The sequence below is a fragment of the Amphiprion ocellaris genome, chromosome 2 (genome assembly GCF_022539595.1).
Source record: "Amphiprion ocellaris isolate individual 3 ecotype Okinawa chromosome 2, ASM2253959v1, whole genome shotgun sequence".
NCBI lineage: Eukaryota > Metazoa > Chordata > Actinopteri > Pomacentridae > Amphiprion > Amphiprion ocellaris.
In genome coordinates, this window is record NC_072767.1 from 23,218,438 (window position 1) to 23,334,355 (window position 115,918).

General features: G+C 38.9%; 6 protein-coding genes, 1 long non-coding RNA gene and 1 pseudogene across 11 annotated transcripts; 2 read left to right on the forward strand and 6 right to left on the reverse strand.

Moving 5' to 3' along the window:
* Positions 1 to 1,706: 1,706 nt before the first annotated feature.
* On the reverse strand, positions 1,707 to 3,311 carry LOC111573213 (putative nuclease HARBI1; annotated as a pseudogene).
* Positions 3,312 to 12,176: 8,865 nt separating this feature from the next.
* Positions 12,177 to 19,287, reverse strand: LOC118469379 (uncharacterized). The gene is made up of 3 exons (XR_008603253.1): positions 19,166 to 19,287; positions 15,396 to 17,411; positions 12,177 to 15,294 (listed from the first exon to the last, which is right to left on the reverse strand). It is a non-coding gene; the product is annotated as an uncharacterized LOC118469379 (long non-coding RNA).
* Positions 19,288 to 33,005: 13,718 nt separating this feature from the next.
* On the forward strand, positions 33,006 to 36,292 carry LOC111582782 (angiopoietin-related protein 4-like). Its single transcript, XM_023291640.3, has 7 exons — positions 33,006 to 33,537; positions 33,789 to 33,899; positions 34,001 to 34,088; positions 34,863 to 34,976; positions 35,159 to 35,254; positions 35,364 to 35,645; positions 35,754 to 36,292. Exons 1-7 carry the CDS (start codon positions 33,073 to 33,075, stop codon positions 35,933 to 35,935), a joined length of 1,338 nt encoding a protein of 445 aa, XP_023147408.1. The 5' UTR covers positions 33,006 to 33,072; the 3' UTR covers positions 35,936 to 36,292.
* Positions 36,293 to 37,157: 865 nt separating this feature from the next.
* Positions 37,158 to 52,373, reverse strand: LOC111582776 (dipeptidyl peptidase 9-like). 3 transcript variants are annotated; one of them, XM_023291630.3, is made up of 21 exons: positions 52,214 to 52,373; positions 50,549 to 50,639; positions 49,568 to 49,812; positions 47,703 to 47,815; positions 46,568 to 46,741; positions 44,930 to 45,098; positions 44,723 to 44,833; positions 44,397 to 44,525; positions 44,135 to 44,196; positions 43,919 to 44,019; positions 43,660 to 43,837; positions 43,232 to 43,391; positions 42,851 to 42,930; positions 42,399 to 42,569; positions 41,567 to 41,702; positions 41,224 to 41,369; positions 39,932 to 40,078; positions 39,604 to 39,756; positions 39,275 to 39,417; positions 38,906 to 39,017; positions 37,158 to 38,458 (listed from the first exon to the last, which is right to left on the reverse strand). In XM_023291630.3, exons 2-21 carry the CDS (start codon positions 50,602 to 50,604, stop codon positions 38,366 to 38,368), a joined length of 2,679 nt encoding a protein of 892 aa, XP_023147398.2. In that variant the 5' UTR covers positions 50,605 to 50,639; positions 52,214 to 52,373; the 3' UTR covers positions 37,158 to 38,365. The 3 variants fall into 3 exon arrangements, with proteins under 3 accessions (XP_023147398.2, XP_054871393.1, XP_035813742.2); XM_055015418.1 differs by having other exon boundaries at positions 52,231 to 52,356; XM_035957849.2 differs by lacking the exon at positions 52,214 to 52,373 and adding an exon at positions 50,831 to 51,154.
* Positions 52,374 to 53,079: 706 nt separating this feature from the next.
* Positions 53,080 to 73,573, reverse strand: dazap1 (DAZ associated protein 1). 3 transcript variants are annotated; one of them, XM_035957847.2, is made up of 13 exons: positions 73,439 to 73,573; positions 72,212 to 72,252; positions 70,178 to 70,344; positions 69,629 to 69,694; positions 68,342 to 68,446; positions 68,068 to 68,116; positions 63,640 to 63,722; positions 60,223 to 60,370; positions 59,945 to 59,977; positions 59,174 to 59,323; positions 58,353 to 58,517; positions 55,712 to 55,804; positions 53,080 to 54,016 (listed from the first exon to the last, which is right to left on the reverse strand). In XM_035957847.2, exons 1-13 carry the CDS (start codon positions 73,468 to 73,470, stop codon positions 53,844 to 53,846), a joined length of 1,305 nt encoding a protein of 434 aa, XP_035813740.1. In that variant the 5' UTR covers positions 73,471 to 73,573; the 3' UTR covers positions 53,080 to 53,843. The 3 variants fall into 3 exon arrangements, with proteins under 3 accessions (XP_035813740.1, XP_023147400.1, XP_023147402.1); XM_023291632.3 differs by having other exon boundaries at positions 68,342 to 68,449; XM_023291634.3 differs by lacking the exon at positions 55,712 to 55,804 and having other exon boundaries at positions 68,342 to 68,449.
* Positions 73,574 to 86,598: 13,025 nt separating this feature from the next.
* Positions 86,599 to 90,248, forward strand: gamt (guanidinoacetate N-methyltransferase). Its single transcript, XM_023291641.3, has 6 exons — positions 86,599 to 86,858; positions 88,310 to 88,455; positions 88,570 to 88,633; positions 88,992 to 89,059; positions 89,313 to 89,423; positions 89,999 to 90,248. The coding sequence occupies exons 1-6, from the start codon at positions 86,681 to 86,683 to the stop codon at positions 90,137 to 90,139; spliced, it is 708 nt and encodes a 235-aa protein (XP_023147409.1). The 5' UTR covers positions 86,599 to 86,680; the 3' UTR covers positions 90,140 to 90,248.
* Positions 90,249 to 92,917: 2,669 nt separating this feature from the next.
* Positions 92,918 to 98,948, reverse strand: ndufs7 (NADH:ubiquinone oxidoreductase core subunit S7). Its single transcript, XM_023291639.3, has 8 exons — positions 98,898 to 98,948; positions 97,936 to 97,972; positions 97,234 to 97,305; positions 97,031 to 97,151; positions 96,181 to 96,360; positions 95,720 to 95,766; positions 94,644 to 94,732; positions 92,918 to 93,423 (listed from the first exon to the last, which is right to left on the reverse strand). The coding sequence occupies exons 1-8, from the start codon at positions 98,911 to 98,913 to the stop codon at positions 93,326 to 93,328; spliced, it is 660 nt and encodes a 219-aa protein (XP_023147407.1). The 5' UTR covers positions 98,914 to 98,948; the 3' UTR covers positions 92,918 to 93,325.
* Positions 98,949 to 105,177: 6,229 nt separating this feature from the next.
* LOC111582785 (transmembrane protein 79-like) lies at positions 105,178 to 114,255 on the reverse strand. The gene is made up of 5 exons (XM_023291644.3): positions 114,103 to 114,255; positions 109,908 to 110,192; positions 107,811 to 108,377; positions 107,015 to 107,228; positions 105,178 to 105,761 (listed from the first exon to the last, which is right to left on the reverse strand). Exons 2-5 carry the CDS (start codon positions 110,179 to 110,181, stop codon positions 105,506 to 105,508), a joined length of 1,311 nt encoding a protein of 436 aa, XP_023147412.2. The 5' UTR covers positions 110,182 to 110,192; positions 114,103 to 114,255; the 3' UTR covers positions 105,178 to 105,505.
* Positions 114,256 to 115,918: the final 1,663 nt, after the last annotated feature.

A 115,918-nucleotide genomic window follows, 5' to 3' on the forward strand; every position in this document is an offset into this window, starting at 1 on the left:
TAACCCTGAACTCTGAGTTGATCTACTCTGAGATAGAAAACTCTGAGTTTTCGGTTTCACAACGGCTGATTCGAGTTGGTTAAATCAACTCGGAGTAGTTTCACCCAGAGTTAAGTGCGTGCACCACAACTATAAAAAGACAGCATCAATGGAACCCCGATTCGACGAGTCACCATGGCAACAGGGAAGCAGAGAGCTACGTTTTTTACACCACTTGAACTGGACATCTTAATTCGTTCATATGGCGACTACGAACACGTTTTTAGAAAGAAGTGCAACACTGCTGCGGCTGCAAAAGAGAGGGAGACGGCGTGGGAGAACATTGCTGCCCGAGTCAATGCGTAAGTTTAAATCACAATAATATTACAGGGGGAAACTGTTTGAATAGTAGACTATTAAGTTATTTCATTTAGGTGCAATCCTGCGGGGGAGAAGCGCATGTGGCAGCAGCTGAAGATGAAATATAAGAACATTGTTCAAACAGGTAAGAAGTCGGCATAATCTCATGGAGCTACCTCATTTTGATCATGTTTTACATTGTAAAGTAGCTTAATTATTAAGTGGCTGTTTGACTGTGCAGTGGTTCTATCCCACACATAGCCTAAATGTCTGCATCCATATCATGTTCTGTTAAATAATTAAGAGTATTTAAACTAACACAGACTTCTACTCAGCCAACAGAAAGAAAGCAGATGCCTGTAAAAAGGGAGGTGGCCCAGCACCACCACCTGTAACGGAGGCAGAGGAGCTGGTCCTAAGCCAGAATTTGGGAAGGCCAGTGGCTGAGGGAATCCCTGGAGGGAACTCATCCTCTGAGACCAACCCCCAAGACACAAGTGCTTTTATAAAATGTAATGTGTGTGTGTGTGTGTGTGTGTGTGTGTGTGTGTGTGTGTGTGTGTGTGTGTGTGTGTGTGTGTGTGTGTGTGTGTGTGTGTGTGTAGCCCATGTATATGTATATATGGAATGTTTTCAAGCATATTCATACAAATATTTATTTCTCTTTTGGGCCTTTTTTTCTTTTGGCCCAACAGATTCTGATGGTACTATCTGCCTGGTGGAGCCCCTTCACACCACAACAGACCTTGTAACTGTAAGTAGGCAATACTCCAAAGATTTAGCCAAATGGTAGTTTAAGTCCACTGAAACATATCACTCATCTATGAAGAGGATGAAACTGTGTCTGCTGCCTTTACAGAGTGGGATCCAGAAAGGCATACAGAGGTATGTTAGTGATAGTTCTCTTCCCATTCACATTTCTGAACATTCTGGTGGAATATAGAGTGTGACATTTAGCCTACACTGAAGTATTGCACATTCTCATCCTTTTTAACAGAGCATGGCTGGACAGCAGCAGGATGGTCCCTCAACTTCCACTGCACAGATTGACACAGTGAGATGGATGTTCAGTAAACACCAGAGGTTCAGTCCATGGAATTCATGTGCAACTGTATAATTTAATGTCCTTTATGTATTCCCAGTTACCAGTAAAACAAATATACAAAATCCACTTGCTGAGAAAAATACAAAAAACAGATAAAGAAATGCAGTACTTGGACCGCCAGATTAAGAAGGCAGATCTGGAAATTGAAATACTGGAGCACAAGTTAGAGGTGGGTGCAGGCCACAGGTGAATTATGTTAACTACTGGAACATGAACTAAACTAGCTCTTTTATTTGTAGGAAATAAAGAAGACCAAATGAAATGTATGTCATGTGTTTATTTCACTGCTGTGGTGGTGATGATGGTGACTTAAACTCTAAAGTGATTATGGCATATGGTGTCTCTGACTGCTCTGCCATCCTTGATAGCTGGCAGGTGGATGAGGTCATCATCTGGGTCTTCAGTTTGTAGGGCAGAGTGTTGCTCTCCTCTAATAGTGGTAATATTATGAAGAACAACACATGCCACAATAATATCACAGGCCTCTCAGGAGTCACCCTGAGGTGACGTAGACACTGGAAACGGGCTTTCAGCAGGTCTATGGTCATCTCCACCCAGGCTCTCGTCTTGCAGTGAGCCCGGTTGAAGTTCTGTTGGGGGTCTGGTTCAGGGTCAGGGTATGAGGTCATCAGCCTGGGTTGGCATGGTAACCCCTGTCACCCAGCAGAAGGCCATCAAACTCTCCTGTAATGTATAGTGGATACATTAGAGTATATTAAAGGAGGGAGACAAGTGAAATATATTGTGAAATCTTTAGGCTGTTTACCACGCTGCAGTCTGTTGCTCAGGTTAGACTCTCGAAAAATCCTCGAGTCATGAACAGACCCAGGCCACTTGGCCTCCACATTGGAAATGATGTGTGCAGCATCACATATGATCTTGACAGTGCAGAGAATGACTGATGTTGAACTATGATGCAGTCTTTAACATTTTGAAACCGTAGTCAATCTACCTCTAACCTACCTGCACATTTATACTGTGAATGGACTTCCTATTCACATAATCAGCTTCATTATATTTGGGAGCTGTGATGGGGATGTGTGTGCCATCAATGCAGCCAATCACACTGGGAAATCCTAAAAGAAATTAAATTTACTAATCACAGTCTGAGGTTGCAGCACAATGTCATTAACTGGATATGATTTAAAATTAATTTAACAGATCTCTACATCATTCACCTGCAATCCTGTGGAACTCCTCCTTGATGGCTCTGACAGGTTTATGTCCAGGGAAAACGACAAAGATCGTAAAAGTCGTTTCAGGGCCAGACACATTTCTGACCATCCTGCATACAGTTGCCTGAAGTGCTCTGCATCTCCTACATTATATAAAAAACTTCCATTTGCAAAGAACCGCAGCACAACACACAATATCTGCTGGGACATTAGAGCATGACTGCGGTTGGTAAAGTTGTAAATGTAAGGACGGAGTAGGTTGTGGATGTAGGTTATGGATTGTGAGGTGAAACGGTACCGTTCAAAAAGATAACTGTCCGGAAATGCCAAAACATCTATGCGCGGTCTGAAAACAATCTCCCGACGAATATTTAATTCTCTGTGCAGTAATGCTGCTCCTTCATCCACTGGATTGTTCATAAAAGGACGTCATTTTGACACACGGCAGAACTAGACTTCGCCAAAACTCGCCAGCTGACTGAATGAATGAGGAAATGAAATGGCGTGTGTGGCTGAAAGAGGGCGGAGACAGAGAGAAACTCGAGGTTTACTGAGAAAAACCTGGTCCCGACCAGGTTAGAGTCATAGAGTCTGTTACTACGGTAACTGACCGAGAGTTTAAGTTACCCCTCTTTGTGAAACAGGGTAGAGTTACCCCTCTGTCTCGGGTTTGAGTTACCTCCCTTTGTGAAACGGAAAACTCAGAGTTTCCCTCATTTCAGGGTTAACAAACTCAGAGTTTTCACTAAACCTGCTTCGTGAAACGGACCCCAGATCTCTCATTTTGACCATGAAAACTAACGAAAAAAAAATGTATATACAGTCTATGCACACTGCTCTGTTTGGCTCCACACTTGCTGATGACCACTTCCGGTCTCAGAAAATGAAAAAAATGACCTTTTTCGTTTCTGTCTCTTACTGATTTTACTTTCTTGTTATTCTAAATATAAAACGAAAATCAAAGCATTGGAAAAAAATTGTATATCCCTTTTTGATCACGAAAAGGAAAAACGCCTTGTATTTCAATTTAGATTTTTGTATTTTAAAGCGGAAGTCAAATAGCCACTCCTGTTTTGTTTTTCCAATACCCCTTTCAGAACGGAAAATCCAATTACAAGATCCGTACACGGACCTCAGTGCTTCAACAGCTAAAAAAGTCTGCAATCCACACCAACAAATTATTTAACGATGATGAATTAACTCTGTGCACAATGTTTAGGGTCCGTGTATATTTTGGCAATTGGATTTTCCGGTTTCAAACGGGTATTGAAAAACAACAAACCAGTGGTTATTTGATTTTCGTTTTAAAATACAAAAATTAAAATTGAAATACAAGGCGTTTTCCCTTTTCATGATCAAAAAGGGTTATACGAACTTTTAAAAATGCTTTGATTTTCATTTTATATTTAGAATAACAAAAAAGTAAAATCTGTAAGAGACAGAAACGAAAAAGGTCCGTTTTGTCATTTTCTGAGACCGGAAGCTGTCATCAGCAAGTGTAGCGCCAAACAGAGTACATTGCATAGACTGTATAGATTTTTTTTCGTTAGTTTTCATGGTCAAAATGAGAGATCAGGTGGCCGATCTTAAAATAAATCAATATTTTTTTTTTTATAGAGCCTTAAAGTTTTGCAAAGCCAGGGGACGGGACTACTTGATTGACAGTCCGGTCTGGAATGATTGACAGGTCCTATGGAGGAGGCTGCAGAGACTCTGCTCTCCTCGTTTGGATTAATTCTGAGATAATAACTGTTGGTTTATTTATCGGTGAAGCAGCAGAACATTTTCCACAGACAGTTTTTCTGCCATTGGCTTGTTTTAACCAGTTTTCTGCCTTCGACTGATTCTACCAGCAGACACTGAAAGGACTCTGATAGTTTGGTAAGTGTTTATTTTCGTATCAGTGTCGCTTTTAATGCACTTTATATGCAGCTTTAGTGTCAGATCTAATGTGTGCCATGCAATGCAGATGTTGGTGAAGTTTATTTCTGTGTGTGTTGACCAAAGAAGAGAGTTAGCATTCGGTAAATATTAGTTTTAATGTTAGCGATGCTAACCGAGCTAACTGCTCAGTCATAAAGCTAATATACCATTAAGCTAGCAATGTTTGTGATGAGTTTCATGTAAACAGCTAAAGTGAGTTGTGTTACTGTAATGTGGTACATTTAGTTCATAAAACTGTCAGTGGAGACGCTGGTTCACATTAATGTAACGTTTACAAAACCTAAATGTGATTAAAACAGTAACGTTAAGGTTCTCTATTGTCAGTACTCCTGATATTTGCTGAGTCTCTGAAGTTAAACTGGAGAAAACAGTAAATTTACTCTATAACGGTTAACATTGTTTAATGACTAATTCCCATGTTGTAGTACTTATTCCTGCAGTGTAGATTGGAAAAATAACCTTCCAGAATATGTCCAAAGTAATGATGAGCACTACAGTTATTACATTTAAATTACAGCACAGATAAGCTGGATAGTAAAATCCTCTCCCCTATAAAGCTAAAGTGACTACAGGCCTTTCTGTCTTTCAGTGCTTGGAAAACTATATATGACAGAGTAAATCTTTCCAGGGTCACTTTAAAATGAACCTCTGCTGTTGATGCTGACACTGTGACATCTGTCTTCATGTCAGGTGTTTCATGTTCACTGTGGTCTTTTGTCCAAAAAATTTCATAGTATAGCATATCGCTCTAAAAACGTCCTAGTATAGCATATCGCTCAAAAAACATCATAGTATAGCCTTTGGTCCAAAAAACGTCATAGTATAGCATGTTGCTCTAAAAACGTCATAGTACAGCATGTCACTCTAAAAACGTCATAGTATAGCATGTCACCCAAAAAACGTCATAGTATAGCATGTCGCTCTAAAAACGTCATTGTATGGCATGTTGCTCTAAAAACGTCATAGTATAGCGTGTCGTCTAAAAACGTCATAGTATGGCATGTTGCTCTAAAAACATCATAGTATAGCCTTTGGTCCAAAAAACGTCATGGTATAGCATGTCGCTCTAAAAAGGTCATAGTATAGCATGTCACTCAAAAAACGTCATAGTATAGCATGTCGCTCTAAAAAGGTCATAGTATAGCATGTCACTCGAAAAATGTCATAGTATAGCATGTCACTCAAAAAATGTCATAGTATAGCATGTCGCTCTAAAAACATCATAGTATGGCATGTCGCTCTAAAAACATCATAGTATAGCATGGTGCTCTAAAAACATCATAGTATAGCATGTCACTCTAAAAACATCATAGTATAGCATGGTGCTCTAAAAACATCATAGTATAGCATGTCATTCGACAAAATGTCATATTATGGCATGTCGCTCTAAAAACATAGTATAGCATGTCACTCAAAAAATGTCATAGTATAGCATGTCATCCAAAAAACGTCATAGCACAGCCTTTGGTCCAAAAAACGTCATAGTATAGCATGTTGCTCTAAAAATGTCATAGTATAGCATGTCGCTCTTAAAATGTCATAGTATAGCATGTCGCTCTGAAAACGTCACAGTATAGCATGTCACCCAAAAAACGTCATAGTATAGCATGTCGCTCTAAAAACGTCATAGTATAGCATGTCGCTCTAAAAACATCATAGTATGGAATGTCACTCTAAAAACATCATAGTATAGCCTTTGGTCCAAAAAACATCATAGTATAGTATGTCGCTCTAAAAACGTCATAGTATAGCATGTTGCTCTAAAAATGTCACAGTATAGCCTGTGGTCCAAAAAATGTCATAGTATAGCATGTCGCTCTAAAAACGTCATAGTATAGCATGTCATCCAAGAAATGCCATAATATCGCATGTCGCTCTAAAACCGTCATAGTATAGCATGTCACCCAAAAAACGTCATAGTATAGCATGTCACTCTAAGAACGTCATAGTATAGCACGTCGCTCTAAAATCGTCATAGTATAGCATGTCGCTCTAAAAACATCATAGTATAGCATGGTGCTCTAAAAACATCATAGTATAGCATGTCGTCCAAAAAACATCATAGTATAGCATGTCATTCGACAAAATGTCATATTATGGCATGTCGCTCTAAAAACATAGTATAGCATGTCACTCAAAAAATGTCATAGTATAGCATGTCATCCAAAAAACGTCATAGTATAGCACGTCGCTCTTAAAATGTCATAGTATAGCATGTCACCCAAAAAACGCCATAGTATAGCATGTCACTCTAAAAATGTCATAGTATAGCATGTCGCTCTAAAAATGTCATAGTATAGCATGTCACTCTAAAAACGTTATAGTATAGCATGTCGCTCTGAAAACGTCACAGTATAGCATGTCACCCAAAAAACGTCATAGTATAGCATGTCGCTCTAAAAACATAATAGTATGGAATGTCGCTCTAAAAACATCATAGTATGGCATGTCGCTCTAAAAACGTCATAGTATAGCATGTCGCTCTAAAAACGTCATAGTAAAGTATGTCGCTATAAAAACGTCATAGTATAGCATGTCACCCAAAAATCATCATAGTATAGCATGTCGCTCTAAAAACGTCATAGTATAGTATGTCGCTCTAAAAACGTCATAGTATAGCATGTCACCCAAAAAACGTCATAGTATAGCATGTCGCTCTAAAAACGTCATAGTATAGCATGTCACTCTAAAAACATAATAGTATAGCCTTTGGTCCAAAAAACGTCATAGTATAGCATGTCACCCAAAAAACGTCATAGCATAGCATGTTGCTGTAAAAAGGTCATAGTATAGCATGTCGCTCTAAAAACGTCATAGTGTAGCATGTCACCTAAAAAATGTCATAGTATAGCATGTCGCTCTAAAAACGTCATAGTATAGCATGTTACTCTAAAAACATCATAGTATAGCATGTCGCTCTAAAAACGTCATAGAAAAGCATGTCACCCAAAAAACGTCATAGTATAGCATGTCACTCTAAAAATGTCATAGTATAGCCTTTGGTCCAAAAAACGTCATAGTATAGCATATCCCCCAAAAAATATCATAGTATAGCATGTCGCTCAAAAAATGTCAGAGTATAGTCTTTGGTCCTCAAAACGTTATGTCCCGGCTGTCTGAAGTAGGTGAGGAGCAACACAAAAACAGTCCAAACGCTGGTTTCCAGAGGGTTAGACGACTATTTATTTGAAAGAGGAAGTTTACAACAACACAACATGTGAGGGGGTTAAAAGCAAATGGGTGTTAGTAAAATAAAAATAAATAAACAGAACTAAAAGTGAACTTCATGTTGACATTGATGGGCATTCCAACCAGGAACAAAGTAAAAGATAATCAATACGAAAAAAAACTCTTCCTGTTCACCTCTTAAAACCCCAAAACACACCGCAGTAGCACCCTAAACTAAAACTACCAATGGGTTTCCTGTTTTCCTTTCTGAACAATTCAAAGGTCCATCTCTATCTCCCCACACATCCACCAACCACTGGAACACATCTCCAAAGTTCTGCCAGACCAGCTCAGCTTCCCCTCAGAAGAAGTGCTGCCACCTGCCAGATGAAGGAGCCTTTTGAGAGGCAGCTGGAATCGTGATTGGACTGTACTTTGGTCTGTTCCAATCCAGCTTCAGCTCCAGAGACGGCAGGCGGGACGAGTCAACGGAGGCCGGGTGGACGAAGGCATGCAGCTGAGTACAATCCAGAAAACAACAAATAACAAGTCAAAGGAAAGAGACATACATTGTAGAATTGTAGTAATTGTGGGCTGACTAAATAATCAGTATTTTACTTTTTACTGATTTACGGTAATAAATACATTTAAAAATGGCCCTACTTTGGCTCTGAACCTTAATCTACCTGTGGTCACTCTGTCTTCTGGAGTGATTTGATTGGTTATACGTCACAAATAAAACTCCTTTAACTTAACATCTGTAAACAAAACAAAAACGTGTCAAGAAACTTTTCTGTTAGAGTTTGTGTTCTTCAAAGTTTAACTCCAAGATTTTAAATACTTTCATTTACTGCAAATGAATATCTACTCCAAATGTCTCACTAATAATCATTATCAGCCTTAAAAACCCATAAAACACCCCTTTGTACTCCACCACACTTAGTACAGTCCAGTTCCCCCTTCTATAAATCTGCTTGGAATCTTCCACTTCCTGTTTGTCAAAGTGGCCTTCTACCTGGACAGGTTTTGTTGGAGCTCATGCAACAAACATTTTGGGTAACTGCACTTTAATATGGATGGATGACACTGAATTACAGTCTGTTTTAATGAGACTGAGTTAAGATGTGTAGCTCTGTCATTAAATAGTAAATTATTTCTCAGAATTCACAGAGAAAAGTCTGAAATTTTTGCTAGGTTAGCGTCTCACATGTTCTTTGGCTCAGCTAAAGCTAACTCTCTCCAACTTCTGGATCTCTTGAGTTGCTTGTTGTTAAAATATCTTGCTAGAGGTGCTGAAGCTCAGAAAGTCTGAGATGTCTGTTCAAAATAAGCTCATTCTCAAGTCTTATCTGAACTGTCCTCTTTTGTTTGAACTTTCCCTAAACTTAGGAGTTAATGACAGAGCAGCACATCCAGACTCAGTCTCATTTATGTAGAGATTAAACTTCAGTGTCATTCATTGATGTTAAAGTGCAGTTTTTCAAATGTTTGTTGCACATGCTCCCGACCAAACCAGTCCAGGTGGAAGACGATGTGAAGAGAAAGCTTCAGAAGATGAATATCACACATTTACATTGGAAATATATGTCCTTTAATTTGACACTGTCATGCAAATGATGTTCAAATCTTTGAGTGTTTTGTTGATGTTGGTTTCTAAATGTTTTTTGACACTCGGCCCCAAAGATTAAAACCTTTCATGGCTCACAAGCTGCAACAATTCACACATTATCAACTATCTTTCTGACTAAACTAAGATAAAAAGTGAAAAACTGTCTGATTCCTGCATCATGAATGTAAATCTTATTGTTTTTTATGACAGTCAACTGAGTATATTTGTTTATATATATTTATTTTTATGGCTGAATTAGTCCAACATTACAAGATACATACAATTTAAATTCAATTTTATTTATATAACGCCAATTACAGGTCAAATTGTCTCAAGACGCTTTATTTTTATATTTTTTTGTCATTTAAAATATGACAAAGTAAGAAATTTTAACCTCTTGACTAATCCAATTTATTATTTGTTTTTTAAGAGACTAATCGACAATTAAAATAACGTTCTCCACTAAAACTAATAAACGAGGTAAAATAGAAGGAACAGTTTTAAATACTGCAGTCCCATGACAGCAAGAATAAAGTTTGTCAACAAAAACTAAATCTGTTGGTGGATTCCATTAAAGTCCTAATGAATGATAATAAAGTGTGATACTAAAGGTTTGTGGTGCTAAAAATCTCAAAGATATGAAGTTGAACATCTGGATGGAGGTTGATAAAAGTTGACAAACTCCATGGATTTTCTGGATGGTGGTTAAAGACCTGCTCTTCTAGTGGTCTTCCTTCCAGTGGCTGTAAAAAGTCAGTCCATCCTGGCTGACTTCAACACCTCTTCATGTCAAGTTGTTGTGCCTCGGACCTGTTGGAAACTCCAGAAACTGGGGAAAACCCGTGGAGACTCGAAGAACTCGTGGCGACTCGAAGAACTCGTGGGGCGGGGGAAGGTGTGGTGGGTGGTCAGGGGAGGCGGAGAAGTAGAGGGGGGAGGCCACCACCCACCTCCCCGCCCACTCTCCGCCCTGACTCCACCCAGACTCCACCTCAGCTCCGCCCACGTGGTCACTTGAGGAACTACGATGCCAAAGGGACGACGAAATTATTTCTTTGTATCTGATCTGTAGCTCAGTGAGTTAAGGATTTGCCTGTGGAGCTGCAGGTCGCTGGTTCAAGACCAGACACTTCTTAAATTTTCTCAAAATCCTGACAAAGACAAACAAAGAAAAATGCCGGTGGTGGGTCTTGAACCTGCGACCTTCCAGTTGGTAGTCTGTCTCTTTATCCCCTGAGCTACTCGCTCAGATACTAATTCTTCTTTTTTTTGCGCATTTATCATCTATTTTTTGTCGTTTTCGAGTTTTTTTTTAACTTGAGTCTCGGCTTGACCGTTTTTCTCAGGAGGTTGGACTTCAGCCTTTGTGCTGGAGGGTTGAACCTTCAGTTCCAAGACTTTCCAAGCCTCCACACCTCCCGAGTCCTCAGGACCTGAGCTTTCACACAGTCTGAGGGCTGAAATTTTCTAAGTCCCACAGTAGTTCTCTGTTAGATTGAACTTCCAGACAGTCCAAGGACTGATATCTTCTCAGTTCCTGAGTAGTTCTCTGTTAGTTTGAACCTTCAGACAGTCTGAGGGCTGAAGTTTTAAAAGATTCTCAGTACTTCTCTATTAGTTTGAACTTTATGGTTAACAGAAGCCTTAAAACTTGTGACCATGAGTCTTGATTTCACATTTAGACCATCCATCTGAGTTCTTCTCAGACCTTCACCTGTGGGTTTTTAGAAATCCTGAACAAACTTTGATTCTCTTCACTGAACAGTAAAGTTTGTGGAGATCAGAAGGTAGCATTAGTTTGATCAATGCCTTCAACAACTAGTAGACTTTATCCAGAAAGCAGTTTTCTTAAATGAGTTCTTGGTAAATCTGTCCACAATCAAACCAAGAACATAGAAAGAGGAAATGTTTGAAGAAACAACTTGATGTTTTCATTTCAGACTAGAAAACTCTTTAAGACCTTTATCTGTTTTTGCTCTTTTTGATTGTTTTATTGTCTATGTTTAATTTGATCTCCTAAAGTTTAACTAGTGTCCTTTCAAATGTTTTGTCTTTAGTTTGATTCGTCTTAAATGTTTAGTTTTGTTCTTTTCTCACCTTTTATTCTTTTCTAATGTCTGATTTGAATTCCAAATGTTTTGTCTTTTTAATGTTTAATTGTTTTTTCAAATGTCTTATCGGCTTATTTGAAAAATTTCCTTTTCTTTCCCAATGTTTAATTTTTCGATTAAATATTTAAGGTTTTTCTTTTTAAATGTTTTACCACCTTTTAATGCTTAATTTTCTTTTTAAATGCTTCATTGTATTTTCTGTTTTATTCCAATTGAAATTTTGTGTTTAAGATTTAATTTTCTAATTAAACATTTAATTTTTTAATTAAATGTTTTGTCTTTTTAAAGGTTTAATAATGTAAATGTTTTGAATTTTTAAAAATGTTTAGTATTCTTCTTGTTTAATTGTATTTTGAAATGTTTAATTATCTAAAATATTTCATCTTTAATGTTTCATATTTTTGTTTAAAGAAATTTTCTTAATTTCATAATTATATGTTTTGTATCTTCTGTTTAATTGTTTAATTAAATATTTTGTCTGTTTAATATAATTTAATTGTATTTATTGTTTAATTTTCTTTTTAAAAGTTTTGTTGTATTAAATGTTTTTTTCCTTTGATTTAATTGCTTTTTTAAAATGTAGTTTATTTCTTTAATCTTTTTTTCTGTCAAGATTTTAACCCCAACCTTAGAAATGAAACAAACCCTTAAATCACAATGAAAATACTTCTGTTGTCACAATCATGAGTTCGTCAATTATTCAGTTTATCAATTCAACTTTATTTGTTTAGCACCTTTCACACAGATGACAAAACTAAACAAGCAAAGAGAAAAAAAACTATGGTAAAACTATGATTAAAACTCAAAAATATATTTAAAAAAAAAAAAAAGATTTAACATCGTAATAAAATCTGTTGTGTCCAGGGGATGGAGGGAGTTTATTGAAGTCTTCTTGGGCTCACATGGCAAATCATTTAAAATATAAACTTGATATTCAGTCTAAGGAAACTGCAGAGCGACAGAAGAATCAACAATATCTCCTGTTTTCTCCTTTAATGAGTCGACTCTTCTTGTGCTTTCAGACCAAAGAACTACAGACTCTTCACAACCTGCTCAAACTCTTGGTACAGGACCTCACCACACGTGTCAAGAAGGTTTCCATCTCATTTCTACTCTGAAGCTGACATTCTCCTGCTCAAACTACTGACAAATGTTTCTGCTACTCTAAAGTCTGGTCTCCAGAACTTCCTAAAAACTCTCAAAGTCTCTTCTGCTGCAGGTTGCTTTGTAGAACTGTTGCAGAAAACCTCACTAAACCACATGGATGGGCCTCAAGATAGTCGTCCAAATGAAACTGTACAAAAACCCAACTAGCACAACCCAAACGCTAAAGTCTCCTGCAGCCTAACAGAGAACCTCTGAGAACAGAGAATCGGGACAGGAACTCCTACCTTCTGGACAACCAACGTTGGTTCACAAGAATACAGAATGTGTCTGACCAAAAACTTCTAAAGACTCACTACAGCCAAGATAAAAACACAACTCAGCTGTACCAAATCCACTAATCACTGCACACATTAGCACCATGTGCTAACTGTGGCTAAAGAACCTCATTTACCAAGACAACTATCCAGTACAAAGCCCTAAAACACACCAAGAAACACATTAAAGACGATTTTACTGCTGGAAGCTGCAAGCCAACGTCTAAAGAACAAACTAAAGCAACAGAGGCAAACCCGGTTCGGTGGTGAAGAGAAGCAGAGGAAATGTTTGGCTGCAGAAAAACAAAGCAGGAAGACACTGAGCTGCTCAGGTGTTCCTGATAACACCAAGCAGCCACCTGGACAGCCAATAGGAACACAGCTTACTGGGAGTCCAGAGGGCTGGGTTAGTCAAGTAAATTTAGTTTAAAATTGAAGCAGAAAGTTGAAAACCACCTTCTGATACCTGAAATCTCTGAGTTTTCACACAAAGAACGCCTGAACATGTCAAACTGGTTCCATAGTAGAACCATCATTGTAAAAACGTCATAGTATGGTGTGTTGCTCAAACAACATTACGACCCGGCTGTCTAGGGTCGCAGAGGAGCAACACAAAAACAGGACAAATGCTGGTTTCCAGGGGGTTAGGCGGCTATTTATTTGAAAGAGTAAGTTTACAACAACACAATATGTGAGCAGAAAAATCACAACGTCTGTCTTTAGTTCAGCTGAAAATATTAGTTTTTGTCTTTTTTATTGACCAAACTTTTCAGAAAGTAGATGAAGAATAATTAAAGCTCTCATGTAGAAGTCCAACTTATTTTGGATCCTTGTGGAGAGTTTAATCTCAGAGTTTGTAAAGCCGTTGAGTTTTTAGAGTCACATGGATTGTTTTGACATTTAATAACCGAGTCCTGAAATAAAATTACAGTTGTGGATTTCTGTCATTTAGTCTGGACTAAACAAATAACAGCAGCATAAATCTCAAACATCATTATGAGGAGTCTGGATTGAGGTTTCTCTCTTGATAATGATCAAAACATGAAATTTACGTTGGTTTAAAGGAATATTCCACCTTAAATCTTTGAATGTTGACCTAAAAGGTAGGTTTCAGGAAGTATTCCACCTACAAGGTCCTCAAACATCCACCTTAAAGGAACATTCCACCAAAAATCCTTGGACATGCACCTAAAATGTTGGTTTAACCGAGTATTCCATCCAAAATCCTCAAAGAGACCTGAGGGGCTGGTTAAAAGGAATATTCCACCTAAAACCTCAACTATAGACCTGAAAGGGTGGTTTAGAAAAATCCTTCAGTGTAGACCAAAAAAGTTAGTATGGAGGAATATTCCACCTGAAATGTAGACCTGAGAAGTTTGTTCAGAAGAATATACCATCCTCAACATCCTTAAATGTAGACTAAAAGATGGTTTGGAAGAACATTCCACCTAAAATCCTCCAATGTACACCTAAAAGGTGAGCTTAATGGTATATTCCACCTAAAATTCACTACTGTAGACCTTGGAGGTTGGTCTGATGGTATATTCCACCCAACATCCTTGAACATAAACTTGAAAAGTTCGCTCAAAGGAATATTCCACCTAAAATCCTTAAATGTAGACCAAAAAAATCTTGGTGTAAAGGAGTATTCCACCTTAAATGTAGACCTAAAGGATGGTTTGGAGTAATATTCTACTCTAAAATCTTCCAATGTAGACCTAAAAGGTTGATCTGATGGTATATTCTACCCAACATCCTGGAACATTTACCTACAAGGTTGGTTTAATGGTATATTCCCAGAAGAACCCTTGAACATTAGGCTTAATGGTATATTCCACCCAAAATACTTGTACATATACCAAGAAGTCAGTGTAAAGGAAATGTAGACCTAAAAGGATTGTTTAAAGGAATATTTAAACTATTATTTTCATTATTTAATAATCTGCTATCAGTCAGAACCCTGGCAAACTTATTTTCATCAGTTTTTTAGTGGAATTCACAAATAAAGGAGCTCTTGGTTTTTACCAGCGTTACTGAGTCCAAAGCTGCTGTTTCAACACAGACACGTTCACATGCATCCACAAACCTCTCAGCACTCAAACATCCACAGACAGGAGGCCGGCTGGGACCGAGGCTCGGTGACGTCCTCAGACCCACGAGTCGGGGAGTCGCTGAACTTGTTGGTCCGGTTTGAAGGCCTCCGTGTGGTCCAGTAGAAGTCCACGTAGTCGGTGTTGGCTTTGAACCGCAGCGACTGGCCGCCATCAGGTGGACCGGCTCGTCCTCATAGGGCTCCTCCTGTAGCCTTGAGGGGACCACAGGACCATTCAGTAGCTGTTGGAGTTCTTCCTGTCAGGCTCGTGGTAGAACGGCTCTGAAGAATCTTGTACTTGTCTTATCTGGAACAATCTAACAGCCTAAACTGTTAACAGCGGTGTAAAAAAGCAAACACACAGGCAGTGATTAGGGCTCAAACTAGATTTATTTTAGAAAACAAATCAGCTTAGAGGCATTTGTCCATACATGTAGCTGAATAGGAGGCCATCCAATCAGGTTAGAGGTCTTCACTCTGTAGGTTGTTTGTTCGGTGAGACTCTTGGACCTCCATCAGCTGACGTGGATGTTTGATGGTCTTCCTCTCTAGTGCCAGATGATTCATCCATGAATTCAGCAGCTACAGACTGAAATGAAGCTCATGCTGCCGTTATTGAATTCCTGTTCCAGATCAAATGCTCAGAGCTCAGCTTGAATGCATGCCATCTGCTGTCTGATAGTTTTTCTCATTGTAGTCTTCAATAAAGTCTTTTTCCTCATGTCAGGATGTGGTGAGACTCTTTCTCAGTCTCTGCAGACGTCCCTCATTGTGCATCTCCAGAGAAGAAACAGAAAAACTGATCACTGCTTCAGCATCACAAACGCTCTGCAGCAGAGAGTGTTTTAGGAATTCATTCATTGTGTTGTGAACTTTGAAGGAGCAGAAACTTTACAGCTGCCAAAGATATGAGCTCCAATTCTGGATGTTTTAGGAAATGAAGTTCATCAAATGAACACTTGATATTTGCTGATAACTCATTAAATTACTTAAGAAATCTAACATAAAAACTAATATTTAAATCAGTCCAGTAAATGTTGGGAGTAAAAATGATTAAAATTTTGATTTAGATAGATTTGTGTCAAATAATATTGTAGAGTCTCACTTAAATATATCCAAATGGGTTCAGTGTATTTACATTTTATAGAATATTTGATTTCTTACTCTCAATACTGTGGGGTCTGACCCAAAATAATATAATAATGATGTCAATTTAAATAATAATATTATAGTGCAGAGTCATAACCTTTAATTAGCTAAACTTACATAATAAATATCACTGCACAATCTTAACCTGAACATTCATATTATTGAGGTAAATTTATATAAATCCTGATATTCTAGAGTCTTAACTGGAATATTTCTAACATTAATCTTTTTGTATTGTGCTGATAAACAACAATAACCCGACATTCAGATAATATTTATTGTCCGTGATTATGAGACTAAATTCCTCCACAGTGTGGAACTTTTCTTGCAGCAGCTGTAGGAATAAATAAAAATAAAATCTGTTCATTTCCACATTATGCACATTTATTTATTCTTAATATCTCTGACTGAATGGTAGCTGGCAGTAAAAACAAACTCATCTGCTGGACTGAATTTCCCAAAATGGAAACATGGACAGAATTTAACACTCGTGTATCCATGGCAACGCTAACGTTTCTGCTTCTTACCAAAGTTCACAACACAAGTAAAGATTTTAATGTAAAACTTCAGGGATGACTGCTGACCATAAGTATTCTGATCAATACTTCATGATCAATATCAGGACAGATGTTACAACTCCAGCTGTTGCATTAGACTGCAGTTATTCACAGAGAAATTAAAACATCACATTCCTCATAAAAACTAGATGGGACTTTTATTAAATAAAGTGTTGGTGAATAAACTGTAAAAAGTGCAAAGTAGCTCCATTAAATCAGGAGATGTGAGACTTCCACAGCATGGATCACCATCTGCTGTGTTGATTCATAGCTAAATGTCAGAATGAACTGAGATAGAAAAGCTGCTTTGAGCTGCAACATTACGGTCTGACAATCCAACACCATCACAGTTTTCATCTGGTTGTTTTGCTCCAACATGCTGTGAAGTTCAGTTTTTACCTGAATCAATACAGAGATTCTATTTCCAACCAAGACTGGAATAAAAATTAGAATGTGTTGAGGTTATTAATGCAACTAGATCCTTTCAGATGGAAGGATTTACTTCCAAGTTCTAATTCAAGTTTCAGTTGGAACACATTGCATTCACAAAGAAAAACAGCGATACCTTCATAGCAACATTTAATAAACCTAAAGCTTCCCTGTTGGCTCATTGGTGGAGTTTGTTACTGAGCATCTGAACCTTAAATCCAGTGAGACGACCATCTTCAGTCGAGGTCAGTCAGTGAACTTCAAGACCTTCCATCAGCTGGACCAGATGTGGCATCATCTCCCTCTGAACATCTGGATGACAGGAGAAAAGACAGAAATCAAACACAGATCACAGAAATACAATTTATTCACTTTGATCATTTTATAAAAGTAGCATGAACTTTATTAAAACTTGACAACAGTAATGAAAGTAAATGTTTTTATTTTGTGTTGAAGCTAAATTTAAAGTCAATTTTAATGACAGTTTATCCTGAGGAGTGAGGATGGAGCTTTTCCTTCCTTTTTAGAATATTCCCTCAAAATATTCTGTTTATTATTGGCTTTAGAAGCATTTTTCTTTACTTATTTATTTTTAGATACGTCAGACTGATGCACTTTGCTGGTTTGCAGATAATTTCATGTACAATGACAACAAAGATCTTCTATTATAACATATTTTGCTAAAACAAGAACTGCAAACCTTCTCAACAATCTCTCAGGCTGCAAAATTCCAACTGAAACCAAGAATTATCTGATGTACTTATTATTATAATCTTTACTGAACCAGCCCTGGAATTAATAAAAATCTGTATATGGATATGATTTTCTCTGGTGGGAAGCTGTTATAATTATTAACTATCCTTTGAATGCCTAAGTTGTTTATTATTTTTTAATGCTTTTATAGTTTTTAATAAACATTTATTAAATAGCCTATATGTAATCAATAAATGGCCTTTGACTATGTAAAGAAAAACTCATTCAGCACTCTGATATGCTAACAGTACTAAATAAAACAATAAATACATGCATACACACAAATATGTCAATACATTAATTGTATTAAGATAAGATTTAGATGAAAAACAACTGTCTGCAGAGAATTTCTTTGTACAGTATTTTGCATTCAGTTTTTTATGTTTTTGTAGAATACAGTATTGCTCACTGGTTGCTCATTACATTTCATTAGTTTGGTTTCACAGTTTAAAATGATGCCACTTATTTTCAGACAGAACCTGTGATCATAAAACAATACAAAATTCTTAGTATTGTGTTAATAAAGCACTTAAAGCATTACGTATGGCAAAATGCTTTTTTCAACATTAAACATACTACTCCTTGGGTAGTAGTGACCCCGAGTATGGTAAAGTTGGAAAGATATCCACAGATTCAGACATCTGGCATCAATAACTCATTAGATATACTTTGTCAAAACATAAACAATGCCTCTTTCCCATCGTTGTAAGGTAGACAATGTGCTACATGTGAAGTTTAATCAAAAGTAGCTGTCTTTCAAGCTGCGCAAATAACATTGGTGTCTATGGAGTGAACAGGAACCATTTGCAAATTGCAAAACCGCTGCAACAGTGAAGAGAGACACAGATATTCAGTAACTTCACTCTGATACACTGTAGTGTCACCAAAATCACTGCAGCCTTCAACTGGCTCCTGTTGACACCAACGTTATTCCTGAACTTGAAAGACAGCTACTTTTGATAAAACTGGGCTTGTAGCACATTGTCTACCTTACAATGATGGGAAAGAGGCATCGTTTAGGTTTTGGCAACATTTATCTGAGTTATTGATGCTGGAAGTCTGAATCTGTGAATATCTTTACAACTTTATTGAACTGTGGCCCCGGCAGCCGTGGTGGGCGTCCTTTATTTTCATTTCTGAAAGGTAGCAACCCTAGCCACCTGTGTTAATTAGCCCGTTAGCTAACTTAGCCGCTTAGCTAGTTAACGCGTCCGGACCAACTGCTCAAACACGACAAAACACAACTCTTCACAAGTCGCTGACTTAACGTACAACAAAACAACGCCACAGGTTAGAAGTATTTATCTTCTTACCGTGTTTTACTCCGAAAACAAGATCAACAGCAGCCAGAGATGCTACCAGACACGCCGACCATAGATACATAGAATACTCGATACGCTAGCGCGCTGTCTTCTATATTATCTATGGTCTGACCAATCACTGCTCTCTGGCTCCGCCCTCTGAGAATCTTGTTGTCGTTTGGCTCCACACTTGCTGATGACCACTTCCGGTCTCAGAAAATAACAAAGCTGACCTTTTTTCGTTTCTGTCTCTTACTGATTTAATTTTTTGTTATTATAAATGTAAAATGAAAATCAAAGCATTTTTAAAATTTCGTGTATCTCTTTTTGATCATGAAAAGGAAAAACGCCTTGTATTTGAATTTTTGTATTTTAAAACGAAAATCAAATAACCACTCGTTTTTTGTTCTTCAATACCCGTTTCAGAACGGAAAATCCAATTGCCAGATAAATACACGGACCCACTGACTATATCAAATCTGAAATTTCAACAGAAGGGTAAAAATACAGATTGAAAGAAAGAGACACTGGACTGCATATTGTCATATTTTTATGGTCAATTTATGTTTTGAGACAGTAAAATTTCTACTTATCGCCCTTTAAGTGAAGTGCCGTCACTGTCAAGGTCATTTTGACAAGAAGCTCTTTACATATGTTGAGATCATAAAGTTATTGTTCTTTAACATCGTCACAAATCAGACAAAAATATTGATGAGGAATAAACTGTAGGAGTTACAGGACACTCTGTACTCACAGTATAAACCCTGTTGGCAATAAATTTCTCCCCAAAGGGAACTGAACACCCAGTTCATTGGCCTGCTGCCATGATTTTGATTTGGCAAAGTTTCTCTCAGTGAGTCATTACTTCCACCAGTGAGATGGTTTGCATTCAGGAAGGAAAGTCAGCCGTGCTTATAACTAGACAAGTCAGGAAATTAAATTACAGGCAGCATTCTCCTTCTGCTCCACATGCACCTAGCATGACACCAGGAACAAATTTTACCTGGTTTGAGTTCATGAAACCTGGGTGTGATTTGGATGCAGAAGAGGACGGTTAAAGTCACGTTAATTGATGCTTTCGGCCACTTGGGGGCAGAGAAACAGCCTGTAAAGAGAGAATAGAGTTGATACAGCAGAAGGGGTTAAAAAAACATACCAAATTATGCTTTTAAAAGACACAGAGAAACATCAGTGTGAGTTTAGAGTCGTGTTTCTGGCACATTTGTTTTGGTCTCCATTAATGAATGATCTGCTTCAGCAGCTAAACTCTGACATATTCATCAATAGTCAGTAATTCTGATACTGAAAACAACCAATGAAAGCAATGAGAGTGAAGGAAAACAGATAATAAAACCAAAAACAATGACTTAATGATGCCCAGAGAGCTGAAGGTAACTGATCAGTTAAGTGATAATAACTGTGATCAATCACTTCCATATTAAATATACTGTGTCACACAAAATGTGAGCAGCGTATTTAAAATGTTTCAGTATAAATCAAAAATAAAGTACATTTAATCACAAATAATGGCAAGATAAATCGTTCTTTTCACCAAGTTAATATATTTTAGGAGCAAGTTGTGTTCTGAATTTCAGATGCAGTTTTTTATTTACCTTTGCAGTCAAAACATAAAGTCATAAATCCATGTCACCACTGCCTGAGGATTTATCAATGTGTATTACTCTGTTATTTGCACTATCTGCTCACGGGTGACATTTTATACACATTCTCTGCTTGTTTTTGGACCTGTCACTGCCCCTACTTGACGTGATGTTTCAGGATTTAAAGTCATTTCTACAGCTTCTCTGGCTGCGACCCCTCACAGTAACTTTGGACAGACCTTTGTACACAGTGACCGACCGGGGAGGAAAAACAAAGCTGGAGGCCAAAGACAAGCAGCTCTTTATCAGAACAATAACCAGTAAAGCCATTTCCCCACGGAGCAGCGAGTGGTACTGGCAGGATGGAGATAGGTGGATACCTGTCCATCAGCTCCGAGTACGCATCAAAGTCCAACGACGCTGGCAGCAAAACATGTTTTCTTCACTGTGGGCCTCAAGGAGAGTTCACGTGAGGCCACGCTGGAGGAAGCCATAAACACATTTGCATTGGTCTCAAGGCCTCAGAGGACAGAAACAACGATCAGGATTAGAGATAGAAAAAGAAAGAAGAAGTTGTGCTTTGTATAGTTCAGTTTAACTGCTCACAGAATAAAGGTTGCATTTAATGATTATTTTCATTGTAAATTAATGTTTTCTCTGATAATTTTAATCTCACAAAAGAACCAAGAGTCCAACATGAAGTCATGAAACTGCTGTTCTTTTCAGCTTCAAATCAAATAAAACAACAAAATATGCAAATCCTCACACTTGTATGTAGAACTCGTTGGTCAGTATTTTTTGTCCCCACAGGCATTCGTGGTCACCAGAAGATGAACAACAAAAACTTCTGGAGATCCCATGACTTATACTCCAGTGCCATCCGGTTCAGGCTTGTAATTGTGAATGAAATATCTGAAAACTATTGCACAGAAATCCACGTTCCCTTCTGGAGAAATCCTAATAAATTTGGTGATCCCTCAACTTTTGCTGTAGGACCATCATCAGCTCATATACAAGGGAATTTCAGAAAAAAATCTCAGCTTCATTCAGAAACAAGATGCATAACTGCACACTATAAAGCCTTACATTACTGTCCACAAAGACTCAAATGTTTGTTGTCATTTCTTTGAAGATGATAAATCAGTAGGTAAGAGGGGAACCAAAATAGCAATATGGGTGGCAGAAGCAGCCAGATGTAGCTCCATGAAAATTACTCACCCGTTCTGCATCATCTGTCTTCTATCTGCTTCCCAGACTGAAATCTCACTTCAGTAGTCATCATTTTCAGAGTGATGATAATGTCATTCATGCTGTTGAGAAATCTGTAGGCTCAAGATGTGATGTTCCACAAAGGGATGGGGAAGCTTGAACATCTGTGGACCAAGTGTCTTGAAGTTACAGGAGACTAAAAATTGAGCAAGAAAAAATGTTCTCCTGTGATGTTTTCTGGTGAATCCAAGACTCTTTTAAAGTAGCCTCAAGCATGCCAAACTTATACCTCTCCCATTGACCACAGCAGTACTTTGTGTTTGATACTAACGAGCAAATGCTAGCTTGCTGACATAACGGCACCCAGTGATGAATACTGCGTTTGAAGCCGTGCCTCATCCTGGATATATGTCTACTAGGACATGAGGCCTATACGTAATGAAAGACCTATGCAGAGAAACCCAACAAAACCAGTTTTTGTTTAGTTTGTTACAAATATCAGCTCAGCTCAGCTCAGCTCATAGCAGCCTGCCATGGCGACAAGGACTGTTTCATTTAGGTCTGATCAGATTCCACCACACAGCCCTGTCCTTAACCTTCCGCTGCCAGGAACTCCTTTCTATACCCAGCTTCTTCCAGTTACTTTTTACAGTGTCTTTAAATCTGAGCCTTGGTCCACCCTGATTTCGTTTGCCCTCACATAACTGTGAGTACAGTTTCAACTGTCCGAGCCATCTCAGGTTCATCTGTGTTAGCACGTCCTCCACTGATGGTAGACCAGCTCGTTTCAACACTTCTATGTTAGTTATCTTGTCTTTCCATGAGATGTTCATTATGGCTCCAAGGTGTCTCATCATGTATGCGTGGGGTTTCTTTATCTGCACTCTGTAGACAGTCCAAGTTTCAGCACCGTACAATAGAGTAGCCAGTACTGTCGCTCTGTACACTTTGCTTTTCACATGGATAGTCACATGTCGATTGTTCCACAGTCTCTCCTTCAAGTTTCCAATCACAGCACTTGCTCTTCCCATTCTGAGAGATATTTTGTCCTCCAGCTGACCATTTCATGAAACAGCTTGCAAAGTATTTGAGTACCGCTAGTTTTTGCTGAACTAGCAGCACTTTCTTGGCAGATAAAGGTATCAGTGACAAGGACAAGCAAAGACAAACTGACTCCGGTATTTGTTGCAGTGACAGACCAGATGCCAGGTTTGTTTATCTCTGTTCTTTGTGTAGTGCATGTCACGATGCACCAACTGGCACAGTCCACCATAGATCTTGTGACAGATGTGTTTATCTGCCAGGATGTCCAGTCTCACCCCGTGTACCTGGGAGTGGTCCACCCCAGACCTGCGGCAGATATTGTTTTTAGTTCTGCCAGGATGCCCACTTTCCACTTCCACGCCCTCGGAAAGGCGGGGATGCCGGTTGAGTCGCCGACGGCCCGACCCATGGGACAGGTAGTACCGGTTTTCATGGTTATCCGGTAACAAGCAAGCCAATGCCTGACCTCACTAGTATGTATCACAATACTTGATGAAATAAAATTACATTTTGCAGGCGGCAACAGTAATGTTTCTATAGTCTAATATTAAAATGTTCTACCTCTGTAATAAATTTCAGTCTATTCTTTGAGAATTAAATTCTCTATTCTCCATAATGTCTCTGCTATTATCAACATCATGCTATTTTTAGCTTAAGACAGTAATTACTGACTGTGATTTCCAATTTATTGATGTGTTGTAAGATAGCTTTTCATCTTACACGTTAGCATTTTGTTTGTTTTAACATCCAAAAGAACTACAAAGTATGATATTAAACAGCAGAGAACTATCTCACAAGTCGGTGAGAAGTATCTACACGTATACACTACCCAGCCACAACATTAAAACCATCTGCGTCAGTTCTCTTTGAGCCATTAAAACAGCTCTGACCCACCAAAGCATGAACTCCACAGACCTCTGAAGGTGTGCTGTGGTATCAGGCACCAAGACATCGGCAGCAGATCCTTTAAATCATGGAAGTTGTGAGCCTCCATGAATTGGACTTGTCAAATCCATGACACAGATGCTTGATCAAATTGAGATGTAGTTAATTTAGATGCCAAGTCAACACTTTGTCATGTTCCTCAACTGATTCCTGAACAATGTTGGCCATGTGTGAGGGAGTATTATCCTGCTGAAAGAGATCCCTGCTGTCACAGATTATTGCTGTCATGAAGTGTGCATGTGGTCAGCAATAATGTTTAGATGGTACAACAAGTACTGGTGTTCATTAGACTTGCTAACCACTGTATGCTGGAAACAAACCACAAGATCTGCTGTTTTAAAGATGCTCTGACCTACACGTCTAACCATCATGACTTGGCTCTTGTCAAACTCAGCGGGATCATGACACTCGCCAATTTTTCTACACTGAAGAACACTATAAATGTAGTTACTGTCATCAGTGATGAACATGTGAACATTTTCCCTTCAGTTTCCCACTCCTCAGGTTTTCCTCCTGGTTTCTGTGTAAAAGGTGAGCTGAGAAAAAGAGCAGTGTGACCTGCTCGCTGCAGAGGTCACGGACAAGCAGAGCGTTAAGTAATGGGATGGAGGGTGCAATGAACCAGTGAAGCCCCATGTGAGCAAATACAGGTCTGGACTGAAACAGAGGTTAATACCTTCCTAATGCCACGATAAAAAAGGGTCAGTCTGGTTTTATTTTCAGAAACAAAGCAGAGGTTAGAGAGTTATGTATATTTCACGTATTAAGATTCTGAGAACTGGTGAGTTTAAGGTGAGCTTACAGCTGCCCCATTCCATATATTCTTCTGTTATGCTAAAACTGGACACCAATATCAGACTTTGAAATGACAAAAATGTCATTTCAGCAACGTGGAGAACAAAGATCAGAGTTGAAAGTCCCAGCGTGTTCAGGTTGAATCTAAATTTCTTCACATCATCATGGACTCAGAGTCTAGATAAGATTGACAGACAGGACATGATCCAAACCCACGAACTCGTTCACACTGAAGACAAATAGAAGCAGACAGATTCTAAATATGGACTCTGCTGTTGATGTGGTGAAACAGCGTTTGGAATGAAAGGTCAATACAACCCCGGCAGCAAAAAAATAAATAAATCATTAACTGAATAAGCATTTAAAAAAAAAAAATCTGCAGTAGTTACGGTTTGTGGAAAAGCTTTTCCTTGTTAAATACTTTATTAACTTCATTGGGCCTTGACTCATTCAGTCCTGCAGGGCGAGTCATGAACCACCGTGATCACTGTCAGTTGACAACATTTCCAGAGCTGATGGATTCAACAGTCATGGGCTCCTCTAAGCAGCTGACTGTGGAGATGGATCTCAGTGAAGTTAAAGGGGAAAATTCAGTAAAGAAGAGTTGTTCTCCCACATTCTGTCTGTGTTCCTCTATTAATGAACATGTGCTATTCCTGCTTCCCACATTGTCCCTGGCAAAATCCTATTATTCACAGTTTTGACATCACAAAGTTATGCAATGACTTTTCTGCCCGTGTTCTTTGAAAAATATCATTCCAGTTCTGGCATTTCAGATATTTCTGAGTTTCAAAATACCTCTCCTTATTGAACGCATGTTTTGAAAGAAGGTGTGGAAAAGAGAACAACTTTCATTTTGTAATTTCAATTATCTAAAATGTCCCTAAGTATCGGTAGTTACTAAAGTCAAGACAAAATCTGAAAGAGAAAGCGCAATGTCAGATAAACGCAAAACCAAACCCCCAAAATGAGTGCAGAGGAGCAGCAAGAAGGTTTAGTTGATGCTAAACTGTTCCTGCAGTGTTAATGCACAAACAGGATTGAATGACCAAAAGGAAACCTCAATTCACCTGTGGCCTCATCGCAAATGTCACCTTATGAATTATGTTAAGTGACATCTGGATAAGGCAAAGTCATTTTGAAAATAAGCTCTCTGGCAGATGAAGTCAAAGTTGAGCCAAGTTGTTGACAGAATGATTATTCAAAGCAAACCTTAAAATCACCTATTTTAACATTTTACCCAAACTCCAATAGAGTTTAAACAAATCTGCTTCCAACAAGTTCATTTTGAGCAAATCCTCTCTTTTAAGGTAAACTGTCCCTCCAGCAGCTCTGTGATGCTGCAATATTCACTACGAAAACTCTTTAGCAGTTGAGTAAAAACGAGCGCGAGGATCACCAAAGTCATGACAAGCCATCTTAAAAGGAACATGGAAATCTATTTGAAATTTCACAGCAATCCTTCCACTTTTGGATCAAATGTCCAAAAGATTCTTAAAGTAGAAAGCAAAAATTTTCATCAGAAAAAAGGAAATTTCTGTAGCAAAATTTGGGATCAGTAAAGTCAATAGGATACATCTTCTGGGGAACATGAACATGGATGATTTATTAGAAATTCTTCCAGTAATTGTTGAGAATATTTCACTCTGGAGCAACATAACAGAAAGACATGTAGCACTTTGTAAAACAACAACAATAAAACAATAAAACCGCTTTACTTCTTACTTTTTTTCAGTGTAGTCCAGTAGTTTTTTTCTGTATAGCAGATATTTTAGATATTTGTGAACAAAGTGACAAATTAGCACGCTGGCACTTTGCTGTAAAACACTGAGAGCATAAATCAGCACCTAAGCCTGACTAATTAATCATCAAGGTTCATCATTCTAAATCTATAGAAATCAGGAAACTGGTTTAATACACACAAGAAAACAAAGAAAAGTCTGTAATTTAGTGTCAACTCAGCTGACCTTTGACTTACATGTCTCAGCCTCTGTTTCTCTCTTTGAGCAGAGTGGGGACGCCCTGAAGAAAAGATGCTTCTTACTGGGTTAAAGTTCGAGCAAGACATTGTTAAAAAAAAAAAAAAAAAAAAAAAAGGGAAAGGAAAAGCAGCAGGTCCCACAGCGAGTCAGAGCACAAGGATACAGATGCTGTGTGGGAGTGGAAACTGGGTAAAAGGTCGATGTGATGGAAGTGAGTGAATGGAGAATCAGTGTGTGAATTGTAAATAACAGCTGCTTTCAATGACTCCCCCATGACATCAACATACGAAGCTGCACACGAGCTCGATACCTTTCACCCACTTCTCTGCTCTGCCAACAGTAGTGAAGTAAAAAAAAAACGTGCGAAACAGGAGTCAGGCAAGAAGCGACGACCGTTTATGCTGGGTTTGAAACAAGTTAATGATTAAATAAACAAAAGTACAACACATGAGACTGAAATAGCTGCTGCTTTGTTTTCTTTGGTTAGAGATAAATTAGTAAAAACACTTACTGAAGCTCCTACTGACTGGGACTGGATACAACTGGATAAATTAGACAGATGAGATGAAAATCAGCCAAACAAAGTGTAAAACATTCTAAAATGAGTGACTGATTTATGGGAATAGGTGTAAAATAAGGGGAAACATACTTAAACAGTTTCTCTGCAAGACCTGGACAAGATGACCACCGTCATATCTGTATGAAAGGAAGCTGATTAGCTTAGCTTAGCATAAAGACTGGAAACAGGTGGAACAGTTAGCCTGGCTCTAGAAACAACAACATTATTTATCATGCTAATGTTAAAGAAAAAGATAGCAACACATATATGTAGCCCTGTTGTAACTGCAGCAGACTAGCGCTTTCCTTTTATTTATGCTAGGCTAAGCTAACTGGTCGTAGCTTCATATTTACAACACAGATGTGACAGCGATATTGACGTCACCATTTCTCAAAATTTCAAACTATTTCTTCCTCGTACATTAATTTTGCATGACAGCATCAAGGTAAATTGTTTTTATACAGAAAAATAAAATCTGCCAAGTATATTAATCTGTCTGCATGTCTTCAGTCTACACATGGAAGCAAAGTACAGCTTCATATCAGACTGTATTTTAGTTTTGGGAAATGAAACAAGTAAAACTGGTGGAATAAGTGTAATGAGTAAGAATAAAACAGAAGAATAAAAATACATGAGCAACAAATACACCTTCATATAAACATAAAATGCTTTTAGCCGCATTACAAAACTAATCCAACACAGTTTTTGTCAAATTCAGTGAATATCTGCTTATAGTCTGCTAGTCAACAATATGCAAACTGGTTAAATATTGAGGAACAGGCAGGATAGTTTCACTAAGTTTCATTTGGTGTGACAACTCTTCAAATATGATAAATTAGAGCCTCTGCTGTCGTCTCTAATAATCAAAATCAAATTAAATTGTTTGTTTAAAACAACCTGAGTTGACCCAAGTGTTGTCCGTGTTATCAAATGGGACAGCAACTTGTAAGATCAGTTTCTAAAAAAAATAATTTAAAAAAATGAAATTTTAAGACCATTAAGAGCAGCTGAAAGCCACTGAAAACGTGCAAGTGTTCCTTAAACCAAACCAATCCCAACTTTAGGTTTTCTGTCTTCTGATTGTTTTATTTCCCTCATCTTTTGACTCTGTGAAGTTTTTGTGTTATTTGAGGGTAAAGATAAAATGGTGGTTAAAAATAAATTGCGATCCAGCTCCTCTGGATGTTTTTCCTCTCCAGCAGTGTGTGTCTGATTCCAAACAGACTTGGGGGATATTTTCTGCCCCTGAGAGGCTGATGCAACATACCAGACACGTGAGAGCGCTTCACCTTTCACACACTAACCTAGTGGTGCCGAAAAAGCGCTGTCTCCTCACGAACACCTGCCTCTCTGTGGAACTCTCATGTTCTGTACATGTGCATGTCTGATGGTACATGTTTTGTTGTTGTAATCTGCACAATTACAGTGTCATCGCAGATCATAAACACTCCAGGAATGCTTTACAAGATGGAAACTGTCTTGACTTGCTACGAGTGTCATGTGTTGAGATTTGGAATCCACAGATAATAATTCTGTTTTTGAAAATATATATTATTTTCATCAAGCAGTGAGTTTAATGATGTTCCATGAGGTTCTTTCCAAGACACACAGTGAAAAAAACCCTGAAAAATACACACATAATACTTATTTATGGACACATTTCTGATGCAGTTGCTAAACTTTTTACACTATTATCATCATTATCATTTAAAAACCCAAAAAAAAGTAAAAATAAACAAGATCAACATCTTCAGCATCTACATTTGAACTTGAAGTGAAATAGATTTAATCTAAATTGCAGCATGTAAATGAAAGTTTTAAGTGACTCACCTTAACAGCTTTAAAATCCCTTTTAAATTATTCTGTCTCAAAAAATTTTGTTAATTTTATTGTTGGAGCAAACACAGCTGTAAGCTTTTCATAGTCACCTAAGTCTACAGAAGGTCAGTATATTAAATATATATTAATATGAAATTCAGAAAGGGATCATTTGGTGGAGCAGTGGTAGAAGCTGCAGTTCCTCAGATGGCCACTTGAGGCTGCTCCAAAAGTGAGTCAGTCATAGACCTCCATGTTAAAATGTTCAACTTTACAGCAGAAATAAACATGTTTACAGCCTGGTACAAAATATTGTTTTGGTCTCTATGACTAATTCCTTTGTCCGGGAAACTGCAGGGAGAGTAAATTTTTATATGAGTCACCTGTTTAAATTGTATTAAGTCTTGAAGTCATGCACAATGAAAGGTGTGATTAGTTTGTGTGACAGGTGGGTGATGTCATAGTACAGTAAATGGGCCGCCTCAGCTCCACTCATGCTCCACCGCTTTGCTTGTTTTTGTGTGAGTCAGGCTCTGTTGAGACGGTGATGCTCACAAGCCTCCACACTGAACTTCAAAACTGTTCTTTAGGAAACCTGTTAGTGACATCATGAAGGCTTAGTCCATCTTTATAGACAGTTGATGCTTTAAACCTGATATTTCTGGCCACTTGTGGCAGCACAACAAGCTGTAAACACAACAGTGACATAATAACACCTTGTAAAGTTGTCACAGTGAAAATATTAGTAAGCATTTCCTTATCTACATATCACAGTCATGTTTCTGTCCAGCTGTTAAAAATGTCATATAGTCATTCTTCTTTTAGCTTTATATTTAAAATTCTAAAATATTTGGATCTTTAACTGCAGAAACTGTAGTATGAAAGCAGAAAATAAACCAAAATGACCATATTTGTGTCCAAAACCCAAGACGATGTGCTGAAAGATGCTATAAACAAAGTGACAACGCACGTTTTCACATATTCATTTGGTCCTTTGTTTGTATTAAAGTAATGACTGGTGCAGCTTTTTTAAAAAAATGAATTATGGACAATAGGCCACTAATCCATTCTGTTGTAGCTGAAATAAAAACAAGATCATCAGTCACAGTATCACTGAGAGCAAATATCACTTTCAATCACTGACAGGAAAGTAAATATTTCAGTAGACATGCAAAGTACAACAACATCAGAACATCACATGAAGAGCAACACAAAATGTCTGTCATGTTTTAGCTGCAGTTTACTGTAAAATACTAATGACAATGACTGCTTATTGCACATATAAAGGAAATAAAATACGTCGCAGCTCACTTTGAATTCTAAAGATAAGCTGCTGAGAGAGTCAATAAAAACATTGTGATAACCAGACTCACTGTAAAAACGTCATCAGTTTCATTGCTGGTTTTATATTCATAACATCCTGTACGAAGGTTTGGTTTCAAGATTTTCTGATGACCACAACCACAAATTTAAATCCTGCTGATTTTTAAACAAACACTCTGATCCTCCAGTGTTTAAACCTGCTGCTTGTGCCAACTGCTCTGCATCACTATCACACCTTTATTCCAACTTACAGGAAACGGTTATTATTGTAACTCAGCCTGTGCATAGACACGCCGCCTGTCACGTCCAAACACAACCTCATCTACAAGTCGAACTCTTTGTCCTCTCTCTGGACGAAGCTGCACACACAAAGCTCTGCCTTACGTCAGCTGAGTGCAGCACGCTGGATACGTGCAGACCAGCAGCAGAACAGAGTACATGCAGAGGATCAGCAGCCACCAGGAACAACTGTGTTTCCAGCACAGTAGAAACTCAAATCCTCCTGGTATCTGCTCTGCTCAACAAACCTCCACAATTATCATAGAAAACCATTTCACGTGTGTATAAGCAGGTAAAGGTCTTGAAGCTATATCAGGAGCACAAATAAAATGAGGTATTATGGTTCACATTTCCAAGAACAGTCAATGTTTGTCTGACATATCTTACTGTACTTTGTAACTGTGCAAATATGACTCCTCTTTGGTACTCATTATGTTATTATTTGTACAGCTAAAGCAAATTCTCAGCTAATTTTAAATCCCTGCCAGCTCATGATTTTCTATTTTTGGTTTCTGTGCCAAGCCACAGATTAAAAAAAAAAAAAAAAAAAAAAAAGCAGAGAAAAAAAATCAGTTTCTTCCACTTTTAGTTTCTTAACAGTGGAGCCATCATTCTCATTTTAATTATTTCTGTTATGCATCATACTAGTAGTGTTACTGAGGGTCTACAGTCAAACATTAAACATCCCCTCTAATGAAAATTAAGTTAAAGTATCTCAACAACTTTGGTATGAATTGTTGCTGGTAAATGTGGCAACATTCAGGCTCCCCTGAGGATGAAATCCTACTGTCATCAACTCTAGCGCCACCAGCTGGTAAAAGTTTACACTCATCCAGTGATACATCTTAAAATACACTGGATGGACTGGATCAAAATAGTGCAGATATTCATGTTCCCCAGATGGTGAACCTTAGTGATCATGACTTTTTATCCAGCATCATCCACTGCAGTCGCTCATTAGGGGATGAAGTTAAATAACTTTTGTGATCTGTCACTATATACCTGGTCTAAACTTCAATCATTCGTTACTTTTTACTAATATTATAAATGAACAACAGCTTTTATAATCAGTTATTCTTCCAAACATTTTCTTACTTAATTTATTGTTTGGTCTATAAACTGACAACTACTGTAAATTTCCTAAAGCCCAAGTTGACATCTTCAAATATCTTCCCTGGACTTCAAGATAGTGTTGGAAATAAATGGCATTTTTGCTTGAAAGATAACCAACAGTGAAGTGAAAATCCAAAATAGCTTTAAGATTTTCTTTTTTGTTGATTGGACTTATTGATATGTTATTTCAACAGAAAAGAGAAATGTACCCAAGGAGTGGCCGACCAGCACATCCACTCTGTGTGTTTTTCAGTGTTTGGCAATCAGGACATCACGTGCGCTGCGTCTGGGAGCGTGCATGCATGTGTGATTGTAGGAATGAGTGTGTAAAACGGCCTGAGGGGTGAACTTTCCCCTACTTCTCACAGTGACTCCTCGTCTCTGAATGCTCTGCAGCATTCCTGATTCAGCAACTGGCTCACTCTATCAGATGTATACTTCAATATTCAGTTTTTAGGGTAAAAAATCTCACAGCTGGGAGCAGTTATTATTAATTTCAATCATCTGTCAACCCCATATATCTGCACTGTGTTGAGGGTGTTAAATTGGGATTTTAAAGGGTTAAGAAATGCAGACTTAAGTTGGATGTGTGTTTCATTAGAGGCTAAAACAGAATTAAATGAGGCCAGTGAGATGTGTCACAAAGGAGAGTTGAATTCAATGATTACTGGATCAAAAAATGACTATAAGGTAATTTTCAGGCAATGACATCACACATTTGATGGTTTCAGCTTTATACATGTCAGAGTTCACTGCTTTTCTTGGTCTTACACTGTCTAAACTTTAATATTTGTGGGGTTTTGAACTGACAAAAACAGGACATTTAATGACATGTGCGCTGTAGGACATTATGATAAGCTTTGTTCACGGTATTCAAATATTACAAAGTAAGCAAAAGTCTATAGACTAGTAACCATATCTGAGTAGCAACTATATGGAACTTAAATTACAAAGTGTGAAAATAAATCTGAATCAATGTCACATTCCTGAATCAGGAGTGTTTAACCAGTAATTCAATGCTTTCATTGCATCATGGTACCAGTCCTCACTAGGAAGGTCTTTCCCCGCCCCGTCCTTCCTCCTCCTCCCTCGTCCTCCTCCTCCTCCTCCACCTTCAGGCAGCCAATCTGCTGAGTCCTCCTCTGCAGCAGTGAGCTATAAAAACCTCACAATGCCATACAGCAAAACAGAGAGAGAGAGAGACCAGAACCAGCACTGACAACTGACTACAGAACCTCAGCAGACACCAAGATGAAGATGCCTCAGCTGATCATCCTCCTCCTGACCATTTTGCTGCATGCGGCGGCCGGTTTCCCCACCGACAGGAGAGGACGGGACAAACATGCCTCTTGGGACGACGTGAACGTTGTGGCCCACGGCCTCCTGCAGCTCGGCCAGGGTCTGAAGGAGCACGTGGACAAGACAAAAGCCCAGATGAGAGATGTCAGCGCCACACTGAAAGCCCTCAACGGCACTGTGGTTGAACTGGAGAGGAGGCAGCAGGAGCAAGATGAAGCTCTGAGGGCCAAAGCCAAGGAAGTGGAGGAGAGGGAGAGGCTGGCAGCAGGGCTGGCCGAGGAGGTGAAGGGGAAGGTGGAGGAGGTGAAGAAGGAGACTCGGGACATCCACTCCAGGATGGACAGACTGGAAGAAGTGCTCACAGAGTCGACACTGGACAGCAACAACAGCGATCACGCAGGAGTCCCATTTATCCAGGTGAGGGGAAGAAAAGCTTTCATGTTATTTTTCTGGAAACAAGCAATTCTCTCACTACATAGAAACATCTGCACTGATAAGAATAACAAGTGCAAACACACAGACTAGTAATAGGGTCCTTCACAGACTACTTCTATGGTAATTGCAACTCTTTGCCATCTAAAAACCTGCATCCTAGCCAGATTGATGCTACATGTGAACTAAAACTGTGGCTGTGGATCTAATGCCCTTATTTTCCCCTTTGTTTCCAGCGACTGGTGGCAGCTCAGAACAGACGCATCGACCAGCTGGTGGAGAAAATCCAGCAGCAACAAGACAAGCTTGAGAAGCAGAGTCTGCACCTACAAGCGCTGCAGAGCAAGGTGAGCTGGAGGCACAAGACCGCCTTAAAATGAACAAAAATATGCAGTTTATTTGACCGGACAGATTTTAAACTTTTGTTTCTATTTTGTGTTCCCTGCAGGTTGCACTTAAGAGAGTAAAATCTCACAGACGGAGAGATGAGGAGACGGCACTGAGGGGCGAGGCCGAGCATATCCCCAATCAAACAGGTAACTTTCTTACTGTTTGAAGGGAATCTTACTTAAAGTGATGTGTGCGAGTGCAGGGAAAACTTTAAATGACTGACAGTATTGAAAAGCCAAAAGATTTTAAACCTTTGGAGCGCTGAAAACTTAAGCTGCTCCTGAAAATGAACTGCTGAGTTAAAGCTCAACTCCCACTTAATAGCAGGTAACACTTACTCCCTCTTTTCCTGGGCTTTAGCCATTAAGTACTGAAAGACAGAATTTCTCATCTTGTAATCTAGACGTCTTGTGAACATCAGTAATTTTGAGGTGAAACACCCACAGATTCCTGAAACAAAAACAAGTTGGTTTGAAATCTTAAGGGAATCAAACAGCAAGAAAAGGCCTTTTTCTAACTGCCAGCTGTGTGCACACTTGCAGGAGCCGTTGACTTATCACAGGTGACATAAGAGCACAGAAGTTCACCTTTGCACCTGAATTTATATTGTTTGACTTGCTGGCAGAGCCGTTCAAATAAAGTCCAAAGATCAGAGAAAATGAGGACAACAGCTTAACAAACCCACCTACTGTACAGTGTGTTTGTTGGACACAGAAAAACACACAGAAAGATTTGCTCACCTAAGCAAAGTATAAAAATGATTCCAGAGATAAAACTAAAGACAATAACTTCTGATTAAATTTCCAAAAGCATCATTTGGCAATTTAAAGTTTAATATGCAGCTGGTTGCACAGACTTATCCTGAATTATTAGATTTATGGAAACATCTAATCAGAGTTTTCTGTGTTGTGTTTTTTCAGATTTGGCCACAGATTGTCATGATCTGTTTGTACGAGGGCAGCGAGCCAGTGGAGTCTACACGATCCAACCTGAGAACTCTAAGCCCTTCAACGTCCTCTGTGAAATGACTTCAGGTGAGTCAAACACTCGCAATTTTCAACATTTTACAGAATGATTTAGAATTTTGGCCACTAAAAAGTAAAGTATTCCTGTACAGTTTCAGTACGACAAAGTCTGAAGTAATATCTGAGAAACATGCTTAATACAAGGCATTAAAAACCTTTTTAACTCAACTTTTCCTCTGGTCCCTCTGCAGATGGTGGATGGACCATCATCCAGAAACGTCACGATGGATCCCTAAACTTCAATCAGCTTTGGGAGAGCTACAAGAAAGGCTTCGGCAACCTGAACGGTGAGAACAAACTTCCCTTAAAATGTGACCGTTAATGTTGCCAAAGGTATGGATATGACCTACTAAACCTTAGTTAGAGAAAATAATCGTGGCATTTCTCCTCTCTCAGATGAGTTCTGGTTGGGCTTAGAAAACATCCACTCGGTCTCCAGACAAGGACAGTACATCCTGCAGGTGGAGCTTTCTGATGAGTCGGGGCAGCAGCAGGAGGCTCGTTTTCAGTTTCACCTGGATGGAGAAGAGATGAAGTTCGCCCTCCACCTTGAGCAGGACTCTTCATCTGGGGTTCAGGAGAAAGCGATGACCACCGGAGCTTCTGGTCTTCCCTTCTCCACAGCCGACAGAGACAACGACCTCGCTGCAGACGTCAACTGTGCTGAGCTGCTCTCAGGTACAACCCCTTCCCTGAAACCCTTAAGAGTCACAAATCACACACACATAAAAAAATATTTAAAACTTAAAGGGACAGTTATTTACAAAAAATGCTCCGTTGTTGCAGGTGGTTGGTGGTTCAGCAGCTGCGGTGAGTCAAACCTCAACGGCAAATATCCCAGAAGGCCGAGTGAGCTCAGGAGCCAGAAGTCCAGGAGACAAGCCATGTTTTGGACGACCACAGAGGGACAGAGAAACTCTCTGAAGACCACACTTCTGAAGATAGCACCGGCATCCATAAAACAATAATCCTGTCTCAAAAAGACTGAGCAGCAAAGTTACTCAAAACCAGAGACTGTTTTTAACTTAAATGCTGAACTACTAAAGCACTGGAAGCTGGACAAGTTTCATATTATTGATCCTAATGCACTGGATGATCAGATGATTCTATGCTATGCTATATGATAACACAACGTGTCAGTGTTCAGTCATATTGACAGGTGTAACTCTATTCCCTTTATAAGGGCTTTACTTATTTTCTAATATATTGTAATTGTTTTAATTACTTTGTACTTAAAGAATGTACAGTTTCTTACTTCAAACATTTATTCATGTTTTATATTTCATTTATATGAAGTGAATGAAAATAAACTTTTTCAACATTGACTAATCGCTGGCTCTTTATTTGTGGTTGAATATGCATCACTAATTAGATTAACCCATGAAAAGAGATGACAGATTATACATTTTCACACATTTAACTGATTATTTTACGAGCTTTCAGTTAGACAGTTATAGAATGACTGACTTAAAGGAGGTTTGTTAATTGTATACATTGATGTGGGTCTGTATTGTTGCTGCATACAGTTGAAAATTTTATGTTAATTAGAATTTATTACTTCACTGCAAACCTCCAGTCATTTTTCTTACTGGTGCAAACAGTTTTTACTCAAAGTAAGATCTCTGTCGCAACATGCTGCACTCAGATTTACCTCCAGAAATAATTAGCCACTACACTTAAATGTACAGATGAGGTATCATCAAAGCCAGAGGGAATCAAGTTACTGACTGAAAATACAGCTGTGTGTCAGAAAAATTAGACATTTTGTTAATTACTGAAGTGAAAAGTAGTAAATACAACTTCTAAAAAAGACCTCAACAACAACAAAAATGCGTGCAGTGTTGATGTAATTCACACATTTGTTGAGAGCTGAGCTGAACTGGAGGTCTGAAGATGCAGAGAGTCTTATGTGATAATTATTTTAAAGCTCTTCGAGGTAAATTGAGAACTAAGTTTATATAAATAAAACTGATTTCACTTGTATTTGTCTCTGTTTAGAAGGGACAACCTCATTAAATCACTAATTCTGCTTCATCTCTGTGCTAATAAACTCAAATTCATGTCAAAAAGATTAACTCTTAATACACCATTACCTGTACTCAGATGAACATTAGTTTCAACTCTTTTTTTCCCAGAACGTCATCACTGAAAGGGTTTTCAAAAATAATAAATTCGACCTCATGACAAGGCTTTGAAAAAGATTGTTCACTTCTGTTTATTTCTTTAATATCTGAGAGTACATTTAACCATGTACAGATCATCACAGCTCATCTTATAGATGTTCAGACACTTCAGTAATGAGGCATTTTATTGTCGTAGGTCCTCCGACAGATTCCCTGATATATATATACATATATATATATATATATATATATATACTATGTGAGCAGGCGCTTTTAAACTCTTGCAAGGCACCTCAGATTGCCAACAGTTTTGTCAAACATCTAATAGGTCAGTTTGTTGGCACCAAGGCAAACATGTACTGTGCAAAAGTCCTCAGCAGCAGAAGAAAAAGAAGTTTACCACAAAGTTAAAGCAAGCGACTGAGTGAAACAGCGACGGGTCGCTACATATTTCCATCATTTATGAATGCATAAGAATCTATAAAAGTCATTTTTTTTAATGATACGCAATAAAAACTCAGCATGTAATTTTCTTCTTGAATGTCTGCCAGTTTGGCAAAGCACATAAAAAGTCATCTATGACAGCACATAAGAGACAAATCTCAATGCAAAGACCACAAAGCACATGACAAAGGGAGAGAAGCGTTGTTTGCTCTTACAAAACTTTCCATTGACTAGTTTCACATCAGTGTTTACTCACAGAGAGAAAGAAAAATGGCACCATAAAGAAAAAAAGAGAGAAACTGCTTTCAAAAACCGGGCGCAGCAGGCCCATGTCTGTACTTTTTGCATTGTTGATGTTCAGGTCTGTTAATGGCGCAACAAGCAGCATTTTAAACTTTAATAATCATTTATGCCTTCAGACATTTATTTACTTCTTCCACTTTCTACCATGACAACAAACTCTGAAAGCTCCAGACCTGTATGTTCTGGGTGAACGGCGCCCTCTTCTGGTTTTGGGGCTTAAAGCAGTTCATCAATTTTCCCTTAACTGTCAAACGCAGCTTAAAATGCTACAATAGGTGTGCACAGTGATGGTGTTATTCACGCTAGCTATGCTGACATTTGAGTCTTGTAATGATCTATTAACGCTTAAATGCTGCAGCACCATTAAGACTGACGAACAGCTCTTGAGGTGTGACGCGGTTTGGCATCATTTGCATTTAACAGATTTTAAAGTGGAATGAAGCAAGATGTGATACAGCTTTGGATGAATGTAGGAATGTAAAACAGGAGATGAGGAGAAAAGGAAAGGTCATTGTGTAAAAAGGCTTATCAGAGGTTCTGCTGGAGGAAGTGCAGCAGCGTAATCTCATAATGCTCTCCAGACTCTGGACACCTGATGCTGTGTCGCTCATTGGGATAAACCTGGAAAAAACGAAAGAAAAACCAAATGCAACCATGTTTAATCATTGTGACATGAACTGGAATCCAGTTTTTCACATTTTCTAATTCTACAGGTTTTTGTTCTGACTGCTGTTATAACGTTTGTGGAGAAAACCCATTAAGGTCAGCAGATTTAATTTAGTTGATTAGTAGAAAATGATCAAATACAGTTTCCAAAGCTTGTGTTGGCTTAAAATGTAGATAAAAGTTTGAAACTTGACTCCATAACCCCAATAAGAGCCAAAGTCATTACAACAGGGAGTCATTTAAATTTTTTCTGCAACATTGTGGAAAATGATCCCGATGCAGGTTTCAGAATAAATTGTTCTTTATCCTACAAGTGTTGCAAGAGCACTGACATTTTCACACGTGCTTTAGCTTCTCACACATTTTTCATTAAAATCAGTACTTAAGAGTAAATCGTCCTACCTGCAGGCTGTATGGCTTCCCTGCTCGGATGAGTTGAGACACCAGGAAGTTGGTGTGGAAAAAGTGCACATTCTCATCTAGAAATCCATGCAGGATCAGCAATCTGTTGGGCCTGTAACGAGCACAAAAAACTGTGTATATTTACTCCTGATTACAGATATGTTTGTAGCACTAATGACTTAAACACTCCACCTGCAAAACAACAACCACCTCCTCTGTGAAACCAACTGTAGAAAGCAACCTTCTTGTTTGATAAGAGGTAGATAACGCAGGTAGAATTGTAAGATAAGGTAATCCAGTGCAGGATAATCTCCTATACATATACATTATAACACTGCAATAAATGTAATGCATTTCAACAGCTCTCACTCATTGGGGAGTTTGTCGACATGCAGGGCGACAGAACAAGCTTCGTATCCCTTCTGGTTTTTCTCAGGTGTGTCCAGGTATCGCTCTGTGTAACCTGTGTCATAGGCCATCCACAGTGTCACTGGAGCTCCTGCAATGGCAACCTATCAACAAACAGGGTGACAAACACAGGCTTCTTATTTCCTTCTTGTATCAGTAAATCAGTCACACAAACTATGTAAGTATTAGTACCTAAAAGAGTCAAATGATTAATGTCCACTGACAATCTGTTGCCAAATGTATTTACTGTGAATCTATCCAATAATAGAGTGAATGTTGGTGGTTTTGACCTTAAAGATGTCCGGCTTGTGCACGAGGCCCATGAGAGAGAGGAAACCTCCGTACGACCAGCCGTGGATGGCAACACGATTCAGGTCCACAAACTTGTATTTTTCAGCTACATAGTGCAAACCCTCCACTTGGTCTTCAATCTCCACCTGACCCTGGACAGAGATAAACGGACATTTAAAAACTAGAAAAGAGTCAAAAACACAACTTTAAGTAACTATGCGGTATTTGTTCTTCAATTATTAGGAAACCGTTCAAAGACGGAGTAGCGTCTCTCTCCTCTCTCACTCTCAGTTTCTCTGACAGACAGATGATTAAGAAGATTTTTACCATTTTATCCTTCACAGCTCCTTCAAACTTGAGTCCTCGCTGGCAGGAGCCCCGACCATCGATAACCAGCACAACGTAGCCCAAACACGCCAGTGTGCTCAACCGCAGGTACTTCACTCCTTTGTAAGAGTTATTCACTAACTGCACCTGGGAGGGAAAAGCTCATGGTAATGTTAGTCTGTTGTCATGCTACATACGTTAAAAAGTTAACTGTAACTGCCTGGTACTGTGTTGCAGGTACGTATTCTGGATAAGTGTCCTCAAGTAAAACACTGAGCTGCTCACTCATGAGTTAACCTTAAAAATGGCACCAAAACAAGAAGGACAGACAAAACAAGCAACAATCGTTTTGAGTCCATCTTAACACTGAAGACCAAGAAGTTTCTCGACATTATTTGCTGCAATATAAAGGCCTGCACCTCTATGGAAACAGCACAACCGTGCTTAGCAGTAGAGAGAATGTTGTGCAGTACACAATATAAGTTAAAATGTTATAAATCAATAAAAAAAAGCTGAATTTCATTAATTACACATTTTACACAAATTAAAAACTCATGGAACCAACATGTCTTACATTTTCCCAAGAGTCCACAGGTGTTGCCAATACAGTACTACAAAAAAATCTGGCTCTACATACGATGTTTTGCTACTTACACTGTAAATTTGTTTTAATACTCATCTTCTGTCTACTCTGTGTTAGCTCAACCAGCAATTCAGCAAAAAAGTGCCAGATTTTTTGTCACATGACTGTTGGCAAACATGGATTCTTGATGTTGCCAAAAAGTGCAGATTTTTTCAATTTTCTACAGAACCTGGTTACTGCAGTTTACTTTAGTCATTTTTTAAATGAGACGTAAAATAAAATGACTGAAAAATATTCAAATTCTTGCACAGATTTGTTAGATTTTTTTTTCTGATGAAACCAAATGTGACACAACATTAGTTTCAATACTTTTGGAAAGCTGAAAATCCAAATATTCTATTTTAATAGTTTGTAGTCCTGATAAACAGTGTAATTTGGTGATTTTTAAAAAAATAACTTGTCATTTAAACCTGTTGGCAGGTTTTGGGGCTGCATTGTATTTGTAATCTTTAACTAAACAAGACAGTTACAAAACAGAAGCTACATGACGTGATGATGAAACGGTTAGAAAGTCACAGTGATGAATAGCTTTTGTAAGACTTAACACATTCTATTTGGATACATCCAGTTGTCAGTGGTGAAAAAAAAGACAAATCTGACATCACAAATACTGTCATTCTAAAATGTCTTATAGTAGAAGAGCTCGAACCTGAGGACCACCATAAACAAAGACGACAGTGGGATGCTTCCTGCCAGGGACCAGCTTGTGTGGTTTGTACAACATGCCATACAGTTCGAAGCCCGACTTCCCTGTGAAGCTAAAGATCTCTGGAGGAGTGGAGTCAAAAGGGAAACCTGGAAACCATAAAACAGCACAAAAGCAAATAAAATCTACATTGTATGCATAATTGAGTTTAAGTCTAAAACCTAAGTATTTCACATAAGTTTGTGTATCTTTAACTGGCAGTAAGAGACTGACAGGCACAGCAGACAACTAATATTTCATTTCCCCAAATTTTTCAAAAAACGGTTTGGTTTGTAGAAGTCAGTACCAGAAGCTTCCATCATGCTCGCCCAGAAGTGAGGCTCCTTGTGCAGGGGGTCGCTGTCCGAGCCATTCAGCTTGTAGATGTGAACACAAGGTGGGCAGGTCAAGCTGCTGTAATGGCTAATGAACATGTCAAATGTCTGTGTGAAAGAAAAGAAAAAGTCAGTGTTAAATATCATCCCCAACTATTTACACTTGTACCAAAAACATATACAGGAAAGTCTCACATCCAGAAACACTGACTAAAAGGCTGTTGCCAATATTTTATTTTTCTTTAAATGGCATGAATGGATGGTATTTTTTTCCAAGTATAAAATCTAATGTGATTTCATCATATCAATATGTAAGAAATGGTACAGACGAAGCCTCTGACAGCATTCAGGCTGCATGTGAACACTTCAAACACATCTATACAAAACAAAAAAGCGCAGTTGTATTGGAACTGTGGTCAGACAGAAGGTTATCAGAGATTCACAAAATTTATATTGAATTGAAGGAGTGCTGTTCCAGGAAACTGTTCTTTTGGAAAAAGTCAATCCCAAACTTAAGCTGTGAGATGCTGGGTTGTGTCACTGAAGTAGTTGTATTAAGCAATAAATGTGTCTCTGCTGATACATGACTCGTGACATTTTCTGCTGCTGAAGGACAAAAGGAAACCATGACTTTCAATCCCATATTTACAAAATAAAATTCAAAGCAAAAAGAAAAAAAAAATCACTGTTTTGTGAACAATCAGCAAGAAAAGTTGAAGTAAAGTTAGTTTAACATGGAAAAGTGTAAAAGTTCAGAGTCATTATAGAGCATCGACTGATATGCTTGAGTGTGTGTTGGGATACCTGGCTCACAGAGCAGCTGTGGGAGAATCCAGGTTTGGTGAGTCGGACCATTTCACCTGGTGAGTCGTAGCTCACCACATAAAGGTGGTGCTCCAGAGGAGAGTCTTTTGTTCCCTGGAAATAAACCAGCTTTGTGGCTTCATCCACCCAAATCTGAGGACTGGATGAACGCTGCACAAACACAACAGAGAAAGAAAAACTGTTTGAACACAAGCATAAAGAAGTCGGCTTCTTCCTTCGTTTTTCTTCAGCAAGTCAGAACTCAAAACAAGTAACTGCGCACATTCATGCATTATTCATTCTATGGAGACACGCTGTTTGCAGCTACTATGCAGTGCATTATTAGTGCAATTTTTTACTCAGTGTCCTCAGGAATGGGCTATTTGTGTAAATATCATAGTTACTACTAGTAACAATAAATGCCAGTAACCTTGAACAGATATAGACTTTACCTTTGCTCCATGATTGGCCAGCACTTCCCACTCTCCACTGGTCACTGTCACCTCCTCTTTGACTGGACACTTGAAATCATCTGATGACAATGGAGTGAAGAGGTCATGTCAGTGTATCAACTGAAACATTAGCCATCAAACTTAAGCTAACAGTACACACTTAAAATGAATGTGAAAAAAGTTAAACATTATCTGTGTGCATAAACAGAGGTGTTAAAAAAAGGAAAACACTCATTCAAAACCATGTTGAAACTGACTAACACAGTCACGAAATATAATTTATAGGGTTAGACTAATCCAAGGAATTCTTTGTTTTAGATTTTAGATCTCATCCCTCAGTAATAACCTAATAATGAATGTGTGATAGCAGCCTGGTGTTACCTTCAGAGTGTGTGTAGCCTTTGGCCCAGTGATAGCTGCCCCTCTGTAACACTGAGGTGATCTTATACAGGTGGCAGAAGCCTGTTTTGGACTCATTTACTGTGATGAAGGTGATCTCATCATCACTGGTTTGGATGAAAGGATGGAAGATGTCATGGACCTGTTGAACAAACAAAGTTATGATGTCTTTAAAACCTGCATGAAGCAAGACTTGACCAGCTTAAAATGATTGAAATTGTAAAGTTAGACTGCGGCAGAGGAGATTTAACAATAAATAATAATAAAGATATTTGCTCAAATCTGTTTCTATGCTGCTCACACCAATCAGAAAAGATCAAATTTGACTCAGACATGAGTGGAAAACTGCACTGGGCTCTCTTGGCTTCAACATGAAGTGGGTTTTAGAAAGGTATCGTGTTGGGTCTTACATTGATCCAGATATCGCTGGTCTCTTGATAGATGATGAAGGGCTGCACTGTGTCTCCGAGGGCCTCCAGGCTCTCTCGTCTTCTGTCTTCGTCTTGATGCGCAGGAATGAAGAGTGCAGGAGGCAGCAGGACTAACTGAAGATTCTGCTGCCGCCGGTCCATCATGACCGCCCATGCACTGACACACAGAGAGAGGAAGAGTTATGAAGGGTGCAAATTTCAGTGTTGTGTTGTTAAGCGGTCTCGAGAAGAAACTTACTATCGACCATCTTTGGTCCATCCGGCTCTGGTGATGTACTCAGCATTGGGAAACAGGCTGGTAAATGACACAGGCAGCTCCTTTTCTTGTGTGCTGACAATCTGGGAGAGAAATAAAATCAACCAGACCACAACATTTCAGTGTTCTGTTTACTGTGGGTGGACTGGTACATCAGTAACATATTTGGAAGTATTGTGGCACTGAACAAGCACTCACTTTGCCAAGATTGTCAGTTTGGATTTCTGCTATTTTGAGAGTGATGTCAGGATTTTTGCTGCCTGGAAATAAATGAAACTGAATTATGTACCAAAATATGAGCAGATTTAATGACAAAGGTGGGAAATATGAGAAACAGCACGTTGAAATTACTGTACGAAAAATCAAAACCTATACTGAGGCAGCATGACAATAAATAAATGTATACATATTAGATAGTTTATAAATAATCATGAATAACAGTTTTTCAGTGCCTTCATACCTGCACGTGGGTATCTGTAGACATCTGTCTTTCGTTCCTCCAGAGCTGGAGATGGGACATGGATGATCTCAACCTCAGACTCATCCACCTCCTCATACAGAATCTGCAGAGTTTTACCACCGTCTGGCTCTGAGCCAAAGAGAAATGACAAGAGAGACTGCTGGGTACCACAATGCTTTGAAATCTTTGTCTTTCAAACAGACTACTCACATACTAATAATATAGACAGTATTTCTTGTTTGTAATTCTAAAAAAAAAACTTTAATAATGATAATAACCACCATCTTTCATAAAATATTTTTTTCAAACTGTGACAACTCACTCACCTTCCCGAGCAGCTGGACACCACCAGTATCCAGTGAAGCGATCAAATTCCTCCTGGGTAACAAAGGTGGCAACGCCAGCAGATTTGGTATCCTCCTTTGGGTTATTAATACCTACAATTAAAAAAAAAAAGCAAAACAAATATGACAAATATCTGGCAAATATGCAGACTAGCAGGTCAGAGTATGAGAATATGATTGAGTGCTGACCTTTATGGCAGAAGGTGAGCCTTTTCTCTTCTCCGGTCTCAATACTTGTCACCCAAATGTCATTGGTGTTGATGAAGCCAATGAAGTTGGGGTTTCCGGGGCAGATCTTGGGGTCCATGCGTGTGCCTGAATTCTGGCTCTTAATCTCTATTGGATTCACTGGAGAAGTCTGAAGAAACACACAGAGCAAATGCAAAACATCAGTGGCCACAGCTGCTACTTCAGCAACAATGGTAAAGATGGTACATAGAAAAACCCTCTACAAGTTAAATTACTACTGTAGAGGCTCTTGGAACCAAAATTGATATCTGGGAGTCGTTCCCCCCACAACCCAAAAAATAAAATCACTGCCCAGTGAAAACCAAGTTTTCAAATAAATCAAGGATTTCCGTTTTGAGCTGAGAAGGTTTTCCACTTTTGAGTCAATTGACAGAAGTTTTATAAGCAACATTTTTAAATAATCAGTTAGTCATTCAAGCAATTTGTTCAAACAAAAACCACCAAAATTTACTGGTTACAGCTTTTATCATGATGCTTTCCTATTTTTTGAGCACTGTGGCTACATCCCAGATCACATACATCTTCTTTCTTTCAGCACATACAGCAGCTGCCCTTTCAAAGTGTGTACTGTTGCAGGCAGAGGAGTACAACTGGCACCTATACTTCATCATAATATTGGAGCTTAAGGTTTGGCGGTCTGGCTCATACATGTATCGCAGTCTGCAACACCAATTTAGTTCTCATCTATCTGTGCATTCTCAGCTGCTGAGACCTTGTGTCTTCCAGTGTGCAGAGGATTATGGGTCAGAACGGCCAGAAAGCATGCTGGCTTGCAAACTGCAAAATGTGACTGGAGATAGCAGAATTTCCTGGTACTTTGGGTATACTGCATTTGACATAATGTATTAGGACATACTTAATCTTTCTCCAACATACTATATAGTATTGTGGTGTGGGTACTGGAACACACCCTCTTTGATGGTACTGTAAATATTTGTCTGACCGTGGTCACACAGAACAAGACGTCTGAAGATTTTACGTTTGGCTCTGTGACATTACAACAATGAAAGCAATTGTCAGATTTTTGATATCAAACATATAATTTACCGGACTGTGAACAACAAACTACAGTCGAAAACTTGTCAGCACTCTCTACTGGACACACCATGTAATAATCACACAGTGCCCTTTAAGCACCAATACTGATTTAATGTGTTTGTGATGAACTTATATTAGTTCATAATGAGCAGGTATAGAATAGAGTCCTGTAACTGTATCAGCCATCCTAAACTATTAGCTATATTGATATTTTTACAGAGCTGATAAGCTACCATGGCTGTATTCCATAAATACTCATCCTCTGCAGAGTCAAGGGGGATGGACACAAGTTCAGGATACAATGGGTAAAAGCAGGAGAACAGGCAACTTAAGACACATGTTCCATGATCCCCAGTAGGAAAAATGTTTACATTCCTACTGGGGATCTAAACAGAGACCCAACAGTGCCTTAAAGAATTCTGAAATCTCAGTCTTTAGCAAAGAATTGGCGAGACATTTCCAGTCATCCTTAGCAGGTCTGTAATAATTATCTGTTACTTTGTGGCTCTAAAAGTCTTGCTTTACTGTCCTTTAACTCACAATGAAGCTGTTGTTTCCACCATCGCGGCAGTAGTACAGACTGCTGTTGGCCTGGAACAGGAAGAGGCCGCTGGCTCGGTGGTGATCATATGAAGTGATGCCAGACACCCCCAAACGTTTCCTCTCTCGCAGCAGCTCCTCCTCCCGAGAGAAGCCCCCATGGTGAGGGCTGGCCTGAGGTCAGGGGTGACAGGAGGACACACAATGTGACAATGCTGGCCGACCAAAGTCAAGGTCAGAGAGTTTGTTCAGGGCATGGAAAACAAACAAATGGTAAGAAAACATAAACATACTAAACTAAAGAGAGAATCACCATGAACCAGTAAATAAAACCTTTTTTTCTCTCTTCAGCAGGAGAAAATTCTGTTGATGAAATCAGCAAAACTCAGTGTAACAGCTAGATTGCAGTGAACATCAATCTAATTGTCTCTTGGAATACTCTCTTGTGGCCTAACTGGTTAATAGGTCTTTAGGAGAAGATTTACACCAACAGTTAAAAGCTCCATTAGGACATATGTTATTATAAAGGGAGTGTTTACAACCTGCCTCTGAACAATTAAATCCTCCTTCAGGAGATATATCATACCCATATTCAGGTCTATATTTTTATTCAGGAGCAATTAAAGAAATTCCTTGTTTATCTTATACCAGCCCTTAATGCAACCTGTCATTTAAGCCCAGTCGGCTCTGATTGGTCGGCTTCCTGAAGCTGCCCCTTTGGCAGACAATAAAAACAAACAACAGTAGTAGGATTTGACTTCTTTTTCTTAATTTTTACTCATTTCAAAGCAGAAAACAGTCTGAGATATGTGAATGTACACCAGCAACACCTCATCCTTCATCCTTAGCAACAAACAGACAGCTGTTTGTAGGAATGCATGAATAATCTGACATATTTTCAGTCAGGGAAGGCTTTTGAAACATCTTGAAGTCTTGACTTCTGAATTGCAGCAAACACTTTCATATAAATTAAAAAGATACATATTCAAACACACTTCTAACGCCATAGCATTATACAAATGGCTGACAATCACAACAGTATGATGTGTCCTCTTCAAAAGATGTCTGGAATAGAATCAATCATGTAAAAATCCTGTAGGGTAGATAAAGAACGAGGGCTAAAAATCTTTGTCACCTGAAAGTGATCCAGCATCGGTTTCCATGTCAAAACCAGCAGTGCATCTTTGCGGATCTTCTTGGGAATGTCTGAGTAGAGTAATGCGTTCTCCCTGCTGGCGTAAGGCATTCCTGTGAGGATAAACACCACAGACAGAGTCTGTCAGCCCAAGCAAAGTTCATTTGTCACGTTGTAGATGGGCTTAGTTCAACTAGTGCTCAGAGCAGTCGTGGTGGTGTACAGAAGCTCCTTACAGAGGCCCTCCAGGACATGTAGAACAAACTCTGGCAACCTCTCCTAGTGGTTTCTGTGGTGTTGTCGACTGGGCCATGATCGAATCATCTCCTGTCTAATGAATGTGTTTACAGGCACTTCAGTGACTCGCTCATTGTCAGTTTTCTGCAGTGGCTTCTTTAAAGAGGGGTAAAGGAGTGAGAAAAACATCATTCTGTAGCACAGCTGGATTTCTGCAGAAGAGCCTTGATGTCTTGGGCATGTATTATAGGATTAACTTTTCCAACAGGGTTTGTCCATGTAAGCATATGCATGACTTCAAATGTGGGTTGTAACAGCAGTAGGTCACAGCTAAAATTAAGATGCATTTTTACACTCAGGAAAATTTTTTAAAGCAGAGTCTGTTTAGGCTATTCTGTCTCTACAACAGAAACAGCAAAAAGCTCTTCCAGCTACATCATCATTATTATTACACTAATAGATACATGTGCAAACTTAACTTCTCTGGTGGCTGTCTTTCTATTCTGGTATATTTTTGGCAATGGTGTGTGTCAGAACTAGTTTTGCTTCCTCTTTTCACTGGGTGGTTGTTGAATTCTGGTGCAAAATAGTAGCTCTACCACAGACGTTTGAGAAAGATGAAACATTTTATCCTACAAATGTTACATTAATCTAACTGTGCAGTTATCTGGCTAGAAAAAAAATACTCAAGCGAAAACTCATTTTAAAAGTCTGAAAGTAGGCTGTGCTGGATTTTTCTGTTTTTGCTCATGTGAGGACAAGTTTTATTTGAGAATCAACCATTTCAACAAATCTATACAAAGCTTCAAAGCAAACCTATGCAACTTTTGCTTAACACTAAATGATTAGCTGTAGCATAACAATAGCACAAGAAGAGAAGGGAAGTCTGTCCACGTGTAGCATCTTCAGCTACACAGCAGTATCTATGGAAAGTTTGCCTATATGAACAGTCAGGCTTTTAATATTAAAACCTTGGAGCCCTTTGCAAAATTAAATATACTGTCTTCATTTTACAAATGATAAGTTGAATTAAATAGCAGTTAAACACACTCATGGGTTTAGTGCGTGGTAGCAAACATTAGTGGTCAACAACTATGTTATCATGGGTGCAGGTCTAACAGACTTAATGTAGTCCACATCATCCCACTGGACACAGCCCTGAAAAAGGTATCAAACTCTCTAACTGGTTGATACAGGCCGGCCAAAACAGCAACTATTTTATAGGATGTTTGTGCACTACAGTTGCAACAGAAAAAAATCTGAACGATGTCCACAAAGCAAAATGGTGTTCCTGGTTGAGTTCCACATTTTCTCCAGCACACACCAACTAGAGCCACTGCAGCTCTTTGGAAATGAAATGAGCATGAAAGCAGATGCAGGCTGGCAACTCTGACTCACCAGCTGCATCCAGATTATTAACAGAAGCTTGCTACCTTTCAAAGTGACTGAAAGGCAGCCACTGAATCTGCAAGTCGACAAGTCAGGGCCTGTTCAAAGCAACTATCTGAGCAGGGATTTATTCACTTTTCACAGCTCTTGTAGGAAACGACAGTATTTGGCACATCATAATTTCAGACCCTGCCTGATATCACTGTGTCAGATCTCAGATTTCAGTTGCCGCTGCTCACCAAGGTAGTAGATGCGATGAGAGTGCGGACTGGCCTCGTCTTTCTGGATGAACTGGAAGTCGTGTGGCGCCTTGTTGATAACCACGCCGGTGCTTTTGCGGCTGTTGTGGATGATCTTCCGCAGGCCATCCCATGAATGCTTCTCCACCTGAAACTGGGTAAGATTCACGTCGTCCATCTCGACCACTTCTGTGCTGTCTGAGAGCTCATCCACCCCAGTCATACCTGCCAGTGCCTCTCTGATGCTATTGACAGACATTGAAGTTAATCACCTCAGATCAATGTACAGTCAATGACAATAACACAGGTGCACAAGCAAACCGCCAAATACAGACATCTTGATTGAGGATTATTTAAGCCTTCTTTTGGACTTTTAATCATCTATAGCTGTCAAAAATACCTTAAAGGCATAGATTTAGATGTTATGTGTATTAGGAATTTTGCATTTACAGGTATGTCCACTGATAGGTCAGCCACATTGTTCAGGTTGAAATATCTCTACAACCACTGCATTGATTGGTATGAAACTCGATAAAAACAAACATGATTTTGGTAATTCCTTCACTTTTCATTTAGCACCATCAGAAGTTTAAAATTTTACTTGTGAAACAGTTTGGTTAATGACCAAAAACCTAAAAACTAACTGAACTTCTATCTGTCTCAGCTGTACTTTGTGTTGCTAAGCAAACAAGCTAAACTAGAATGATGAACAAATTAATCGCCTGCTGCTCATTAGCATCAAATTTTGCACTTAGCTTAAGTCAACATGGCTCCAAACCCAGCCGTGAAACATGACTATAGACTCCTATAGACAATCTCATACCATTATGAGATTATATATATTTCACAACATTTTCTAAATCTTTTTCAGCAGTGACCACTATGAAAAAACTAGCTAAAACATTTAATCAAAATGAATGAAAATCAGATTCAAATGAATGTTGCTTGCACAGTTTTGAATGAGTGGAAAAGTGTCCCTACCTTTCCTGGCGGTCTTCGGTTTTGTCTTCAATTTTCAGCCTCTTTACTCTGTGCATTAACTGTTCAACAACCCTGAACCAGACCTGACACCCTGTAAAATACCAGGCAAAGACAAAAGAACTGAAGACAGAAAAAAAAAAGAAAATCCAGAGCGTTTACAGTAACAGCATGATGACACCTGGTCTAACTCACAATCGAATGACTAAAACACACTTTAAATGAGTGAAAAACTAGATCACACCCTAAGCTAAGCTCACATGCTATGAACAGTGAAGCTGTTACTGAGGTTGCGGCCCCATTCTTGGCAGACGTCTCTATGCTGCTTCATGGTGGAGCTGCTGTTCTTCAGCTGACCACCACCACACATACAGCCGACTGTTTCAGATGAGGAGTCTTGCCAAATGTGACTCAGCTGCATGACTCTGACACTTCAACGCCGGTGTCACAACTGTGTTAGATTTTACATTGTTACGCCACATTTTACAGCAGGATGTATAGTGAAGGCTGTCTTGCTGCCTCGGGCCTAACTGAAGTGTAAATTCCCTGTAAGCTCATTTGCAAAAACAACTGGAATTACATGAAACAATTTTCCATGCAAGTCATAGCATGACTCGGTTGACTATCTATTCCATTAATACCTTTGGCTGTGTTTCGATTAACGGGATAAAATGTCTTGATTATGGGGTGTATCACACCTACAGAATTAAATCAGACATTCCCAAATAATTACTCAAGACAAAAAAAAAGAGACTGTATCATAATATCTGCGTATGATTACACAAATCATGACAGAAAAATTTGTCTAGAATGCCCAGAATAACGAGCAATTCATTATTTTTGACTGTTTGGAGACGAAATTAATTTTTCCACAAGCAAACTATCTGTAAGAGAAAAGGCTTGAAGACCAAGTATTATTAAAACACAACCACAATTTTAGGTTTGTCAGCAGTGAAGCTTGAAAGAGTGAAAGTGAAAAGCTGAAAAGAGACAAAAAATAAATAATGTACACAAAGGCTAAAATATTATTGAAAAGGACACCGCTTACTGTTTTGCAGTATGCAACCAACATTTGTCTTGCTGTATGGTGCCTACTTTCTGTTTTGTCTGTTTTACCTGCAGATTTACGTTTAAAGTCTGGCGAGTTACAGTTTGAATGTGCCCACAATAACATATATTGACTATAAGCCCTAGTTATTTTGTTTCATTTTCATGAACTCACCGTTAGAGACCCTATATAACGCTTGACAATACACTAAGAATACCTCGTGTTGTATTTTCAAGACTGTTGAACTCCCATATCTCTCTTCGTTTGTCAATGTTTTATTCTCTATTATCTGTATAAAGACTGTTTTGTGTTGAACACAGCCAATCAGTTTCACTATTTCTGCTCTGGCTCATCTCCTGATGAAGCTAAAGGTCTGAGCTACTAACTGGTGAACAGCAAACATCTGATGAAGTACATCCTGTCCATCAAACCTGACGACCATTAACTATACATGAATTAAATCTATCTGAGGACACCTCTATACGTTGCTGACAGCTAGCTAGTTAGCCGCCCATTAGGCAGAAATTAGCTAGCTAGCTAGCTAACGGACCAAAACAGCATAAATAGATAACGTCAGAAACATATCAAAACAGTAAAATATTCACTCGTCTTTATCTTACACTATCTGCCCAGACACCTTGAATGTGTATCTCCTTATGTCGAACAGCGGTGTGCGTTGAAAACGACGGCCAGAGTCTGAAAAATTTACAGAAGTTAACTAATTTCCAGAAAGCAGGTAGCTGAATGCTAATATGCTAACAACGCGGAAATCAAACGTTAAAAATTACCACCTTTAACCCGGAAATGATCAGTCAGGTTGGTCTCTGCCGGTTAAGAGGAGGTTTTCCCTACTTTTTTGGTAAACAATAGAAATTTTCGACAACAGAAATGCAACTTCGTAAAATTAGTAGAAATTCAGAAAGCTTTTTTCTGCATTCAAGTGTCTAAAAGCTGGTGGGGTTTCCCTTTAGACATGTTTACACCAGTCTACCCCAAAAAACAGCAACCTTCAGGGAGTGTTCCCTGGAGGCTTATTTCTAGACCACATAACAGGAACCTGAAAGTTCATTTTTGTAGAATTTTACAAGAAAAGTCACAATTTGATGTTAATACTGCCCTTGGTGGGTTCTTTGTCTGCTTTATAGCTGCAACTAATAATGACTTTTTAAACAATTAATCTGACAGGTGTTTTCTTGATTATCCTATTTTTGTCTGTAAAATACACGTAAAATGTTAATCAAGGCTACATCCTCAAATGTCCTCTTTTCTCAGCAATCAAATACTCATTTAATAAACAGACATAAAACAGAAAATGCCAGCAAATCCTGATATTGGAAATCCTGCTAAAAGAATGAATTAATTGATGGCTGAAGAAGTTGTCAATTAATTTTCTATTGTTTAATCACTACTCTGTTGTTTCAGCCCTTCTTCACAGCACTTCCATAGAAACACATGATGTAAACGCACTCAAGATGAAGCACAAGCATTTTATCCTTAAAACATTTATTTTTTTAATAATTTGTCCTTTTTTTCTTTTTGCATAAGTGCAAAAAAATGCACCCAAAACAGCCACCTGAGGGAAGTCTACATCTTTAAATAAAAAAACAAGCAAAGTGTACATTTATAGTACAAAATTCTCTTTTTAAAAAATTGCACAGTTTGTGTATAATATATATATTTTCATAATCTCCATTTTTAAACAAACTTTAAAGGCTCAGAAAGTAAACAAAATTCACCAAATGAAAAATAAAAACATTTTTTCCCTATAATTTAAAGCTGAGGAAACTTGAGACCCTGTTTTCGTTTGTGTCCACCATAAATATACATATTCATATGCAAGTCTCTTTACATATAGTCTGTGTGCTAGTGTTTGACCAGACAATCAAAATTATTGCAAAGTAGTTGAGTTCTACTATAAAACATGGGTTTGGGGGGTGGGGGATAAAAGCTTCTTTCTGCTGAATGTTCCTTAAGTTATGCAAAAAAAGAAAAAAAAAAGAAAACAAAAAGAAAAAAACCCTGGGTTTCTTTACACCCCTTTTAAATTTACTGGAATCCCTGTGATCACAAAGGTTTCTGTTTCACAAACTGTGTGAATTCAACATTCCTCAAGAATAATCCAGAACTCCAAGTTTAGCTTCTTTTTTTTTTTTTTTTTTTTTTTTTTTAAGCAAGAACACACGTTTCCCTGACTTCTTTTTTTTGTGTTATGGTTTCTGAACTTTACATAGCGGCCCTGCCCAGGGGTGGTCAGCGCCGATACGGGTGGAAGCCCTGTACGTTGTGGTTCTGCCCTCTGCCAAACGCGCTGGCGGTGGGTTGGGGAGCGGCGGCGGGCTGTGCTGTCGGGGCGCCGTACGAGGCCGTCGGCTGGCTGGGGTCTGCAAAGCTGTGGCCGAAGGCTGTCAGGTCCTGTCCGTACCCTGAGGTGGACCACAGGAAAGATCAGGAGAGAGGAGGATGTTACTGTCTGAGTCACCAGGTCGTGTTTCGAGAGGAGCCGTGCAGTTTTAATAGTAAAATGTTTTATTTAGAACATTGTTTTTATGTTAAGAAAAAATCCACCTCTTACCCCTAAACTGTGTCACATACACTTGTTACTATAATCACACTGAATTCATATTCCAAACTTTTACATTTTATCCCAGCATCTACTTAATACTCAGTCTGGACACCTTTTGTTGTTGCATTTTTCCACAACTTTTTCTGTGAGCAATGACACAGCGAGTGTTGCCAGATTACCTCAGGTAGATTAAAAAAGCAGGAGTGTTACTGTATGTCTTTCCCATATGTATTTCACAAATTATTCTTTAATGTGGTTTGCTTTTTTCTCTTCCATTTTACTGCATGAAGGACTCTGAAATGTGTTTATTGTTATGCAAAACAGATAAAATTGAATTTGAAGTCCATCAAAGTGGACCTAGAAATGAAGATGCACTGTGCTAATAGCAGTTTTTTTTTAATGTTTCATGGTGGATTTTTCCAAAGGATTCAATTACTGTTATTCTCCAATGAGCCCTTTTATGTCAAAAATTGTGTTAAAATTTACAAAAACTAAAAGCAAGCTGAATTGAAGAAATATTTTGAAGTGGGCTTCATTGAGGAAAACAATGTCTAGATTCTCTTGAATGATTAACCTAGCATACATAATGTTCTTCTAGTAACACACTGGATGGCACCATCTCCCTGCAAACCCAGGAGGGAACCACAGCGACTTCCAGGGTAGGAAACTAATCTGCCTGCAGAAATAGCTGGTGTAACCCAAAATTCAGTAGCCACTGTCCAAGCCAAAGGGCCTTGAAAGTGAAAAGACTGGTGGGTTTGTTTCCAAATGGCTGGCCAGATCTTTCCAGACTCTTCCAGGTGACTGGTTATTTTCCTACCCTGGTAACATCCAGTGAACAGAAGAGTGAAGATATAAATGTTACCAATAAATACTGTTTTAGAGAAAGTTATAAACAGCTGGAATGGAAAGACAAGAGAGAAAAGAGAAAGAAAATGGGGAAAATTACAAAATACAACACATTTTGTTCATAAAATATCTGAAGAACAGGGAGCGGTCCCAACAGGACTTTCAGACAGAAGAATCTGAGAGAAATTGAAATTTACTGGTATTGTGGCCTTCATTAAATCTTCTCTCCTTTCTCACCCCTTTAGCTATAACGTGGAGACAGTACATGGGGGGAAAAACAACGGGTGAATGGACTGCTGATGCATAGAGACAACTGAACCATGAACAAATTTTCTGACAATTAGATCATCCTTTTACAATCAGCAAAGCAATGCGGACAGAGAGAGTGAACAAAAAAAAAATGAGGACATGGTTGGTCTTGGTATAGTAAAGCTACAGCCACTGAGGGAATTGACAGGCCGAGAGCTCAGTTTGCCAAATTTCAATGTAAATTACTTTCAAATCCACTCAGCTGTGAGACACGCAATAGCTGGGTCTTACTATACAAGAGCACACAGTAATTTGTATGTACATGCAAAATGTACATGCAAAATACTAAACGAAGAGCAAAAGAAAGGAGGCAAAGAACCAGGTTGCAGCTTTATCAACACTACAGTACTGAACAAATGCTTCTTTTGTGGTTGGAGAAGACGATGCTGGCACCTACCTGCACTATATCCTCCCTGCTCATCCTGACCATAACTGTGAGAAGGACGCGTTGGTCCGTAGGCAGAGGGGTCCTGAGGGTAGTTACCCAAGCCTATCAGGGAGATGAGGAGACCAGGTTGACTGAACCCAGATACTGCTGGCCGACTACTTTACATAGTTCCCCCCTTACTGAGCTAACAGACCTGTACATTTCTACTCATTTACTGGGTCTGCAATTGGCTTGGAGAGGCATTACTTTTAAGTGAGTGTGGGCTATCTGCTAGCACGCCTGACTCTTTTATCATGCCAGCCTGGTCTCGTGAAATTTTGTGAAATGTGCATTATTATAAGTTGCAGGTGATTTGGGAAGTCTGTTTTCCCACCAAGAAAAATATTATGAGAAAAAACACCAGTGGTTTTGCATAGTGCAGCACAAAAGTATGACTGGGATCGATGTGAAACTTGTTTCAGATTGACACTGTGCTAGATAAATCTTTATGTTACGTTAGCTTACTATTGTGTGAACTTTTTACATTTTGGTGTGTCTTGTCTGGTTACTGAAATCAAAGTTGTCCCTGAAATACGACATCTCAATGAGTGCACGGAGTATTCTCCTTAGCGATGGAATTTAGGACATTTCATTACCCAAATGTTGCTAAAAAGCACTAAAATGACAAACAAGAACGTAACTCGAGGGAAAATATTTTGTCCATTAAAACCAGGTGATGTTCAGCAGTCAACTGACAAATTTCAGAAGTGACAGTGTTGTTGAATGAACCAATGAGATGTTTTGACAAAAAAACTCAGGTAAGAGTCAACGTTTACAGTGCACTGTAATCAAAGTGGTCAGTCACGCCTGGAAGGTGGAAATCATTAAAATATATATGTTATGCATCGCTAAATAATATCTCTAAATCAAAGATTCATGAATTCACATGCAAAACCACTGGCTTGGTCCTAAGTCTAACTTATTTTTTTAAACTGCCTAACTCCTCATAAGCCAAACACAACTGACCACAATGAAACTTATTTTATTTGTCTAATCTCATCCAGTTACTAATTTTACCCACATAAATGTGTTTCATCCGGTGCCTGCTATTGTCATAAATAATCCTGGCATGGCATTGTCATCAGCACCACATTTTCTGCTCATTTCACAAAACTGTTGCGAGGCCGTGTTGTTTCTACTGACTGGTAACTGAACTAAGAGCCTGAATGGGCAGCGGACACAAAAAGCAAAAAGCTGGATGGAAGATAAGCACAAGCAGGAAACACTGAACAAGATGGACACCTGTCATGACAGACAGGGATCACATGGCTGCTTTAAATGTACATTCAGTAGTTTGAAGCAGCTGTAAGCCAAGTCAAACCAAAAATGCCAGCCAGCCAGCAAAAAAATCTGGATGAAGCTTCTGAATGAACATCTGACTGTTCTCTGACTTTGTGCTTACATGGCTGAATGTTGAATGGAGGCAAGTATTGTTCCTTTTCCATGGATGCTGGTTGGCATTCACAATCTCTCAGTCTTCCTTTCAGCATGATCTCACGCTCTTAAACTTGCATGAGTAAGAGTACGTCACTGAAGCTACCCCTCAATTGTCTCAAAGCACAGAAAGTAATTGGTGGTGATGGTGATTACTTTAATCACCATCATTTTCAGTAAAAATGAACTGAAGTGGCTTGAAGAAATGTCTCATTTTCAAGTCCCTGAATGCTGACTGAATTTTGGCCAACAGTTTATCAGCTCAGTAGAGATTCACCAGGAATAATTATCCTGTCCCAACATGGGCCAAAGGTAAAGCTACACTACAGTAACAGTCCAGTTCAAAGACCACAAAGACACCCACCAGAAAGAAAAACCTACAGACACTTTAATCAATAATCGTTTGTTCAGGATTTTAACATCTGTATGTATCTACCAGGCAGAGGGGGGCAAAGGTCACAGTCTGCAGACAAGCATGCAAAGCTCCGGTGGGTGATAATTTGATGAGCATGTTGAAAAATGTTGATAGGTAGCTTGGCAGGTTGGACATGCCTACTTCCAGAAATAAGGTTTCATGGGCATAATGTTGTCATGCTGGTGCTCCTCTGTGGCAGTCGTGCCAAGACCAGGAAAAGAAGCCAGCAAAGTCATAAACAGGGAGAAGGAGGGGAAGAAGGCGTAGAGGGGATTAGTAAGAAGGTAGGAGTATTTGAACCAAATTAAAGTCTAATACAGTCAGTCAGGATAAGATTGCACTCCTTGTAAAATCAAAATGAAATAAAAATGCAAAACAAACAAAAAACATTGCAAGGCAGGATGATCTAATTCAAACCTACCAAGACCTACCAATCTTTATATCAATCCACAGCCCAGCTGGAAACACTTGACAGAAAAGACTGCTGAGGACTCCTGGATATGGTGAAACTTCAGCAGCGTCTTCATGGCAGAGCCAGAGGGGTTCATGTATGCAAGAAGCATGTATGCATGTGTAGCTGTTCAAGCTAAATAGCACCAAGAGCAAGCTCCTGCTTGTCTAAGAGTTGTAATCATGAACCTAAATGAGCTGTAGTTGCACCCAATAAATTATTCAGGGAGATGGGCAGGACCGAGGGGTGAATAAAATCAAATGGTGGAGAAAGGGGGCAGCATACTTTTTTATGCACAATGCCTCTCTTACCATACTGGCTATAAGGGAAGTCGGGCTGCCCAGTGGGAGCTTTGCTCAAGTCCTGAGTTGGTGTGGTGGCGGGAGCAAAGCCCAGCGGTGCTGTTCCTGGAGTGGTGGGTGGAGGTGGAACCTGTGGAGCATACTGGTCTGCTTGGGGTGTGCCAAAACTGTAACCTGTTGATGATAGGATAGTTTCTGTGACTTTTCCTAAAGACAGTTTCCTTGACTTGCATTATCACTAACACAGGCCATAAACCAGATGAACCTAGTTTGGAAGAGGACTCCTGGCACCTGTATCTTCTAACAAAAAGCACTATTAATCAAGGTATTAGCCGATTTCTTTATTGGAAATCTTCTAATTTTGTACTACATGCACAAAAGTGCAAAGGTGTAAATGAATACAGGTCTTTTAAAAATATTAGCTGCCAGATCAAATTGTAGCCAGTTTGCAAACTCCTCTTTACTCGATTACTTTGGGTTTCTTTTCTGCAGTTTTTTCTGAAATTTTATCCATGGCTTACACAACATTAGTTTGGTACATCTGCAACAGTATTTAATAATTGGAGGGAATAAACCTCACAGTCCTAACAACATTTCACTAGTTCTGGGTGTCTGCTAGTCCTGCTGTCCATCTCTGATAAGATGAATGTTCCTCCCTGACCACAGCAGAAGCAAAGCTGCCTTTAAAACCTTACATAACAATTTACACACTCATATTACTAAAAAAATCCCTTGAGCTAATAATACTGTTTGCAGTATTAACAATGTAGTACTTTATAGTATTAAAACAAGTCTAAAGTGCATTGAGGGAGTGAATTAGTATGACTGACCAAACTGAGGTGCTGTGCTGTAGCCCTGCTGAGGGTAGCCCTGAGGTGCAGCAAAGCTGCCCGCCGGGGTTGTGACCAGGAATGCATTGAAGGGTGATGGAGGCTGTGTGGGGGTTCCCCGACCTGCTGACAATGGAGGTCCATACCCACCTGCCCCAAAACAAAACAGATTTATTTTTGTTGGTATATGTATAGATTTTACATAAATTAATAGGATATAAATTACTGGCCCATGCAATAATACTAATTATTAAATTGAAGTACAAGCACTGATGTGTCTGACCTGAACCTATCTGAACTGTCTTAATGAACAGCTGGTTAACAGACCAAGTACATTAAAAAATGGTTAAAAACTGAAGCTGCAGAACACTATCTGAAACTAAAAGTATCTTGAAAGTGTACACAGGCCAGACACTGCAGTGAGCGCTGCAGGTTGACCCGGAGGTGGTGATATGAAGCCGAGCCTGACCAATAACAGAGGGAGGCCGGAATCCATTCAAGGCTGCCATCTGTCTCAAGCAGCAAATTATCAGCAGCCTCAGCCATTATGAATCAGTGATAACATGCGCTGTTAACTGTCACCAGCCCATTGGCCACACTGAGCACAAGCCCATTTCTGTCACACAAGCATTTCAAGATAAGCACATGATTACTTGGCAAAGACACATCTATCTGCAATCTCACAGTTATACAACATACAAGAAACTCACAAAAATGGCAAAAAAACAGAGGTGTATCCTGTGTGTTGTCAAGTGGAGGGCGAACACCTACCTATAGGCTGGCCAGTAGTTGACACCCACACTCCTTCAGGAAGAGCAAAAAAAGAAGTTGAGATTTTGAGGACAATGCTGATGCATCAAATGTAAAATGTTCACTTAACACAGTTTAATACTGAAACTGACTGACTTGCACAGACTCTGCAAGCGCTGACCTACATGCACAAGGTGAATGTTAAAGCAGAGGATTTAACACATTTAAATAGTTGCTACATGGTTTTCCTCTGAACAGGGAGCTTCTCTCGCTTGGCTCTGGGACATGTTCCCACTCACCCTGTGGCCCATACGGCTGTTGCCAGCCCTGGGCAGGCTGTGCTGTCCAACCATTAGCTGCACTCAAGATGCCCCTGGGTGCCCACTGGCCGGGGCCAAGCTGGCCAGGAGCTTTGCTGTCACGAGGTTCGGCCTTCTTTACTTCCACCTGGACAAAGGACAAGGAGGGCACATTTGGCAACACCAGCAAAAGGTCCGTGAAGTCCCTCACCTAGACAGACCTGTCCTACCGCTGATATTTAATCTCAGCATTTTGGGCCAGTTTGAAATCTTTCACTTTATGTTTATTTATGTGTGGCAGCTATGTAAATTAATATTACTGTGTAGCCACAAGAGCTGTATAGCTATGTGTCTCAGGTACTAATTATTAAGCCTGAATATCAGTACCTAAAATTGGAATGTCAAGACAGTAATAGTAAATGAAACTATTTTCAAGATTGCAACCTGTTAAAATGTACCTGAGAAACATAGATTTTTTTCTTTCTTTGGTGTTAACTGCCCTATATATGATAAAGACGTCTAATGGAAGGTCATGACTTACCTTTCTCCAGCTAACGCTTATAAAGAATCTCATTTTTATTTTTCTTGGAATAAGTTTTAGGGGGGGATGGATGTAGAGAGAAATCTGTATCTCAGTTCTAACAGAATATAAAGTAAACATGCAGATAGTAAAAATGAACAGTCTTTTCAGTCAATCTAAAACTGAATCTTCATACTGTGTCAAAGGTGAAAAAATATTTTTTGTTTAAAATCAAGCAGCTTATATACTTTTAACCCAATATAATGTCAAATTACTGCTGAAGGACACTTTGTCATTACACATATAAACCCCCATTTGCCAGTAATGGTGACCCCAATGTTCTTTGGTTGATATTTCTTATATATAAATTACAAGGTATAAATGTTACTCTGCTGATTCATTAATTCTCAGAAAATTATTACATCGCATTTTATTTATTGCATTTCTCTACTGACATTTCATTGTGTAGGTATTTTCACTGATGTTTCCTTGAGTCAAATACAAATTTAGCGCCCCAAATACAAAACTTTCTTGTCTAACTAGGCAACGCTACCAGCAGTTAACCAGAGCAAAGACACAGGCGGAGACTAAGGGGGAGCCAACCAGAAATAGACTGAGGGGTTGAGTTATTGGGGTCACCTTGCAGGAGGAAAACGAATCACAAATTCCTCCCCGCTTTAAGGTGTTACCACCTTCCCCAGCCTCCCCTCTTCCTTCTCTGTCGACCTAATTACATGCACATGTTTCCGGCAGTGGCCTCGCCGCCGCCGGCAGCTACCTGAGCACTTTCTCCCGTGGGCATCACAGCTACGAGTGATGGATACCATGACTTCTGTACAGTCCCCAACAGCAGAATTGGGATTTGTTCCACAGTTTGATGTGCTCCAATTTCTAATTTTGTAACTCATATCTCCCAGCCTCCCTCAAGTCCCAGCGTAAGGTAATGTCAAGTCAAGAACAATGGATTAAGTCGAGCCTTGATTCCTGCTGGAAATGAGGGCAAAGTCAAGGGGAGCAGGTACCACTGGAGAGTATACAGGTTGGGCTGAATCATTTACCAAGGCAATGGGATTTGGCTCATCATATTAATGCAATAATTTGAATAAAAATCTGTTACTATTCTTATCTTTGAATAATAGAGAAGAAATCCAGCTCAGGAAAGCCTTCATATTCCCTGATCGAAACAAAAAGAGCTCCTTGGCAGGTATTTTCTGGAGAAGCATTGTTGGCAGGGAATAACATAATTTGATTTGTGGCTTGTTAAGGATAAAAAGAAAGACAGTGCCATGTTAATCAAGTGCTTTAAGGTGCTGACAACAAACTGCAACAACTCCACCCGGGGCCTTTCTCGCACATCATTTCCCAAACGCACATCACTGTCCACTCTAAACCAAAAGCACAAAAAGCCTCCAAAATACACAATGAACCAATTACTTGCATAAAAGTCAAGGTTCATTGTGAAGAACATCCAAGTAAGGAAACACTGAGGTATCCATCTCAAAAATTAGCACAGCCTTGTCTATACCCGTTAAAAATCTCACTTAAGTGCCACAAAATGCACAGAAGTCTTTTGTGTGTCGAGTATTGCAGACTGACCTTCAAATACTTCAACCACGCATGCAGTCATGCAAAGATCAAGGACAGAAACAGGATACGTGTGATGATATGATATGACAGAGTGAATGTAGCTCTGCTATGTTTGACTTTGATCATTTTCTCCAGCCCACAACTAACAACTGTCTGATTGGAAGGCAAGAGGGAGGCTGTGTCTCCTTTAATCTATCCGCAGAGTGGTTTTAAATCTGCTAAACACAAACTGACTCTTTTGGGGACGAGGGGAGGCTTGCTAATGAATCACAGTTTTTAAAGCGCCTTCAGAACAAAAGAGTTACGACCCATCCTAGCCACAAATGTACCAACTAGAATTTGCATTATCTTTTTTGTTGGTTTTATTCACCAGAGGTGCCAGGTGGGTGGTGTTTGCTAAATACAATGGTGCAATAGAAGGCGCGCCAAGAGGTTAGAAAGCGTGCCTAGATATTATACCACAGTGACTTTATGGTTTTTTCCTGGATGGACAGCTTACCTGACACTGTCTGAATTGACTTCATGCAGTAAACCCCATCCATCTGGTACACCCACTGAGTTAAAGCAAACACTAAGAAGTGATATGCAAATATCACTGTGTGTCTCAAGTCTCATCCTGAGCAGAATTTAGACAGACTTTCATTTGTTGTTTAGAGAGCTGACAGACACAGTATGGAGATTCTTCAACTGAGGTCACTGAGTTGAGCTTTTTCTTTAACGTTTCAAAAAGAATAAAAAACAAAGAAATAAAACAAAACATGTTGACGTGTAAGTGACCTGCCAACAAAACATCCGAAAACAAAAAAAACAGAACTGATTGGACCAATCCTTTAGGTGATTTATGTTCAGTAAATTTCAGATTTAAATCTTTTTTCTATATTTTGCAACCATTTTTCAATTTTTAAGCACATCACAAACCAGATAATGCATTAATTTTCATTTACTGAGTACAATCTAATGCACTTCAGGCATCCTAAAGGAGTGGTCAGTTTAAACAAAGCCTTGGGCGACAATTGAAAGTGTAATATAACAGCAAGTGCAGAATGAGTGCATTTAGAAACTATGAAAGCAAAGGTATGACAGGAGTGTGTGGTGTGATTAAAAAATGAAGACAAGTAAATCAAGTTAGTAGTCTGATTATTGTAAGATGTTAAAAGTTGAATTTGTGATGCATATGATGCTGCATTCACTAATGGGAAGCCACCAGAAACTAACATTTAAGCAACTAAAGAGCATCATAGTGTAGTTCTCACTCCATCGCCCAAGCCTTTGTTTGGTCTTAAGGGTAAAATAAAACTACAACTACACACTTTTTTGCCCATGATGTCGTGAAAATGCATGTTGACAGCCTGGTCCACTGATTGTTCGGCCTCGAAAGTAATAAATCCAAAACCTAGCCAACGACCAAGAGTGAATCAAGGTAGCAGGGGGGTTGTGACAACACAAGATGAAGAACAGTATTGGGCTTCAGCAGAGTGAGGATCCGTCAAGACTGAGCAAGAGGCTCCTGGGGTTTGGATGATGTCGCAGACTTGCAGAACAACACAAATCCAAGACTAACGCCTGGGGGATTGAAGGAAACTTTTCTCTTTAGTGTGCAGAGAAATATTAGGGTGAAGATAGCAATAATGGACTGCTTTACTGTTAAACATGGATGATGACAGGTGTAGCACTTGATTTAATGTGAAATGTCACATAGAAAATCAGCTAAGTCCATTTTCCACGCCCTGACAAGACTGAACATGTAGCTGATGGATGCCAATTGAACCAATATTAAATTTTGTTACTTCATGCTGTTTCATCCAAACCCCACCTTGATCTGTCCCTTGGTATAATGCTGTGGAGCACACACTCGCAGCAGCCATTGTTAATGCATCACAAAAATATGGAGAAACACAAACTGTAGAATGCCTAAAGCTTTCTCCAAGCTTTCCCAAATTCAGTATTTTACTTTTGAGTCAGCCAGGATAAGCCTAAAATGGACAATTAAAATATTGCTCACAACAGTAACACAAAGATATAGGCCATAAGTGTTCCCAAACTGAAGAGTTGCAAATTTTTCTCAACAGAGGGAATACACCAAGTGCATCAGCAAGAACACAGTCCAAAGTCTGACACCTTTTTGCATCAACTTTTTGACCACACCAACTGTTCAGTAAACTTTTTAACACTCTGCACTATCTAACACAACTCTTTAGAACGTTACCAAGCTGCTGTGCGCTGCAATGATCTACTTTCAATTTGATTAACTTTCCGCTGTGGCAGAATTGGGTTGTGTGCACATCTCTACTTGGGGACCTAACCTGAATCCAATTAAATGTCCTACGAGACAACCGAGATTTTAGAGACCTCCTGTACCCTGCCAAACATTCCCAAGTCTCATGATCTAATGCTATTAATAACATCTGTCAATGACCTGTCCCTAACCTAAATTTGAAACCAAGTTGGCACATTGAGAAGTTCGACATGCCTTGGTTACACTAAAAGTGAAATTGTAAGGACTGGTTAGTCAAATCAAATGTCAGTGATCAACTTCACGCAGATTATTACATGCAAAACCATGGAATTATTTGACTTGATCATTTATAGAGCTGCAACAACTTTTTAATGATTGATTAGTCAAACAGAAAATCTATTAGCAACGAGCAAAATTTTCTAAAATTATCTGGGCTCAAACATGTAATACTTTGTTTTCTCACTTTTCTATGACTGTAAACATCTAATATTTATTGAATATCTGGGTTTCTGAATGTTGGTCACCATGTGGTCTGGGACAGGATGGCCATTTTTCACAACTTGGTAATAATTTACAGGCCAAATAATATAGTGCAAAAATGATCTGATCACTTATTTTCTGTGCGACAGGGCTTTAACTTCACGGGTCAGGATTTTTTTTTTTTTTTTTTAAAGACTTCATCTTAAATTTAAAATGCAACCACTACTCAGAGGATGTCAGGTGCTTATTTTCCATCACAAATTGATACACATTAAAGACAATTGAAGACTAATTGCTCCTAACATATATAGCTACCCAAATTAACTGGAGGAAAAGCCTCAAACAAGCATTTCTCTGTAATTTCAGACAATCTGTAATCTTTCAGCCCAGTTGACAAGCTGATGCAGCTTCATGTACACCCCATTTTGACAGAGTGAGATATTTTGGTGTTTTTACATTTGGCCTGTACCTCTGTGCTACCTGTCAATGCACAGTAACCTAAAGGAGAAAAGACAAATCTTAAGAGACACCGTTAATCACATTCAAACCATTCACAAGGAAAAGGAGGACAGAAGAAAGAAAAATAGAAAGGGCTTACTTACAAAAATACTTAACTTTCTACATATGGGAAAACACATACTATGCCATTTAAGATACATGTATCAGTTACAACTAAATCAAGGTAAAGAAAACTTATTCCAATGTTAAACATCTAATGGTTTTAGTAAAAGAAACTGTTTATACTATTAAAGATTATGTAATGACTGTTACTGGTGCAATACATCATGTTAAATTCCAATGACAAACTATTCTGTGTTTTTCCCAACAGAGAATGAATATGGGTCTGAGGCAGTAATGCATGTTGTGGGTCAGTGGCCGCTGCATCACTCCTATGTAGGACAAATGCAGATGAAACAGCTGTGACTGTAAATCAGTGGAGAGTCTGACACCAACGCTGCCAGTGGCACGGGTCTGATTCCCAGTGAGGCCATCCATGCTAAAAGTGTCGACACATGTCATAAACTCATGATACATTACTGAACTGGACAAACATAAAAGTCCATCACTACTGTAGTCAGGAAATAGGTTACAGAAAGTTGTGAAGTGTCAAAGGACCTAAAGCCTGTTAAAATTCATTCCATTGTTCTCATGATAACAAACCTATATTAATCTGCAACGTTTTGGGCTGCAACCAGCCTCTTTGAAGGACAAGTCTGCCGCAAGACGCTCGAACTGTTCTCAATACGCCAGTAGCATGGAGTGATTAAGTACTGCATTTTTTGGAGCACCTATTTTCCTGCAACCTGCCTCCTTTTCAGTTAGTGGTTTCCTCCCCAGATGGCCTTTTAATAACTTTCCAATTAACTGCAGGAACTTCTTCTTCAGAAAATTTTAGAGAGATAAATCATGTTTCCTGTAGCTAAATCTGATTCTGCTTTATTAAGGCTACACTGGATGGAAATTTGCATCCTTACTTCTCACACTGAGCTTTCTTCTTTCAAAACTGACGGATTAAATTGCTTACATTTTTTTTTTTGCCAAATGTCATTAAGGAGACTGATTAGTTGATAAAAAATTTGGTTTATTGATGAATCTTTCAAGTTACTTTTCAAGAAAACAAGGCAAAAATGTACTAGAGATTGAATATGCCTACTAAAGTTGCAAAACTGTGATAAACATTTTAAAAATCTAACAATAATTGATGGATTTAATTATATTCAAAATTATAGCATTATTGTAACTGCTCTCTCTGGAAATAGTCTGATATCATGTTTAATTCTGACTAATTATCCATTGTAGTGGAAACAAAAACAGCAGAAATGAGCAACTAATGTCTGATAGATCATAAGCTAATGTCACTATTAGTTTTAGGGTGGATTTGTCCTATAAAGGATAGGCTGATAGGCTTTTTCAAGTCCGTCGTTAAAAAATAAACAATTAAACATTAAAACAGTTTTGCTTATTGTTTATTCATCCTCTTTGGACACTCTATGAAGAGATCCTTTCACATACAGTCCCATAGTGATTCAAAAAATATATATATATATACTTTGGGAGATATTTGATGTTCTTGGAGTCCTGAAGATTTATTAGCAGCAAATTTACAGAAACTGTAATTTTCTCTCCTATCTCTTGTACTGGAAGGGGTCTCCTAGTAGTGAATATGAACATGATGAAAAATTACACCAAGGGAAGACTCTTTAAATGTACATGTGGGCACCTGACTATTTTTTAAGCCTGTCTTATGAAAATCTTTAATACATTAGATGCTAGTGGACTGTTATGTGCATCATTAACTGGGCTAATAAATGCTGAATCCCAGCTACTCCAACTTCAATCCTCTGCAGACAAAAAAATGTGATTTAGAAGAAAAAACAGATAAAGAACCATGGCAAGTCCAGAGAATCTTAAGGTGCCATTGAGAATGACCATTATTAACATTTACATCCTGGTGAAGACCCTCTGAGGTGAATACCATTCAGTGTTTTAGCCAATATGCTCAGCTAAAGGTTTTTATTTTTATGCATTTCCTTGCCACAATGCGAAACAATAAATGTACCCAAGCAGAAATATGTCCATCCCACTCATGCAGCCCTACAGTGCTAAAAGGGACGATGCAAATCAAAGCCTAGTTTTTTTGAAAACATTTACAGTTTCCAGCTGTGACCATGTAATACATGCTGAGATGTAATTCTAAAAAGTATATTTACTGCTGTGTTATGTGGGAAAATTACATTAAACAATGCCTTTCATGTAAACTGATGGTCATTTTTAATGAATTTAAAATTCCATTTTATATACACTTTAGTGACCTTGTATGAGTGTCATATAACAACAGATGCATTTTATTTTATTGTGTGCATTTATCACACACAAAAGTCCTGTTATGGGATATAGTGTTTTAACTGAATTAAATATCTGGAGCAGAATGAGCTTTTTCTCTTTGGGCCAGAATAGTTTGTCATGAGATTTAAGATGGTAAGGTATGGAGAGGGGAGAAAAAAACGGGATCAGCTTTTACCTCGGGGCCTCTGCTTCTCCGCATCATAGATCATTACCACCTCTGTGACCTTGAATGGGACAAAGGGAAACAGTGGCTCCATTTAGAAAACCAAGCAGAGTCCCTTCTTATTCCAATTAAATATTCTGCCTCAATTTGGACAAATAATTAATTGTCCTATCCCATCCCACTAAATCTTTATGCTGTAGTATTGACCCTGTTCAATGTCACATCCATTTAAGCAGTCTTAATGACAATATCAACTGACTTGCATTAAGCACTTGGCAATACTCACCACTCCGAATCTATTGAAATAGTCCCTGAGTTCAGGCTCGCCGCAGTTATGGGGGATTCCACCTACAAATATCTTCTTTGATTTATTGCTATCGGCTTTGCTGCCCTTCTGAAAAAAAACAGGGAGTGTATGGATTTCAATGTCTGTTAAAGGATCACTCTGGGAAGGGGCCAGTTAGCCATCATCTATTCAGACAGTGCAGAAGAAATTAGGTTCTCCTCTTGCCCTGGGGTATAATTCTTAACATGTCATGTCAATGCAAACACTAGTCTCTACAGATCAGAGAACACGGCTTCTTCACTTACTCTCAGCCACTAAGCATTTCACTATTTCCGTGAGCTGCGCTCACGCCGTAAAGGCAAGAGGCTGCTTACAACAATGATTTTTAACATTATTATTTTCTTTTTTGCATCAGCTACATGACTTAAAATCAGTGAAAAGTGTTCCAGTAGTAGGCAAAGGGCCTCATTTATAAAAGCCTCTGACACACAGAGTCTGCTTACAGCCAAACATGTGACTTACAAAATAATTTTATTGACAGCAAAGACGTGCTAGCTAAAGCCTCTGCTGCCCAAAGGGACAAAATGACTATAATAGGTCTGCAGGTGCTTGATAGCATTGTTGATCGACCCATAAATTACACAAGTAGGAGCAGAGATTTCCGCCTTTCAGAAAACTCAGTGCTGAAAGCAATTCTATGCACCACAGCAGCTAACTCATCTTCAAACCTTCTTTTGTTTTCTCAGTTTAACTCAGTGAGGGAGGACAGTTACAAGAACAATACATTTCCCACAAAAAAGGCTAAAAAACATATTTTACATTCAGAAATGGTGATGCAAACATGCTATTGTAATTACAATATCTAGTCTGTGTGGTGACAAAGGCATCTTCATCAGATATTTTTGGCACATCTGGGAAAATTTGACCTTATTATATGTCAATCCCACACATCTCTTGGTCACAAATAGAGGTCAAAAGAAATCATAGACTCTTTAATGCTTTTTGTGAATTATCAAAACCCCAGACTAATTTCTATCATTCCTGGTGGTATGAAGGCTGTACAAATCTCTTAAAAAATATATAACTCTCTGAAGGAAAACAATAACTAAAAATTTAGGTCAATGTCAGAGTGTTTTTATAAATGAAGCTCAAGGTCTCCGTACAGCCCATCAAAAGAAAGCAGTCCAACCTCAGGAAGAGGAGAGGATGTAGAGACTGACGGCCTGAGCCTTATTCCAGCAGAAACACCCAGCCTAGTCTCCCCAGTAGAAAACAGATTCCTCTTACCCAGCCCTCCTTGGTTCGAGACTTTTCAGGTTGCATTCCTCTGGGAGTGCATGGCTTCGGGTCAATCTGACAGCAAAGAGAAAGAAAACGTTTGACATTAGCCTCAAATAAAGGCACCTTCAAACGTTCTTCGTTGAATCTATCACAGTAAATTGGTTTACCTCATAACAATGCAGCATATGTACTGACAGTAACTTAATTATGTGGCCAATACAAAAACAGAAAATTTTGAGCACGGGGAAAGCTTGATTATAAGGCATTGTTTCTATTCTGTCGTCTCACACAAAACAAACTTTAAGTGCCAGTTTTGCTAATTTGACTTTGAACAGGTAAGTCTTGTTGGGCAAACAAACGTCTGAAAAAAAGCATCATCTGTACTACTGGCTTCAGGCATGTACAACAAAAGAAAAGCTGTCCTTCCCCTCAAATAACTTCTAACTGCGGCGGATGATGAAATACAATTTGAGGTTTTTCACATTGTTCACACAAAGCACAGGCAGATTACTCGAGCTGATATAACAATCTGCTCCTTTGATTTAAAATACTCACATTTCTTCCATCAAGATTATGTGGCTTTGTCTCCAGCACTGTCCGTACACAATTGGGGTCTTTGAACTTAACAAAGCCGAAGCCTCGCGACTGATTTGTAGTTTTGTCCTTCATGATGACACAATCTACTACTTCCCCATACTGTGAGAAGTAGTTTCTCAGTGTCTCTGAAAAAAGACAGAAAGAAAACAAAGACATAACAGTGGAGCTCCTCAAAATTAAGCACAGAACCATACAGCAAAACTGCAAACGTGAAAGACTCTACTCAGGTCGGTTTCCCTACTAAACACAAAGATATAGGATTTATATATCTCATGCTTTCATTATGATAAATGATACTATGAAAATATCTTCAGCACTTCAACCTGCTCTAAAACTGTAACCGGGACCAAAACAGGTGTGGACAGAAAAAACATAAGCACCACTCCATAGCAGTACACAGAGAACTCTAAAAGTTATTCAGTGACCTTGATATTGTGTTATGGCAGAATACTGAGGATTGTACCATTTATATGAAAGCATAAAATTACTATGAGTCGTAAAATGAAACCTCCGAAAGGGCCAAAGAGCAATGACCCACTGTCATCTTGCATATAACCAAATGTACAACCAACAACTGTAATGCCGGCACACGCCCACAGAGGCAAGGCAAGCAAGGCGTGCAAGTTTGAACAAATGAGGAGTCACACTGGAGAGAGTTATCGTAATTGCTTTTCTCATTGCTGAGAAGCCCTGGGGCATCACCGCAGAAACAAGCTCTGAGTTAGGCAGCGCTGTGCTTCAGATCCTAATGTTAACAGTGCTGTTAACACTGACGAGCACTCGTACAAAGTTACACAATAGCCAAGCAAGCATGAGTTAGTAAAGAGCTTTAAACAAACTAGAGCATCTCTCGGTTGGACTGAATGAGACAGTGTAAACACAGATGTAACGTAGACGGTTTACTCCACCAACAGTGTTTGCGATTTACAATGGATAATCAATTAAAATAAATTGCGAAAAGAGAAAAGGTCTGAAAAATCACAATGACAAAATCAAACACAAGAAAACCAGCTGCAAGTAGCTGATTCTCGAAAACACTGGATGACATTTAGTTATTTAACATATTTTCTCAAAAAACATGAAGACTACAAACTTGATAAAGACATTCGAGTTAAGCTGCAACAAAGTGGTATTTCCTGCAAGGTTATAATACCAAATTTCAAAGTGTTTTTTGTAACCTTAAATGATTTCCTTTATTTACAGGTGACAATGCACATAAACCAGTAGTGACATTTCAACAACATCACTATTTTTAGTACTTAAACTGTGATTTCATATGTAAAGATCCAGGTGACTATTACTATTGATAATAACACTATATATATCATTATTATGCTGTCCACCTGATGCCACATTATAGTATCAATAAATCAATACTGTCACAACCTATAATTACCTGTCATTATGGTTGCTGTGCCAGCATGGTAAAGTTAAATATTATCTTCTGAAAGTTACCTCTAGCCAGAGACTAAGCAAAATTTTACTGGTAAAAATATGTTACCCAAATTTTGGTAGACGCCAAAACACCACTTATAATATTGAATATAAATGTGTAAATATACAAAGTCCAGTTGTTTCCAAATGCTTATTGCAAAAAAATGATCTAATATTTAGCCATTAGTGGTTCTAAAGATAAACTATTAACACTGCCTTTGACTGATTGACCCTCATAGCCATGTTAATGACAACTATAGTCAAAGACTACATCAAACCACCATTTAAATGATCATATGAAACTCACGCTCATAAAACACAAATGAACAAGATCTTATTATAATGATACCACTTGGATTTATCCTGTGTACTAGCCACTTAAGACAAGACAATCTTTAAGGTTTATAGTTTTCAATACTTCCAACAAGCTACCAACAGGAACCTTATGTCTGACATATGCAGCACCAACAGACAGTGTAATCAGACAAATTTAGAGTCTTCAAAAACACTGAATACATTATGCGAATGAGCCTTGACAAGTTAAACAGTACGACTTACCTTGTGTGGTACTCCAGTCCAATCCACCCACAAAAAGTTTCCTGAAAGTAGAGGTTACCCTCAAGTTAGCACTGATCATCACTGTGAGTCAGAGTAAATGATAATCCCTAAAGCAGCAGCACAAAGTCTTAAATGTATAATTAAACAAATAAATAAATAAAATACACGCAAAAGTTGCCCCCTCAGAGGCCTTAAAAGACCAAAAAACACCCAAGTGTTTAGTGCAGAGGACTGAAAGCCCAGTATCTGAGGCACAGCTGACTAAACAGCCATGCACAAAGATATTACACAACATGAGGCAGCTCTGCTACTAAGGCTAGTGCAGCATGAGGTTCAAAACACACAGATCCAGGTAAAGCTCGTGTTTAATGTGTCCTGTGTTGAGGTCCAGTTGTCGCGGTGGATGTCATTTTGGTCTCCTAACAGTAAATGCAATGGCCTCGACAATAAAGGTCTTTTTATGAACCTCCTGCCACGTAAGTTACCCCGGGACAGAGCCATGGCGTCTAGCAAGCTAACACAGACTGACTCCAGAAACCACGACAGTCTCTGTCCACCCAGAATTCATCGCTGAAACCCAGAAGATTTTCCTGTCGGAGAGGATCGGAGCGGCTGCTCGGCTCCCTGCATGCGGACCAGTGAACTCGGATGCTGGCTGCATTGCTGGAAGTTTAGCGGCAGTTTAAACGCTACTATCATGAAACCAGCTAGCGAGTTTATTATTGTGTGATTAAGATTACTGCTGAGACATATCAGTGATAAATAGAGTGTCTCTAACAGGAGTGAAGTCTTGATGCAGACGAGGATGCTCCATCCTCCAGCAGTGCCCGCTAAATGTCCTCGCATTGGCGAAGTCAAGAGCAGCAGACTTTCGCTTCGCTGGCAAGCGTTAGCTAAACTAGCTCAGTTGCTTCGAGCTAACTGGAAACAACACTGAAATAAGTAACTACACTTTAATACGCACCCTTGACAAGCAAAGTGGCAACACTCCGGACAAACAAGGTCTATTTCACTACAAGTCAGAATACCAAGAACTGAGCTACTTTAAAGACTAGTTTTACTTTTTGGCCGTCTTTCCTCAGGCTAGCGATCTCGCTAAGTTACTAAGGCTAGCTTAGCTTCCTAGCTAACATTAGCTGTCAAATGACAGCTTGACAACACAGCGCGCTAACTATAACTTACAGTACAATATGCAGTTTCTTGTGCACACAGTGGAAGGTTTCTTACCCGACTTCATCTCCGACTAAATTGTTGTTCATTTCTGAGGCTAAAGCGGAGGATTATAGGAGCTGTGACCGGCTTCTTGCTTCAGTGCTGCCCCTCTCAGACTGAGAGCGGAGGAAGGTCACTCCGCTTTTTGGTTCAAACTGTTCTGCGCAATGACGACGCTGCAGGGGGCAGCGGCCTTTAAAGGAACATTACACCAACCAGAACCACTCAGTCTGCATTAGATTTAACCAGCCCACGGGGAACATAAGTGCTTTAAACACGTCTCTTTTTACTCGGCAATGTGTTCATTAAGCATTATTGTCAGGCTTTGATGAGGGAAACCTGGGCAAGAAACAGCCCCGAATAATCATCAACATGACATTTTAACAACATAAAAGCAGCTAAAGATACAGATAGATCTCACTTGACACAAAAAAACACCAAAGTCAACATTGTACTGCGTTGCTAGCAGAGCACAAGGCTACCTAGATGTATTCTATGCTGCGTTATTCATTTATTTATGTATTTTATTGATTGTAGTGTTTTTTTGTGTTTTTCTATTTATGCTAATATCTGTATTTAACTTTATCTAAATTTTAGTGTGATTTATTTCAGGGTTTTTGTTTCTTTTTAGTTGCTAAATTATTATTTTTTTTGACTCAGAGTCACATACAAGAATTCCAATGTACCTGTACTGTGATGTACCTGTGCAAATGGCAATAAACTCTATTCCATTCTATTCATTTATTTGAGTAATTAGTCTTAGAGGGTGCAAGGACAAACACATGCCATATAAAAACATAAACAAATACGATTCAAGCACACAGTTACAAACACAACAAACAAAATGGGTCTCCATTAAAGAAAAAGATAAGTAGCGTTCAGAGTGCTTGAGCATCATGTCTTGAAGTCTTCAAGTGGAATAAGAACTTTTATCTTCAGCATTTTTGCCATCTAAGGAGCCCAGTGCAACTTTTAAAAAGATGCAGCCGTAACCAGTCTTTTTTATTTTCAAAACTGCTTATTTTCAAGAAAAGCTTGGCCCACGGAGCTGCACCAGGAAAGTGCATCTTTCTATTTGCATTAATGTGCACTCAGTAAATCTTATGCAAATTCAGTCATTACTTTTCACGATCTGTTGCTTACAAACAGATGACGACTATGTGGCACCGACTCTCTGGATGAGTTGATAAAACACTGTGCAAGTGACAAGCAGGGAACAGTGGCATTTAAAACACGAAATGCAAATGTATGTGACACATAATGTAGAGTGATTAAATAACACCTTTCAAGCAAACACCCATTAATTTTCTTGAATAGCCTGTGACAGCTTGATGGCTGAAGGTCGTATGTTATGCAAAACACCAAGAGATGATGTTCCTTTACTCTAATTACCTAAATTCCTTTTCCACTCTGGGTGACCCATCACATGCTACCTTTTGTGCTGGTGAAAATCTTCATTTATTTATTTTTATGATCTGTGTTGATGTTTTCTTTTTCTCTAGAGATATTATTTGATGCTGAAGTGATGTTTTTTTCCCCCCATGAGAATCAATAATTTATTTCTAATCAATTAAAAATATCCTAATTTTACAAAATAATATCCAGATATAAACAGAACAAATTTGCCACACTCGCCTTTTGAATGTAGTAGGGATTTCATTTTCAATAAACCGTGCTTTACTATAGAGAATTTTTTATATTGTGTTAGACAATCAGATAGGATATTTTAGAGAGCAGTCCTCTGCTGCATCTTTCAGTTTATCTTCCCATCACAGATTTATTAGTGCATTAAGCTCACAACACTTCCTTATAGCTCAACAAAATCTGTATTCAAGTCTTATCAGATTTACTGAAAAAAATGTTCTGCCATTTGGGAACAACAAAGCAAGATCTTTGAGAGGATAAAACATAATTTTAAAATACCTTATTTAGTTGTGTTTTAACTAATTTTCAAATGCTGTCTTCTTTTCTGTTGACCTGCAGTTTATCATTTAATGCGTTTTCAAAGTCAAATAAGCAGATTACATCATGCAATAAGTGTAAAACTAATTAACAATAAAAATAGAAGTACACGGATATCCCTCTGGTAGCGTTCCCTGAGCCTTCATAAAATTTCAAGTGGGAATAGTGAAAGTCAGAATGAGATTCATCTAACGTTTGTCCCTGAAAGATGTTCTTGTTTCCCTGTATCTCCTTTATATCGTGTCTGGAGGACAAAATGAGGTCACACATCAGTGTGTCAAGATTTATCACAGACTCTCCACTGGGACTAAAGCCTTTCTGTCAAATTACAATGAACATGGGGAAAACAGCTTGATCATGTTTCTAGGAGGAAATTGGCTCGCTTGAAATCTGTTCTCTGTTTTTTTAATAAGGAGTCAGAATGTGGGAGGTGGTGATGTTACATGTCCTCTGATTTAGCAGGTAATAAACTCAGTTTTAATCAGATAAACCTCTGAATTGTCAAAATATGTTCAGCAATATTCTGCAGACACATTTGTTTTTCAATCATTTTATTTGTCAAGGATCATAATCTTAAGCACAAATACAACATATGATATCGGCAGATAGGTCCCCCCTATATGAGCCCGGTTCTGCTCAAGGTTTCTTCCTGTTAAAAGGAAATTTTTTCTTGCCACTGTTGCCTAAATCAACATGGTTGCCTATAACCAAACACCACATATCCATATCATTTTTAGAGAAAGATTCTTCTAAATATTATATATAAAATTGAGTAAAATTGAAAATGAAAGTTATTTATGAAGATATCGTAGTAAATCTGTTGACATGCGATAAATCCACACTTGCCTCACACACTAAGTTTTTCTCAGTTGCTTTGGTACATTTCTCAAATCATCCTCAACATTTGCAAAACAGTAAGTGCATTTCTCAAAACAATTCATACAAATAGCAAAACACCATGGATTACCTGCAAAAGCCAGTCTCTTGCTCAACATCCTTAGTTTACCTCTCAAAAGTAAATATCTGTGTCAATGAACATGTCAGTGCCATCAGAATGACAAGTCCTTGTGTCATTGTGTGGATAAGACAGTCAGATTGCTTAGTCATGTTGTCATTATAACAGTGGATTCTGGAGGGATGTTCTGATGTAAACTATGGCTAAAGTTCTGATGACAATTATTATAAATTGTAAGTTACACCTTAGTGTATGTGGAGGATTGATTGCAAGAGACTGGACAAGATTCACATTTACGTTGTTACTGTTGTAATCTATTGACAGACCACGTCATTTTGATACAGAAAGGAAAACAGCACTGCATAGAACAAAGAAAAAAACAATAGTAGAAATGTGAACAGGACAATCTCCTCAGGGAAAACTGTACATACAGTGGTGTAGGAATTACAGTCCAGTCTTCCTGCACCTCCTGATGTTCCTGTCTGTTGGGCCACAAATTCTCATCCACATCATGAATATCTTCTCTTGTTTCTTTGAGTGATTTCAGAAAACCCTAACCCTTCACGCATTTCCCTTCTTAGAGAAATTCAAGATTCACCTGAGAGCAATTTACCAATTCAGGACAGATTTAGAAAAAAAAGTCTAATGGAAATGTACAGAAATATCCTTGACATATTTTGACAACTTGTTCAACCATTTTGCATGTAAAGTCTTATACGATGAACTAATGCCTAAATGTTGTGGGGGGTGAGACTATTCAACAGAGACACATTATAATACATTTTGATCAACATGACATAAGCAGTTAATAATGTAGGAAAAAGCAGAGAATTGTATAGAATCATTTGCATGGATGTACCAAAGCATTTGCAACTTGTTCATTCAAAGTAATGAGAAACTGCTTTTTTGTTGTGCACAAGTGACACAATGATGTGAAGATTGAACAAGTAGTTTTGAGAATTTCAATTCTGATCTGAGAAATGTACCAAAGCGACTGAGAAAAACTGTAAATAACTAAGAAAACCTTGGAGTCGTGGCAGTCCTTTCTTCAGGAGGACATCACTTTATGTGGAGCAGGTCATGTGATCTGGAATTAACACAGTCCCTTGAGAGGTGTTTTTGTAATGGGTAACTTAGTTGAAAGTGATTTCTCAGACACAGATGCAATTTGTTTTTTCCATAAAAAAATTGAAATATTGCCAAAAAATAAATATCTGTCATGATTATCTCAACTTAATAAAAAGAACACAATCAAAGCAATTTTTGAATAAGCTCATTTTATTATTGTTTAGCTAATTAGAAGGTGGTTGTTATTAAATTTGGATATTTATTTAGTTGACATTTTAGTGACATATCAAGTCATTTTTTCTTAATAAGTGATTGTTTCCATAATAAATAACTATGGAATTTGTAAAGACATAATCATAATGAACATAAAAAACATATATATTTTTTTACTTTTCAAAAAAATGTATGCAAGATATATCCCATGGACTTCAAAAGTCCCTCAATTATATATTGACCCAGTTACTGGGTTGTTCAACTTTCAGCAGACTTTTCACTGTTGCTGTACAACTGCAGCTCTTCATGTAATCAGACTGTAAGACAGCTAAGATGCCTCCCCTCATATGTGACATAATCCCATTTTTTCCATTCAGTTGGTCACTTCTTTTTAATGCCAATCTGTTACGTTGATACAGTTAAAGTCGGGTCCCATGATGTTTGACCAACAGGCAGCTTTGCAACAGTGCAGTCTGCATGGAACCACTGCAATAAAAGTCAGCCTTGCATCATCCATTTGAGACATTTGTCATAACACCATAAAACCACAGACAGCTGTTTCCAACAACTGTCCCTCTACAGCTACACTCACTTTGAAGACACAGCACCCTCTTCCTGCTCTGTGCTGCACCACAACCCGGTAGATTTCTCGTCAAATCAAAATTGACAGTACAATGACATCATTTGGGGCAACACATTAACATGCGAGGCAGTAAAAAATGTTTTTTTGCTAACATTGGTCAACATGCATCATCGTGTCTTTTTTACTGCAGTTTGCCACTGGTGCCAGCTTTAGTATGACAGCGTTACTGTGAGTTACTACAGCAACAATAGAGTCATAAAGGGTTACTATTATAATTGAGGTGCTACCATAATGGATGTCAGCATAAACATCCCAGACTTAAAGGAAAAGTTCATCCAAATACACTGAATATCTCCCTTGATGTCTCCCATTATATCCAGCAATGCAGGTTTTTTTTATGTTTGAAGGTTTTGAGGGATTTTTCTTTTTTCCTGTTTAGAAAGGCTTGTGTGATTTGGGGAGTGTGCTATCTAACATTATGATGGTATATTTCTCTCCTGCTAAGCTTCTGCAGATCGTGAGTTATCTTATTAGCCAGCATTTTGTTGTATCCACGATCATTCATGGTACCATCACCCCAAACACCTTTTGCACCCCATATCATCACACTCCCACCTCTGTGCTTCACTGCTAGGATTGTGCAATCACTGTGGTAGTCCAAATCTTAAAATTTTGTGCTAAAGCACAAGCAAGGTTTTCATTTTTCTTAGATTCTGTCCACAAAGGTTCATATTATGCAATGTCCTTCATACTGTCTGCGCTGTCGCAGAAATTCCAATTTCCTTTGATAACCTCCACACCAAGTCTGAAGCACGCGCCCATTTGTTTTTCAGAGCTAGACTGTAAATGCAGTGCACTGTCCGTGGGGTCATTTTAGGAAGATGACCACTCTGGTTCTGATTATTGGTTCTAGGCTCATTCTGTACTTCCAGATTACTGCTGTGTTTCTACTTTCTAGTCACTGTCCACGGATTATTCTGTATCCTTTTGTGAAGTCTCAGAATTGGATTTTTTTTTTTCAAATCCTCTGGTAATTCTTCTCCATATGAAGCCATGATGCAGACATCAATCAATCAATCAAACTTTAATTATATAGTACTTTTCATACAATAAAAATGCAATACAAAATGCTTGACAAGATAAACATGCAGATAAACACAGTCCATGGGTGCAAAACTGAGAAGATTCTGGTGTTCAATGGTCATTTCATAAACACGTTCAGACTAACTGGAAATCACAGTTGTACTCAGTTTTGTTCCATTGAAATCAGAGATCACAGGTGTATTAGCTTTCATTGCACTGAGTTTCTACTTGATAGATAGATAGATAGATAGATAGATAGATAGATAGATAGATAGATAGATAGATAGATAGATAGATAGATAGATAGATAGATAGATAGATAGATAGATAGATAGATAGATAGATAGATAGATAGATAGATAGATAGATAGATAGATAGAAACTATTCATATACTCATTACTCAGCCATAGAGCAATATAAACTGTGATCTATTCAGTTTGTATAGGGTATTGTAATGGAATTAGCAAATGGTATTCTGTTTGCGTTGCTCTGTCTGGAGTGTATAAGGGTGGAGTTCACCTCACAGCATTAAGGAATAAAAGCCAGACAATTCAAACTGCTTAACAGGTTGACCAAGTAAACTTACCTCTCAGCTGCAACTTGTTTGGCTTGTTCTTTGCTTTTGTACTGAAAATCTTATGACCTTTGAGCTCTAGTATGCCATCACTGACTAATATAAATGATGAAATAATGCAAATTATTATGTGGTCCTTGTCCTATCGTATTGTTAAAAGCAAAAGGTCAAACAGTTCTCAATTTGTTCTCAAACTCTAAAGCTTCTGTTATTGTCTTTCATGAACAGATGCATTCTTTTGCTCTGTTTTCCTAAATATCTTGTTTTTATGTCTCTTCTGTTCCCTCCCTAGCATTGTTCTTGTCATTTTCTGAAAGCTAATTAATATACATACAGTATTTCATACATTTGCACACCTGAAATTAACTTAAAATCCCACTTTATCTAACAATGTCAGGTTTGCCCAAACGGTGCTTTTAATCTAATGTTCCTAAAATCTGTTTAAACTACATACATTTTGGTATATTTTAAGACATTAACCCTAAGAGGATTGTTAAAAGTGTGTTATTCTTTAATGTATGCTTTTATTCCAGCTGTAACATTCCAAACAGGCGTTTCTTTGTCAGCATGTTGACTCTGCTGGCTGAGGCAGTTTTTAAAGTGACCCCATGACCACAAGACATCTGTCTATGGTCTAGCAGACATTCAGCAATAACACCTGAACAGATTTGACTGTGAACACTTTCTACAGCAAACTATCCTTTATGCCCAGCCCGAATCCAGGTTCTGGGAGATTATTAGGATTATATTAAGTCTGGTGAATCTGCTGCAACCATCAAATCCTGTTGAGATGCATTTTCATTATTTGTCCTGTCAAGAGGGAGATATCAGTGAAAACCAACACACACATACAGTATTAATCCTAGCTGCCACTAGAGGGCTAGTGTCCACAGTTTGATGCAGCTGGAAAAGCATATCGTCATAAATTGTGATGTTACGTTAATGTGAAATACGTTTTTAACCACTAAACAGTTTGTACTAACCCTGAAGGACAGTTAGTGAATCCATGAACACCAACAAAAACATCAACTCTCCTCCACTGTCATTAAACTATTAGGTGCTGTTTAGCAGGTAAAAATAGTTTTACAGTACACAACAAATCGACGCCTACAAATTTACTTTGATGCATAAAAACTGTAACATAATCTAACCTTTCACCAGAGTTTTATGTCAGCATGCACAAGGCTGTTCTAATAAAAGTTGCATTGCTGACATGATAAATTTCCCATTTTGAACCTAAAGTCATATAATGTTCTGGAAGACACAATTCACTTTTTTTTTCTTTTTGTTTCTTTTACTTAATTTCTGCAGATGAAATCTATTGGAATGTGCCAAGAGAAGCAGGAAAAGACCTTTGCACTGACTGATAATGAAATGAGGGATTATCTGGCTGTCTTGTGGAGGTCAGTCCATCTCCTGCCCTTAGATCACTGGATGTCACCTTCAGTTTGAGCCTTTCAGAAATGCTGAGTTTGGCGGCGTGTTATATTATATCAGTGACAAAACAGGGGAAGAGCAAAGCAGGAGATCTGTGATGAAACAGGCCATTAAATTAAATAAAGTAACCTGCCTCACAGAAGCAGTTTGATGAAACTATACATGTTGCTGAAATGTCATGATGTCATTAAATGTGAAATATTCCTGATTGATTATTGAATATATTGACTTGTGTTGTGTAGGAGTGGCTGAGATCTTGTAGGTGTGTAAGCAGTCTTCAAAGAGTTCTTTAATGGGTTTCTGGGGTTATAGGTGAAATCAGTGATACTAATCCAGTACGCTTTCTGTTAAATTCATCAAATACTTCCTCACCATCTGCTCGCTGTCCGCTCTGCATGTCTCTGAGAAAAATCCATTGATTGTACACAACTCTGGCTCTGTAAATGGAAAACAAATACAGTGGCCCAACACACATCATTATTTAGCCCCTTTCAGACATGGACTCTGACCGCTGAATGCAAAAAAATTGTGCCAGCTGCTTCCAATGAGGTCACTTCTTGATAAAACTTGCAACGGCACTCTATGGGTCAGACCTAGTAACATTTCTGTATCACTTTCAACACGACACACGTCTGAACTGCATGCTGTCACATTAACAGACAGGCACGTACAAGCAACACTTTTCAAGTTGAGTGAAATGATTTGGGAAAAGATTTTCCACATTTCAGCATTAATGTTGTTCCAAAAACATACATACAGACCACCAGGAAACACACCTTGCCGCCAAAATCACAACACATTTGTTGTTTACTTGTCACATCTATTGCAAACTTAAATGTTCACAAAAATGCAATTTTACTGTAATGATGAGTCTGTAACAGGTCAAATTAACAAGACTCACCAATAATGAATGGAATCTTTGTTTTAAGAAAACCCCAACAGGGGAAGTTCAATTTGTTGCTTCCAACTGTAGGAGTCTTTCCTCTGAGGTAATTAAACACCTGCAATATCAGACAGCAGCAGGATCCATATGAGCATCTCCAAAAGGAGAGAGAGTGTTGCACATTTATGCACATGGAACAACAGCGGTAACTTCACCAATTACTTCTAATCATAAATTATCCCTGAAAGGGAGACAAAATCAGCCGGGGCCTATAGTGATAAAGGATATCTTGGACTTTCAATCACTTCAGACAGGTGAGCTGTCACACAGAGTCGCAGGTTATCAGCTGCAGTCACATCATTTGTTCCGCAGCGACTGTCCTCACGTTCAGTCCTCAGCTCCATCAAAGCTGTTGAGATATTTTTATAAAAAATAAAGTCAGCAAGTAGTTAGATCATCACACATGGACAGAATGTTCAGTGTTTAGGAAATTAAATATGAACTAGGCTTTGAATTATTTGCACAGTTTGATAACTTGGTGCACTATTAGATCTCCTATACTGTGGCGCTGTCCATCACTGTGGTGTGTATGTCTGAATGAAGCTGTGAGGAACATTAATGATAAAGTGATCTACGTCTGAATGACCAAATGTTGTCACTTTAACAGACTGATGAAAGTACAATTTATGTATCACTATTCTGAAAAGGGCTTTACAGTGTGTCTTGTACACATTTTTGCTTTGTGCATGTTTCATTTCATGGGAAAAGCAAGAGGGACACTAAATGTGGAGCATACTATCTAAATTTCAACCATCTTTCTCCAGAATCACAGACATTCACTTATAAGGAGCAAATAAATCATTTATTAATAATCCTTTATTATTATCAGGTCACTTTAATTGTTGTTTTTGTAGTGTTGTTTGAATGGTACTCTTAATAGGAAGGGAGGTCAGTTCTGTTTTTGTCATTAAATTTATTTTTATCCATATAATTTAGATGTTTAGGCGAGACTACTGTAATTTCTACATTTTTATGTATGACTAGCCTGAGAAAAAGAAAAGACAACATTTTTTAGACGTAGTTAAATATACAATAATGAAAATCTGATTCTTAGAATGCTTTTTACTGGGATTTAGCGACTCCGAGAAAGAATAATACAGGCTAAGCAGCTGCACAGGCATGTTTACCTTTAGTTCACACAAGTGAACAGTCTCTGCTCTGCAGACATGAAGGCGTGTGAAGGAATAACTGTGATGTCCTGTTTTGTAAGTCCTTCACTGAATATAACTGAGATCCTGGAAGCTGCTCTAGCTGATATCACTTGAAATTGTCCAAGTCATGTTGTATTCTTGTCTGCAGTTCAATACCAACACTGTACATGACATGATGGTTACATTTGAGAGCTACAGAATGACAGTAACGCTTTATTGTTTCATGTCAGGCTGTTGTATTTTCTGCATGAATGTGAGCTTTTGTGGAAATAAGTATTATTCAAAGGCAGTGCAAATCGCGTGCCTCATGTAAGAGTGGTAGGTGGATGAAACACTGTGGTGTGATGAGGACCCTCACCGAGGAGCCGGTGCCACTCAGCTTCACCTAATGGGAGTGAAGAGGATGATGGGCAACCGGGACAGAGGGGCTGAGGAGCTGATCAGATGATCAGTTGGTCGCTTTGTGATGTGAGTCACATTTACCAGAAAGAAACGCGAAGTGGCACTGGATAATAGAGGATTTTAAATTTGGGGGGAGACGGGGATTCATTCTTTTACAGGTTCAGTCACTGTTCAATTTGACTTCCAAAATAAGAATGACAGAAATATAATCCTGATTGAGAATTACAGTGTTTTAAATATGAATGGAGTGCTATGAGGGCTGCAACTCCCAGTTATTCATCAGTCTGCCTCCACTGTCCCTAAGATGTCTAGTTTAGTTTTGTTCATAGTACAAAATCCAACCATTATTTTCCTGTAACGCACGAACAAAGATGAGCAGTGTCCGTGGTAACTAGATGTAACTTTATAGGGACATTAACAAATGTAATTTTAATTTTAGATCTAAAATATTGAGGCAGATGTAATATCATCTCTACACAAAAAACAGAAAACACAATATTTGTCCTTTAAAAAGAGCAAATCCAAGCTTTATGTTCATAAACAGAAGATGAAACTTTATTTTATGTAGAATGACCAGGAGTCAAATAACTGGGGACTGTTAGCAGGTAAATTGACCTATGTCAGTTAGATGAAGGTTGCAATTTAGTTTTACATTCTAAACATTTTATCTGTGAAGACATCTGCACATAATTATGCTATTTGCACATCTAGCATATATAATTTGCACATTCTGTTCATTTGCCCATTTCTGTATCACTCTTGTATATTCTGTTGATTTGTTTTCTATATTTTTACCTTCACTTTACACCCTACCCTAATATTCTGTGTTGTCTTATTATTGACCCCTTTATTGAATATCTTTGCTGGTGCAACTGAATTTCCCTCTGGGGATTAATACAATCAGTCTAAGTATCCAATCTGTAAACAACATTTCAGGGCAGCACTGCTGTTGTATAACATTTTTCACATAAGTAACAGCTTTTAATCTACTAAAATATCTCTTTTCTTTTTTTCCTACATGTCCAATTACTCACTCAGCTCCAGTGATGTTATGCAACAGGAGACAATGTACAGCATGTGTGAGTAAGACCCAATGGTTGACTTCAGCTGTTCATGCAAACAATCAGAGAGCAGAAAAAGACTGAGACCTCTCACTCTGCTGCTAATTCTGCAACCCACGCACTTAATCGGAGACGTTATCAGGGAGAGACTGGAACATGAAGAATCCTGAACAGAAATCTATGGCAGTTTGACACGCCGCACCCCTCCCCTCAAAACACCAATCATCTGCTCTGTAACAGCCGAACTGGGAAACATTCAGCCAATCGTACTGCTCCACTGACTTAAAAGCGATGTCGTGAAGCTGTGCGCACACACATTAGAAGTGAAATCTTTACAGAAAACACTTCTAAAACCTTATTTGGTGCAAAATCATCAAATGTCCTTGTAATCATTGAAACTGCAGAACTTAAAGCTCCTTTTACACTCAGACAGACTTGGTTGTTTTAGCCTAAAAGAAGAGGCCTGGGGTGTTAACAAGATGGCTGTCAAGAGGCAAAGCTTACGGACTTTGATGGTATTCAGAGTCAACTCCAATCGGGAAACTTTATGCCTGAAGTGTCTTGTGAATATTTACAATAATTAGGGAACTGTTAAGTGTCTGCCCAGGGGCCACAGACCCTGAAGGGCCTCAAACCCCACAAGTTACTCGCTGGTTTGGACAATTTAGCAACTCTGAATGTGTTCCAAAAGTCTTTTTTTAACCATTAAAGCACAATATGAGCTAAGCTGAGTACTGCATAGTCAGCTAATTATCTGGCCCTGGGTTGTGGAAGGGCCCAAGGTCAAATCCGAGTAAATGACATATATTTTTTTAGTTTACACTGACCTCATGTGGAGCGCATTCCTAAATAAAGTTGTGTTTGATGAAAATACCAAAAACTAAGACACATTAAATCGCCTACTGTTTCAGCAAAGGAAATCTGGTTGTAGTAGTTTATGGAAAGCCCCAGGGCCAGCGTTGGGATGTGACTTAAAAACACAAACTCACCCTTTCAGAGTTTCTTGCACAACCCAAAGGAGACAATCCTGTCAACGTTTTGTAGCTTTCTGTATTATTTTCTTTCTTCAGAATCTGTTTACAGTTATAACGTGTATGAACTACTCCGCTGAACTACTCCAATTGCCAACTTGCCTTAGCCTTGACAAGTTTTACAGTGTTAGAGCAGCGCTGTAGGTGAGCTGCTGAGTGGAGAAAGAGGCAATGACTTTATAGATCCATTCATTCATTCATTCTTGAGGAAGCAACAGTGTTGATTTAGACTTAAGCCATTTTAGGGTGAGAAGAGATTTTTTGGATGAAAATAACTTTTAAATATGTAAATAATAATAAAAAAAATCAAGATGCCAAATGAAAATAAACATACGATCTGTTTTGTTTTCTTTTTTTTAACTCTGGAGATATGAGACAGCCATGTATACCAAGTTTTCACTGCACTGTCAGATGTGAGAGACAAATTTAGATCTTCTTCTACGGAGGAACCAAAGAGGAACATGCAGGGCTGATCGATAGTTTCACTGTGGGAATCTCTGAGCCAAACAGCCGGAGTTGCAAAACATTTTTCCCTGTCAAAGACTTTGAAGGTAGCTGGCTGCACAGTAAACCGATATTTCCCTGTGAGTGAGGCCTCTTGTCTCCCGAGGATCTCGGCCAGCCTCGGGATCTTGGTACGTGTTTGCGCTTTGACCCGCAGGCTCCTGCTGTGTCAGCTCTTCTGAGGCGCATATAAACGGCCTCCTCCTGCCGCTCAGCCTCTTCCGTGTGGAGACTCAAGTCTGCCAAACCGCTCCCCACAACCAAACAACAACAACACAACAACAACAACATGACCACCGCCGCTCAGCCCATTTTCTCAAAAGGAGAGGACTGCAAGGCCTCCTGGCACGACGCGAGCGCCGGTTACAATGAGGCCGACACGCACCTGGAGATCATGGGAAAACCCGTGATGGAGCGCTGGGAGACCCCTTACATGCACTCCCTGGCCACTGTTGCGGCCTCCAAAGGTAAAAGTAGAGGTGTCAGGAAAAAGCGAGTGTGCATTGTCGGACGCAGCGGTCTGCAAGGTGACGTGTCCGATAATGGACGCATGGGATCAATCATTGCCCTTTAATGAAGATGACAGCTCAACAGGCAAAGGAGTTGTGTTTAATTTGCAAATATAACTGTGCCGATGTAGCTGAGTGTCAGAAAGGGTCAATATTAGTTTGTAAACAGTTATATACCATTTATATGTTACTATGTTAAATAAAATTCTGTTATCAGTGGAACAACAAACAATAGACAAAAACAAATCAGCATTAAGCTATTTGAATATATAGTGTGCCCTAAAATATAGCTGTTTTTTTTTTTTTAAATAATAGATATAAAGAAATACGTATGGATTCGAAGAAAGAGATCATAGAAACGAATTTCAAGTTGAGAAGGAATAAAATGTTTTTTAAGTACACAATATGACTGACAGCATTTATCTCGAGATTTTGTCTACTGTTGTTCGACGAAATCTATGAAAATCCATCATCTTTTGCATGCTTCGGCGCTTTTCCTTTTCATTTGTGTTAACTGATCTCGGGGACATGTGTGAGAGTGCGAGCAGCATGGTGCTCAGTGCCTGGTGAGTACTACAGCAGCTGTTACTTCACTCGTGGGAACCGTCCAAGAAATCTGCAGTGGGGATCCAACTTGTCTGCTTTTAGCTTTGTGTGAAAACAGGCCGATGATCCACACGACCTGGCGAAAGCAAGCATGTGCACTCAGTCTGTACAATGCTGTAAAAATGCACAATATTCTTGCGCTTGGGAAAGCAAAATGTAGACGTATTATGAATAATAATGTTATCCGTAAGGATATGGCACTTCTGTAAGATACACACAGCTGTTTTAGACCATTTAACATAGTCTGTGCCAATTTTCCTGCAACTACACATGAGGAACAATGTTAAATATGTGACTATTACACTCAGAGCTTCTCCAACAGCTGCTTAAAGGTCCACTAAGTCATTATGAAAGGGTCAAGGAATAACTAATAGCCTTTACCCCTCATCTATTTATATGCTGCTCTGGAAGAAAATGAAACCCTTTGGCCCTTCTGTCCAAACACGTTACCACCAACTGGCTTTCTCTCCACACCCAGCAGAAGGAAGACTTCAGTCTGAGCATGAAAAAAGTCCTGTTGATATCAGGGAAGTGCTCTGTTAGAGAAAGCAACAGCTCAAAATAATGGTATCACTTTGTTAATAAGCTCTAAACAACAAGGTTCAGTGAAAGTGGGACTGGAGAAACCAAACTTATGGTTTGGTACTTGGTTTTCATGTTTTTGGACACATCAAAAGTAGTATTAGTTGACTACAGTTCTCGTGAAAATACTAAAAGGTTGAACTTTTACTCACATAAGCACACTCCAACTCAGACAGACCTGGGAAAGCTTCATTAACAGTCTCTGTTTTGATCCCTGGCAGGCGGTCGGGTTCTGGAGATTGGTTTTGGCATGGCTATCGCTGCCACAAAAGTGGAATCTTTCCCCATCGAGGAGCACTGGATCATCGAGTGCAACGACGGCGTCTTCGCACGTTTGGAGAACTGGGCCAAGTCTCAGCCGCATAAGGTCAGTAGATCTGACTGTAAACCTGGTTTAACCAAGCAAAAGATTAGCTTCCATTAAATTTACTGCTCCTGGTCCTACATGTGAAGGTGCTGATGAGTGTTTTTGTCGCTGCAGGTCGTCCCTCTGAAGGGCCTGTGGGAGAACGTTGTCCCCACCCTGCCAGATGGACACTTCGATGGTGAGGAATAAAACCAGACATGGGGGGATTTTGGTCAGCTCACTGTTTTACTTCATCCGCAATCCAGAGTCGACTGTGATGTTAATACAGTCTAAATCAAAAGAATGTGTTAGATAGCCTTTTTTAAACACTTGACATGACTACACCCAGACCACTTAGCTCTAATTATAAAATCCTGGAGCACACAGTCAAGATGTAACTCAAGTCTGAGAGACAGACAAATGCAGGATGAACCTTTTTTTTTGCATTTCACTGTTTGGAGGACAAAACTCATAAAGCAGGATTAAAGAAACATGCGTTAAGTGTTTGATTCACCTGCTGAATGTTTGCTGCTAACACTGTGTCTCTCCTCCCTCAGGTATCCTGTATGACACATACCCGCTGTCAGAGGACACATGGCACACACACCAGTTTGACTTCATCAAGGTAGGTACTGACAATCCATCTACACAAAATTAAACAAGGAGGCACACTACAAGAGCGAAATGGAGGACTGATCAATAAAAAAATTGGAAATGTTTACAAGAACAGCAGAAAGAGTTCCTGAAGTGTAAATATATCAGTTTGTCAGTGTCTCAACTGCAGTTTAAACAGAATAAAGCTTCACCAGACCTGTCTGTCTTCTTCATGCCACATATCTGGAGCTGAATAACTGATGCTTTTTGGTGTTTTTCTGCAGGGTCACGCTCACAGGCTGCTGAAGCCCGGCGGCGTCCTCACCTACTGCAACCTGACCTCCTGGGGCGAGCTGCTCAAGTCCAAATACGACAACATTGAGAAAATGTTCGAGGTTGGTTCATAATGCAGTTAAAGACAAATAACACAAATTAGCCTTCATGTAAGATGTAACTGATTTGCTTCAGTTTTACTTCGCTGTGCTGTGGTGGCATTTTCACAAATCCAGAAGACAAACATGCATTACAAAGTCAAGATCATGATCCAGATGCACCAAAAATGTCATAATTTAGCATTTACATCAGCTGAAGAAAGAAAGTTTGATGCATTAAATACAGAATCTTGTCATTTTTGGGGCATAAAAGGGGAAAAATTAAAGTTACTGGACATCAGATTGTAATTAATGTAAGTCCAATCACTGACACAGTTTGAACTGTGTTATAGGAGCTGCACATGTGAATCATCGACACGTATTCTCTGAAGTGAATCTATAGCTCGATTGTTCTTGGTCTGCTGCAACGTGGATGTCAACAGCACACGTTGCAGTCTGTTGTGTGATCATTGCCTGTGTTTGTGCACACTGAATTACGTGCCGCGCTTTTTTCAAGGTTAACGATAAACAGGGTTGGGTTGTAGAGGCAGATAAAGCCGTGAACCTCCTCACACCTCTCTCTGTTAACCATTTATCAGGAGACCCAGGTGCCTCATCTGCTCCAAGCTGGCTTCAAGAAGGACAAGATTAGCACCACCACCATGGACATCGTACCGCCCACTGAATGTAAATACTATTCCTTCAAGAAGATGATCACCCCCACCATTGTGAAAGAGTAAAGTCCGAAGACACTCTGCAACCTTTTTTTTTTTACTCTAATGTGCCTTTTATCGTGACCCTCGTCCATTTATTTCACTCTGCAAAGTTTCAATAAACCCAGTTTAAAGAGCTGTGTATTTACTGTGTTTATTTTAGCACTTGGTTTTAAATAAAAGACTTCATGCAACTTCTAGACCCGTGCCGACAAAAAGCGCAGTTTTTCATGGTCAGTAGTTGTGTAGCTGCTTTGTTCCAGCAGACTGAGCCGTATGTATCCACTGATATATTTCAGTAACAAAATATGTGACACAACATCAAACTGAAACCACCAAAAATACATTCACACCCCACTGAGACTCACCTGTTTTAGGTCTTATATCATCCAGCATCTTTCTTCCCAGGCATAGCCCAGTTTTAGACCAAGCAGTAAATGTATCACTCCATGTTCGAACACATGCTTTGTAATACCTTTATAAAGTACAGTCTATTGGGTTTATTAATAAAATAAGCAGAATCATGTGTTTTATGTGGAAATCTGACTATTAAAAATGACAAATCATTGCAAAAACTCGCAGTGCTGTGTACAGCTGAAGTGCAGTTTTCACAGCCAGCAGTAGAGAAAATGTTCAGATGCTATTCTTAAATAAAAACTAAATAAAAAATACCAAACTGCAGAAGAATTTGGTCAGAAGTAGAAGTCCTGCATGGAAATGCTACTTAAGAAACAGTATGAAAGATGTACTGTTAAAAGTAAAAGTACTGAATGCACTGTCACTGCTATTAGACTGTTATTAGTCATGCATTCATGCATAAAGCAGTATTTTAGTGCTGATAAGGCCACAACTTAGCACGGCCAAACCTCAAAATGACTAAAATAAATGAGATAAACGATAAAAAGCAGCAGCTCCTCACCATTAAAAAGTTAGAAACTTGAAATCTTTGACATTTTTACATGAAAAAGTACTTGACACTTGTCCAAAAATGTTAAGTATGTGTGTGTGTGTGTGTGTGTGTGTATATATATATATATTTTATATATATATATATATATATATATATACATATCTATACAGAATAGATGGACCGGTGAAAAGAAATTTATCAAGTATCTCACATTTTTACTCCCATTCAACACCTGAATAAATGTCCATAGTTATATTCCACCACTGTTCACAGCTGGCACAGAAAGGATCAAAATCTAAGAAAATTGAACAGTTTAATCAATGTCATTTTTCATTCATATTTTTTTATTTCTTTTAGTTATGTATATTTGTGCTGTTTGGGTCATTTTACAGTAAATGTTCATCTCTCTGCACGATGAAAGAAACAGCACATCAGCTGAGTCGGCTGAGACGCACACACAGTATACATGTTTTAATTTATGGCCCAACAGAAGATAACAGCGCGTGTTACCTGAACATGTGGGAACAAGTTACCACCTGGCCAGGAGTCATTAATCATTAGATGGATGGATGATGCAACAGCAGGCTGCAATCAGATGGGAAACTGCAGCAGCTGCTGGATCTCAGGTCTGAATCACGACTCGGTGCCCAAGAGGCCAAAAGTGACCACGGTAGGACTGAAACAATTAGTCGACTGGTGAGAGATGCCTCCTTGGGGTTTAACAAACTATTATAGGCCTTTTGTTCACTATATTCTACTTTCATTTAGAATAACTGACAATGAAAGTAGTCGTTGGCTGAATGCTGAGACGTCATGTTCTGAGTGGGTTGACCCCTGCAGCATTTCTACTCACAACATTGATGTGTAGGCATGAAGCGCATCGTTGATATTGGGATATTTAGTTGTTGCTTGTGGTCTCTGTTTATACAAGAACTGTGAGTGAATCTGTCCCTCCATCACTGTGATAAGCCTAATAAATCATGGCTCATGTTCATGTTGCAGTGTGACTATTAAAGCCCAACAAATATGTCTACACAGCTGATATTATTGGACAATTTTAGCTTGTCCAATGAATTCACATCGTTGGCAACTAATAGAAGCTGCAAAAATGCTGTAAGATGTTTGAGGTCATGTATCTGTCTATCAGAGACTTTCTACTGTGGATGGATCACCTTAGATATTAATAAATCACATAATTTCACATATATCAATATGTATGATTAATGTTTGACCCTCAGATATGAACAGAACATATTGAATGAGTGTGTGGACGACGGCGAGCAGTACACGGTTGTCCTGCTGCTGCCTCCTTAACAGGTTTCAATGTGTAACAGAAATTTGGTGTACAGTATGTAGATGAATCTTTAAAAAGCATTAAATATAAAACATTAACCACTGCATAGCAATGGTCAACCTGAACTCTTTCACTTTACCCTTTTTGCAGCTACACAACCATCACCGGTCGATGCACATGGTTCACCAAAGCAACTTAAAACACATCATCATCATCAAATCACTCAGTAGCAAAGAGGAATAAAGCTGTGATTGTGTTGATGCATAAAAGAATCTCTACATACATAATTACAGTCACCACTTTACAGTAAGAATGTTTGGAGAGGTTAACTGCTGGCTGATTAAATCAAACACAGCATCTGATTTAGTGCAAACCAGTTTTCACTAAATCAAACACAGCATCTGATTTAGTGTAAACCAGTTTTCACTCTGTGTGTTGTTAGAGTGAAACACAATAAAAATGCATTTTTGCTTCTAACCACTGCTGAGTGTCCGCAAAGAGCTGTGAAGGTCAGAGCTGCTGATCACAGGAGCCACCTGGTGGCTAAGACTTCACTCTGGTGGTCACAGCGGCAAAAATAATACAACAGATGTTACAATAATGGATTTTCATGTAAGCTCAGTTTATTGAAAATAGCATTTAAGATAGTACGCCACTCATAACTTATGTCCATGACTGACTGGTTGGATATTGTAAATGAGAACTGTACTGCCTACAGCTATTTGAGCACAGATGATTGTAATATAAAACTGTAGTTTAAATCCAGACACAAGCAACAAGAGGTATTCCTGTCACACTAGCAGAATTTGCTGTAAATAAGCACAAGACCTGAACTGAGTGGCTGCTGCTGTGTTTGGTTGAAGATAAGCAGCAGTGTGCTGTGTGTAATTTACAACAATGTCTTTATTTAAATTATTTCCTGCAGCTCTACATGGAGGAGGAGCGGTGCTCCAAATGAAACCAGAAATAAAACATTTACATACCAGATACACTCAAACATATTACACATTCACTTCCTATACCAGATCTTTATCTTCTTCTCACGTTTGATTTTCTTCTGCAGCTGTAAAGTCCCGTAGAGCAGAGCTTCTGCAGTAGGAGGACAACCTGAGGACAAAAACAGAGCAATTCTTATGTATCATCTGTATAGAAACATTAAAATAAACTTTCTATAATAATGTATTTATATATCTGGTAAATGATGCTAAATAGTGACATGTTTACGTCCATGACGGCTGACTGAATGATGTACTAAACAGTATGATGGCTGCCATAATTACAATCACACTCACAGCAACAGAACTTAAACATTATGCAGTTTGCTACAACTAAAGCACAAATTATCCTGCCAAAAGTTATCCATAATTCAGGTATTTGGGGCGCTACTATAATAATACATGTACTAATGTGGCATTACAATCATTACTGCTGTAACACAATTACACACTTCTATTACTGATGCTGTTACTACAAGTACTACAGCTACTATGACTTCCTATTTTCCAAAAATGAGCCTCACTTACAGACCAGAGTTCTGGATAACATGACAATAAATTCTAGCTAAGACTAAACAGTTGACTGGAAATAGAGTGGACTGGACATGACCGACCAAAGTTTTGAGGACACAGTGATTACCGAAAATCTCTTTCCAAAGACCATGTGCTTTAATCTGCTTTAAACAGCTTCTGTTGTTCTGTGACGACTTTCCACAGGATCATTTTATTCAGTTCTGAGAGTATTAGTGAGGTCCATCACCATGTTGGCCAATAAGATCTTGAGCTGGTTTCAACAAGTTTGATAACTGAACCAATTGAAGTTTGGTTTTAAAATTTTAAGCAAAAAACATGACTGACCGAGCAACTACTTCACATCTCTGAGCACCCTTCACTCCAACAGCTCCATCTGCATTTCAATGAATTCAAAAATCTGAAACGATATTTTACTAAAACAAAAATGTGACAACATTTTGTCACTGGCCATCATTTTGGTATTGGTCAGCAGATGTCACTGAGTGCTACCATGGAAACATAGAACAACTAGTTCAAAGTTAGCCTGTTTTGTCTATATTGACCTGGTTTTGTGCACAGAGTGCTATCATCTTTACAAAGAAAAAACTTCTCCAAATTGTTTTCACAAAGTTTTAAGTACACCATAATGTTTAATTTCCTTACATTATGACTGTAAAGACTAATAGTCCAAGCCTGTCCACATACTTTTGGCGATACAGTAAATATTGAGATATCCCACTTTAAATGGAAAATATTTTCAACTGAAAATTATAAAAATATGTGCATATTTTATTCTTAAGGGTGTGCAGAAACATCTACCTGGAACATAAATGTCCACCGGTACAATTCGGTCACAGCCTCTGACAACAGCGTAGGAATAGTGGTAGTAGCCTCCTCCATTAGCGCAGCTGGAAGAGGAAAATAATAAAGACATTAACTAAACTGCTTCTATGTTGGAGACTATGGAGTCTCACAGGTGACAGTGCACGGAGAACTAGTTACTAAACTGACAGTAGGAGCAACATTAGTCAAAAGCAGGAATAAACACAAACAGCTGAACTAAACATTCAGAAACACAGTCAACATGATCATGTGAGATGCCTTGAGAATGCAGGATGCTTAAAGATACAAACAGATCCTGACAGGTGTCAAGACCAGAGATATCCTGAGCTCATCCAGCTCGGGAGATCCAGGCATGATCCAGGCATGTTTTTCAGGGTTATGATAGCTAAAATTAAGCTATTCAAAATGTCTTCCTTTTTCTTTCATTACTCTGTGGTGTTTTGTCCTCATCAGCCTGCTAGTGGTGAAGCAATGCTCTGTGAAAATTAGCTTTTTATTGCATGTGACTGACTCAGCTGTCTCCATCGGTAATTAATCTGCTTTCTCTCTTCTCATTAGCAAATGTCAGCGTACAAAACATTCACAAAACAGCATTTTTAGTCAACATGGACCATCTGCTGATCATATCAGCCGTCACTATCCAATGTTAACTTATGAGTTGGCTGATGGCAGGCCAAAATAAAACTTGTGTTGTCTGTTCCCAGCTAAAGATTGTCTGCGTAGGCTGAACCTCCACTCTGTAACACCACTGTAAAACTGCCAGTGTGTGTCTGTAGTCTAACAATTCAAACAGACTGCTATGTCTTCTGTTTAAATGACTGCTTCTTATTAATTTTAGGGAATTGTATTCTTTTAGCAACACTTTTCTAAACATCGTATCAGTAATTTAAGATGATCAGCTTTACAGTTCGGAATCAGGTGTTTCAGCGTTTTAATCAAATATCTGGTCTTTGTATCAGAGCGGCCCAACAATCAGGGGGTACAAACCTGATCAGTACATCCCTGGTTGGGATAAAAAGATTAGAGGAAATCTGTTCCAAAGTTAAACTTACCTTCCCATGGAAATAACATATCTAGGTTCGGGCATCTGGTCATACACCTGTTGGATGGAAGAAGCAGTTCAGTCACTCTTATGCAATGTCTGACTAAGAACTAATCTGTAGATTCAGCTGGAGGAAGGATTCATGCCAGTCTACAAATCTACCGACAGGCTGGTCATAATCCATCCAGCATTTACACAGCTATACTGTTCTCACAGCTCCCATCCTGAGACAGAAATGTCTGACAGACAGCACTGACAGTGTCTATGAACTGTGCATAGAAACACATTTCCTCATCATTTTTCCTCCATTTCAGAGATGAGTCAAACCTGAGACAGCAGCTGTGGTGTTGACGCATCATCACTTCAACTGCACCAAAATGTAAAATGTATGCTGTTGATGGTTGCTGTTCTTACATCCTATTATTACAGCAGCTACCAACACAGCTACATCAGTCCTGTCCCTCCTCTCACCTTTCGCAGAGCTGGAGCCATCTTATTGGTCAGCGTTCCTGCCACAATCATGACATCGGCCTGTCTGGGACTTGCTCTGAACACAACTCCAAAGCGGTCCATATCATAGCGGGGAGCTGCCATGTGCATCATCTCCACCGCACAGCATGCCAGGCCAAAGGTCATTGGCCACAGAGAGCTCTGAGGGGGAAGCACAGCAGGAATAAGTAAAAAAAGGACTGAACAGAAACAAGAATTACTTATTGTATCATCCCAAACAACTTCCTATAAATGACTGTTCATCTTGTTCAAACAGGCAAAGACCAGCAAGGAGTCTGAAAGAGAGAGGCCACACAGTCATTTGTGATGTTGAGTTTGAACCCAACAACAGTCAGTAGCTGCTCGAGTCCACATATGAATGTGCATTTGCCATGTTGTTGTGATTTTTAAGATGTCCATTGTTTCAATGTGTATTCAACTGTAGATGTGACTAATGCCCCAACACTGAGGCAGCAGCTCTGATTTGTTTGCCTCTTAATGTTGTTTTCTCTTGTCTTGAGAAGCTAAAATCATCAGTCAGACCCAGATTACAACAAACATAGACTACAGAGTGGCATGACCCAAAAAAAAAAAAAAAAACAGAAATCCACTTATAAAACATCGGACAGTCGCTCAGGTAATGGTGGAGTCAAATCACATCATGAAAGGGGACACTAGTCTTATTTACAGCTGAGTGGCTTCACACCAAATAGCCTCATTCTCAGTGGGCCAAACTACAATGTAACAAAAGTGAAAAAGCCCTGAACACATTCATGAGTCTAAGCCACACATGCTGGATGTTAACACAGCAAACAGCCTCTAAACTACTCACCCTGCGTGCCCAGTTAACCAGGTCGTCCAGCTTGGTGACAACATACTCCCCCTTGCTGCTGGCTACAGCTGCTGGTTTGGCTGCTGCCACTGCCGTGCTCTTTTCTCTCACTGGCACCACACTGCAACAGACGGAGCAGAGATTTACCATGTGCAGAGTGTTTACTAAGTGTCTATATAACAGAGTCTTTCTCATAAACTCACCTTGTGCTGGTATTGTCACTTTTAGCACTGCTGTGCAGGCTCTTCTGTTGAATGGCAAAAATTGAAATTGGCCTGTCAGAAGGAGAGAGGTGAGAAAAAAATATCAGCTTCAATAAAAAAGGATGATGGCAAGAAGAAAACTAAATTGTAGTTTCAGAATATATATGTGTTAAAACAGTCACTGAACAAATGGAGAGCACCAAAAACTGCCAGTTTCATTACAGGATGACATTGTAATAATACAACATGATATTTAATCATTTTATGACACTGTGTGTGATGGACAGATGGAAAGATTTCTTGGAGGAGGATGCTGATTTTGTCTGAGCCTCCTAAACCTGATGATGCTTTAAAGGATTAACCTGGCATGCTGAACACTCCTGCTGCTAAAAAAAAAAAAACTTTACAGCAAATGTTCCCTTTGCCTTTGAGTGCAGGTTGTTTCATTTTGGGGGGGGTTTTCCCCAGTGGGATATAATCTGAAATCAACAGAACAAATGAGGTATTTGCAAAAAAATGTACAAAATAAAAATTGGGTGAGTTAGAAATAAGGTGATGCTTGTTGAGCTTTTTAGACAGCTCAATAAAAAATATATCATTTAAAATATGACAAGCAAATCACGTGAAGTGCACAATACTGTAGCAGTTGCAAGGCCAGATTAAAGTATGCTTAAACATGGAACAGGATCATAAGGTTCTTACCTTGTTGAAAAAGAGCCAAAAAGGGCCAAGCGAGGCGCTGTAATAATAAAAGCAATACACAAACTGAAAGGCTTATAATATTACTACTAATAAAGATATAATACAAGTGAATTCAGCTACAGATGTATTAATGTTAACTGCTGGGTTGTAGACGTTGTTAACAATCAGTGATTTTGTTCAAACAAAACATACGTGTGTGTGATACAAGTAATTAGCTTTACATAAAAACAACAATTTGTGAATGACACAGAAACTGAGAATAATAACCTCAGGTAAAAGTCTGGACATTTAATGTTTGTAAAGCATTCAGTTCCTCTAAAAATCTGCCAGATGTAATTTAACTAGTATGACCATCTATCGCATCGCATTGCATTTAAACGTTAAAGACATCAATTTTGTATTTTCTAACTATATTTTGCTGTACGCAGTGTTGTTTCCTGCGTGTCCAATGTATGCTCAACTGTAGACTAACGCTTGATGATTTCTAAAAGCCTCTGACTGATACTCTAACTGATAGTTTAATGCAGCACTTCTAAAGTCACCATCTCTTTACAAGGAGTTTGGTTGTACAATCAGGTCAAGCTGGGGATAACGACGCATGTGATTTAGTCCAAAAGCAATGCTGATAACGTAAGCCAAAACAAAAGACACTCTGAATGGTTTCTAAAGATGATATTCGTCCTTGTATGTGCTGGCTAATGCTGTGTTGTCAGCTGCTAACGTTACAGCTGAGATTCATGTAAGCGCTGTTAGCTAACCTGCTTAGCCGCTATGCTAACACAGACACAGCAAGGTCAGTGTGCGCAGTCCCCAAAAGTTACAAACCAGACCACCGACACAGTCAAACCACCGAGGAGTGCACTTTTATGGACCTTTTAATTTAAATGGCACGAGTATCACAAGTCTAAAAACACAGCAATGCTTATCAAAAAGAGGACAGTTTTAACCAAAACATCACTTACCCACTAGAGCCGCCATCTTTGGGATTCTGGTTACGTCAAACTGCTTCCAGTGTGTGTATGAGCGCGAGCTGCTGAGGGCGCTGCTGCCACGTGACAAACACAGACTGTACAGCAGTACATACTAATAGTACATATATGTAAATACCAGCATGTGCTGCATATACTAGTACATATATATACATATCAGTATGTGCTGTATATAAATGTAAATATCAGTATTTGCTGTATATACAAGCACATACATATATAAATATCAGTATGTACTTTATATAATAGTATATACACTACCGTTAAAAAATTTGGGGTCACTTAGAAAGGTTCTGGTTTTTGAAAGAAAATCTTTTTTTTTTCAATGAGGATAACATTAAATTAACCAGAAATACAGTCTAGACATTGTTAATGTGGTAAATGACTATTCTATCTGGAAACGGCTGATTTGAATATCTGCATAGGGGTACAGAGGAACATTTCCAGCAACCATCACTCCTGTGTTCTAATGCTACATTGTGTTAGCTAATGGTGTTGAAAAGGTAACTGATGATTAGAAAACCCCTGTGCAGTTATGTTAGCACACGAATAACAGTGCAAGCTTTCATAGAAAACATGAAATTGTCTCGGTGACCCCAAAAATTTGAACGTAGTATATATAACTATCAATATGTGCTGTATATACTAGTATATATCAGTATGTGTTGTATATACTATTACAGTCTACATTGGTGACAACAAGCAGAGTTGATGTTAGGATCTTGACACATTGGAGGTGTAGCCCATCTGTGTTTTAATTTTAACCTTATAATTGTACCATTTTCAAGTTAAATTAATAAAAATGTGACACGCCGTGCTTGTAAGGTCATCCATTTGTTTCTATGCTCAGCCCATGTTCCACATGTTAAGATCCAGACAGAGAATCTCTTTACTGTGTGCTTTGGAACGTATGATCATTTAAAGAGCTATGATCACATGCAGTGGTGTACCTTGAAAATATTTCTTTTCAGAAATTTAATTTAGTCATAATTTTAGGGATCAACTAAAAGAGGAGATGCAAATGATGGTGAGAGGAAAAAGTTTACTCCAGTCCCCTAACATATTACCTCCAATAAATAGCATATTATAACCAAACCATATCTGCCGAATGTGTTGCTGACATAGACTCTGGAATCTATGTCCATAGTCTAATGACACCATATAGAGCTGCAGCAGCTTAGAATAAAACAATTAAATGTGCTTTCATTGCTACCTTGCTACCTGTTGCTGTATTTTCAGTAACTTTAATGATTAGAGAGGACACACTCTAAATGTAGTTATAAAAAGCTTTGATAATATTTTCACTGCTGCAGATGTGCTGTTGTGAGCCTGAAACAGAAATATGTTGACTTCAGTGAACAAACTTTTCTGAACAGTAAAATAAAACCCCAATGTTTTTGAAGAACTATGTCACACTATTTCAGAGGACTTTAATACAAGATTAAAACATCTAATAATAATAATAATAATAATAATAATAATAATAATAATAATAATAATAATAATAATAATAATAATAATAATAATAATAATAATAATAATAATAATAATGAATTGACAATATTTAACTCAATAATTCAGAAAAAAATAATTAATTTAATCTTCCACTGGAGTTACAGCACATTCAACCCCAAAACACAGAAATATACATTTAACTACAAACACACAAAACCTACCAGGGCCACATTTAAAAACACTGAGGCAATATGACTTGAAATGCTCACAAATGTCCTCCACCTTCAGACAATCATGACCAGAAACCAAAAGTAATGGTGAAATGTTTATTTCCATACATGAAACCCTTTTCATATTACCAGAAATAAAACACTGCTGGGAAACCTCTCAGTTATTTCTGTCTGTTGGCTAATAATTCTTGCTTTCTACAAAATTGTAGACTGTAAATTACTACAAAAAAACATAGAAGATAGACATCTTTCTCCATCATATTAGAGGTGGACCAGAGCTGTTCTGCCAAGTTTTTATTGATATAGTTACAAGCTGAAATTCCCCAATATAATCCTAATCCTCTGAGGAAAAATGTAATTCCCAAACAAAAAGTAAAACCTGTAAAATGCTCTTAATAGATTGGCTGTTCATTGTTTAACATAAAATATATATATATATTCTGTAAATCTGATCTCACCACATAAAAGTTTAAATGCTGTTTAAAAAAACTCTCTGGAATATAAATATGATGTTGAATATTGACTCAGAATCACAAAATATCACAGTCAGACTTAAAAAAACACCAACTGCAAACTGTAAGTAAAGGTTTTCAAAGAGTAGACTTTGTAAAAACTGTGACATTCCAGAAACAGCACTGAATCTATGTCCTGATATTGATGTTTATAATATATTAACAGTATATTAATTGAATAGTCTGGATACATTTGTTAGCTCCCCCACTGTGGTGACATTGTCATTGTGTTAAACGTGATCACTTTTAAAGCTTTAAAGTATGTTTCTGACTGTGGTTTCACACTTATATGTATGATTCAATTTTAAATAGATGTTTAGAAACCTCTGTGATGATTATAAATGTGGTTGTTTGCTAAGCCAGACTCTGTTGTTAGTGACACATTTACATATATGTTAATTTCCTACTAAGTGTCTGTGCAGACATGCAGAGGCAGAAAGTTACTGGACTTTGAGAGATTTATGACTTTGATTTATGCCTCCAATAAAACAGCCATTTCATTTTTTAATTTCATTTCTTTTATGACTCTCATTAACATCTTCAGAGCAAAAACTAAACCTCTGGAGTCCACAACACATGATATTTAGGTATATTCTTGACTAACAGCCACTACATTCATATGTTTTCCTGAGTGAATTGAAACTAAACTATTGCAGTTTTATTTTAGAACAACCGTGGCAACATCAGAGAGGTCGTAATTACACTACAGTGTAGACTTACATTAGAGTGATTTATTGTCATATTAATAAACTTAAAGCAATGCTTGACATTAAGCTATAAGTTATGCTGTTGTGGTGCAATGCTGTGGATATCCAATTTAAATTTGTTTTGATGAATTATTCCTTCTCTGTGAGAAATCTTCCGTGCAAACGCACTGAAATTCTTTAGATGGCACACAGAGCAGGATCTGCAGGAGTTACTCACATTAGACTTGAGGTTCTGCCTCTTCATTCAGACGCCAGGACTTTATGTGACCCAGATAATAAACTGGAGCAGCAGCCTGGCGCTACTGGTCGAGCTGCATTCACAAGTGTGTTGTCAAAACAAATACATTTATTTAATCATGCATGTCATATTCAAAATAAACCTGTCATGTCACCTGAGTCTGATTTATAAGCTTGGTGTAAGAGATAAAAATCTCTGTCTGGTACAAATGTGATCATAGTTTGTTGTTCTGTTACTATCTGTGTGATCATATTTCCAATATTATGAAGCTAATCTTAAAGCTTTTTTCATTAACTTACTATTGAATGTGTAAATAACCAGAAAGCATGGAATATGGTTAAAAGTTAGACGCTGAACTGAGATCATTTATGAACATACCATCATGGTTGGTGTGTTTAAATTATGTTAAACTTACAGAATATAATAGAAGTGAATATACCAATGTGAAATAATAATTATAATAGTCTCTAATCTAAGTTGAACAGTTTCCTCGGATGAACAACCAAAAACAATTACTTTAGAAAGACAACTGAAAATAGAGGCCCAAAAGTAGAAACATAAATCAACAAAGCTAAACATGCCTGTGATTACTACACAAGTTTGATAACCTGTGATCACTGAAATAAGTACATCTGCCATTGTCAATTATCTTAAATGCATGAACATGGTTAGAAAATGAGTAAATCACTTGTGAATACCAGGACATTCTCAATTTCAGATCTAATCTGAGTTGCAGTTAGGTCAGTCAGGCCACAGACAGTGCAGCACACAGGCAAACTCTGACTCACCAACCTTGGATGCTTTTACCATGGTTTACATTATAAAATAAAATAATCAAAAGGAAATGCACAGTGGCTTGGTGGTTAGCACTTTTGCCTTGCAGCTAGAAGATCCCCGGCTTTCCTAGGATCTTTCTGCACGGAGTTTGCATGTTCTCCCTGTGCATGCATGGGTTTTCTCCGGGTACTCCGGCTTCCTCCCACAGTCCAAAAATATATATAGTACAGATAATGGATGGATGGAAATGCTCACAAAACTACCACTTCAAAGTTTTCTAAAGGACAAGAAGAGAAGTCCGATCAATAATGGGAGCACATTCTTGGTAAGGATGAGACCAAGATGGAGATGAACTTCAGCATGTTCAGTATGAACCAGGCCAGGACAACCACAGTGAAAGCATAGTCCTGACAGTGAAGCACGGACCAGAGGGTGTGATTGTATGGGGCTGTATGAGTACAAAAGATGAGGGGCAGGTGACATTTATAGGTGGCACCGTTAATGTCAGTGGATATACAAAAATACTGGCTGACAAGATGACTCCCAGTCAGCAGAAGCTTGAAGAAAAGTAATATTCCACCATGATAACAATCCAAAGCACACTGCCAAAATCATACAAGAGGTTTTAAAGAAGGATATGGTAAGAACTATGAACTGGTCAAGTATATGGCTTGATTTGAGGCCAGTATAATATCTGTTTATAGAGAAAGGCAGGCAAACTAAGCCTCTCCAGCAGAGAGCAAGTGAAAATGTCTTCAATTAAACTTAGACTTCAGTTACTACATGACAGGGCTGCCAAGTTAATGTTTTGGATGTCCATACTACACCAGCTTACTGAAATGCTCAGCAGACTGTCCAGGGTCCCATTAGAAATAAAAACTTCTGTCTCGTTTGTCTCTGTTTATATTGTCAGGTATATCGTACTCATTTTTTTCCAGCTGCAATATTAAATAGCAAATACATAATCATTTCATATTCGGATAGTTTGATAATGTCTCGGCCTAAAAAAAACTTGATAAAGATTTTTTTTTTAAAACTAATAATTGTGCTCACAATTAGATAATTAACATTATCACCACCTTTACAGGATATAGGAAAATACATCCTAGCTCTACTGTATGATTGATCATACCTGAAAGAGTTTAGGTTACTGCTTTTCTCCATCTATTGTGCACATAGTGCATGTTTATTCTGGTATGAGCTTTGTCAGTGCTTTTTGTGGGTTTGTGATTTTATGATGTATGTTGAGACTGTGAACACAAAACTACTAGCAGCAGCTGTGGCAGAAGCAAGAAGAAATCACAGGGTTGAAAATGAAGGCAACACAGAAGTGCCAAAAATGCAGTTTCTTGATTGACCACTTGGGGCTGCTCCAAAAGTGAGTCAATCCCCATAGAACCCAATGTAAAAATGTCCAACTTTACAACAGAAACAAATATGTTTACAGCCTGCTACAGAAATGGTTTTGGTCTATTTTCCTTCTTAATGACAACTGCAGAGAGGATGGGTTTTCACATAACTCTCTTGTATGATTTGTTTTAAGGCTAAAAGATCAGCATTATTAAGGCCGTGGCTGCTTTGAATGGCAGGTGGGATTCCATCGTAGGACAGTCAATGGCCTGCTTCACATGCACTCATGGTCCACCTCTTAGCTCAGTTTTAATTAAAAGTCAGGAGGAGTCAGGCACTACCAAAATGGCGACGGATGGAGCCACCAGACTGAGCTTTAAAACCGCTCTTTAGGAAACTTACGGGTCATGGACGGTTCATCCATCTTTAACGGGAATCCAAATAAACTGTCAAAAACCAAATAAATCTTAGCATTTGAGCTGGAAAGGCGTTTGTTTTGACTTGATAAATACCTTTAGTCAACAAATCACTTTTAATCACAGTAATCTGCACGGCTCATTAATCTCTCCTCGGCGGAGCGGTCGAATGAAAGTGCATCTTATCCCGTTTTTGTTTGGGCTTCTGTTTGGTGCCGCAAGCCGAGCGAGTTCATCAGCAGCAGTGAGGACGCCAACAGGGTGGGGATGGAGAGCGACATGGAGAGCATGTTATCACATAATGACAGTCCCGGCGCTGAGAACACACACTGCCGCTTCTCCAGGAATAGCTGCTGAGTCAAAGCAAAAAGAAACAACTGGTCAACGGAAAACCAACGACGGAAAGACGTTTTTTTTTACAAATGGCGTTTAATCTGACTTCATCATGTACAAACTTTTCGGACAGTTGAAATAATAAAAACTGACAACACTAGCTGCATTTTCTTTTTTAGGAGAAACCAAATTCAGCCATATATATATATATATATATATATATATATATATATATATATATATATCAGAGCTTTTAAGTACTTGGAGTTCAAAACATTAAATACAGGCACCGGAATAGCTTAAAAGGACAAATGCTTTATGACTACAGTATTGTTCAAAGGCATCCCTGGCCACTAGCGGGCAAAGCTCTCGCAATTCAGATAATAAGCATGAATCCACATAAAAAAGGTTGTGTATAGGAGGAGCAAAATCACAAGTTAAGCCGTCACAGAGTTGGAGGTTAAAGTGGCAGCATGTGTAGCTGTGCTGAACTGCAGACCACAGGAATGGCCTATTTTTGGATAGATCTCCTCCTCTTAGAGAAGAAAGCGCAGCTCGCCTCCTCACTGAGCGTCCAGGATGTCTGTGGGTAAGATGTCTGGTTTGCCACTCGGGCTCTGTGATGTCTCCTCTGACCAGGAAGAGGGGGTGACCTGATTATAGAGGACGTCCTGAGAGCCAAAAAGTGGCTCTTTGAGATTGAGGATGTACATGAGGAACAGATTGAGAGCCACCATGGCGAGGAGCGGGAAGACGGTCAGGCCGGAGCCGAAGCCTCGCCAGGAGCTGCACATGTTCAGGCTGACCCAGTAAACAAGTCTGTGGAGGATCAAGATCAAAAACAACAGCAAACAGGAAATCAGATCGAGTTCAAACCTCGCTGATAAACACTCACAGCCTCCCTGATGGGTTCTGATTACAAGTTACAAGCATCCATCCTCACTTCAGTCAATCAGGAAGTTTCGTGTCATAAAGCAGGTTTGCATAAATCTTTCACATAAACTTGTCCCTCCAGATGAACCTGATCCTGCTTAACTTAGTTTTAAGACATAACCAGCATTTCTGATGAGCTGAAGCAGTTAAAGTTCCTTCCCATCTTGATTATCAAACACTGACATAAGCTGCACTTGATCGCATCTTATATTTTCGTGATTCCATGACTTCTTGTATCTGGTTTAAACAAAAAGAGGCATTTATCATTTATATTGAAGAACTTCTGCTTCTGGTTGCTAACATGGCTGTTTTTTCAGTTTTCTCCATTTGTGCATCAGTGTGATCAGTGTTTCAGGTTTGTCTAGAAAGGTCAGTTAGTAAGTTTCTGGATGTGTTTTGTGTCACATTTTTTCCCGCTGCTGGCTCATTTTTCACTGCAATATAAAGTTCTGCACCTCTATGGAAAAAAAACAACCATGACTAGAAATAGAAAGAACTCAAACATGCCTTCTATGTCGTATGACACAGTTAAAATGTCATAAAGCATAACAAGGAAACTAATACTGCAAAAAAACCCAAATATTTGTGTGTGACTCAACATGCTTTATGTATGTTACTTACATTTTTTTTTTATTTGTTTCTATATTTGTGTCCTGTGTTTTCTGTGCACAGCCTGTAGTTTAGCTGAAAAGTCCTTGAATTTGTTGTCACTAATGGTTTTCCAGTTCCACAGAATGGTGGAACTTTTTTCAGAATGTGGCTATATCAAAAATTTTATTGTTGGTGAGTTTTTAAATGAGACATGTAAAGTCATTTTGATGAAAAATGATGATTTTAAGCTTAGCTTTGGTTAGATTTCCTGACAGAACAGAGCATCACAGATGAGTAGCTCAAGCAGTGCTGGTAGGTTGAAAATCTGATATTTCTTTCTCTTTTTGCAGCTTCTGGCCTTGATAAATGGGGTAATTCTGCAGTTCTTGGGGATAACATGCCTTTAAAATCTGCCAGTGGGTTTTGTGGTTCAGAGTTTTGAACTATGCTTGACTTGAAGAAGTGATCTCATTAGTTCTGAGAGCTTTGAGGCAGTTTCATGATTTTGGTGCAGGAAAGCTACCTTCTAGTCGACTTTTGAGCCTCACCTTCCAAAGATGAACATTGCAACCAGTATAGGCACCAACTTCAGCTGGTCCTGAGGCAGTAAAGCGGCCATAACGACAAGGTTGAGGACGTAGAGGAGCAACTGTTCCAAGGACGACGTAACAAACTGCTGCTGAAGCGCACTTCTTCTGGGGACTGGCTCCTGCAGATTGAAGGAGCCGGTGCAGAACTGACACGCTGCACCCACAAGCATCGCTGCGAGGGATAAAAGAGCAATAAGTCAGTTAGCATCTTGAATCTGGGCCATGTTTCCACAAACGGCTCTCAACTTTAGGCAAGCCTGTCTGACAGCACACTTTGTTTTTACAATTTCTTCATCTGAATACCGCAACTGCCAGCAGAAGGACTCACATGCAAATACTCCTCACTGTCATCAGACTGACAAATAAGTAGCAGGAAAATGGTCTGGGCTGGATTTGGTTTGGATGTTTTTGCCACCTGCCCTCTCGTTCCTAGTCACCCAGGTTGGGAAGTGATTAAAAAGCTCTGAAACAATTAGGCCACAGCCTGGGAGACGAGAGACGCAGCCAACCTCTTATTGTAGTTTCCATTTAAAGCTATGAGAAGGAGAAGGAAATTATGCTCCTCTCCGGAGGCCCGGGGAAACGTCTGCTGCATTGAGGTTGGAAGCGCATGAAATTAAAGGGGACAGGAGACATTGAAACATTCCAAGACCAGGCAGCCAGACAAACCAAATCCTCTCTTAATCTTTATCTTTCATTTGAGGCTCTTAGACGGCTGTTTTTGAATGTCAGTGTGCAGGTGTTTGAAACGTACCGAGCAGGATGGGAAGGGCAGCCACCACGCAGCAGCAGAAGGTGAAAACGATGCGGCTGCTTATGTCGGGGCAGTCAGGGGGCTTAATGGGGACATAGAAATAGAGTGCATAGAGGATCCCGGCTGCACACAGAAGAGACGCCAGGACTGAGAAGAAAGCAGGAACTCGGCCGCTCTGGCAGCATTTACACTGGCAGCAGCGGCAGCAGCATCGTCCTCGATCTGAAGCCTCCTCTGCGGCTGCACAAGTCTCTCCAGGGCCCTCGGAGCTCCACACGGCCAGCTCCACGCTCTCTGGCGGCGGGCCTATCAGAGGCCGACCTTCATCGGCAGTACAGTCCAGATTGGTGGACTCTGGACTCCATCTCGGCGTGTCTGTGCCGTTGGGAATGTCTCCCTGAGAGGCCGGGGTTGGAGGGCCGATGCAGTTTTCCGTGGTGGCGTCCAAATTGTGCGGCGTGATGATGGGACTGGAAACAGTTTGATCCAGCTCCCCCTCCTCCGTCTGATCGACCCGAGGCTCCTCTGGGAGGCGGACGCTGGGCTGCTGGTGGCGAGGAGCTGAGCCTGTTCAAATCAGAGCACATTTTAATACAGAGTCCAAAGACAGACACTGGAACCAATCACACTTACTGTAATTAATCATTCACTTCCTTATTCCAGGGAACAAAGCAGAGCCCAGGGTCTCATGTAAACTGTTGAGAGGCACACATGAGGCATCGTACAAGTCTGGTGACATGATTTATTTGTTAATATGGTCAACAAATCCTTAAAAAAAAAAAACGATGAACTGGTTCTACTTATACAAGATTTCGGCTCTGATTTAAGTTTAATCCATTCTAGTTGTCCAAAAAATATTGAAGACACATAAATGAGCAGCAGTGGTGACATTATCCTTCATTAAAATGAACAGTAGGATAGCTTCCAAAAGTGTGCAAAAAATAAAATAAAATACAGAGCCCAGCTTTTAAAAGAAACCATCTAGCTTCTTTTTTATAGGAAACTCTATATATGTGACCTGCTTTTAAGGACTTGCAGTACATCTTCAGTGGGAACCAGCACCGCAGAAAGTGTAGGGAAGTCACAAAGTGCTGAAAGTTGGACCGAAACACACCAGTTCTGGTCTTTACAGTGAGATTTTTGACAATAAATGAAATCATATATCATCAGGATTATCCCGTAAGCTGAGAAGGCAGTGTTTCATCTTTAAATGTCATTAAATATAATTCTTATTGTTGCAATATGCAGAAAAGGGGTCAAAAGATCAGCATTAACCCTCACAACAGAAATTAAAGCTCATCAAATTCCACATTTAGAAAATAGTTTGAGCCAAAATGTGAAAAACATCCAGACGCTCAACAATACCAGAAATATTTGCACTGAGGAAAGTTACAAATATTCACCCACCTCACATTACAGATGGAGGCTCAACTGCAGGACTTGAAATGATTCTCTGTCTCACATTTTCTCTAAAGTAGCACTTCAACAAATAAATTCTCTTGTAACAAGCTCCATAAATAAAATCTGCAACAAAAAAAGGTGTCTTTCCTGAAACACTGTTCATGCTTTAGAGAATATTCCACTCCTGTAGAAGATTTTAGTAAGAAGTGAGTCATTAGATCTTCATAAAATGTCTTCAGTCTGAGACTTAAATCACTAAAGAAGGCTCTTCTTTTCTGGGAGATTATTTAATCTGCCGGTGTTTGTAACTAATAGTGAATATCTCAAGTTATTCCCATCACAACCATTTTTTTCCCATCTCATACTGTCTCTACATGTCGTTCCAAGCACTACAAACCACATCTAAAAACCTAAAGGACTAAAAGAATTCCAAAATTGTATTCACTGATGGCACTGATGCTGCTGTAGGTTTATTGACACATCTGCTCAACCTTTAAAAACTCCCTAAAATCTATTGTAGAAGCTGGAAAGACGTGTCCACTGCTTACTAGCTGTTGCTCTGCTTTAATCAGTCCTGACTCTGTCTTAATTCCCTTTGGATCCAGTCTGGACTCAAGCTCGGCTGTAGCCTTTGCTAATTTGCTCTCCACTCCTACGGCTCCAGCAGGCATGTAAAAAGCAGCAGCAATAACTCACTCTTTGGCTGATCGGTTGCTGGTGGCGGCTCCAGAGAGCGCTGGGAGCCGGAGACGGAGTGGGAGGACGAGTGCAGCTCCTCCACCGAGGACTCGGGGCTGTCAGACACCGGGGCCAAGGAGATCTGAGTGTCCAGGTCCAGGAAGGGGGAGAAGGAGAGCCTGGCCGGGTCGATATCCTGGAGCTGGTTGATGATGTCGCTGATGGACTCCTTCATGCTGTCGAGCTCCTTCACGTTCTGCCGGTTAGTGGCCTGAAGCCCCGAGGTGCTCATAGTCACACAGCCTGAGAGCAGCAGGGACAAGACGAAAACCAGAAGAAAAACTGTTAAAAACACAGACGTGAGGGCGCCCAGATAGCTCAACTGGCTGAGCGGGCGACCCATAAACAGGGGCTATAGTCCCTGACGCAGTGGTCTGGGTTCAAGTCCAGCCCACGGCCCTTTGCTGCAGGTCTTCCCCCCTTTCTTCTCCCTACTTTCCTGTCTGCCTCTCTACTAACCTATCTAATGAAGCCAACAAAAGGCCAAAAAAAAAACACAGACATCTGAATGTAAAGATCACATTCATCCTTCAAGTGTCACAGAAGCCAAATTAATACACACATCATACACTAAAACCTAGTGTTCAACTTTAAATAGCCACTTATGCACCTTATTTCAAACATCTGCTGATAGTGTGCAGAGACGCCACATTAACAAATACACAGATGCATTTCAGGTCATTATAAGCTCTGGAAATCTGGATTTCCCTCTAGAATTCATGGAACAATGGCAACCAGGTGAAGATAAATCAATATTTTTGTGAATTTAATTACTTTTACTTTGCCGGTTGTACATTTGCTATTGATGTTTCTTTTTATCTCCATCCTTCATCTTTTCTTCTACCTGAGAAACACCTCAGACTTCTGTTTTACAGTTTGTTTGCACTGACCTTCCAAATTAGGGAAGAAGAAAACCAAAACATCAGTGGGATTTCATGTGGAGGGATGTCAAACTGATTACATTTTCTGGGGACAAGGGCTTATTTGGGTAAAAAGGAAATTAATGTTATGAGTTTATGCACCTGGTTATATAATAATCATCACTGACAGGATGTCAGAGTTTATCTTCCCCAGTGAAGAAACACCGTCCCAGCAGGTCTAAAATGTTGTCAGTAAAGTTGAGCGAGGCTTTTTTTCTCACACAATCACTTAATACTGAACAACATCAAAATAATGCCGAAAACCGGTTGCGTTTTCTTTTGTGTGTCAGCTGACTTCAATACTCTGAGGGAGTTTAAATTCTGTCATTAAAAACTTAGTCACTTATGGAAGGTAGTCTGATTCAAGTAATAGCATATTTAGACTAGATTTTACTACTTTTAGGCCAATAAAATGTGAAGCACTATGGAAACTCAAGCAGCATATTGAAGCCTGTGTCTGTAAAATACTAGAGTTTGGGAAATCTGTTCAATATCTCCTGGAATGAGAAAACTGAAACCTCAGATCAATTCATTCATTAAACACGAAGCAATAGCGAGTGGCTAGTTTGCTTTGGTTATCATGAAAGCCTGAAAACACACTAAAAACACTTGTGAACAGGTGCAGAAACCACAGTTGCAGAGTTTTTGCTTTTATACGACTTTCTAGTTCACTTGGAGGACTCTTAAAAGTACACGAGCAGCAGATTGGTGTCTATGTAGTCACTGAATGACAAACACTGCTAAGTGCTTGAACTGCTGCCATTGTGGCGTTGTCACCGTGAAGACACACATTTGTAAGTGTCCACATGTGGAGTCACACAGGCCCTTGCAGACGTGGACTAACAGCTAAGCTTCAGGCGGACCCTCGCCATACGTCTGGCTGTGAAGAGTAGAGGGCCTGTGTTGCACTTCTCCAGACTACAATCCACCTGATGTGAATCTTGTGGACTGTCGAGTCGACAAAGGCCTGCGGGGTGCAACCTAAAAACCTGCGTCCTCGAGGCGACTACGCTACAAAGACAATAGTGTGAAGCTCCGGCAGATAGCTGTCCGTGGTGCCTGCAGCTGTTGGTGAGGGCGTCTGCAGGGGAGCATAATCAAGACTCAACACGGGCCTCAAAGGGAACCAGTCTAAACACGGACGCTGTCATTAAAGTAGAACTGCAGCCTTCTGCAATCAACATAAACTTCAAAATAACTAAAAGTAAAAACTTGTCTACTGCAAGGTTAAACTAATGAGACAGTGTGTTAATTAGAGATGTGGAGGTTCTGGGAGGATTCAGGAATCTTTAGACACAATTGTTTGCCCTGTTTTTTTCAGTAAAGTAAACCTAAGCTAAACTGTCTCCAGCTTCACACTCAACAGATACAAAAGAACCATCAGGCCTTTTTATTTACTTTAAGCAAAAAAGTGAATAAGTTTAAGTCCCAAAATATGAAACCATTATTTTAACAGAATGTTCTAACTACTCAATGAATCACTGTTAGCTAAAAACTATTGATACATTTCATTTTATACTCATTACTACGTGTACTGAGGCATTGAGGTTCAAATCTTAGCAGTTTAGAGTCATATTTGTCCACCACAATTAAATTCCTGGCAGAGTCCAGATGGCCTTCACACAGTTTTTCCACTTAACTACTGGGAAATAAAATGCACAGAAAATATAATTCCACTGTTAACCCACTAAACCTAATAATAACCAACTACATAAACACGCTAAATCCAAATGATGTAAAAATATCTAGAGGACGGCAGCCTTCATTCAGCTTCAACTCCTGACCTCAGAGTTTCTCCAGTCTTGACTTGAGCTCTGCTGCTAATAACACAGTAGTTCCAACCAGCGACTTCTCTCTGCTGCGGTCAGGAGAAGTGAGCAGTGACTTTTCTTTGAAGGATATTTTGGAAGCGAAAAGAGGTCAAAATGTTTCGTTTTTCACTTGTTCTGAACACGTTGACAGACATAAAGAGGGATCTAGTATTTGACAGGAGAGCACAGAGGCTCGCTGTAATAATTATAGTCATGAAGCCTTATGGGGGAAGAATGACTTTAAATCACATGTAATCAAAATGAAAACAGGATTAAATCAGCAAGGCTGACTCCGTACATCAGCAGCTTCTGTGGTGGAAAGTACATTTATACAAGTACTCTACTTATTTTGAGATACTTCACTTGAGTATTTCCATGTATGCTGCTTTATACTGATACTCCACTACACTTCAGAAGAAACTATTGCTCTTTTAACTGTATTACAAGTATGCAACAATCATAGTCACTTATCAGAATTTGCTTTAAATTGATAAAATATGATTTAAATTATACAAATATGAGTAATGTCTTATTACCAAACTGACAGAGGCCATTCTGGATGATGAGTATTTTATTTATAAGGCATTTTATCACCAATACTTACAAACTTTGTCATTTTTACTTACATAAAGGATCAGAATACCTTTTAATATTCCATAAAATGACTTTTTTGGGCCACTTTTCGCTTTAGAAACGCAGAAAACGCAGCGAGCTTTTGCCAGATGAGTGTAAAATAACACCAGTCACTGGCCTTTGTCGGGCTGTCCGTGTTTGAACTGTTCCAGTTGCTTCATTAACATCTGCAGATTGAATTTGGAGCATTTTCTCCGGGATTTTTTTTTTTTTTGGCGCACATCCAACTGTGGCGCAGAGTCGGCACGCAAAAACTCCGCGGCGACGGTCTTTCTCCAAACAAATGCGGACTTTACCATGTATAGAGCGCAATTAGGAGCCGCCGGAGGTTTTTTGGGGGGTCGGAGGGGGATAAATCTCGGCGGTTATCGGAGCTGGCGTGGATGTGGAAAGGCGCGTAGGGGGGCAATGTGTCTTCGCCTCCCTGCTGAAAAATAGCTTTCCCCCCGCTGCTGAGCAACTCTCTCAAACAAAAAAAAAAAAAAAACAAAACTTTGTACAATTCCTCCTCCGCAGAGCAAAGTAAAGTCCTGGTCCTGTCTGCTTCAGTGCAGCGGCTGCAGGGAACAGCTTATTTACTGATAAATAAATCAAACGAGGCCAAAAAAACGCGCCCGAGCCCGCATGAAGCTGTGCGTAAAAGGACACAAGTCATTCAGAAATCTCAGTTTGCGGCCACTCAGCAGCAATTAAAGCAGTTTAAACCTCACAGACAAACGAGACTTAATCAGACTCTGTTCTAATGTCCATCTGAGCGTTTTAATGAATCACCGGTATAAAGTAACTTACTTTCGTCAGAGATTGCAGAGTATTTTGGTGTTTACTCTTCTCTCGCAGTTAAAAGAGAAACCCTCCGTCCTTCTGTGCCTTTCTTCCCTCCCCCTCCGTTTGCTTTTTGTCTTCCAGGATCCTGAACTTCTGAATCAAATTTCAGGACGGACAAAATACTAAGCTTTCCTCCGCCCACACAAGTTTTTTTTCTTCTTCTTGGGTACCATGTCAAACACCATATGGAGCAAATAAAGCCGGAGGAGGAGGAGGCAGCTACCTTCACATTCAGCATGAACTCCCACATCCATCACTAGCACACGTTTATCCTAACAGCACAGTAAACATTTAGACTGAACTCTAATATTCATACACAGGATGTGAGTTCCGCAGCAGTTTATCTGTTTATGACTCAGAAATCACCGTGACTCACCGCAGGAGCTTCTTCTGCTGCTTTAGTGTCATCTGTAAAACAAATTAAGGGCTTTAAATATATGAACAGCAGTATTTTATTTCTAAAATGACCAGCAGAGTGTCTGAGGTGCTTCAGAATGAGTTTGTAGTGGTACTGTTGTGTTTTATTTCATTGTATGTTGTATTTTCAGACTCCTGTCGTTTGAAAAGGTGGAGACAATTTTTTTTCTCACAGTGAAAACTTCCACATTTTCAACATTTTTGGGAAATTTTTGAACATTTTTTGGTGGAAAAAAGGAAATATAAAAAAAAATGTTTCTTTAAGAACATTCTGAAAAAAATCAACCAAAATCCAGCGAAATTCACATTTACAAAACTGTAAAAATAAAAAACAGCAAATATCAAAAAACTTGTATTTTCACAATGTGTAAAATTACAGTTGTGCTGCATTTAAATCTACTGTCATTGTTTTACAGATATTTGCAATTATTTCCACAGTTCGTTAAAGTATTCCACTGCTGTTTTCTTTTGTTTTTTTAAAAACATTTTTCTGGCACTGTTGCTGCCACATGTTCATTTCCCCCCCAGACTTTTGTTTTAGGGTTGGAGTGAATACTTTTGATAAGCACTGTGGTTGGATCAATAGTGAAAATAATCCTTCATCACTGCCCTACTATAATAGTTATCTTTCTCTTCTGTTAAATGCAGTTTTGAAGTTTAGTTCTGGCATTTAAGCCATTCTTAATCCTTAGAATTAGACCTAATTTATGTGACATGTAAAACCGTTTCTTATTCAGTTGTTTGTAGGCGATCTGACGAGTTAAACATCAATGCTGATATTCTTCTGTTCACACACCATTAAGCTGCACTCTACTCAGAATGATCCCACTGATTTCTATCTGACCAATCTTTTCCACTTGCCCCTGTGAACCTTTGCTTTCCTGCTGCAAAGGAAGCAATGGGCTCTATTTTAACAGCAGGAACATTTTTTTTTCATTGTGTGAATAAAACCAACTCGGTGGTTAGCAGCTCTGTTCTGATGACTCAGCAACTTAAACCAGGAGAAAATGTCATAAAAAATACATTTAGATTACAAACACCTCACCCATTTACAGCTTTGAAAGAACACACCGGTAGAGAGGGTGTTTAGGAATGTCAGGTATTAAATTAAAAACATTCTGGATCCCGAACTTGGAAATATCACTGAAGGAGAAAAAAATACATTATCAAATGCTGCCCAGGAAGGAATCTTCCCATGACTGCTCCTATTAAGATTATGAACTTAATTTGCTCAATGGAAAAAAAAAAAAAAATTTCTGATGATAAAAGAAGGGGATTGCTATAATCACCTTCATTTTAGTCACATTTTTTAAGTTTGTCTGAACCCTTTCAAGAGCGTGATGAACATTTTAACTTTTATATT

What these genes read in the sequence shown, in the direction of transcription:
- ndufs7 (XM_023291639.3), bottom strand. An exon ending in TGGCTCCAGCTCTGCGAAAG is followed by an intron (nt 95,767 to 96,180) that starts GTGAGAGGAGGG and finishes TCCATCCAACAG; the next exon opens with GTGTATGACCAGATGCCCGA. An exon ending in GGTGGACATTTATGTTCCAG is followed by an intron (nt 93,424 to 94,643) that starts GTAGATGTTTCT and finishes TTTTGTCCTCAG; the next exon opens with GTTGTCCTCCTACTGCAGAA.
- dazap1 (XM_023291632.3), bottom strand. Translation starts at nt 73,470, where the DNA reads ATGAACAACAATTTAGTCGGAGATGAAGTCGG. An exon ending in TTAGTCGGAGATGAAGTCGG is followed by an intron (nt 72,253 to 73,438) that starts GTAAGAAACCTT and finishes CTCTACTTTCAG; the next exon opens with GAAACTTTTTGTGGGTGGAT. An exon ending in AACTACTGGCCAGCCTATAG is followed by an intron (nt 59,324 to 59,944) that starts GTAGGTGTTCGC and finishes GTTTTGGGGCAG; the next exon opens with GTGGGTATGGACCTCCATTG.
- LOC111582776 (XM_035957849.2), bottom strand. Translation starts at nt 50,966, where the DNA reads ATGCAGCTGAGTCACATTTGGCAAGACTCCTCATCTGAAACAGTCGGC. An exon ending in CGATGCTGGATCACTTTCAG is followed by an intron (nt 46,742 to 47,702) that starts GTGACAAAGATT and finishes CCCTGACCTCAG; the next exon opens with GCCAGCCCTCACCATGGGGG. An exon ending in CTACAGATACCCACGTGCAG is followed by an intron (nt 44,197 to 44,396) that starts GTATGAAGGCAC and finishes ATTTATTTCCAG; the next exon opens with GCAGCAAAAATCCTGACATC.
- LOC111582785 (XM_023291644.3), bottom strand. Translation starts at nt 110,181, where the DNA reads ATGAGCACCTCGGGGCTTCAGGCCACTAACCGGCAGAACGTGAAGGAG. An exon ending in TGCCCTTCCCATCCTGCTCG is followed by an intron (nt 107,229 to 107,810) that starts GTACGTTTCAAA and finishes TATCCCTCGCAG; the next exon opens with CGATGCTTGTGGGTGCAGCG. An exon ending in GCAATGTTCATCTTTGGAAG is followed by an intron (nt 105,762 to 107,014) that starts GTGAGGCTCAAA and finishes GATCCTCCACAG; the next exon opens with ACTTGTTTACTGGGTCAGCC.
- gamt (XM_023291641.3), top strand. Translation starts at nt 86,681, where the DNA reads ATGACCACCGCCGCTCAGCCCATTTTCTCAAAAGGAGAGGACTGCAAG. An exon ending in GCCAGATGGACACTTCGATG is followed by an intron (nt 88,634 to 88,991) that starts GTGAGGAATAAA and finishes CTCCTCCCTCAG; the next exon opens with GTATCCTGTATGACACATAC. An exon ending in ACCAGTTTGACTTCATCAAG is followed by an intron (nt 89,060 to 89,312) that starts GTAGGTACTGAC and finishes GTTTTTCTGCAG; the next exon opens with GGTCACGCTCACAGGCTGCT.
- LOC111582782 (XM_023291640.3), top strand. Translation starts at nt 33,073, where the DNA reads ATGAAGATGCCTCAGCTGATCATCCTCCTCCTGACCATTTTGCTGCAT. An exon ending in TACAAGCGCTGCAGAGCAAG is followed by an intron (nt 33,900 to 34,000) that starts GTGAGCTGGAGG and finishes TGTTCCCTGCAG; the next exon opens with GTTGCACTTAAGAGAGTAAA. An exon ending in GCATATCCCCAATCAAACAG is followed by an intron (nt 34,089 to 34,862) that starts GTAACTTTCTTA and finishes GTGTTTTTTCAG; the next exon opens with ATTTGGCCACAGATTGTCAT.